At 40.0% G+C, this 140848-nt stretch overlaps 10 protein-coding genes and 1 non-coding gene across 18 annotated transcripts in view; 7 read left to right on the forward strand and 4 right to left on the reverse strand.

The window, feature by feature from the left end:
- Positions 1 to 7772, reverse strand: part of LOC116055752 — a 73486-nt gene extending 65714 nt beyond the window's left edge. The window contains exons 1-3 of the mRNA XM_035999397.1: positions 7433 to 7772; positions 6936 to 7028; positions 4099 to 4280 (exon numbers count right to left, since the gene is read on the reverse strand). Of these exons, the coding sequence (XP_035855290.1) occupies positions 4099 to 4280; positions 6936 to 6997 (244 nt within the window). The 5' untranslated portion in view covers positions 6998 to 7028; positions 7433 to 7772. The remainder of the gene's footprint in view (positions 1 to 4098; positions 4281 to 6935; positions 7029 to 7432) is intronic.
- Positions 7773 to 18874: 11102 nt separating this feature from the next.
- Positions 18875 to 31216, reverse strand: LOC116055742 (ankyrin repeat and SAM domain-containing protein 6). Its single transcript, XM_031307754.2, has 18 exons — positions 30576 to 31216; positions 29436 to 29654; positions 29138 to 29333; positions 28751 to 28901; positions 27683 to 27727; positions 26324 to 26528; positions 26070 to 26176; positions 24747 to 24898; positions 24342 to 24579; positions 23950 to 23999; positions 23467 to 23661; positions 23187 to 23349; positions 22681 to 22901; positions 21619 to 21811; positions 21368 to 21435; positions 20991 to 21107; positions 19731 to 19827; positions 18875 to 19596 (listed from the first exon to the last, which is right to left on the reverse strand). Exons 1-18 carry the CDS (start codon positions 30902 to 30904, stop codon positions 19547 to 19549), a joined length of 2796 nt encoding a protein of 931 aa, XP_031163614.1. The 5' UTR covers positions 30905 to 31216; the 3' UTR covers positions 18875 to 19546.
- A 2372-nt stretch (positions 31217 to 33588) lies between these two features.
- On the forward strand, positions 33589 to 36574 carry rps20 (ribosomal protein S20). The gene is made up of 4 exons (XM_031307727.2): positions 33589 to 33777; positions 34935 to 35034; positions 35226 to 35299; positions 36350 to 36574. The coding sequence occupies exons 1-4, from the start codon at positions 33775 to 33777 to the stop codon at positions 36530 to 36532; spliced, it is 360 nt and encodes a 119-aa protein (XP_031163587.1). The 5' UTR covers positions 33589 to 33774; the 3' UTR covers positions 36533 to 36574.
- LOC116055762 lies at positions 35080 to 35147 on the forward strand. The gene has a single exon (XR_004106398.1). It is a non-coding gene; the product is annotated as a small nucleolar RNA U54 (small nucleolar RNA).
- Positions 36575 to 38123: 1549 nt separating the features above from the next.
- On the forward strand, positions 38124 to 46201 carry zgc:56231 (uncharacterized protein LOC406257 homolog). Of its 3 annotated transcripts, none has more exons than XM_031307718.2 (18): positions 38124 to 38440; positions 38645 to 38740; positions 40040 to 40159; positions 40327 to 40465; positions 40557 to 40741; positions 40856 to 40946; positions 41146 to 41322; positions 41444 to 41555; positions 41630 to 41692; positions 42047 to 42193; positions 42374 to 42539; positions 42627 to 42806; positions 44253 to 44392; positions 44641 to 44806; positions 45039 to 45153; positions 45315 to 45385; positions 45485 to 45604; positions 45792 to 46201. In XM_031307718.2, exons 1-18 carry the CDS (start codon positions 38321 to 38323, stop codon positions 46005 to 46007), a joined length of 2424 nt encoding a protein of 807 aa, XP_031163578.1. In that variant the 5' UTR covers positions 38124 to 38320; the 3' UTR covers positions 46008 to 46201. The 3 variants fall into 3 exon arrangements, with proteins under 3 accessions (XP_031163578.1, XP_031163579.1, XP_035855308.1); XM_031307719.2 differs by having other exon boundaries at positions 45485 to 45620; positions 45792 to 45905; XM_035999415.1 differs by lacking the exon at positions 38645 to 38740.
- Positions 46202 to 46671: 470 nt separating this feature from the next.
- Positions 46672 to 51960, forward strand: LOC116055728 (regulator of G protein signaling 9 binding protein). The gene is made up of 3 exons (XM_031307725.2): positions 46672 to 47199; positions 49230 to 49536; positions 50938 to 51960. The coding sequence occupies exons 1-3, from the start codon at positions 47104 to 47106 to the stop codon at positions 51312 to 51314; spliced, it is 780 nt and encodes a 259-aa protein (XP_031163585.1). The 5' UTR covers positions 46672 to 47103; the 3' UTR covers positions 51315 to 51960.
- Positions 51961 to 52512: 552 nt separating this feature from the next.
- Positions 52513 to 58558, forward strand: mcur1 (mitochondrial calcium uniporter regulator 1). Of its 2 annotated transcripts, XM_031307724.2 has the most exons (10): positions 52513 to 52658; positions 52758 to 52843; positions 54490 to 54603; positions 54699 to 54802; positions 56262 to 56363; positions 56801 to 56842; positions 56990 to 57061; positions 57247 to 57300; positions 57448 to 57562; positions 58359 to 58558. In XM_031307724.2, exons 1-10 carry the CDS (start codon positions 52531 to 52533, stop codon positions 58412 to 58414), a joined length of 873 nt encoding a protein of 290 aa, XP_031163584.1. In that variant the 5' UTR covers positions 52513 to 52530; the 3' UTR covers positions 58415 to 58558. The 2 variants fall into 2 exon arrangements, with proteins under 2 accessions (XP_031163584.1, XP_031163583.1); XM_031307723.1 differs by having other exon boundaries at positions 52513 to 52843.
- A 953-nt stretch (positions 58559 to 59511) lies between these two features.
- dph2 (diphthamide biosynthesis 2) lies at positions 59512 to 64621 on the forward strand. Its single transcript, XM_031307722.2, has 7 exons — positions 59512 to 59647; positions 60091 to 60267; positions 60445 to 60557; positions 61686 to 61906; positions 62319 to 63008; positions 63591 to 63773; positions 63985 to 64621. Exons 2-7 carry the CDS (start codon positions 60118 to 60120, stop codon positions 64110 to 64112), a joined length of 1485 nt encoding a protein of 494 aa, XP_031163582.1. The 5' UTR covers positions 59512 to 59647; positions 60091 to 60117; the 3' UTR covers positions 64113 to 64621.
- ncf2 (neutrophil cytosolic factor 2) lies at positions 64323 to 71152 on the reverse strand. Of its 2 annotated transcripts, XM_031307720.2 has the most exons (15): positions 70891 to 71152; positions 70571 to 70653; positions 70271 to 70379; positions 69804 to 69938; positions 69010 to 69117; positions 68770 to 68829; positions 68464 to 68507; positions 67902 to 68043; positions 67669 to 67734; positions 67322 to 67376; positions 67083 to 67126; positions 66780 to 66934; positions 66576 to 66687; positions 64710 to 64827; positions 64323 to 64616 (listed from the first exon to the last, which is right to left on the reverse strand). In XM_031307720.2, the coding sequence occupies exons 1-15, from the start codon at positions 71062 to 71064 to the stop codon at positions 64525 to 64527; spliced, it is 1497 nt and encodes a 498-aa protein (XP_031163580.1). In that variant the 5' UTR covers positions 71065 to 71152; the 3' UTR covers positions 64323 to 64524. The 2 variants fall into 2 exon arrangements, with proteins under 2 accessions (XP_031163580.1, XP_031163581.1); XM_031307721.2 differs by lacking the exons at positions 64323 to 64616; positions 64710 to 64827 and adding an exon at positions 64885 to 65806 and having other exon boundaries at positions 66557 to 66687.
- A 737-nt stretch (positions 71153 to 71889) lies between these two features.
- Positions 71890 to 79962, forward strand: garem (GRB2 associated, regulator of MAPK1). 3 transcript variants are annotated; one of them, XR_004896858.1, is made up of 7 exons: positions 71890 to 72278; positions 73785 to 73925; positions 74217 to 74347; positions 75508 to 76716; positions 77888 to 78042; positions 78352 to 79289; positions 79322 to 79961. XR_004896858.1 is itself a non-coding variant. In XM_031307767.2 (6 exons), the coding sequence occupies exons 1-6, from the start codon at positions 72158 to 72160 to the stop codon at positions 79202 to 79204; spliced, it is 2607 nt and encodes an 868-aa protein (XP_031163627.1). In that variant the 5' UTR covers positions 71890 to 72157; the 3' UTR covers positions 79205 to 79962. The 3 variants fall into 3 exon arrangements, 2 of the variants coding, with proteins under 2 accessions (XP_031163627.1, XP_031163625.1); XM_031307767.2 differs by having other exon boundaries at positions 78355 to 79962; XM_031307765.2 differs by having other exon boundaries at positions 78352 to 79961.
- Positions 79963 to 94255: 14293 nt separating this feature from the next.
- prkdc (protein kinase, DNA-activated, catalytic subunit) overlaps positions 94256 to 140848 on the reverse strand; it is a 55056-nt gene continuing 8463 nt past the window's right edge. Inside the window, exons 20-87 of one of the 2 annotated variants that reach the window (XM_031307770.2) lie at positions 140717 to 140836; positions 139935 to 140094; positions 139692 to 139804; positions 138711 to 138798; positions 138377 to 138540; positions 138087 to 138239; positions 136887 to 136994; positions 136482 to 136708; positions 136276 to 136370; positions 135108 to 135210; positions 134652 to 134785; positions 134213 to 134443; positions 133393 to 133619; positions 133092 to 133300; positions 131744 to 131876; positions 131356 to 131514; positions 130533 to 130736; positions 130186 to 130374; positions 129527 to 129631; positions 129233 to 129400; positions 129017 to 129144; positions 127981 to 128188; positions 127568 to 127746; positions 127292 to 127460; positions 126079 to 126144; positions 125924 to 125987; positions 125223 to 125371; positions 124900 to 125040; positions 124554 to 124673; positions 124270 to 124413; positions 122540 to 122691; positions 121348 to 121479; positions 120487 to 120598; positions 120162 to 120286; positions 119228 to 119377; positions 118807 to 118980; positions 118520 to 118618; positions 118169 to 118379; positions 117884 to 118058; positions 116871 to 117074; positions 116325 to 116440; positions 116048 to 116179; positions 115711 to 115890; positions 113136 to 113344; positions 112363 to 112501; positions 111785 to 111973; positions 110240 to 110464; positions 109587 to 109695; positions 109275 to 109377; positions 108699 to 108861; positions 108432 to 108606; positions 106491 to 106684; positions 106158 to 106341; positions 105835 to 105995; positions 105090 to 105301; positions 104894 to 104981; positions 104658 to 104801; positions 104344 to 104554; positions 102722 to 102789; positions 102380 to 102600; positions 102024 to 102116; positions 101065 to 101145; positions 100830 to 100901; positions 100541 to 100742; positions 99290 to 99478; positions 96249 to 96388; positions 94658 to 94899; positions 94256 to 94624 (exon numbers count right to left, since the gene is read on the reverse strand). In XM_031307770.2, the coding sequence (XP_031163630.2) occupies positions 94695 to 94899; positions 96249 to 96388; positions 99290 to 99478; positions 100541 to 100742; positions 100830 to 100901; positions 101065 to 101145; positions 102024 to 102116; positions 102380 to 102600; positions 102722 to 102789; positions 104344 to 104554; positions 104658 to 104801; positions 104894 to 104981; positions 105090 to 105301; positions 105835 to 105995; positions 106158 to 106341; positions 106491 to 106684; positions 108432 to 108606; positions 108699 to 108861; positions 109275 to 109377; positions 109587 to 109695; positions 110240 to 110464; positions 111785 to 111973; positions 112363 to 112501; positions 113136 to 113344; positions 115711 to 115890; positions 116048 to 116179; positions 116325 to 116440; positions 116871 to 117074; positions 117884 to 118058; positions 118169 to 118379; positions 118520 to 118618; positions 118807 to 118980; positions 119228 to 119377; positions 120162 to 120286; positions 120487 to 120598; positions 121348 to 121479; positions 122540 to 122691; positions 124270 to 124413; positions 124554 to 124673; positions 124900 to 125040; positions 125223 to 125371; positions 125924 to 125987; positions 126079 to 126144; positions 127292 to 127460; positions 127568 to 127746; positions 127981 to 128188; positions 129017 to 129144; positions 129233 to 129400; positions 129527 to 129631; positions 130186 to 130374; positions 130533 to 130736; positions 131356 to 131514; positions 131744 to 131876; positions 133092 to 133300; positions 133393 to 133619; positions 134213 to 134443; positions 134652 to 134785; positions 135108 to 135210; positions 136276 to 136370; positions 136482 to 136708; positions 136887 to 136994; positions 138087 to 138239; positions 138377 to 138540; positions 138711 to 138798; positions 139692 to 139804; positions 139935 to 140094; positions 140717 to 140836 (10197 nt within the window). In that variant the 3' untranslated portion in view covers positions 94256 to 94624; positions 94658 to 94694. Of the gene's footprint in view, positions 94900 to 96248; positions 96389 to 99289; positions 99479 to 100540; positions 100743 to 100829; positions 100902 to 101064; positions 101146 to 102023; positions 102117 to 102379; positions 102601 to 102721; positions 102790 to 104343; positions 104555 to 104657; positions 104802 to 104893; positions 104982 to 105089; positions 105302 to 105834; positions 105996 to 106157; positions 106342 to 106490; positions 106685 to 108431; positions 108607 to 108698; positions 108862 to 109274; positions 109378 to 109586; positions 109696 to 110239; positions 110465 to 111784; positions 111974 to 112362; positions 112502 to 113135; positions 113345 to 115710; positions 115891 to 116047; positions 116180 to 116324; positions 116441 to 116870; positions 117075 to 117883; positions 118059 to 118168; positions 118380 to 118519; positions 118619 to 118806; positions 118981 to 119227; positions 119378 to 120161; positions 120287 to 120486; positions 120599 to 121347; positions 121480 to 122539; positions 122692 to 124269; positions 124414 to 124553; positions 124674 to 124899; positions 125041 to 125222; positions 125372 to 125923; positions 125988 to 126078; positions 126145 to 127291; positions 127461 to 127567; positions 127747 to 127980; positions 128189 to 129016; positions 129145 to 129232; positions 129401 to 129526; positions 129632 to 130185; positions 130375 to 130532; positions 130737 to 131355; positions 131515 to 131743; positions 131877 to 133091; positions 133301 to 133392; positions 133620 to 134212; positions 134444 to 134651; positions 134786 to 135107; positions 135211 to 136275; positions 136371 to 136481; positions 136709 to 136886; positions 136995 to 138086; positions 138240 to 138376; positions 138541 to 138710; positions 138799 to 139691; positions 139805 to 139934; positions 140095 to 140716; positions 140837 to 140848 lie in introns of both variants that reach the window. The other variant, XM_035999444.1, reaches the window with a different exon arrangement.

Genomic DNA, 140848 nt, shown 5'->3' on the forward strand with positions numbered 1-140848 from the left:
AAAAAGAGAATATTCCGTGGAAGATCTGCCTCTGGCTACCTGATCCCTTTTGAAAGTATGGCCGTAATCTGATTCAATATTCGGAACAAAGCAAAATGCTATTTTCAAATAATGAGATAAAAAGCAGTGAAACACAATCGTGCAAAACAGACTCCAAAAACACACGTACACACACCAGAGGAGAATTAAAGGCAATCTGGCAGAAAGACAAATGAGGAGGGATAGTTAATCCTTAGGGTAAATATTTAACAAGCTCAGCAATTATAGCGAGGGCAGAGACCTAACACGGTAGAGAAGGGAATTACAGCCTGCTGACTGTCGCACACACACACACACACACACACACACACACACACACACACACACACACACACACACACACACACACACACACACACACGGCTTAACAAACAACATAGCCTGTAGGCTATGAACTGATGATGTGGATTTTTAAAAAATTGTATTATTATTATTTTTATTTTTTCTGAAGGGGCCTCTGGACTTGTGGCCCATTTTTTCAACTGGAGATAACTGTGGCAGCAGCATCACTATATACTAATTATAAAGTCCAGTATATGTCCACTGAAGTCAGCTTTTAAGTTTAACTTATAATACTCTGAGTCTGAACACCTACAAATGGTTCTCAGCCATGGGGATTGTGAGTTTATATTTTCTTATGTCCAAATATATTTACATGTCAGGCAGCCTTGCAAAAATGTATTTTTTCTCGGACACCAGTGGATATTTGCACCCTTACCGGCAGACACAACAGAATTCTATAAAAAAAATGTAAATTCAATTCAATGTCAAAGTGCACAATTGTAAACAAATCTTATATACAGTGCACAGCATAAATGAGTACACCCATGCTAAATTTGACTAAAAAGAGGAATAAAAAAATCATCTTTTGTTAATTGATCTTAATGCCTTAATTAAAAGAATTAGGAAAAATCCAACCTTTAAGGACACCAATTTTCTCTGTGAATGAATAATGTATCGTAAATAAATAAATGTTTTTCCTTAAAATACAGGGGGCATAAGTAAGTACACCCCTATGTTAAATTCCCATAGAGGCAGGCAGATTTTTAGATTTAAAGGCCAGTTATTTCATGGATCCAGGATACTATGCATCCTAATAAAGTTCCCTTGGCCTTTGGAATTAAAATAGCCCCACATCATCACATACCCTTCACCATACCTAGAGATTGGCATGGTTTTATTTCAGTTAGCCTAATAGCTAACTGAGCTAAGATCCATATCAATGCAAATCAAACCAGCTATTAGTCTAACTGAAATAAAACCATGCCAATCTCTAGGTATGGTGAAGGGTATGTGATGATGTGGGGCTACTTTAATTCCAAAGGCCAAGGGAACTTTATCAGGATGCATTAGTATCCTGGATCCATGAAATAACTGGCCTTTAAAAATAAAACTCTGCCTTCCTCTATGGGAATTTAACATAGGGGTATGTATAATTATGCCCCCTGTATTTTAAGGAAGAACATTTATTTATTTACAATACATTATTCATTCACAAAAAAAATTGGTGTCCTTAAAGGTCGGATTTTTCCTAATTTTTTTAATTAAGGCATTAAGATCAATTTCCAAAAGATGATTTTTTTATTCCTCTTTTTAGTCAACTTGAGCATGGGTATGAATACTTATGAGCAGCACTGTATATATGGGCATGAGATAGCACATAGAGTCCTCTCATGTCAGGTATCTTATTGTGCCCGTATCACATAACAGCTGAATCTCATGAAATATATGATGAATAAGGGAAACTAGCTCAAGTGAATCTCTGTCTGATGTTGCTTTTTATTTACACACACACACACACACACACATAGAAGCAGGCATGCAGACACAGCCTAGGGGTATATTTGCATAAAGTGCATAGGTACATACTGTTCACTGTGCTCCACCCTTGAGCTGTCACGCAACAGAGACAACCAGTAGAATCTCAGTGTGCTCCCACAACACCTGCCGCCGCATTTTTTTCTTCTTCTCCTCTGTCTCTAAATCTTCTCTAAACAGTCTTGTAATGGAATAAATTAAGTCAGTAAATGAATATATTGTTTAAAACGACAAAACAGCCTGTAGCCAAATCCACTTAATCACAACTAACTGAACTGGACATCAGTCAAGACTCAGTAGTAACTTCACACAGTCCGCCCAGTGGACAAAAAGCAGAACTGCATCTGTATGAGTAGAAATGGATTCAGTTCTTCTCTATAAAACGGTTAATAAATGAAACTTAAGATTGCAGGTTTCGTGGTTTCATAGCATGTTTTCAGTTAAAGACTCAGTGTTCAAAGAAGGGGAAACAAAGTGACGATTATGACCGTTCCAAACCACAGGAAGGATGTGGATACTGTATGTACTTGTTGCTCATCTTAGATTTATCTGGAAGAGCCCTGGCCACACTCTGTTTATATATATCAGTGGAAAAATACAAAGTGACTGTGAGAGTCAAGTGAGTTGATCAAAGAGAGGGAGGGCAGAGATTGCAGATGTATACAGGACCTAATCCCTCATGTTCCACTCTGATTAATCTCATTAGTGTAGCATCAAAAGCCAGCTAAGCTGGTCACTACTGCTACTGACAACAAGGCATCCAGCAGAGGTGGAGAAAAACAAATAGAGGCTTTGGCATTAATGCATGTCCAAAAGAGTTCAGAATAGATCCCTGATGAATGCCACCTTTACAGTTAATATGAGATAAAATCCTACTGCCACTTTGGAAGGTGAGCACAGAAGACACTGTTAGACAATACAAAAGTAAGATCACCACTCAAACACACCTTTCAACACTTTTAGCAGTTTTACACACACACACACACACACACACACACGACTCAACCTTCTCCATTTATCCTATAGATAGATGTCCTTTGCAGCTCTTGCTTGGCATTGACACTCCTTCATTGAGGTCATCTTTATCTCTGCATGATCCCTTATCTGGGAAAGGCCCCACTGATAACTCTAATTAGCACTGTACTGCAACTTTACATGATGGCTTAGCTACATGAACATTCAGGTTGAACAAGTGTGTGTGTGTGTGTGTGTGTGTGTGTGTGTGTGTGTGTGTGTGTGTGTGTGTGTGTGTGTGTGTGCGTGTGTGTGTGCGTGTGTGTGTGTGTGTGTGTGTGTGTGTGTGTGTGTGTGTGTGTGTAAAGTTGCATGCAGTCCCTCTACTTTTTTACAAGCATTTTCCCTTGCAAGACAGAGGGAAGATGCTTATTCTTTCTTCTTTATATAAAAGAAAAAAACTACCCCTTGTCTTAGAGCTGTCACATCCAGCTGTGCCAGTAGCCTCTGAGCAGATAAGGCAGCCGCCGAGGCTGCCGGCAATGAAATATGTTATGAAGCGGCCCATGAATATTTGAAGTGAATTGTGGAGCAACACAAGGAGTAGAAGGGAGGCATTCAGTGGATGGTGGGAGAGTGGGAAAACACGAATGTGTCTCAGTATACCTTTTAATTACATGTGACTAAAAGACACAAAGGGAAAGAACAGATGCCTCATATATCTACAGTGATGCTATCACAGACAATGTGTCCATCTCTCATGAGCTCAACTCATGGAGCCTATAGGGATTCTTACCCATTCAGCACAAGGGTTTGACTAATCTAGTTTGGGGATACGGAAGATTTTTCCATCTTCTAAAAGACAATATTTTTGAAATTATATAGAATATCTTTAAAGTGACGATTTCCAAAATATTGCAAAATAGTATCCATGTTTATTTTCTACTGAAAACAGAATATTACTACTTCTGGGGCTATTACTACTGTAAATACACACTGCGACTGCTACTAATAACATCAATATTTATATAGCATCTTATCTTAGAATCAATTTGTTAGAGGGTCGGTTTTATAATAACACTGACACAACATTGACCTATATACCAGTTTACAGCAGCAAACATCCCATTATCGACCCTGTATATCAACTCCGCAACTCCCTATTAACTCAGAGACAAACACACACACACACACACACACACACACACACACACATACACACACACACTCATTATATAAATCCAATACCACCTGACACTACAAATGTCGTCTTTTGACCTCCTTTACCTTGGAAGAAGCTCTTGACGCGGAGGTAGGAAACTGCAAGGCGCAGCACGGACAGCTTGTCCAGCTTGGAGATGACATCCGCGGGGAACGGCAGCAGGCTGGCCAGCCGGTCCAGCTCAGCATTCAGCCTGTCTCTGTGCCGCTTGGACGGGTTGGTTTTCTCATTGGCAGCAGACGGCTTCCTGATGATGAGACGGACAGCGGGGAGCGATGGGGTTAAATGTTGTGTGTGGATGGACTTGTTTCAATCAGAAGTCACGCATTAAGCTGTAAAATAAGAATGGTATGAGCTCATTGGTCCCCACTAATTCACGTGTTTTAGTTGGGACGTATTTGACTCCACTGAGAACCTACTCAACAGGCAGTAAATGACAGCAGCACACAGAACAGGACTTAAATCTCATCCACACTACATGACATGATTTTTTTTTATAAAGCTTACATGCTCAGCTTGCCCTGATGGTCTAAAACTACTCAAATGATGTTATAATTCTTAGTAATATACTCACTACTACATTCTAAACTCTGGCTAAGATCCTGTATTTAATGCATATCACCACAAAAAGCTTTCAAACACTCATATCAAGTCAGTCCCTTGGGAAAAAGTAGAGCAATGGCTAACTCATGATACTGTTTATTGTGTGACTATTTCATTTTTTGATCATTGGGAAAAAATAGGGCACCAAACTGTTAAAGGAAACATATGTATGCATTTATTTTCTAGAAATAGTTTCTAAATAGATACCTAAGTATAAGCTACTCCTTATAATGACATCAATCATGTCTTGTCTGACTCTGGTTAAGTATGGCAAGCAGTGCCCCATGCCAACCCGAGCAGAGACATACGGCCAAATAAATCTCACTCTGCACAAGTCTCTCTTTCTTTAAACTGTATTTCCTTCTGCCTCAGCCTTCCGCAGTACACAATGCAACACCCAGATTTGTGTTTCCTCCAATGACGAGTCTGTTTATTTGGCTGTAAGATTCTTCACAAGACAAAACAAATGAGTTTAATTTAAGTTTGGTTTCTCTCCCTGCAGACTATCGCTCCACGCCGACATAAATCATGCAGGTTTAAATTAAAGTAATAAATCTGTATTTACCTAAATCCACTTTGGCTGCTCTTCTTAGCAACTCCCGATATTAAAGGAATGGACATATTGCACTATCCTCCTCAGTGCCGCAGAGCATGTAAAATGCTCCTTAGGCACATAGTTATTTGTGTATTTTAGTATAGGGGTACCACAGCGTTACTAGTTAAACATGATCCGCATATGTAATGGTCAGCTCCCATTTCCACAACGGAGAGTTTCTCATCATCTCTACAGACACAAAATACTTTTACATGAATGCTTGGACTCTGTTTTATTCTGAAAAATAAATAATCACATATTCTCCACACAAGTTACTATTGGAAAATATACAAAGAAAAACATCTGAATGTCGGGGTTTTATCGGATTATTCAGATAATGTAAATTTAACTTCACTTGTGCGTTCAACAATATTTATGAGGAACTAAAGGTGCCAAAATAGCATCATTATTTCAATATTAAACAAAGATAACCAATGAATAACTGTATAGGCACTGAATTATAATTCAAGGTCCTAAAATATCTAGTGGCATAACTAGCAGTATGCCAAGTATATTTCTGTCGAGTGCACAGGCAGTATTGATTTGATGTGGCAAAGACTTCCTTTCAGATGAGCAGCGAAGGCAGTGCAAAACATGAAAACTTTATAAATGCCACAGGCCTTGTTAAATTACCACTTCCCTCTCCTAATCTTATATAACCATACCATTCACTATTCATGACATCAGCTGACAAGATGGCCCCAAAAACAACTGTCCTCTACATCGAAAACTATGGTCATCTAAAACACTGTCATCCAAACACACACACACGCACGCACGCACACACACACACACACACACACACACACACACACACACACACACACGCACACACACACACACACGACTCCTGCGCCTGTGGGTAAAGACATTTACATGTAAAGTTTAAAATATATACTCTATGCTCAATGTGATTCCACTGACAATATTTAGGGATCAAGAGAGATGCAATTACACATATAGACTTCTAATATCAGGCTATAATGAGTAGTAAGAGGCTTATAATATAATAACCACGTTATAATGAGTGCTATTATAGTATGTTTGCAATAACAATGCTAGACTGCTTATGTGATTATAACAATATATATATTGAATATGTTATGTGCTACAATCATACTAAAACTGGCAGCCAATGCCAACTAAAGCTTATGCCGTTATATTCACACCTTACCCTCTCATACATACATGTAAAAGGATTATAATAGTGTGTGTGTATGAGTATAGTGGTGTATATGCAAGATTATGATAGTGTGTGTAAGATAGAAGTATGAATTACTTCCTATATGGCCTCTCATATCTTACGGTTACTTAATGTGATCAGAATCAGAATCAGAATCAGAAAAGCTTTATTGCCAAGTACGTTTTTTACACATACAAGGAATTTGTTTTGGTGTTGTAGGTGCATGTCACACATTCTCTAAAATAAGTTAAACAAACAGGTTAAACAAACAAACAATATAAGTATAAAATATAAATATATATATATATATATATATATATATATATATATATATATATATATATATATATATATATATATATATACATATATAGATTGATTGATAGTAATGTAGCTACTTTTTAATACCAATGATCATAAGGTTGAGAGTGAAGTAGCCTACCCTCTGCATGTTAGCAGGGTAGAAAAATGTGTAAGCATTAATTCAACAACATGTAACATGTTCAACAGCGCTCCTTAACTGTTTCTGGACGGGCTTCCTCCTCTTTCTGCCCGCATACATGCAGTCTCCCGGAGGGATCATGATTTCGCGCTCTGTGGAGGTAACAGGTGCGCTGCAGGATGAGATAGAGAGGACGTTAACTTCAATATGGCTGGAGAGAGAAACTTAACACATGTCAGACGGTGAGCATTCAGACTGGTTGTTGCACATTATGCCATTTAAAGTCATTCCTTGAGGTGGAATGCAGTGAATCCCTCAAATTAAAGCAAAAATAATTCCAATTATAAGCTCAAAATGAATTAGCAACGCATTAATCAAGCGCTGTGGCATATACTGTGAAAGCTTGATAGCCCACTTTGCCAATAGTTACAAAACACAAAGGTGCAACTTCTCTAATCAATATTTAGAAACCCGCAGAAGACATGCGGGATTCCTAAAAAAAAATAAACAACGCATTTAATGGTTTTAAGACAAAAATAGAATCACGAAACAACGTCAAAGAATAAAAGCACTGACCCAAAATCCCTGGGGGTATCAGTTAATTCCAGTATAGTGATGGCTGTGGAGACACATTCACTTAAAGTGCTGAAAAGAGATGCGTCTCTCTGGGTGCACCGACTCGGTAATGCCAAATGATAAATCCAAGGGAAATCAAATCAATCGCAGAGGTCCTGTGTGAGCTCCGATCTGATGTTTTCATCAGCTTTGTACTGCTCGGGGCAGATGTTGGCTGATGCTTTATACCCAATTGAGTCGCCTTCACTTCCTCGCGTTTCAGGTGGCGGATTCCTCTGAATGACATGTCGAGCCCTTCGCACGCAACTCTCTGCCTCACAAACAGAGCGCTAGCGCACACACACACACACACACACACACACACACACACACACACACACACACACACACCAAGCTTAGTCTATGCCGCTTTCAGGTACTGTCTGCTTATGTGACGCTTTCAATTCATATAGATTACATATTTAGCGTATACGTGGCAGTTGCTTTAGTATGCTATACTCTAATAACAAAAACTGCATGGCATTTTTTTTTTGTCACTGTGGCCATTGTTCATTTTTTTTTGCATTCTTTGCTACTAGGCAACATTAAGAAGTGTCTATCTTACAAGCATTGTCTCTTTATTCTGTGATTACAGCCTTTGTTGGGCTCACTAAAATGCTTTTTTAAAATAAAAAGCCACCGACCGTACCATATTGTAGCCTTTTAGCGTGCTATCTGGATTAAATCATGTGTATTTTCGACTTAAATACATTTTAGTGCGTGTTTAGTTTGTATATTTACGAGGAGTACCTGAAAGTAGCAGTAGCCCAACCCGTCCCGAGCCTGCAGCCGCGCGCAGCACACACACACACACACACACACACACACACACACACACACACACACACACACACACACACACACACACACACACACACACACTCTGTGAGCAGCGCGAGGGGAGGGATCACACGCGAAGGGCAGCAGAAGCACAAATCTCCAGATTCACACCGAGGCTATCCGCGGTCGACAGCACTCACGGACCGGAGGGTTTTGCTACAGCGGCGGCCCCTTAAAGATAAACACACATTTAACAACGAACGCTGCTGTGCTTGAATATAATACTGCGCTGGACGGGACTGGGCTTCTTTGAACGCATACTGAATTCAGTGGATGTAGCTTTCAGAGTCAAATTGGGTCTCTGGGACAGATTTGGCAGCAGCGTCAAGCTCGGTGCAGATGCCAGGTTTACAACAAATTAGATTATGCCTTCAAAACAAAAGCATTACTGTGTCACGGATCTAACAGCCTACCCAATGTTCATCTGTAGAGTCTCTGGAGTAGAACTGTGACACCACTGTGAGTGTGACTCGGACTAATCAAAGTCGTAGTAGTCATCCTGTTGTTTTACCTCAATGCTAAGATGATTCTAAACTGAAGATATATGAAATTGTAAAATAAAGAATGCATGTCAAACCAGGCATATTTAAAATAAGTTTATAGATAATAAACAAAAAAAAATGTTCCAAATGAATAATCATCACAAATGCTTTTCTGTATAGTTTAGTTTTGTAAAAGTATGAATTGTATTCTTTACTACTACTACTACTACTTTTAATTGTTGATTTTGGTGGATTTTTTATGGTTGCTTGTTAAACTCTAAACGAATGACGTATGCCATTGAAATATGCTGTGTCTTGTCACTGAAAGAAAAGGAATAGTGTGAGAATATACAGTATGCACAGGGTGTAGTTTGTATGACAGTCTACTGTACTACAGCCTAGTGTTCAAATGCATGCACTACAAGCAGTCAAGTAAAGTACACCACTTGAGCACACATTGCTTATTGTGTATTTATGTGGAGTAAATCATGCAAGCTTATGACTAAGATACACTCTCCATCTTTAAATAGGTATGGCATAGTAGAGCAGAAACCCCTTGGTGATGTTGTGCCACATTTGATCACACTTACAACTATAGAAATAGGAAAATACCCTTAAGGGTGGTGGTGGTAATGATGGGGATGATTGTTTATGAATAAATGTACATTTCTTTATTTGCTGGTTGCATTGTCTGATTGCCCAACAAAATGAATAAATATTAAATGACATAACAAAGGCAAATACATTGTGGCTGTTATACTTTCTCTTTAGAATAGAGCAAATTGAAACAACTGAAAACAATAGAGTAACCTATACTTATATAATAATATAATAATACTACAGACAATAATATCTAGAAGGGCTGCTATAGAAAATGGTTAACTGTATGGTCAATTTCTCGTAAGTACAAGTATTCATTTAACTTACATTAAATACAGTTCTGAACATGTTCAGCATTGCAGTTTTACCTACTGCATTAAGCACATTTTTAAAGTTGATCTTATCTTAACCCTGTGAAAACAGAGCCATTTCTGAGCATTTGCTCCTGTCACATGATCCTCACTGTGGGCTCATTTTTCCCTCTATCTGCAAGTCTGCAGATCTCAAAGTAACAAGCACAACCATAGCCAGAAGCAGGAACAGCTCCTAAATGTCTTTTGAGCAGTATAACACCGTTATAATGGCAACATAAGGAAAAGGAAAAACGCAAGTTAAATTTCTTTGATCATTTATTTTTAAGCAAATGCAAAAAAAAAAATGTTTTTCCTTAATTTTATTGATCACATACTGCACATATCTGTAACATTGAAATAGCCTACTTATAAGATAAGAAGCCTTTTTTGTCATTATATTACAATGAATACAACACAATTGTGAATGCCCCTCCCAGCGTGCTTAAAAGAAACCATATTGCACACATCCTTATATAACATAAAAACAACAATTCATCATATACAGTACCAGTCAGAAGACACACTTTATCATTCATTTCAATGGGAAAGTGTGTCCAAACTTTTGACCGGTACTGTATAAAGATAAAAATAAAAGAGAGTCTGCAGGGCCAAGATGTGGTGCTGTGGTGAATGTCCACCTAAGATTATTTCTAAATAGCATGACATGGTATCAAAGTATTGTATCCATTAGGGGTCATTTGTTGTGACAGGTGGAGCTGGGGATCTGAAGAGGTCCTAATGTCCTGTTAGCACTGTCAGTGGCAGCCAGTAAAGCTACAGGGAGCTTTAGTATCAATGCAAATCCACTGGCCGCACTATCCAAGCTGTCTTCCCGATTAGCCTATAGGCTTAAAGCTCTGCTAACGCTGCTGGGAGGGACCTTGGCACGCGAACCTGTGTGTGCGTGAGTGCATGTCTGAGTCAACCGTGTGTATGTGCCCTTGCAGCAGGTGTGTGTGTGTGCATGTGTGGTTTAACACACATTTTAGAATAATGACCACAGAGCCAAATAGGACTTACTGCAAGCCATCTGCCAGCTGCAATAGTGTGGCTTTCATTGATTAAGATGTCTGTGTTAGCATCAGCATGGGATTTCAGGGGACATGCTGAGCTGTGACATGACAAGTCTGATTCTAATGGACATTCATAATTGATAGGATGGTCGATATCGGAAAGGCAACTTCAAACTTAACTAACACAAAGTACAGCTAACAATTTTTACATGCACACAAATACGTGGATGTACATCAGCAACCTTGTTATCAGTGGGGGAATATAACTAAGTACTAATTTACTCAAGTACTGTACTTAAGTACAACATTGAGGTACTTGTACTTTACTTTTTAATTTTTTTTTTTTTTTTCATGCCACTTACTACTTCTCCTCCACTACATTTCAGAGCGAAATATTGTACTTTTTACTTCACTCCATTAATCTGACAGCTGTCATATAGTTACTTTACAAATGAAGGTTGTTGCACACAAAATGCATGTAGCTTATGAAATTGCTGTTTTATTATAAATGAAACTACCCAACATTATAACGGCCTAAAAGTCCAGCTGAAATGATTAGACCATTAAACACTTGGTTGATTGACAGAACTGTTTTGATCGTTTCCAGTTTCTAAAATGTGAGGCTTTTTCTACATTGAGTACTATTTTTTGGTCATTTTAGGCCTTTATTTTCTGAAAGGGGAGAGAGAGAGGGAATGGCATGCAGCAAAGGGCCGATGCGTCGAGGAGTGTACCTCTATATATGGGCGCGAGCTCTACCAGGTGAGCTACCCAGGCGCCCACTTTTAATACTTTAAGTACATTTTTCGGATGTTACTAACATACTTTTAGTTAAGTAACATTTTAAATTTGCATCAATGCAGGACAGGGTATTTTTACAGTGTGGTATTAGTACTTTTACTTAAGTAAAGGATCTGAATACTTCTTTCACCACTGTTTGTCAGAAAACATCTAGAGGAAATATGATGGAATTTAAGTTGTTGGTCAAATTATTTGCCCATTTCTGACAATGGGTGGGCCCAACGGAGGTGATGACCTCACCCACTGATGACCCTGAACTCAGAAAGCAGAAGGAGAGCTTATAGTCCGGTAAACACTGCTGCAAAGCAGGAATGCTGTTGTCAGGATTTGTGGAGCCAGAGTGTAATCCATGACAGCAGAAAATAGTTAATGGACATGAAGCAGCTCAAGAGGTCCTGTTAGGTCAAACAGGACACATGTTCTGACCCTTCTATTGCAGGCAGACACACACACACACACACACACACACACACACACACACACACACAGTTTGACTCTACTTACTTTCACAAATGCTGGAACCCACTGACCCTAAAGTGTTTAATACCATATTTGGACAGATTGAATTTTTTTGAGGACAATGACTAGATCCGTTTTGATCGGACAAGACTATGAAACTGAAATCCAGGATGCAATGAGACAATAAAGTTGAAAGAGTGGAGTGGAGCTATTACAAAATGTAGAAATGCATGACTTATCATCTTGGAAAGTATCTCAGGTGTGAGTAAAGATCTCATGAATGATTCAGGGATTACAAATCGGAGACACAGAACAGCTCATAACAAAACACTGAAAATAATGTCAATATTTAAGTGTAATGAACTGCTGAATATTGTTAGGAATTCAAAAGTTCTTCAAGGAAATGATAATGTGCCAGAGTCAAAAAACGAGAAGCCAAACGTGACACACCATTGTGTGTACACTCCTGGAAGCAAATCAGGTAGCAAAGGAACCATGACACTGAATTTCACTGTATGATAGGACTGTAATACTTCTTCTATAATCATATTAATAATAACTTTTATTTATATAGCGCCTTTCATGAAACCCAAGGACACTCATTTACACTCTGGATGATGTGGAATGAGGTGTGAATTCAAAAATACATGCGATAAGATGTGTCAAGCAGGTAACTGGATGGTCATCAAATCAATATTCCATAGATTTTTTTCTGATCATATTAGTAGTTTTTCATCCCATTCTATCTTACAGTGACATCAAAGATTGTGCAGGTGTTTTGAGCAAATAGGGGTTGCATTTTAAACTTGTGCTTTCCTGTCACGTGTTAGTCCCTGTATCAAGAGCTGTGTCAATCGGTTTAAGAGAGAAAAATTGTGTTATGGGATCATCTTTTGTTGACATTTGGATTTGGATTTTTCCAAAGGTCATTGTATGGTCAGAAGAAGGTCCAGATGGAGGTTGTCTTTCTTCTGTGCTCTCTATAATCAGCTCCATCCTGTTTCTGTGGATCTGTTTCTATCAGTGTGTGTGTGTGTGTGTGTGTGTGTGTGTGTGTGTGTGTGTGTGTGTGTGTGTGTGTGTGTGTGTGTGAGTGTGAGGTACACCGAAAAAGAGAGGGGGACAGAGGGACGGGGAAAGGGCCACGGCGTTGCGTAACACCCAGGATGCTGGGAAATCCTCGGAGCAAATGAGTCACTTTTGCGAGGATGAATGTTGACAGTGGAATGCAAAATCAGGCAGCCACTGTTTGTTTGGACACACAATATGCAAGGCTATCGTAGTTGTGCACGCTGGTTATTGGATGTACTTTAGCTTTAATTAACCATGTTTAAAATGTGAACAGTTTGATGGATGTGTTAAAAGCTCCAGAGGGTTCAATCCTGCAAAAATCCCTGTTACCCACTAAATCACAGAGTCTGAGAGACCCAGCATCACACACACACACACACACACACACACACACACACACACACACACACACGTGCACTGTAGTAAAGCCATTGCCCTAGGTGATGCACATCTAAAAAACCGCACTGGCATGTACAGCCAGAGGCCAATGGCCACAGAGTGAATTTTATGGTAATGGCACCCGAGCTTTTGGAGAAGACTACCGAACGCTGGGAAAATCCTCTATATCTGGCAACTTAGGCAAAATGTGTCACCGCTGTCACCCCAATCCCAAGCATCTTCACAGACACACCTGGTGGAGCACAGTACCATCACAATTCATTAGGTGTAGTACTTAAAAGGGGCTGTACTCGATATTCAGAACATTATTATAGTTAGGATATAGTGGAGTAAGGGCGTCCTGAGCAGAGAATGAAGTCACACTCCCTCTGTGTGTGTAACCCGAGCTCCTCCGTTCTTTGTTTTGCTAGCCGGTTAGCGGGTGTGAAAAAACGCAGGTATTTCACATACTGGGGAATGGTCTGTGAGAGCCGTGTGGAGGCAAGCCGAGCCCCCTGTTTTTTCAGTATTTCGAAGTACGGCCCCTTCAATTGTAAAATTTTGTTTTTCTTTTAACAGGTGAAATACATTGGGGGATAGTTTACTTGTTTTCAAGGAAAATCATGGGAATCAATTTATAATCAACCTTGTACTAGGATAATGCCACTTGTTCCAATACTATATAAACAGATGAAATGGCTTTTACATTGGCAGATTTTTAGCTGACCTTAGGTAAAGGATCTTAAGCAACATGCTTTCCAAGGTTTTGCAGCACATTTGTGAATTTTGTCAAATATCTCTTAACATTTGATAGTGCAGACAGTACTGACGATATGATACATTTTCTAATGATTATGTTAAGACTAACTGCTCTTTAGTATACATGTCCTATAAATCACCTAGGTTTAGTTGTGACTCAGGCTGTCCTACAGTATTTACTGCTATAGGGAAGCACACGGAACGAAGATCGGAAAAAAATGCACTTAGTGAAAATGTATCTCTTGTGGGGATCTTAACCTAGGCTTTAACTCAGACAGACTCGGGTTCCTTTAGTCAGCCCGTTTTACCACAGACAGGAGACCACTTTCAGCCCCTGAGGGGTTTAAGGCTTGGCTAAGGCTGTCATAGGGATCTTACCAGTAGCAGGGGTAGTTAAAAAAGAATTTATTCATTAAAGAAATCGTCTTTCTGAGTCAGTATCTACATCGCTGATTTTATGACCTCCATAATGCACCCATGATCTATGTCCGTTGTTCTTCACTACTGCATGGCTACTGTATTGACAGTTACAAACACTATTATTACATGTTATTCAATCCAATCAAAACCGTATGTTTATGAAATCAATTGGGAGGAAATTGAATGAGTCACTCCGTTTGCTGCCCGCATACCACAGCGATGTTAATATATTCCAAATGTATTTTTTTTTTTTTTTTTTTTACAGCTCACACATGACTGTACATCTGAACACTCGGTCTGCCACAGCCCTGGAGAGGAAAGCTTTCCAACACTGAGTGATGCTTTTCATTAAACTCTACAGGAACCCTGTCGCCTGCCTGTCGGGCCAGTCTATATCCAGGTCATCAGTAATGATTTCAACAACGCCAGTGTGATGCTATTCGGTCATGTTTGAGGGTGGCCTGTGTTTCTAAACTTTGGTGAAAGTGGTTTGAAGCACTCAACCAACACATTTTTCAGCTGATCTTGATCACATGGTGACAGTAGCTTTAAAATACAAAAAACCACTACAGCCAACATGGACAATGGACTTCCTTCCTTTGACACACTGAGCTGCTCTCTCCTCTCTCTTTCCATATGTATGCATCCTTGTCCCAGAAATGTCTGTTACTAACGTAGCTCTGGGGAGCTTATTCCCCGGAGCCCTTATGTTTTTTGTCGCCCAGCAGTTTTCCTTGGATTAGGGTGGCACCTAAATCATAGTTGAGCCGGGGTCCTGCTCCGCGCCCTGCTACGCCCTGCTACACCCTGCTACGCTCTGCACAGGGGTTCATACGCATTTTTAATACTTTTCCATGACTTTTTCATGACTTTTTGGCAAATTTCCATGACTATGTATTCCTGAAAATGTCAATCGACATTATACAATAAGAATAAAAATCTGTGTTAAAGTTTACCCTCAGAGGTTTAACAATAAAATGAATGACAACTTATGTGGTTCATAGTGGGATTTGTAATATCTCGCCCCAAATAGAACGTTGAGGTTAGGACGACGTGAAATACATTTATTAATCGCATATTATTATGCTGTGTTAAAAAAGAAATTCCATGACTTTTCCAAAACTTTCTGGGTCTTTTTATGTTTCCAAAACCTTTCCAGGCCTGGAATTTGCATTTTTTAAATTCCATAACTTTTCCAGGTTTTTATCGAAACGTATGAACCCTGTCTGCAGTGCCCTGTTATGCCCTGCTACGTCATGCTACACCCTGTAACGCCCTGCAGTGCCCTGCTACATCATGAACTACTACAACTCCTATTTCTAGTCATAGTTCCATTATGTTTATTGTGACTATTATTGCCACTGTTCATCATATCACCAACCGGCACCGTCAGACACCACCTACCAAGAGCCTGGGTCTGCCGAGGTTTCTGCCTAAAAGGGAGTTTTTCCTCGCCACTGTCGCACTAAATGCTTGCTCTTGGCAGAATTACTGGAATTGTTGGGTCTTTGTAAATTATAGAATGTGGTCTAGACCTACTCTATCTGTGAAGTGTCTTGAGATAACTCTTGTTATGACTTGATACTATAAATAAAATTGAATTGGATTGAATTGTCTACGCTAAACATGCATTTCTTTGCTGTTAAGGTCCCCCTACACTCAAAAACGTGTTTTACTCGTACTTTTCTTGGATGTTTGAGCTTCACTGTGTACGTACGAGCATTGTTTTGTGACATCATAAACTTGGAAGCCAATCACGGTCCAGTATCTAACTTACACAAGTGTGATGTGGAAACCTCCAATGCAGATACACCAAGAACAGATTTTTTTAGTATGAGACCTTGTCGTTTTGAAATAAAAAAAAAAACATTTGCATAGTTATAGTTTCAACTAGGGCTGGGTTAAAATAACTGATAAAAATCGATCATTGTTTGAGTGTTCTGATATCGATTTAAAAAATCCAGAAATTGATCTTTTAATGTACACCTTTCTACCATGGATGCATAACCCACCACAAACCTTTTGGGAGTCAATTCTTAATGTAAACACTGAACTGGTGCTTTATCAAAAAAATATTCAAGGGTTGCTTCTTGCTTAAGCAAAATTGGTATTGTAACTGAAATGTCCCTAACCTAATGTTAAACCTGTAATCGAATCGGGAAATCATTCACATACCCAGCCCTAGTTTCAACAACCGAAAGTAATCCTAACAGGGCTCATACGCATTTTAACCAATACTTTTCCATGACCTTTTCATGACTTTTCCATGACTTTTTGGCAAATTTCTATGACTATTTATTCCTGAAAATGTCAGTCGACATAATACAATAAGAATAAAAATCTGTGTTAAAGTTTACCCTCACAGGTTTAACAATAAAATGAATGACAATTTATGTGGTTCATAGTGGGAGTCGTAATATCGCGCCCCGAATACAACGTTGAGGTTAGGACGACGTGAAATACATTTATTAATCGCATATTATTATGCTGTGTTAAAAAAAAAATTCCATGACTTTTCCAAAACCTTTCCAGGCCTGGAATTTGCATTTTTCAAATTCCATAACTTTTCCAGGTTTTTTCAAAACGTATGAACCCTGTCCTAAAACCTTCTCAGATACAAGTTATCATTCAAAGCAGAGTAGTTGTATTTGTCTTAAACATGTCTGGAGGGGATCTTTAACTTCAGTTGTAGGAAACTTCTTTTGAGCTCATAGACAGCTACTTATGAAATAAACGGCTACACCTGTGGGGGTTTTAAAGCAAGTCTAAAAGTGGAAATTACGGCATAATGGTAAAAGCTAAAACGTAATGTTACAGTAGCATGAGTAAGAGTCACCAAGTTGGCAAACTGACTCAGTAATGTCAGTTACAGTGGTATACATCTAAAGTTTGCATTAGCTAACATTAGCCACCATAAACTACTGCTCATACCAGACCAGGTAAGGCTATAGAAGTAAATCCCACACGTTTCCTCAAATGAGTGAGGTTGAGTTTTACTGCTGATGAATTCAACGTTCCATTTGTAAGAGAATAACGTCACATTTCTTTATTCAAAGGTTGCGTAGTCTAGCTTTAACGTGACTACTATAGCTGAAGAAGAGACCTCAATCAGGCAGTCCCAGAACAAGCCTGTAGATTACAGCTGGAGAATGTATTGCATCAATAGAAGGTCACTGCCATCTTGTGGAAGGAAGATGGTTTCACATCAGATTGGATTTGGTTTACAAGTTTTTACACAAGCAAAGCTGGACCTGAAACCTAGTTTCCAACTGTTAAACGTGAGCACCAATGAATAGAGTTTGTATTTATTTTGTTTTACAGCATTTCATTTTTGGACACTGATTTTATTGGTGTTTAGTGATTCAATTCATCATCCAGACTCCTTTTTGAAAGTGTACACAGCATGTTTATTCATTCTTTCCCGCACACAGTGCCTGACTAAACAGGATATGAGATCAGTGTCATCTCATATTTAACTAACCCATCTCTTGGATTTAAGTGTTAATGTTTTATAAGTACCTAATATTAAGGAATATGTTGATTAGGGCTGGGCGATAGGGAGAAAATCAGATATCACGATATTCTTGACCAAATACCTCAATATCGATACTGCGGCGATATTCTAGGGTTGACAATTGGTGCTATAATTGTGATAAATAATCATCAGTAATGTGGATATAATGTCTAAGAGGGGAAAAGGCAAATAATAGAACAGCTAGAACAGTCTGGTATGTTCAGAAAAGTACATCACTTACTGTAATGCAGCCTTTAAAACCAGGAAAAGACCACACTTATGTCATATCACGATATTACGATATCCAAAATCTAAGACGATATCTGTCTTATATCACGATATCGATATAATATTGATATAGTGCCCAGCCCTACTGTTGATGATATTAATGATGGAGCCAGATGAAAAAACTCAGTGGAAACTTTTGCTCAATGCCCCTCCTAATTTATACTGCTCATGAAATGCTCCCAAAAGATTTTTGCTAATGTCCTCCCATCTCAAGTCCAATAACATCTTAAAACAGTAAAAAAAAAATGTATATATATAAATATATATTGCATCATCATCATCATGTTTATTTATTCATGACAGCACAGTCTTGATTAAAACTCATCTGTTTACAAAGTGGCCCATAAACAAAACACATAAAAGCAGTCCAAGAGACTGAAAGGCTAAACAACTGCTCGGCTAACGTCCCTTTCTCCCTCATAATGTCCCTTTCTCCCTCATAATGTCCCTTTCTCCCTCATATATATATTCTCTCCTCATTAGTCTCCTTCTTGAGTCATTACATGTAAAAGTCTCAATCACAGTATTACTGGCTAGTGTCTGTTTTATTGTATTTTATTGTTATACTCAGACTCTCTCTCTTCTGATCTCCCGACTTACTTTGCCATTTTATTACAAACAATACATTATGCTGTACTTCTCACATTCTTTTCAGATAAAATTAAAATCTCTCTCTCGGCTCCCTCCCCCCCTGCTGTGTATTTGATCTTCTCGTCTTTACAGAACTCTCTGCGTGACCCATGCGCTGCATTAGCAGTAGATGTGGTAACCGTATCACTGTGGCAAAACAATATCACTTGCCACACATGGTGTGCTTTGTCAAATAGCAGCAGGGCACTGGACTCATCCAGCCCTGTCACACCTCCCCTGCTTTAGGATCCATAAGAAGAATACTTGAATGCAGTTTGTGCCTGGAGGCAGGTTATCAGGGTCTGGTTGGTCGTTTTTCTGCAGCATCATCTTGCTCTGCTAACGCCGCTAGTTGTCTGGGACATCCGGCGTCCATATTATTCCTGCCTTGGCTAGAGGTCACCAGCATTTTACTCTTATTTTAAGTACCTTTGGTGTACTCCCTGGTGGGCATCAGGGCTGCTGCGTTACCTTTTGTTGGAGGAACGGACCTGGTGTCTCATCCAACCCGTTGGCGCTGATGATGAAAGGTGGAGAGAGAGAGAGAGAAACAGATAAAGAGGAAGAGAGGCAGATTATGATGTTGTCTTTGCATGTACCAGTGCTACAATTTCTCCAGAAGAGTTCATAGCTCGGTTTCTTGACACTCACAGCGTGGTTGGCCTGGCTGTCGGGGGTTACTGGCGCTGCTACCAAAGGAAGACTGGAAGTTATGGATGGTCTCTTGAAGGATCTGCCTTTCTCGGCCCTGATGACAACCAACCAACGGTCATTATAAACCAGTTAACATTCTCAGGCAGAGATGAAACTTTTGCTATACTTTCACATATTGCGTGCCTCTGGTATTCCACTGTTAGTTGTTCCCTTTAGTAATTTCCATCCTCGTTCAAAGTAATTCTACCTATCTCTGCAGTTTATTACGATATAATGTTGGGTTGTACTGGGCAAAGCTGGAAGTGGAAAAAATATATAACCTAAGCCCAGAGATCCCTGGAAACACACCACTTGAAGTAGGGCTGCACAATATGTTGTTTCTTTATAGTCATCGCAATATCAACTGGCGTAATATACAGTACATATCTGGAAAGGCACTCAGAGGGTTGTAGTGTAGGCCTGCACGATTAATCGTTATAAAATCGCGATCTCGATTCACCCTGTTCACGATTAAATGAATGAATGAATTAAATGAAATTTTTTTTTTTTTTAAATGACTTTGATTCTCATTTAAGTTTATGATCCGACTGCATCACAAACGCTACTACTTTCTTCTGAGTTTTAAACATAGACTGTATAAAATAGGTTTTAAGGCGCTCCCAAGCGCTGCAATGCTCTCCCTTCTCTTCATTAAAGCCTCCATGTTTACAGGCTTGTGGTGATGCGCAATGTGCTCAAGCTGCCAAAGAAAATCTATGTTTGGTACTGCCAATTTGTTTTGCTTTGTCATGGTTCATGTGTGCAATAAACATTACACTTTGTGAGAAAAAAAATCGTGGCAGAGAATCGTGATATCAATTCTAAGCTAAAAAATCGTGATTCATATTTTTCCCCGAATCGTGCAGGCCTATTGTAGTGTTAGTAGAAAGAAAATATCAGCAGAAAACTGCACTTTAAAATGAAATGATGGTGCCTTTTATATTCAATTCAATGTTCAATTTGTTCAATGAAAGAATGTTAGAAATGGTTTCCTTTGGTTTGTTTTAAATTCAACAAGCAATTTGTTGTATTTTAGCAGAATACTGAAAGCAGCAGAAAGGCAGAACTGAGTACACTTTAATATCTGTTTATTTATTGCAAGTAATATCGTTATCGCGATATTCAACCACGTTATCGCATATTTTCCTCATATCGTGCAGCCCTAACTTGAAGGAACGTTTCCTTGGCGATGCATGATATATGTTCAACCAAATGCACCTTTCCAGCATTGAGCTCTGATATGGCAGCCAAGATCTGTTGTCTGGGTCCATCCGTTTTAATGCCCAGCTCCCGCAGGTCTCCATCTGTTAGAGTCAGGAATGCCTCCATGTCCACCTAGAAGCAGAGAAAAGAGAAACGCTGATTAAAACACTGAATGAAACATGTTCAATAAATTAGACAAACTATTTTCTGTTTAATATGAGCACAGAACTGTACAGTCCATGCGGTCCTTTCAGGCATGGCAGTTCAGTGATGCTGTTACGGGAAAGCAGTTTCCTTCATGTTGAGAACCCGTGATTAGAAACGTATTGACACAACGGAAAAACAGAAGGGAAATATTTTAGAATTCCCTTTTGACATAAAAGATAGAATACCTCCTGTTCCTCAAATATGGGCTGGTATTTCTCCAGGGACAGTTTCTTCAAAATACTAGACAGCTCATCTGAAAAAGACAAAAACAACATTGCCAGAGTTTCCACAAGAAGATTCAGTTTGTGTGTTGATTATTTTACATAATGAGACCGTGGTTTATTTTCAAGTTATCACGAATCCCCTATCATCGCCAAACATTGTACTAATAATAATTACGCAATTTCAGTTTGGGCCGAAATCCACATGGTATCACCTTCATCAGTTATGGTTCCACTGCTGGAGCCGCCGCTGCTCTTGGAGCGAGGATGGGAAGAGTTGGAGGACAGCGAGTCTCCCGGCGCGGTGGGAGGCTTGGGCGTCGGGGAAGGAGACGGGGTCAGAGTGGGCGACGTGCTCTTGGATGTGGAGGAATTCCCTGACTGAGGTCTCTTCTTCAACTCCAGCTTCTACAAAGGAATAAGGGCAGACAGTAGCACCAGTGTTTACAGTGTTTCCGCTAGAAAAAAAATCGGTGCCGGTCATGTGACCTGTAAGGTTTCTTTTTACTGGTCAAATGGGAAAAGTTCCGGTCAAATATTTTCCGTACGTATACTGAGAGGTTTGTGCCTCGACGCAGAGGTCCAGGGTTCGAATCCGACCCTTTCTCACCTAGCTGTCCTATCAAATGAAGGTGGAAAAGCCCAAAAAATTATCTTTAAAAAATATATATATTTTCCGTGTTTATTGCGCTTAAAAATAATGCATAGGCAGGCTATATAGTAGTATGATATCATCAAGGGATGTAGATTTATACTATTTTATTGACATGTAGGCTACTCGCTACAGGCATAGAGGCCAAAAGAATGAAATCAATGCACATAACATTGTGCCGATCTGAATTTATATATATATACGATGTGTTTGTGGCATTAACGTTAATGAGGGGGGCTTGGTCTTTGACTTTCCCGCTTGCTTGTCGCCGTTTGTAGTTTGTAAATCTACGGTAGTCTACTGCATTCAATCAGAGCAAGAACGCAACATGTCGTTTTTACTCCTTTATCGCATTCACTACGGTCTACAGTCATTTTTTTTTTTTTTTTTTAAATGAAAAAATGTGATTGTTCATTGTTTTAATAGAACGAAAGATATGAAAATCACTGTAGCCTATATTAACACAATTCAAATTGTTACTCTGACCTCTTTTTTCAGTCAATGAGCAGTAATTACCGGACAACAGAAACTCAGACCAGTTCACTGACATGACGGGAGGCACTTCTTTAACAGTGACTGTTTCTCACAGTAATGACAGAAAGGAAAACAAAACAAAAACACAGACCCTTCTCGAGTGGATGTCGGACGCCACCAGGCTGGGGTGGGAGTGGATGTCAGGAAGGCTTATCTCAGGCAGCGGCAGGCCGGGTGCTGAGGGTGGCAGTGAGGGTTGGCTCTGTGTCTGGCTGTGCTGTTTCTCTGGAGCCTGGGCCTTCACATCTATCAGGCCTGCTGCTCGCTTCCTTTGGGCTGCTATCTGGGAGAGAACACTGTCTGCACTGCCCCCTGGTGGAAGAGAGAGGCAGAGGGTAGGTCATCTGGTTGCTCATGTTAGCCCTGCTCGATTATGGAAAGAATCCTAATCACGATTATTAAGAATTTATTACAAAACGCAATGTGCAAAATAATCGTTTTTCTCGATTACTCGTTTTTGTGAGCCAAAATCATAATCACGATTAATTTGAATAATTGCACAGTCCTAGCTCATGTTCACATTGTGTCAGGGTATGTTCGTATTTGTCTGTGTGCGTGTGTGTGTGCGTGTGTGTGCGTGCGTGCGTGCGTGGGAACCTGAACGGTTGTGAGAGTCCCGGTTGATCCCTGCCACTCCGTTGGAGCCTCCTGAGGAGTGGGGGGAGTGGTAGTGACCAGAGTTGGAAGGAGAGGAGGAGGAAGGCCCCTTGGGGATGCTGGGAAACTTGATGGACCTGCTGACCACACGACTGATAGACGTCTGACGTATATAAAGGAGGGAGGAGGAGAAGAGAGCAGAAGACATATGAATGATGAGAAAAACATAAGGATGGGGATTCGACCAGCACCGCCCCCTCTCTCACTCACAAACACTCACAATATCGGAGTTCCCACTGCTGTTCAGCTTCCTCTGGGGGGGCATGGGCAGGCGGGGAGCTTCGCTCTTTCCCTCCCCAAGGAGACGCGAGCGGTCCGAGCTCCACGGTTCAAAGTTGGACGGAGGCAGGAAGGGAGGGATCACAGCTTTTAGTTTATCGTTGGGCAGCCGGGTCAATGGCGCACCACTTCGGAGCTAGAGGACATGGAAAACATATTACATATACAACACTACCACTAATAATAACGTTGTTTATACAGCTCTTATTGAAAGAGTTACAAAGTGCAAACCCCAAAGCTTTAAAACAAAATATTATTACACAAACACAAAAAAAACCCAGGGCCAAAGGGATTGCTTACTTCGCAACATGTTGTTTCAGCCAAGCATGCTAACTTTCTGACATCCTAGCAGGTAATTCATTCACAACGTGATTGAAAAAAATGTACAGTGAAACATAGTTTACATCAAATCAAACACTCCTACCATTGTGGTTATAAGAAAGTCCTCCTTTTCTGACGATGCCCTGCAAAGACCTGAAAAAGGAACGTACAGTAAGTCACATTCACACATTCCCTCCACCACATCTTCTAACATGCAACGTCCGTAATGACATCTTTCTGAATTCAAAGATCAACAACACGTACATATGCAAAGTCAGTTCCAACCAGTGTCTGAACAAAACTGACAACAATCAAAAGCAGCAGCTCGTTCTAGGGCCACAGAAGTCCTTTTTTTCACACCGTAAACACTTGTAAAGACACTTTGATGTGTAAAATCGGTGGAGTTCCCCTTTAAAATAAACATCTGATGTGTGACAGACAATAGTAATTATGCTCTAGAAATGACGATGAGTTAATGTTATCACTGTGTCTCACCGGTATCTTTGCTCTTGACCGCCCAGGCAGTGCTGGCGTCATTCGCCCCCAGGGCAGGAGATGGTGCCAGCGCCCCATTGGACACGGGAGCAGGCTTTCTATTGGCCTTCATCGTGGCATCCAATGAAGTTTCAGCATCGTCTGGAAATGGAGCCAGGCGGTTGGATGAAAGGCCGTGCCTCAGGGTGTGAGTCAACTTAAGCCGCCGGAACCGATTGGACATCCGACTCCACCAGGACTGGAAGGGTCCAACAAGTCAAACATGTGGAAGTCATTTTTCATTTACATTTTCATTTACAGTAATAATATATCAGTACCGCATGGTGTGGATTTTGTATTCATACATACAGCATGAAGTAATATACTGTTTAACAGCATATTACAGTAACAGGACTTTTCCTTTACCTTGAGGCCTCCCTTGTCGTCAGGCGGCACGGGGACGTTGTTGAGGGACTGTCGGCTTTTGGAGCGAGTCATTAAGGCTCTGCCGCGGTGTTTCGACTTGTCCTTGTCTACTTGCATACACACGGATGCTAACAGACGCACCAACTCAGTGTCTGAGAAAATCCAAAGTAGACACGGAGAATATAAATAAGAGATGCATACAGACACTAGGGCTCGGCGATAGGGAGATTTTAGATAAATAATTATCAGTAATGTGGATATAATGTCTAAGTGGGGAAAAGGCAAATAATAGAACAGCTAGAACAGTCTGGTATGTTCAGAAAAGTACATCACTTACTGTAATGTAGCCTTTAAAACCAGGAAAAGACCACACTTATGTCATATCACAATATTACGATATCCAAAATCTAAGACGATACCTAGTCTCATATCACGATATCGATATAATATCGATATATTGCCCAGCCCTAACAGACACCATGGGAACTACCAAGCATGGACTATGTAACAGGCTACTTAGTCATAACTTCATCAAAATATGATTTCGGTCTTCTTTGAAGAATGAATTATGTTAGCAGGCATCTCCAAAAACATATTACAAACACTGAAGCATACATAAAAACATTTACATATACTATCCTTTTACAAAAAAAGGCCACTTATGTAATGACTAATTATTGTGGAGAGTTGGGTTAAATGAACTACTATTTATTGTGATTCTTTTCATTATCCATTAATCTATCGTTATTTTCTAGAATAATGGATTCATCTTTTGTTGTGTAAAATGTCCGAAAATAAGATTCTACCAATTTTCCAAAGCCCAAGTTGAATTATTCAAATTGCTTGTTTTGACGAACAACCAACAAATATTCACATTTCGGGAGCTAACACTAGTGAAATTTTCGGAATTTTTAATTAAAGACAAAAAAAAAACTCATACCATTAATCAATCATCACATTTGTTGGAAATTCATTTTCTGACTGCATAATCAAATTTTAAATTAGTTGCAGCTCTACCATTTACAGTCAATGTAAGAGCTAAAGGATACAATTCCACAATAGTTCATTTAGTTTTGCAAAAGTATGCTTATGATTCCTTATTGGTTCATATTTTTTTGTTAAATCACAAGTACCTCTAAGATGACTCCATAACTTGAGAGTTAACTTTTCAATAGGGTAAAGCTACTACTATTTTCACAAATGATGGACACCTGATATTATTAATGCCTCTATTTATTACAGTTTAATAGGAAGGGACTATTACTTCATTCTGAGCACATTTCCCCAACAGGCTGTAAAACAAAGTGATGACAGTGGGGGTACCTGGGTCGTTCAGCAACATAACCAAATCAAAGGCTGTGTATCCGTTCTTAGCCCGAAGGTTGACATCGGCCCCTTGACTCAACAGGTACTTGACAATGTCTTTATTACTGGAAGGACGAGGGAGGCAGAGAAAACAAAAGAGTGGGAAAGGATTGATGATAGTGTCAGCATACATAGTGTATGTGTGCATTGCGTTCATGAAATGACTTCATATCCCCACTAAAGTTTACCATACTGAACCACAATGTCCTTACCCGTGATAGGTGGCCTGCATTAAAGCTGTCCACCCGTGGACACCATCCTGTTTGTCTATGTCGGCGTTCTTCTCCACCATCAGCTGCACCACTTCTAGCTGACCGCTCACTGCTGCCATCATGAGAGGTGACGCTCCCTCCTGATTGGATGAATTCACCTGAGTAGGATCCTCCTCCAAGATCTCCTTGACTAGTTGGGAATTTCCTGAGTCAACACACACACACACACACACACACACACACACATAAATATGCATTTATATGGACTTGATTGTGTTTTTTTCAATCAACTGTTAATCTTACAACCAAAACACAATTTACACAGCAGGGGTCGTCACACTTGCTACAACACTGAGTATTCAGTTTAAGGGCCCTGACACACCAACCCGATTATCAGCCGTTGGACAGTCACTCGAGTCTGTTCGGTGTGTTCCGTGCCGTCGTCCGTCCGAGGAGCCGTCGGCCTTCATTTTGGCCGACCCGACATGCTCGGTCGGAGACAGGGCAGTCGGGACTCACCCGGAAATGGCAAGCGGATGAGCCTCTCAAATAGGGCTGCAACTAACAATTATCTTCATAGTCGATTAATCTGTCCATTATTTTCTCGATTAATCGATTAGTTGTTTGATCTATAAAAATGTCAAAACATGGTGAAAAATGTGGATCAGTGTTTCCCAAAGCCTAAGAGGACGTCCTCAAATGTCTTGTTTTGTCCAAAACTCAAAGATATTCAGTTTACTGTCACAGAGGAGAGAAGAAACTAGAAGATATTCACATTTAACAAGAGAAAAAAACAGAGAAATCTTATTGTTTTTTAATAAAAAAATGACTCAAAGGATTAATCGATTATCAAAATAGTTAGCGATTAATTTAATAGTTGACAACTAATCGATTAATCGATTCATCGTTGCACCTCTACTCTCAAAATCTGACGAAAATCTTTTAAACTGACCTTTGTCGATCTGAAATGAAGACAGATTCAGAAACTGCATGGCCTATTTCTCGCTTAAAATGTTTTCAGAAACACGTTTCGGTGAACTATTTTAGTACAATATGAGATCGTATTCTGAACAAGCCGCCATGACAGTCTGGCTGTGAATTTCCGGAGAAAAAAGACCCACGTGACGCGTTCGTCCTATCAGCTGCCGGTTTTCATTTTCTGAGACACACAGAGAAACGCCGCCTGCTGCTATGGAGACGTATTACGTTTCGCGCACGCGCAGAGCGTACACTCAAGTCGGCGTCGCCTCAGTGTGTTTTGAGGCATTTTTTTGGACCTCGGGGACCCGACTGATCAGTCCGACTGCCTTTTCTGCCAACGGTCGGCCGTCTGGTTGGTGTGTAACAGCTCTAACTCACCCAACTTGAGAGCACTGAACACATCTGGTCTTCTTCTATCGTCATCTGTGGAGGAAGAAAGAGCATGGCTGAGAACAGAAGACAGTTCTGGTATGCTCTGAAACAACAGTCCTACTTGGCCAGACTCCAAATGGCTCAGCATCATGTGTGGCTGGGGGTTATGTAAATAAATACTTATCACTGCAGAGTTCACCTCTCACACAAATAATTGGGTGTACTTTAATTCTGCTGTATTTGGAACACTCTGAATTCTTCCTAGAAACTCAGCCAGACTGATAGAAAAATTGCATAAGTGATTTTTTTTTCTCATTCACATGTCGGCAAAACCACTAAATTGTGTTTTCACCTATATTTCAGCACAGCCGATGGCTATATGGCACGCCACTGCCTAAACATTCATTCGTGAGACAGATTTATCTTAATAGATTAATAGCGTCAAACAATGTAGCCACAAGTGAGCTCCGGTTAAGAGTCTAGGTTTGGTTTCAGAAGTGGAGGTTGCGTGCAACACTACGTATGGCCGTGCAGGAAAACTGAGTTAATTACTGCTGGTGAGAAGCGCTATTAAACATCAAAGAGGCTGAGAGCTGTTGGTTTAGCTCTCACATCAGTGTCAATTGCAATGCAAGAGAGCAACACACACAGACATTGTCATGTCTGCAAACAGGGTGGATCAACACTCCCTGTTATACAGTAAAATGATATAACCATAGAAGCAGCAAAAGATGCCAGAGCCTGAGAAAACCAGGAGAATGACTCCTGAAGCTGTACTGGACTATTTCAATATTTTAACATACATTCGACTATATCTCATCTTATTTATATATTATTTAATTATTTGATTCTGCAACAATTTGTTTCTCTTTCATCATATTATAGTACGTAGTATAATAATACAACGGTATGATGATGATTGTGTAGTAATTTGCAAACCCTTTGTTGGCTTTTTTCTTACATTCAGAATTACTACAATACACGTTAAACCTTGTACGACATGCTTTGGCAATAATGTACTACTTTATCATCATCGTGCCAATCATGAATTTGAAAGCGAGAGGGAAGCCTTACCTGTCTGGGGTCGGACAGTGGTGATGGAGTCCAGATAGGCCTTGATGTCTCTCTGTTTAAGCTGCATGGCTAGTTCAAAGGCCGTCTTGGACAGAACATTGATCCTGTCTGGGTCAGCTCCACGCTCCACCAGCTGCTGAGTCACAGCCACCTTCAAAACACACCAACTTTATTTATCAGCTGCAAAGAAGACTTCTTCTACCAGATGTAACTGTATGCATTCGCGCTACAACTGTGTTTTAAACAAACTCACATATATCAAGATGTAAATCCATTTAAAGTGGCACATGCTATGAAATGCCATACATCCGAAAGACACCCACCACGATACCCATAATGTATTACCCATCCATCTTGTTTATCTATCCAAACATCCATTGAACCCACCTTCCCACTGAGGGTGGCCACCATTAGTGGTCCCCAGCCAGTGGTCTTCTGGGAAAAGTTGACATCAGAGCCCCATTCTAGCAGCAGGCGCACTGAGGCCTCGTGGCCATGCTGAGATGCCACCATCAGGGCTATGATGTCCATGAATTCTCTGCCGCCTCCTGGACAGCCTTCACCACCTCTAAAACCAGCCGCGCTGTGGAAAAACAGGGAGCCAGAAGACTTAAGATGTTATTCAAAGGTAATCTTAATTGAGTTTTGTTTCAGTCTAGGAGTAGGACTGAAAAACAGCCCAAACCTGCAGCTGTTGTTGTTGTTGCCGTTTGAGACTGCCTCCGCAGCAACAGCCAGATGATCACAGTCATCAACGTAGGCCCCGCTCTCCAGGAGTAGCTTGACTACATGAGTGTGTCCCCCACGGGCCGCCATAGTCAGAACACTCGCACCTAGCCTGTTCCGTCCATTGATCTCTGCCCCGTTCTCCAACAGGATGTGGGCGACAGTCAGGTGGCCAAACCTAGGTGGAGAAATAGAGAAAAAGTATGAGATAGAGAGAGAGAAAGAGAGAGAGAGTGGGGATTCAGTATCTATATTCTCCCTAGTTTAGAACAGTTTATCAAACATGTTACAAATGAATTAGAGCACCCTTCTCTAAGCCAAATTAACTTAGGCTGTTGAGAAGGCATGGTCCTCCTGTCACATACCAAGCACCACCCAATTAAGTCAAGTCACACTCCATTAATTCCCATGGGATATTCATCAGTGTATACAGTACCTAACATCTAGTACACTTGCTGTGACATGTGTCATGTTGGAAGCAAAATAATGTCATGTTTGCATTACAATCAATGATAGATTTTTGTGAGAATTATGGAATATTTGACATACAACTTCCCAGTTTCTTTACTGTACGGCATGCCCTGCTTGTGCGCTTAATTGTACACTGAGCACTCTGATGAATATGTTAGTTATACCCTCAAGATTAGGACAAAGCCATTACAACCAATTTACCAATTTGACAGACACCAAGACAAAGGCATTACAACATTCAAGTTGAACTCCAGAGTAATGAGCTCTCAAAGGTTATGTGTCACGACCATAGGTCACGACACTGACAGTTACAATATTTGGATTACATCAACATTAATATACCCTTTGTTAAAACCATGAAGCTGAGAAATATTATTTTATGATTTAATATGAACAGAATGTTAATGTTGCTTAACCAAACTCACGCTACAATCTGGCAATTGCTAGGGAAAAAATGTTCATGTAACAGGCAAGACATTTGTGTTTCTATTCGACAAACTAAAGAGTGGGTCGCGACAATTTCTACACTGAATGAAATGACGAATGGTTGTATTCGTTTAATGGAGTTTGATGTGTCCGCCTCTTCATACATTAGAACAGTGCATTGAGCTCCAGCCCGCAGCCTCACCTAGCAGCCTGCATCAGCGGGGTCCAGCCGTAGTTGTTTCGGCTATCCACCGAGGCCCCCTTTCGTAACAAAAACCGGACCAGGTTCTCATGACCGCTGGCCGACGCAAACTGTAGGGCGGTGTTCCCCTCCTCGTCCGTACAGTCCACCGGTACCAGAGACAACATGTCCGCGGTATTGCACTCCGACCCCGCTTCTGACCGCAGCCTGCTCTGCCGCCCGGACTCTTTCGAGGCTCCGGGCTCCAGGATCCCCCGGGCGGTTTCATAGTCCCCCTCGTCGCAGGCACGGAAAAGCAGCAGCGAATTAGCGGGGACACCAAAATTCATCTCCTCATTTAAAGTGTTACTCCGTCTCCATTTAATCAATCCAGTTAGTGTAGTTTCATCGAAAATAACGGACTCCCGACTTTTCCTCTGTCACTTGGCGGCGGCCTGTGATTGGAAATCATGACGCACAGGAAAATAAGTTTCGCCTTCAAGTCATCTTCTTCTCAAACACTACACCCTGGGAATCACCTTTTACAATCATAAACTTTCTTAATATCTTAACGCGTTTTCGACAAACCAACTTTTTGGCAGCCACTGCCCCGGTTCCGTTACTTGTTTGGGAACTTGAAGAGCATCAATACGTCTACAACCATAGACTGTATTTGACTTCCGCTTTCATCTTTCAAAAGAAAAGCTTATTAAATGCAATGGAATAATTGCGGGTTTTTTGCTCAAGGAGTTTCTCAGTTATCAGGACACATCGGATGAGTGGAGAGCCATATGGGGAGAGCTTACTAACTGCTGTAACATTCACAGCCTATACCTTTGAAAAGCTCCATGTGACAAATGCCAAGCGATATTAAACACTTCAAATAAACTGGCTTGCTACATTCTATGCTTGCATGACTATTGTGTCATTACATGACTTCCCAAAATCACACATCTTGCAATTTTGAAATGCAATATATAACACAATCTTTATTCTTAAAGGTGTGTTCCTACAAATGTCAGTAATGTAGCCTAATATTCATAATGTATTTGTCTAATGTTTATTGATAAGAGTTCATAATGTAGCCTACTCATTTCATGAATAGACAGTTTGTGAATGTGTTGTCCCCCTTTATTTACATGTGAGATGGATAGAATGCTACAAAGAGTGATTTTGTTAATTAAACATTTTTTAACGGAAGTAGTTCATGGTTTATGTCTGCCTCAGGATAGGTCTGGCATGACCACTGATGTGACAAAAATGTGATCTCTCCACTCAAGTTGTCAAAGACAGGAAATCACACAGTCCACACTCACTTTCAGCTGGAAGAGGGACTCAAGGAGGAGAAGGGAGGCTTCTTTACAAGTCTCTCTGAAAGAAGACGTAGACTTTATTCCAAATGATGTGACAGAGGACACGTACAGGAAAGAGGAAACTCTGGCTCATAACACTGCCGCCCAGAATATGGACTATGAAGAGAAGACTGATGCATCCAGCCAGGTTCACCTTCCGCTGGAAGAGGGACATCTGGAGAAGAGGGAGGCTTCTCCACGAGTCTCTCTGGATGAAGAAGTAGACACTTTGCCAAATGATGTGACTGAGGATACATGAGGATACATACAGGAAAGAGGAAACTCTTGTTCAGGACTCTGCCATCCAGAATATGGACCATGACGTGCAGATTGATGCATCCAGCCAGGTTTACTTTCAGCTGGAAGAGGGAGTCGTGGAGAAGAGGGAGGCTTTTTTAGAGGTTGCTTTCTTGGAGGAGCTGGAAAGGGGACTCATGGAGGCGAGGAAGGCTTTTCCAAAAGTGTCTCTGGATGAAGAGGTAGACTTTATTCCAAATGATGTGACAGAGGACACATATACAGGAAAGAGGGAACCCTGGTTCAGGACTCTGCCATCCAGGATATGCACAATGAAGTGCAGTCCAGCCAGGCTCACTTTCAGCTGGAAGAGGGAGTCGTGGAGGAGAGGGAAGCTTCTCTAGAGGTCTCTTCCACAGAGGAGCTGGAAAAGGGACTCGTGGAAAAGTGGGAGGCTTCGCCACGAGTCTCTGTTGAGGAGATGGTGACCATGGTAACCCTAGCTGATGGGGACACATCATCAGTCAAACTGGAGACCAATGTGGCTGTGCACTTGGATGATGAGCTAGAATTACTGCAGCAGGAGGAAGTGGAGGTATATGAGACACAGGACTCCCTGACTGTGATGAAAAGAAGAAGAAAAAGAAGAAGGGAGTGCATGCATTCTTCTGTGGTTTCTGGAAGAAAATAACATGTTGCGTTTGTGTTTTCACTGAGCAATAACACAGCAATCCTTCTGCAATAATATTGTTAAGTGTATTCAATAAATACTATTCATTTTAAGTCATTAATCATTCTCGCTGTAGTTATTGTTTATGTACTGTTTTACGTATGTGTCAATTTCAGTCAAATTCAAGAAATTCTTTTAACATGCCTCATGAATTCACACGAAGTTAAATGTTAAACAAATGGACTCCCTTGTTATAAAAATCCATAATTTTCAACATGAATTCCAAAAACCTCAATATACATACAACATATATAATGTTTTGATTCAGCTTGCATCTTTCAAAATGATATCCTACTACTTGTCAGTCAGCATTTAATTTAAGTGCTGATACATTACAGTGTATGCAGTAGATGTATTCATGTTTTTTATGTTTATATTTTTAATACATTTTAGCTCTGTATTTTAGTCAGCTAAACACTTCTCTGGTTTGAATGGCCTAACATTGCCACAGGTTTTGCATCCATAAGACTTGTTTTTTGTTTTTGTGTGATCTTTTTACCCACTCCTGTTTCAAACTGTTTACACAAGTGACATTGGACAGATCAATAGTGCTATCTATTCTAGTTTTACTTTTTTTTTGGTCAGATCTCGTATGGTATTGTGTGTAGCCTACGTCTTTTCTTTCTTGTTTTACCTGAGTCTATGGTCTAGTCTCAGAACCTGCAACACTGCATTAAAATCGAATAACCAACAGCGTAGCCACTAGATGTCGCTGTTGATTATGAATGCGTCTAAAACCCTAAAGAAGAAGTGTAAGTAACCCGGATGAGCAGTACATATTGAGGAAACGGGCCTCTGCTCGCTCTTTTCCTGAAGAGCTAACCACGTTTGTGGCTCTTGTTCCTGGCTCACCGCTGTTCGCTTGAATTTCTCCCGAATAAGTCGGTCAGGAATAATCAAAATGGTATGTGCTGTTTTAGTATAGCTAACGTTTTTTTTTTACGACGCTCATTTTGTAGCTAGTAATTTCGTAATTCCGTATCTTAACTTGAACACCGGAATTCTCGGGGTTGTTGGCTAATGTTAGCACCGAAGGCTAATGTCGCTTGAGTAGATGTCCCGCCACAAATCCTTCACAAACTAGCTAGCTAGACTTTTTAATAATAACCTGCGTATTGACAAAGTTGTAAACATGTGGCGACATGAAGCATCATGTTTCCCGAATCTTCAAGACACTCTTTGTAATTCGGCATAACGTACTTAAAAGTGCACAAGCAGCATTTGCTATAGCTAAGTTAAAGCAGTGAAATAACTAGCTAGCTAGTCTCTTGCTCCATGATTGTGTCTCGCAAAAAGTCATAACGATAACGCGAAGGCAGATACGAACTTTTTATGATTTGGAGATTAAAGGCCCTGCAACTTCATCAGAATTTGGTTACGAATGAGCTCGGACAGTAACTAGCTACGTTACGTAATTTTCCATGTTTTTGAAACGAGCATCGGAACAATGGACAGTTGTCACATTGGCTGACGTTAGCTGGCTTATTGCGCCGTTTATATGGCTAACTTTACTTTTACAAGTTTCGTGGATAAAAATGGGTGGTCATTTGTCTATAGTTTAACTTAAACAGTGTTCACTAACACCAAAGCACTTTCTTTCACTGGTGAAGCGGTTTATTTTAACATTAGGTGTGCTAGTTAGCTGGTGCTGCGTTTAGATGCTCCATTTACTTCTCCAACGTGTTTGAAGACCGAAACCATTTGAAGAATTAAACTACTATCCTGAATTTTCAAATGTAACTAGCAACACTAATTGACCATTCAGAGTTAACCTCGCTAAATGAAATATGAGCTATATTAATATCCTAAAAAAAATCTCTTAACTGACTGTTTTAGCTCTCTTTAATACTAAGTCATAACGTTACACTGTTGCAGCTGGTAATAACAGTCAAGTCAGTGCTGTAACTGTAATACATGAGAAAATACTCAAGCTATTAACTCTGCTGGGCCCACTAGTAATGTTAGCTCTGTCCTTGCTAACCTGTGCTGACCCATGTTGTTTAAAATCCAGTGATGTGAATGTCAGGTTAAGTGTTTTCATAACTGTTCCCACACATGCAGGCTTTCAAGGACACTGGCAAGGCACCTGTAGAGACTGAGGTCGCCATTCACCGCATCCGCATCACCCTCACCAGCCGCAATGTCAAGTCTCTGGAGAAAGGTAACAAAGATCAAAATAGTTCATGTTGAGAATAGTACATGGATGTGAGCTATGAGGATAAATTTCCATCTGATAAACTGTGAAGACTGGATATACGCTATTCTGAGCCATGGCTTTAAAAGTATCATAGCGTGATTGCCGGTTGCTTGTTTTTTGAAGTTTTTTTGTTTTTTTTTTAATATAATCCTCAGTCTGCGCAGACTTGATCCGTGGGGCTAAGGAGAAGAACCTGAAGGTGAAGGGACCCGTCCGCATGCCAACCAAGGTACTGAAGGACATGGGCTAGACACACACTTTCACATTTACTGCATTGGTGTAAGACATGGATTCGCTGTTGCAATGTACATTAGTGAGTCCCGTCATCTGCCATCTGCCATGTTGGTGTCTGAGGACAGGGACTGACAAGCGCTCATCATGCATGTTGAGTTAAATGGTAAAGTGGCATTGAAGTTGACAATGTCCCCCTATTCAAACAACCAAAATGTATGATTGTGTTACGCTCGATATGAGATATTTATGGGCGAACCTTGCCCAGACATTCACAAAATGTCTGTTTTTAACACTGAATACACTTGAAGTTATCCACCTAATGTGTCTGCCATGTTTATCACAACAGCTTTAGCTAATTTTGTGTAACAGCCCCTCCTTTCTGCACTCCTAATCTTCTTTGCTATTTACAAATTGCAACAAATGAGAGACCTAGCTAGCTTACAGACTTTAAGCTGTTACACCACAAATAAACAGGGTGCTGGATGCAAAAGATGTAGTAAAAGAAGCATCGGCGCACATCTCCTTTGCAACCCCCCACAGTTTATTCTCACAGCTTTGTCAGACCATCATCTGAGGATATAGGGGAAAATTTGGACAATTTTTTCAATTTTCCCTCAATAATAGTGATTGGGCTAATGAAATTCCAGCAACCCAGAACATGGCGTTCAGTCATTTTCAAATCATTCTAAAGCTACAGTCAAATAACATTTTCGGTCAATTTAAATTGCCCTGCAATGGTCCCAAAAAACGGTCTATCACCTTTTCTGATGGGAGTAAAAAATGTGTAAAATGTTTGTATTCTGGTAGTGTGATCCTGCACTAATTACGTTGAAGAAACATGCTAGAACGTTTTCTGAAATTGCAGCCATGCTTTTATTGGCCTCTGTCAAAATTGCAATATACCTGAAATGTAATGTGACCCTACAGGACTTGATGCACATGAATGCAGTGTGAATATGGGACTACCACCAATTTAAAAATATTAGTGGTATTCCTGATTCTTTTTGGTCAAGCTAAAGCGGTTTTTCTGTTCTGCCCCATCCAGACTCTGCGTATCACCACCAGGAAAACACCTTGTGGTGAAGGATCCAAAACCTGGGATCGCTTCCAGATGAGGATCCACAAGCGCCTGATTGATCTGCACAGCCCATCTGAAATCGTCAAGCAGATCACCTCCATCAGCATTGAACCCGGTGTAGAGGTTGAGGTTACCATCGCAGATGCATAAATGATGCAGATGATTCAATAAAGAAATGAATAAGGAAACTGATGTGGTATTGGGTGGGCTCTTAATGCACTGAGATAACAGGATCTGCACATACACACACAACCACACACCTAAAACAACTCTTTGCTAATCTGTTCTATAGAAACAATTACTGATCAAGATTAAGGATGCTATCTGAGGTAGTTGAGTGCAAACCCTATAGTACATCACACTGAATACTGGATGACGAGCAACTATTTTTCAAATTGGAGAGCTAAAAATCAATTTGCTTTCCGTTGCTTTTAATTTGAATCTACAGTGCTGTTTCTAGGCAATCACAACACAGTAAGTGTGTGTGGATATCTGATAATTCAATACTTGTATATGCAGTCTATTTTAATAGACATTTTACTTAGTAGACTGTCCACTTTGATGGTAATGGAGAAAACTATCATTCCATAAATGTGCTCAAACTTGCGTTAGAAATAATGTAAAGGCAGGAATACTGGCCAAGAAGACATTGAGAAAACTACTTTCAAAAAGATTTTACAAAACCTGTTAATCTCTGTCTAAAATTAGTTAACTATAAACATTCTTACTTCTTAACTTTGCTTCAACCCAAGAAGAAAGGACACATTAAATTTGGTATGCTTTTTAATGCCTCTTACCTAGAATTATTATTAATTACTTATAGAAACTGCAAAAAAAGTCACAATTAAAGGACAATATTGAATGCCAAAACATAATTTAATAGGAAGCACAGTAAACTGACTCAGTAATGTCAGTTACACAGCCATACCTAGCTTAGTTGGCTGACTTTAGCTAAATCAGCCACCATAAGCTACACTGGTTGGTCATATATGAGACCATATCAGGCTTTAGTAGCAAAACACCTGAGTATATGGAATTACACAAGGGTATGTTTTTATTGCTTATGAATTCAACTAAGAAGAATTTTTTTTATTTCTGCTTAGAAATGTATAGTCTACCTTTGTGGTTAAGTGGCTGGTGGAAGTCTTGGTATTATTTGGGTGTCAACCCTTGTGTTGTCTTCCCGTCGACCATGAAACTTTTTGTGTTTCTAGGTCAAAATTTAAAATGAAAACCTTTTTTTTTAACGTTTTGGTCGTCTTTTTCGACACGTATCGCCTTTCTACGCTTTTTGACGTTTTTGTCATTCTTTTTCTGACGTTTTTGAACTTTTGAATTTTTTTCAATGTTCTTTTACCTATTATTTTTTCAAATGCTGTAAAATTTTATAAAACACCCAAATTCAATGAAAGTAGTGAACTGATCATTTATTTTACTTGTGAAGAGCGTTGAATGGAAACCATCCACGTTATTGTTCTTTGACAGTTTGGTTGCAAGAACCCCAAATTTCTGATACAGAAACTTTGAATATGGGTCACATTTGACCCGAGGACAGAGGGTTAATAATCATAATAAAAAAAAGAAATGAAAAAAAAAATCTAAGGAAAATTCCATGTCTTACTTAGAAGATACACCAGCATATTTCATTCCTTATTACTTTGACATACTTAGGGAAAATGATGTATCATCGTTGAATTGAGTCCTCAAAGCTGGTTGGTCACCGTCACCCTGGTGATTTGCTCCACTTCACACCTGCTTTCAATTCAAACTGATTACACGCTCCCCTTGTTCTCAGTGGAAGAACGTCAGCAGACCAACATGTACTGTAGGTGAAATAAGTCGTTTTTTAAGGCCAACATTTTCTGTGAATTGTCTTCCAAAGAGCCAGGGGCTTTGTTCGGTACATTTAGCGAATTAATACATGACTTAATAGACGTGATGGAGCGGACTTTCCTCGAGATGAGTACAGTTAATTTCAGCTATGAAGATAGCGTCAGTATGCAGCATGTTGACATGGACATCACTTGTAATACTTCTGTCAGCACTTTATCCCAGCAGGTAATGTTTTTTTTTCCGTTTTTGTTTTCGTCAAACAGTAAAAAAAGTTTAGATTCTCTTTCAATTAAGTCGTGTTTTTATTTTTTTATTTTTAGTAATGCTTGTTCAGATTTCTTGGCCATATCATTTACTGTTAAAACGACTGAAATGAAGTTCAGCTCTGCACCGAGGTCCTGTTGTGGTGATTGTCTGCTGTGTTTGTAGTCTGAAGTGCCAGGCGGTGCTGAGCAGCAGACTATGAGAGTTTACCTCCGAGTCAGGCCCTTCTCTAAAGAGGAACTCGCTGACAACGAGGATCAGGTAGGCTATAGGCTACACTACACAGGTGAAACTCATAATTAGAATATCGTGCAAAAGTTCATGTATTTCAGTATTTCAACTTAAAAGGTGAAACTAATATATTATGTAGACTCATTACATGCAAAGCGAGATATTTCAAGCCTTTTATTTGTTATAATTTTAATGATTATGGTTTACAGCTTATGAAAACAAAAGGATTTTAAATGCAGAAAAGTAGGCACTCTGAAAAGTATAATCATGCATATGTACTCAGTACTTGGTTTGGGCCCCTTTTGCATGAATTACTGCCTCAATGCAGCGTGGCATGGATGCTATCAGCCTGTGGCACTGCTGAGGTGTTATGGAAGACCAGGATGCTTCAGTAGCGGCCTTCAGCTCTTCTGCATTGTTCCAGTTGAACCAGTCCACAATGCTACACAGAGCATGTTTACCTGTAATGAAGTTAAAATATTACTTTAGCCCAGAGATCTTTAACAGGGGGTCATCGGAGTCACTGCAGGGAGGCCTACATTCTTTTTTTTTTTCTTCAAATGTCTCAACATAATTCCAACATATTATTAGCAAATAATAATCCCCATTGATGATGGGCTTACTGGCCTGTAGGTAAGGTACTGTAGTCACTAAGATAGCCATCGACAGATGCACATCATGTATGTTTAACATTAAAAGATTTATAAAATCATGCAAATTAATATTTTAATAGCTTAGTATTCTATGCAAAAAGGTATGTATAAAGGCTTTAGGCTGTCCTACAAGTTACTGTAGGCCCAGTTTTAATATTTACAATATTAGTGGTAGGGGATCCCTACTGTCTTAAGTTAAGGGGTCCTTGGCTTAAATAATGTTGGTAAAGAACTGTTCGCAAATCATTTTAATATTTTCTTTAATTTAACAAAAATGCAAGACCCTCACCCAGCATTATTTATCATTTCTTTGGACCCTGGCCTTTACTTAAGTGTAATACACTCCCCCCAGTATCTCTGTCTTCATTTAAATGCATTTAAATTGTTCTAGGCTAACTTTATATAACACATTATACGTTCTGCTTTTTTTAACTAGTGACAAATGATACGTTGTCTAGAGAGATAATGTTCAATTACTAATTATAAAGATCCACGTTTTTCAAAACTGCCATATTTGTCCTATGATTTTATTTTTTTTTTCTTTGAGGAAAATAATACTCGTGCAGAAACTGAGCTGTTGTCCTTTGCATATGGCCAAATGCACCTTACGACCCATGACGCACACAAAAGCTATTATTTTGATGTTGATTTGAACTTTTATTTATTTTTTCCTCAGGATTGTGTAGTGATTGAAAACAGCCAGACGGTGACACTGAACGCACCAAAGGGTTCTGCCACCATGAAGAGCAGTGAGAAGGGCATCGGCATGTCTCTTCACAAGTTCTCCTTCTCACAGGTCTGCAACGTTTTGAAAATGTACCATTTCTGTCTATCTGCCTGAACATATGGTAGAGGTCCTCCTACACATTTATTCCTAAACTATTCTGGATGAGAATCGTGCCATTTCAGACATACAGGCACTCGCATTCATTTCCACCCAACCATCTTTCTTTTGGCTTTTAGATTTTTGGACCAGAGATGACACAGTTGGAGCTATTTGAGGACACTGTCAAAAGTCAAATGTGTGACTTCTTGGAAGGGAAGAATGCACTAATATTCAGCTATGGTGTAACCAATGCTGGGAAAACCTACACAATCCAAGGTAAAGACTGAAACACAACAACGTAAGCGTTACTGTCGGAAGTCCTATGTAAGTTCTTCTGCCGGTCTGAGTATGTTGTGTAATGTTTTAGGAACTCCAAAAGAGCCGGGAATACTCCCTCGAGTGCTAGACGCCACCTTTCACTACATTGGAAGCCATGTGTATGAGGGGATGGACCTGAAACCCTACCACAGAAATGATGCGCAACATCTGGACCCTGACCAAGTCAAGCAGGAGAGAAGTGCTAAAGCTGCCATTTTTGCTTCAGTCAAAGAAGTGAGAGGGAGATGAGATGTTTCTCCAGGCTTTACTGAGAATTTTAAATGGATAAAGCCATAATGCTCTCTGCAAATAATGCCATAACATGCATATTAATTTGCTCCCATCTAGGAGTGTGATCCTCTCCGAGCCAGTGGTGGTTTAGGGTCCCCTTCCTGTTCCACCACCATTCTCTCATCCTCTTTGTTCTACGATCAAACCGGTAGCCTTCACTAATTCTACACACTGAAACATACAGTATATTGTCTTGCATTTAAAAAAAAAAAAAAAAAAGTTTTCCCAGTAGGAACTCAATGTGTCATGCAAAGATTTCAGACAAGAATGACCAACACTGTTTGATACCAATTCTTCCTGTTTCACTCTTTGGCCTTTGTTGGCCTCTCTATCTTCTCCTTTTTTAGTGTTGGCAAGCAACCTAAACGAGGCAGGCAGCAGTCAGTTTGCATTATGGGTGGCATTCTTTGAAATCTACAATGAGCTTGTATATGATCTGCTTCAACCTTCCCTGTGCTCAAAGTCCAAAAAACGCGCTGCTCTTCGAGTGTGTGACGATGGTGCTGGAAACGCTTATGTTAAAGGTGTGAGCGTGCCTTTATCCTGTGTTCTTAAGTTGGTCGAGAATACCAGCAAATGTCTTTTTATGTTGTGCGAGGTTTAAAATTGAATCAAAGAACAATGTGTGTTTTCAAATGATTTCAGATCTGAGGTGGATTAACATCCAGACCATGGGCGACGCCTCCAAACTACTACAGTTCGGAAACAGAAACAGAAGTGCTGCAGCCACGAAGATGAACCAGTCGTCTAGCAGAAGGCAAACTTTTCATTTCACCATATCTCTCCTCTGTCATTTTCTGTTTTCAAAACTCAAACCAGCTTTCCTTACAGCCACAGCATATTTACCATGAAGTTACTGAAGATTGATGGCAGTACAGTTAAAAGGATCTCGGAGTAAGTATCGGGCAGTGACATCATTACTATTCAAACAATGTTTTTGTGTTTGTATCCTGTTGTAATGGCTAATAATAAGGGCTTACAGGAACTAACAACTGAACAAAAAAGCAGACAATTTAAACATTTACAATTTTTTTTTTTTTAAAATGCCTCCCAAGAGGAGTGAATAAACACAAGACGTGACTGGAAAAAAGAACAGATTCAGAGCCTTTAGCTTAGGAGTTATGGGACCAATTTCAAAGTTGTTTGTACTTAATTTGGTGGCTCTGTAGCTCCAGCACCATGAAATAAGCTATGATTATATTAAATAGAATATAAATAACTTACTATGTACTGATTTATGTTTCTCAGGTTTTCTCTGTGTGACCTGGCTGGCTCCGAAAGATGCAACAAAACCAAGACATTCGGGGAGAGGCTGAAGGAGGCGGCGAACATAAACAACTCTCTGCTCACTTTGGGGAAGTGCATCACTGCCCTTCGCAACAATCAGACTGACAGGTACAGTTGGTTCTAAATGTGTCGGCTTTTCTCACCAGCTGCAAGTATTTGTTTGGTAAGTAAAGCAAGGCAGCAATGACCCTTGATGATTTAGATGTTTTGCTTTGCTAAAACCAACTGTTTTTGCATTGTTAGTCCTTTTTTTTAAAGAAAATATTTTAATTCTTCCGTGCTAATCAGAATGAAGAGCAGCTACATTCCTTTCAGAGAAAGTAAGCTCACCAAGCTCTTCCAGGCTGTTTTCTGCGGCAAAGGAAGCGCGTCGATGATCGTCAACATTAACCAGTGCGCTTCCACCTACGACGAGACTCTCCACGTTATGAAATTCTCCGCTGTTGCCAAACAGGTTAGACTGAGTACATAACGGTGTGAGAGGAAGCGGTACAATGAGCTGGATCTCCAACACCACTAATCTTGCCTGCACTGTCTGTAGGTGGTGCAGGTTATTCCAGACAAGCCTCTGGAAGCTCTGGCTCCTTGTTTGGTCGGCCACGATGGCAAGCCTTTGAGGAATGGGGTGGTTGGCAGCCAGGCCTTGGAGAGCTACCTGTCTGAGGAGGAGCAGCTGGATGATGAGGAAGACGAGGCGGACATGTCTTTGCTGCCACAGAATGTACAATTATTACTCCATGTCCCATTCAAACATTGTTTCATAATGACCATGTAATTTACTTGGGAGGTTATACCCCAACTGCTATCTATGACATGTTAGTCAGCTGTTCCTTCAGCATGGTATTAGGGGTGACAAGGTTGGTTCTTCTACCACTTTGCTCCAGACTGACATACATCAACTATTTGATTATCAAATGTTTTGAGCAGACATTCATTGTCCGCAGAGCATGAATCCTATTGACTTTAGTGATCCCCTGACACCGTCCTCAAGTGGCACCATGAAGTTTTCATTAGTGAAATGTCTCAACTATTTAATCGATTGCCGTAAAGGACAGTCATGGTGCCCGGGGGATGAATCCTGAAGACTTTGGTGAGTCCTTGACCTTTCCTGTAGTGCAACCATGAGGTTGACGCTTGTGGTTTTGAGTGAGTTGTCTCTAACTCTGTAGTCACGCATTGCCAGACCTATCCCCATAGCGCTGCGGAGTAAGGTCTGGCTACGCCATGATATATTCTGGGATTGGAGGAAAAGGTGCTCTGGGTTGTTTGCGTTTCTTTAAACCAAACGCAATCATCTTGCTTGGTTTTAGGGACAACGTCTCTGCTAAATAGTCTCGGGAAGGAACTTGTTCGGCTGGAACATTTGCACCCCGCAAAAGAAAACACCACAAAATATTAAATGAAGTTAACTGTTCACAATACAGTAACATGAGCTAATTAAATCAGCTGTATACACGGTTAACGTAATTTGCAGTTACCAGTGTATCACCATGTGTACTTCGTTCACAGCAATCTCCACCAATCGGTCCCAAAACGTTATGTTGGATAGTAAATACTGTAAACATAGTCTTTAGTCATAGTTATTCACCGAAAGAACCAAGCAAGCATGCATTATTGCATGATTAAAATCTTCGTCAAAACTTACCATTTTCAGCGTGTAACGTAAGCTTGCTAGTTTGGAGGTTGCTCTTGTTTCCCGTAGCGAAGGGATTTTGACACAGCAGCAGGGGAAGGGCAAAGCCGGACTGTCCGCCTCGTCAGGCTTATCCTGGCAATGTACTCTCGTTGATCTAGACTAGTAACGGAGATTGCCATTTGGTACACTTATTCAAGATCCCCTTCATTATGATTGTAATAACTTTGAGGTTTTGGTTTATGACCAAATGCCTGCAAAACTGACTGTCAGCTTTACTTGAAGTGCTAACTAGCAAACAAATGGCAAGCTAACACCCTAAACTAAGATGATGAACGCAATATTACCTGCTCAATATCAGCAAGTCATTGTGAACATGTTGGCGTTTAGTTACAAATACAGCCTCAGAGTAGACTTTAACATTTATTTAGAGTTGTTAAATACGGCAGTTGGGGAATTCTTAACCTTCACTCATAAGATGCATAATATGGATCAAAGTTATTTTCAATAAATGTTGTACTGTAACTCTCCTAGGAGCTCGTAAATATGATTGAGAGTCTGCGAACAAAATTCCTGGCTGAGCGAAGAAGACACCTTGTTCAGGAAATGGAGATTCGGAAGGAAATGGGAGATGCCATGTTACAGCAGCTCATGGAGAGTGAAGAGCTCCGCACGTAGGTTATTTTTTTTTTTTTTAATTTGCAAGAGAAGGCTAGTAATGCAGATTTCTGGTATTGTATGCCTACAGCTTTCATTTTTGTGATTTCAATTTGTTCAGCGCATTGATACTACTAAATGCATAATCCTCTTAATTTATATACAACCATGGTCAGGGCAGGATCAGCAACAACTTCCCAGTTAACCCTTATTAACATCAAAACCAAACCAAACTTGGTGAGTAAGGTTTGCTCTGAATGTTTAGTCGACAGGTAGAAGAGCTGAAGGAGAGCTACCAAGTAAAGCTGGAGAACACTTTTGAGATGTACAAGGATGCTTTCAAAGAGCATGCCTACCAGAGTGCTATGAACAATCTGGAAGATGACTATGTACCACTTGACGAGTTCATTGCTGAACAGGAGAAAGTGGAGGTATGTCCTGTAATCAGCTGTTAACGGTTCCGAAAAATGTGTTTTTAATAGGCTATGTTAACAAGAACTGTAATGCAATCATACACCGTTCATATCCCAATAGCTTTATTCAGTTATTGAATTGTAAATAGTGGAATTGGCTTAATGGTGATCTGGTATTGTCACCAAACCAAGCAGTCAGATTTTTGGGTTGTCATTGAAACTTGACATTTGTCTCTCACCGGCTGTGTAGGCCCTGAAACGTAAAGTGTCAGAGTTGGAGACCATAACGTCCAGTGTAAAAGGAAGTGTGTGTGCACGTCCAACAGTGGACCAGTCGTGCCAGACTAACGCGACAGAAGCAGCAGGTTAGCATACTTTCTATGAATATAGACCACTGTTTTAAATCAGAGTGGTTCAAAAGAAGTACATTCCCTGACTCTTTAAGAGACACATTGCTTCAGCTTATTCTCTGCATTTATTTATGGTTTTGTGTATTTTCCATTGATTTCTCATTTTCTCCCCACAGGCGACTATCGATGCAAACGGCTTTACGAAGAAAAATGTGGCTTAGAGAGGATATGCGAGGATAAACAACAGGTAACAAGGACAACCTTTAAATGCAGCATCTCGATAAAACGTCGGCTCAGTCTGGCTATGCGATCACTTGCTCAGCTTAACTTTTTATGTTTGGTTTAGCTGATTTTGTCCCTAGAGAAAAGGCTGATGGAGGTTAGTGAAACCCTTCAGAAGATCAGAGATGGCTTCCTGGAGAAATCTGCTGATCTGGAGGTTTTACAGAGACGCTGTGATGATCAGGTGAGATGATTTCAAGGTAGGAATACACAAAGTTTAGCAAATCATTCTTAAAATGGTTCTAAGACTAGAACTTGAGCTGTTTGACTGGATCCAGACAAACATGACTTCACCAAGATGGAAATTGTTTGTGCTTTGAATGTTCTATTTTTTTTTTCATTTTTTTTTTTTCCCCCCCCCCTCAATCAAGACAAAATCTATGGATGACATCATACGGCAGAACGTTGAAAAGGACAGGGAGATTGACTCACTAAAGGCAGAACTTGCCAAGCTCTCCCAGAAGTCCCCTGTGAAGCCCAAAACCAAGCGAGGCCTGCTTGCCAACATCAGGGAGGCTGTGACTTCTCCACGGAAGAGTTCAACTGGCCGAACGCTCAGGAAAACCGTTCGGGCTGTAAATCACTGACATGCCCAGCATCTGGGCAAAGGAGAGAGATTCCTTTTTGGTTTTTAAAAAGTTAACATTGGCTGTTTTAGGATACCTGGAAAGGAAACTGCAAGCGTGACACATTATTTTATTCAGGTGGAGTGGGTTTCTTAAGATGGCATTTTTATGTTGTATGTGTTTTTATTTTAATAAAATGAGATCACTCAAAGCTTCTAAGCATGAAGTCATTTATGTTAATCATAGACAATATAAATTCTTTGAAATTTTGGATGAATTAGATTCTAAGCGTTAATGGTATTGGGTCCTTTTATGGCCACATGCATACACATACTGTATATGGTTTCATTGTCCTGTTTTCTCATAGAAACCCTGTTATACATGCATACATGCACTGCTATAGAAGTGTCACGCCAGGGAATTTATGCTCTGAATACGTTGAACCTGAGGGAAAGTTAACTACAAAAGACCCTGATAGCATAAAGAAAATGTGCAATTCATTGAGTGAGTCACTTTATTTGCTTAATAGTTTTTACTTTTCTGTAAAACACATTCATCTTAAGAATGTTATATGTCCACCATGCTAATGAATTTGTTATGTAACATACAGTTGAGTGAATAACGTATCGGTGTGTGGCGTGCTGGAGGTAACAGAGCGCAGCCCCGTCTCAGTTAGTGAAAGGGCCATTGTGGTAGAGACATCCAGCTGCTCTTCTATCTCTCCGCTCTCAGTGATGCTTAATAAGATTAGCTGTTCGACTTGGCCTGCATCAGTGCAAAGGGGTCAATCGCAGGATTAGCACCTTGCTTAACGGTTACATCAGTTTATTACTTTTTTCCCCCTCATTACTTTGACTCCCACTTCTGGCTCTGTGTGGGACATTTTTTTTATTTTTTTTATTTATTTTTTTTTAGCCTCCAAAGCATTTTTGGCACCAGTAATTTAGTCATTGGAGTGGAATCAGTGCATCATGCAGCTTTGGGACAGAGTCTGTCTCAGCCATTGAATGAAGAATCTTCCAGGGGAAGAAGAGGAGCAGAGGCAGCCGGAGAAGTGAACAGCTGGGCCAAACCTACCTGCTGTGGCAGAGTCTGTGACTCTGGACAAGCCATCCTCATGCCACTTGTAAATAACAAAGTAGGCGACGATTGCACAGTAGGCACAGACAAGGCTTTGGTTGATGGAAAGGCTCAGGTGGATTCTTTGATAAAGGTAAGCTGCTCCATGCATGTTTTACCTGTTTTTAAATGCTATGACTGTTTAGGACAAAGAATGGTTGGGTGTAGTTCTGCTGTATGGTTTAATTAATGTTTCAGTCTGTTTCTAATTTTTACAATTGCATAAGCAGGTGCAGGTTGCCATCTAATACATGTCAGAAAATGACTGAGGTTGAAAAAGCATTTTTAAACAAATCTGATTTTATAAGCCAATATTTGTGACTTTTTTTTTTTTTAGAAAATTGCAGTTCAATATTGCAATAGTGTAAAAATATATAAAAAGTTAAATGTGTTTTGCATCAATTATTCCATCTTCACTATTTATTTTTTTAACTCGTTAATATTTCAGACTAAACATACACAGAACACCAAAGCATCTTTTTTTCCCCCCTGTGGCTAAAAAAGCACTCTGAAAAGAATTTCTTGGTCCACTGCACCTAGTATCTGTGTCAGATTATGGCCATGTCTGGCAATTTGTCTGTTATTGACATGCATGTAGTTGTTTAAACTATAATTCACTGTAATAGTTTTGCTGTTGACGGCATGTTAATTTATATATATATATATATTTTTTTTTTTTTTTTGCACAGTGAGAAAACATTTGGTCTACAATCACATTTTGCTTCATACTTAATATTTTCTTGCTACGCAGTTGATATATATTTTTTAATACTAAGAGCTTGCACTTATAACAAGCACACAGTATCATTTGAGTATAAATCATACTGCATGGAAAAGTAAAAATGCCAATTAATACATACAGTACACAAATCAAATAATATAACATACTTGTAGTTATTGTTGTGTTCCCTCATCTATCCACGCTCTGACTGCACAAGGTTGCTTTGGCTTATCTAGGAATAGATCAATGATAATGGGATTAATTGTAATATTTTTCATTGAAACCACTCCTGCTAATCCTCCAGGGCTAAGCTAATGCCTATTAATAAAATACCGTGTTGGCAGTGGTGTAGTGGAGGGTATACCCACCGCTCTTTCTGGTGGTTTACAGTATACCCACCTATCAGCCAAAAAGCTATTGGAATATATAGGAGAGTATACCCACTTCCTCCTCGGTAACCTACCCATCTACCTAGTAATACACCCACCTCATCAACTACCACTACACCACTGCATGTTACCATATAGATCATAAAAGCGGAACTGTCCCACTTTAAACATTTCAAAGTTATTGTTACAAGCAGCTTTAGATGATGAATGGGATATTTATCAGAATTGTTTCTCACCAAACCTCTGTTTTTCTTTCTTTCATGAAGCACTGATTTTGTCTGATTTGTCTTGTCTTAAGGACATATTTGAAACTGACAATGTTAATGTGTTCACCAGAGGACAGTTCTTCAGAGGACTGATATTATAGAGTGTGGTCTAGACCTACTCTATCTGTAAAGTGTATTGAGATAACTCTTGTTATGATTTGATACTATAAATATAATTGAAAATTGAATTGAGAGGTGCACGATATCTATAGCAAGTGGTCTGCTGTATACCCGATTGGGTTATGTACACAGCAGGGGCGTGTAATACCAAACAAATTGGACCATGCTGTCACATCTTTTGAGTTGCAGGAGAAATGTAGATTCTTGCTTTCAAAGCCTGTGGATCAGACAATGTTTAGCCAGACAGTGTTTAGCGCAGGCACCGTCTACAAAGTGCAACACTGAAGAGAGATACAAAAAAAATATTGGATAGCTTTATTAGTATAATGTAGTTTCACCAAAATTACGTCACGCATAACTGGTCTCCCAGTTATACTACAACACTTTGGGGAAAAAAAGGCTTTTGCATAATTTTGGGCAACATTTTAGGAGAAAATATTCAATAGTTTAATTATTGTATGTTGTAATGTTTTCCAAAAAGACACTGAAACACATCCAGTATTCATTTCAAGCAGCTACAGAGGCATGTTGGTTGGCAGCACACAGCTTCAGGTTCCCTTAATTTCCCCCAAACTGCAGATCAAATATAGCACAATTACATTTGTGGTATTTATTTTTCCCCATACAGGTGGTGGCATGTTACCGACACTTGGCCTCATATGTCGGTGGTTGCACGGACAGCTTGCAGCTGCGGGATGAGTTGCGGCAAACACGAGAAAAGGCCCTAACGTTGGCCGTGTCCATCTGTAATCATCTGACCTCACATCTCCGGAACAAGAGCCTGCCTGAGGGGCAGCGGAAGGAGATGGAGCTCCTGTGGGTGGCCTTCTCCTCCAGCCTAGAGCTCCTCCACGTTGACATGTGCAAAGTTTTCAACATCAGTGACATCTTCTCTCTGGCCAACACCGATGCCCTGGTGCAAACTGGCCTACAAGGTACATTACAGCCCTGCACTTGTGATCGTGTATGCAAATAGTATTTCAGGAGGTGGATTAGTCAAGGGAAGCACATCAGATGAATAATGTAAAACAAAATTGGACCTGGGTGTCCAATATGAAAACTTTGGAAGATATACAACAAATATTAATGTCATCTACAAAATAACACACCCTATTGTAGCAGTGGTGAGATGTAACTAAGTACATTTACTCAAGTACTGCAATTAAGTACAAATTTAAAGGTATACTTGTACTTTACTTGAGTCTTTTCTTTTCATGCCACTTTCTACTTCTCCTCCACTACATTCATTTGACATCTTTAGTTACTACTAGTTACTTTACAAATTAAGATGTTTGCACACAAAACACACGTAGTTTAAAAATGCAATGTTTTATTATAAATTAAACTACCCAACAATACATAGGCCTACAAGTACAGTTGAAATGTTTATGATCTAACACCTGGTTGATTGACAGAACTGTTTTGATCATTTGCATTTTCTAAAATGTCAGGATTTTATTCTGCATTGAGTACTTTTACTATATACTTTAAGTACATTTTCCTGATGCTACTTGCATACTTTTACTTAAGTAACATTTTCAATGCAGGACTTTTACTTGTAACAGAGTATTTTTTTTACAGTGTGGTATTGGTACTTTTACTTAAGTGAAGGATCTGAGTACATCTTCCACCACTGCTTTTCAGAGATTATTTAGGTGTGAATAGTACTGTGATGTCTTTTCTTGAATTTCTAAAATGTGAAGAGAGGCAAAATGGACTATCGTGTGAAAATGTACTGTTTGGCTAATGGACAAACAAGTTAATTTTGCACCCTGATTATAACCTTCCTGAGGGTATGATTTATTGTGTTGTATTGGGCTATGATGATATTAGGCTGCATTCATTTGTTTTGACATTAGAATCAGTCTAGGGTGTAATTTCCACTGGGGACAGGGGGGACGTCCCCCCCCCACACACACACACACACACATACACACACTTTTCAAAATCCTATTTGTGTCCCCCCCCCACTTTCAAATTAGTTTGATATTATTTCATTTATAAGTCTTGGTGATTGGCCCCTATTTTAAGCAATAAAGAAAGTAAGACAGCTTTTTCTTATACATAGTTTAGTAGCCTACTATTCTTTCTGGCATAATTTCATCATAATCAACTTAATTATTTCCTGGATTTTGTATCACCATAGTCCCTACAAATGTATGTAGACATGCAAAATATAGGATTCAAATCGAAAACATTATTCTGGCAGAGGACCCCCAGACCCTCTGTTTTGTCCCCCCACCCCCACTTCTCAAACCAAAGCTACACCATTGGAACCAGTTAAATCATGTTTGACTGGTAGTATTCTTTTTTCAATTTTGATTGTGGTAATGCAGGAGGAGGCAGTGAGGTAGCAGCCCGAGCACTCAGTCTGCCAGACCTGAACCTAGCTCCGAATCCAACCCTCTCTGCTGGGCTGGAGAGCCAAGAGCGCAGCACCATGGAGCAGGAGATCAGCCAAATGGACCACATGATCGATGACATGGAGATGAAAGTGAACGTGATGCGCTGGATGGTGGAGCCCCATGGGCCCCAGTATGCAGAGGTGCTCAGCAGCAGTGACAGCGCCTCCCTGGCTCTGCTCTCAGTGGATGAGGAGCAGCCTGGACACCAGCCTCCATGCCAGCGCAGTCACATCCATGTGCTCTTATTGCTGTTTGCTGTTGTTTTGGTTGCAGCCACTTTATCTGTTTGTATAATCTTTTTCACATGAGCAAAACCTTAATACACTCAACTTTGTTTTTTTTCTGTAAAACTTCAACAACGCTCAGTAACACTGACTCTTTGCGTACTTGTTCCAAAAGGAATTTTCAAAAAAATAATACAAATTTATAATAATAACAACTAAATGATCTACTAGTGCATGAAATACACAGAAATAAATCTGGGTGCAAACCAGTTTGCCATTTATTGCAGTAAATCCAAAGATGCCATACACTTTAAACTATCTTTGTTGAACAAAGTAATAAAAATACATGGTTGCCATTTAATGGCTTTAAAATGTCAACTGGTGTAAAGTAAAAATAATTATTACGATCTAGAACAGGTTGATTTTTACCTCGAAAAAAGATAGAGCTCATACTTCCCTTTGTTACAGTACATTCTCCTTTCCTTAAAGACACTTGTCACATTTTATTCCTTTTTTTGATTGAGTGTTATTTATTGTGTATATAATCTGTGCTGTAGAGAACTGACAATGTGTAGTTATGCATTCTAAAAGTATCAACTTTGATATGACTGTGTTGTGTTTTCCATTCATTCTTATTGATTAACACTTTTGGTGAAGCACCCAATCATTGTATGCAAATCATCATGAAATGTGCAGAATTCAAATGGCATTAAACTAACCATTGTACTGCTTTGTTAGTTTTTCATACTTTTCAAAGAGGTAAATACAATTATATAATCGATAAAAGTCTGTAAGGCTTATCTGTCTTGTCAGATACTGTATAACTGTGGGTCAAACCTTATTATTCCTTATTATTAACAACCAAAACTTATTATGCTGAGTTGACAAAATACATTTATATAAATAATTATAATTTTGCGATGTTGAGGAAATCCACTCTGAAAGGAAGGAGGAAATACAAACTGAACCAATAAATGCAATTAGACACATATCATTGAATACTCAAGTTACTGTTCTTTTATTATATTATGCAAATAGTAGGCCTATGTAATGTTATGTGCGCCAAAGTTATGATTTAAAACTCTACAGTAAAAAAGCAACAACAAAAATCCATTTACAGTAAATTACATTTTTGTGATGTAATGTTATGTCTAATCTGATGCATACAGTCTGTGATCTGATGCATCCGCAATATGTACAATGAAGGTATGAGTAGCATTTGTGACACACGTGAACTTTATTTTGAAGTGTTTGACCGGACGGGTGGAAGTTTCATACCAATAAGTGGGGAAAAGTTGCAATGCAGATTTTCACAAACGGAAGTACATCCCTGCTGCTGGACGGCGGAACAAAAGCTTTGACAACAATGGTGCTTAAACAGTGTCATTCGCAACTTAAACGTTTTGGTGTTAACCACCCAGAAAAGTGGTATGACCTTTCTTTTAATCAAGACAGAGTTAGCAGTTTTGTTTCGACAGCTGTCAACAAATCACCGTGTGTCCGATACATCATCACTCCACCTTTTAGGAACTTTGACAAGCTTCTGTGGAGAGGGAGACGAGCTGGACTGAAGAGCAGGCATCTTTCTGCAGTGACACACATGTCCGCAAGAGGTAACTTATATGCCTTTACCATAGACATATATTAATATATACAGTCTATGGCCTTTACGGTCTAAATAGCGTAAATATTGCACCTAGCTAAACGTCAGAAACTGTACTTTAAACCTGAGTATGAGTAGTTTGTGCTTAAATGCAGTGTCGCTGTACATAAGTGACGCAAATTAAAGGTACTTTTTGTTGTATGGACAGCTACGTGCCCTTCAGAATCCCCCACGGGACACTTTTCAATCTAAGCTCATCAGCCAATGTCACCGTACTGCCCACAGACATATATGTCACCGTACTGCCCTCAGCCTCAATCGCTACCGTCCACATGGGCTCAGAGTCAGGTTGTGATGTGTGTTGCTCTTTTTTTGAGTGTCAAAATAAAAGTCCTCTTCCGGTCTGCTTTGCTTTGAAACTCTGTTAAGGTAAACCTCAATTAAGGGCTGCTATGGATGAAAAAAAAATCCATTGTCGAATGCACTAACTGCAAACTTCTACAGTTACAACTCTTAGTGTTAGATATTTCTAAAGATCCAGTATAGACCCACATCCACACTGTATTTACATAATATACAGCACATGGCCTTTAATTTTTTTTTTTTTTATGTGTGTCACACACCAACACAGAGTGTTGTATTAAAATGCTTTATCAATTAACTATCTTTGGTTGACATTTGTAAATGTGGTTTAACCTGTCCTTACCCACCACTTATCCTGGTTGTTGTTGTAATGAATATGATCTTGGGAATGTGATCAGTTCTCTAGATAGTGTTTGTCCCCTTTGAATTGCTCAGAGACTTTAATAAGACAAGTTAAAAGCCCTTTGATTGATCATGTTCGGACTTCATTTGTTGCAGGAGTAAAAGAAGTGACGTAGGATGTATATTGGAAACAATAGCAGCTCAGAAAACAACACAATACAAAATACACAACATAAAACAACTGTGCACTTACACACCTATCAGTTATTTCACACATTAGTAAATGAATACCTTTGCTTGAAACTATTACTATGAGCTTCAATTTTTGTACGCCTGACCTTAACATTGTACCGTATCTCTAATAAATATTTTCATTTATAATTCTTCTAATATAAAACACTAAATATGAAGTATGGGCTACACACATATAAGTGATTATAAATATATTGCTCCATAATATAAAAGAACATTGCCAATTTTAAGCAAATGTATAATCCATATATGAATGCAATTTTATATGTACACTACAGATATATTATGAGCTATAATATGATATGTGATAAGGATTTCAAAAAAAAAAAAAAGTGAGAAAGGAGAAATGTTATACTCATTATTTAGAAATATACATGTTACATTACATTTTTACTTGGAGTCATTAATATGTGCATACATGTTGTGTAATGAAGACACACCTAAACACACCTTAATATTCATGTCATTGCTAACAGAATGTGTAGCGAAAATGCCACTTACATTGTTTGATAAAAAGCTTCAAGACAGAAGTTACAAAAATACAGAAACACGTGTAGTGATAAAATATGCAGTGACATGCAGTGTTTATTGCAAAACAGAAAGGTAGGGACAAGTAATACAGTTTCTCTACAATTCCAGTGTCCAGGTAATGCTGAATGTCTTGGATTACCCCTCCCATCTTCTTATCATTGATTTCAGAGCTGAGTACTTCCATCAAAGCCTTCCAGTATTTGAACCCAGACGTACCAAAGTCTGAAGGCGGGAGGCTGTTTTTTGATACCCACGCGGTGGTACGACTCTTTGAGGAAAAAGGTTTGGCTCCCTTTTTTGTTACTTCAAAAAAATGTCACCATATATATATAATCACTCTGCTTTGTTAATAACAAGCTGTTGATTTTCCTAAACAGGCTTCCCAACTCGGCAAGCTGAGGTGATGGTTAAAGTTCTGGTGAGGATGACAAACTCTAACATGGATGTCATCTATAATGACATGGTAACCAAAGTGCTGCAGGTGAGACTGTAGGAGGAGGTTTCTTTGTTGTAGGTTTAAAGGAACACGCCGACTTATTGGGACTTTAGCTTATTCACCGTATCCCCCAGAGTTAGATGAGTCCATACATAACCTCCTCATCTCCGTGTGTGTTGTAACTCTGTCTGACGCACCCACCGCTAGCCTCGCTTAGCCCAGATCCTGGAATAACGCCAACATTTTCCTATTTACAGGTTGTGATTTGTATAGTCACAGCGTGTACAAATAACAAGGTCACATGAGACACAGTCATCTTTTAACCGTATACAGTGCTGCTCATGAGTAGTGGAACCCCTGCTACAGTTGACTAAAAAGAGGAATAAAAAAATCATCTTTTGGAAATTGATCTTAATGCCTTAATGGAAAAAATTAGGAAAAATCCAACCTTTAAGGACACCAATTTTCTTTGTGAATGAATAATGTATTGTAAATAAATAAATGTTCTTCCTTAAAATACAGGGGGCATAAGTAAGTACACCCCTATGTTAAATTCCCATAGAGGCAGGCAGATTTAAATTTTTAAAGGCCAGTTATTTCATGGATCCAGGATACTATGCATCCTGATAAAGTTCCCTTGGCCTTTGGAATTAAAATAGCCCCACATCATCACATACCCTTCACCATACCTAGAGATTGGCATGGTTTTATTTCAGTTAGCCTAATAGCTGGTTTGATTTGCATTGAGAGATGATCTTATGGAAAGTACCCCATGCCAATCTCTAGGTATGGTGAAGGGTATGTGATGATGTGGGGCTATTTTAATTCCAAAGGCCAAGGGAAATAACTGGCCTTTAAAAATTAAAATCTGCCTGCCTCTATGGGAATTTAACATAGGGGTGTCAATACTTAAGGAAGAACATTTATTTATTTATTTACAATACATTATTCATTCACAAAGAAAATTGGTGTTCTCAAAGGTTGGATTTTTCCTAATTTTTTCAATTAAGGCATTAAGATCAATTTCCATTTTTTTATTCCTCTTTTTAGTCAACTTTAGCATGGGTTCCAATACTCATGAGCAGCACTGTACATACTGGGAACTATATTCTCAGAAGGCGAAGCACTGCTACTTCTGCTACTTGGGCGGAGTGATTTGCTCGCAGCACCTGAGGTGAGGAGCAAAGAGTTCACCTGGAGTTTTTTTTTTTTAGATGTACTTTTATGTCTTATTAGTTAAAAAACTCTCTTTGTACTCACTATAAAGTCTTAGTGACCGGTGTGTAGGATCAAAAACTGTAGAAAGAAACCCGATATACAGTACCTGCACTGTCAGGATTTCAAAGTGGCACCCATCCTGACAGTGTGCAGGATTTCTGGTTCTTCTCCTATTCCGTATCTTTAAAGGGGTTACTACCATCCTTTTTATGTCCAGATGAGTAATTGACTATGCATTACTAAGGTATTCTTGTTAATGTTTGCATTATTTGTGTGATTTTGGCAGGAGATCATGTTGCAGCGTGTGATGTCTCAAATAGTGGCTGTAAAGAAGGACATGGTAATCCTGGAGAAGAGTGAGTTCTCTACTTTACTGGCAGAAAGTGAGGTAAGTGTGTTCAACAGCCGACTTAAGCCGTTTCCCAAAAGTAATTGCATCTGTGCCCTTGTTTGTTGTGTTGATCGCCATGGTCCCTGAATTCACATCCATCTGCAGAAAACTGACTTTTGACAAAACTACATGCACTTGCATCATCCACTTTCAAGTTATAGAGTAAGAAGATAGAATATATTTAAGTTAGACAAATGGATGGTCAATCAATTATCTGAATTAAAAACAAAATGCACAACTAATACAAATTTAGATACATTTTTAGATAAAAACATCTGTCACACCAGCTTATATAGGAGTGGAAGACTGTATGATGTTCTTGCTTTATGTTTGCCAGGTTTGGGAGGAACATGTGTACTGTGACGTATGTTCACGTCTGTTCTGTTTTTGATTTCAAATGACTCAACTTTGTCAATATTTTAACATTTCTCCAGAAACTCGAGATCCAGTTGTTGCAGCTCAAGGTCCAACTGGCTGTAAGCGGTCATTGTAATTAACTCAAATCCCTTTATGTCCAAGTTTTATGGTAGAAGTTTATTTAGAAGCATTTCATCATCTTTCTTTTTATCCAAGATGTTTTTATTTTATGTTTTGTTGTGACTTTCCTTTGTGTATCCTTGCAGGATGTCATGAATAAAGTGCGCTCGGACACTGTTATGGACATGCATTTGGAGAAAAGTCGCGCAAAAGCACTGGTAGGTGTTTGAGAACATTAAATACGTGTTTGGAGTTCTGTCGACTGCGCTTTTATTTAGTTTTTTGTCATCTCCACTTGTACATATACGATAGATAATTGCAGATAATGACTTTATTGTTAACAGATCCTTAATCCCACTTATTGTATTTCTCTTCTAAATAAAACATTATTTATCATTTTCAGAAAGTACAGCATGAGAAGATGCTTCTAGAAACACGAGCAGAGATTCAGGAAATGGTTTGTATATGTGCTGTACACCTGCAGTACATGTTTCCTATACTATCACATCTAATTTGTAGTTCATGGTAATATAGCGCACAATCGGGTCAGACGACGATACAGTGATTCATTATGATGCCTGTGTCTAATTGCCTTTTTTTACAGACTGCAGAGCAAGATCGTCATTTAACTCAGACCTACATGAAAATAGACACGGAAGTGGCTGGTTTGAAAACCATGTTAGAGGCTCATAAACTGGATACTATAAAATACCTTGCAGGTAGGACATTGTGCATTGTTGTTACAGTGTGTAGAATCAGCAATTATAGCCATAAGAACTTGGGCTGTCGAAAATGAATGTCAACTGTTTTAAAGTGGGTTATTATGGGTACAACTTTTGCAATTTAAAAATGAAAGCAATATTCATTTAAAATGCCGTGATTTAAAATAACCATTGGCAGGGCTAAATCCGAGGGGCGGGATAAACAGTTGTTTTTCAAATTCCCTCTGCACTCATAGCCAACCAGAGCAACGCTAGTTGATAGATTAAACTTTTGCCGTATCCGGTCGGCAAAACTCCGAACACATCTTCCTTTTGTAAGAATGACTTCAGTGCTTAACTCCAAGTCTTCCAGAGTTGCGGCTAAAGCCGATTCGAAAGACCGCTGTTCGCCAGCAGCAGCAGCAGCCATCTTTTTTGTTTCCAAGTAGCAGGAAATTCACGCGGAACCGTCGCAACTCTGCCGTCCTTATGTTAAGCCCGCCCACTGACTCTATACACGATGTGATTGGCATTACCAGAATTTGGTTTTTCCAGCTCGTAAGCCAACAGAGAGTTGCTAGACTGACCCTGGCTGCAAATTACATTTGCTGCCGCTAGGGTGCGTCTAGATTTCTAGGCTACATTCAATACACTTCACCGCTAAATTTGACAGTCTAAACTTAAATTGCAAGGAAACAGAATTTCCACCTGTTCAAAAGTAGTTATCAAACATTTGGCAGTATAAAAATGAAGTAAAGGACTTACTGAAACATGCAGACTTATGATTGACCTATGCTCTTTTTTTATCTTTCAGGTTCAGTGTTCACCTGTCTCACTGTGGTCTTGGGTTTCTATCGTATTTGGATGTAAGCAGGACCATACTGTAGTTATGATTTTCATATAACCTCCGGTGACACTAGAACTTTCAATGCATGCTCTCGATCTAACAATAGCCGGAGACCAAATCTCTTTCATGTCTGAAAGTTTGCATTCATTTTTTTTAAAGATTATTTGGGGGCTTTTTTGCCTTTAATTGCTAGGACAGCTGTAGACTGGAAAGAGGGAAGAAAAAAGCAGCAAAGGGCTGCACGTACACAGGGTGCACGCTCAGCCAGGTGAGCTATCAGGGCACCCCAAAATAATGAAATTTTGACTCATAGATTATTATTAGCCAATAATATCTTAGCTTCCCGTGGTTATTTCTTTCCTGCCGGAACGTAGTTGATGAATGTACTTTATAAAGTTTTTTTAATTTAGAAGATAATTTACTGTCCTTTTTAAAAACTCCATTCAGAAAATGTTGTGCAGACAGTTGCTATAAATACTGACCTCTTATTCAGATAATGCTGTTTAAAACTGAAGTTAAACTTTTCAAAAATGTTATGTATTTATTGTGTATATGTACATATCAAGCTGTGGAGAGAAGATCAGAGGAAGGAGGGGTCATTGGGACTCTTAACCACTTTGCTATATTATCACAGATATTCAACTTGTATCTATCTTTCTGCTTTGTGGTCTCAGATTTTTTGTAACATGATTGATTTACTTATGTTATTTGAATAAAATGAATTGTCAATAAATGTAAACTTGGTGCCCAACAAATTAAGTCTCTTTTTATTGCTAATTTTGTGTAGGGATATATTTGATGGTACTGTTTTTGGAAACTGGCCATTGCTCTGCTCTAAATTATAAGTCTTACATAAACATGCAGATTTGCTGTCTCCTCTGTTTCAAAATATAAAGTAACATAATATGTTACTTATGTGTATTGCAACTCAGTGGGCTGGAAATGTGAGTAAGTTAAAGTAGTGATAGTAATAGTAGTAGATATAGGTAGTTTAATGATGTAAGGAGTGAATAGAAGAGAAATATGAGTTGTCTTGACTCTTGAGCATAGCTCTTGAGGTAAATGATGGCACGAAAATAAACAGCTGATAAGGCATTATTGTCAACGTAACCTGGCTTTTATTTTGAAAAACGTTTGAACCGGAAGTGCTTGTCATAGTGGAGCAACTTTAACGTAATGTATTCTCTACTGCGGACACGTGTGTAGCTGTCAAAAAAACGTTTATCCGTCAACAACTACACTTATAACATTGAATTGTAAGTTTACATGTATGTGTTGTAAATGTAAGTAATGATAGTTTGAAATGACTAATTTTAAAGTAAACAAAGACCGGCTACCGGCTAAGCTAGCAGACGGAACCAGAGTAACGTAACGTTAACGTAGTAACGCTAGCGTTAATTGGTAACTTAAAAGCCTAAACAGGATGGTTAACAAGCTATACGTTTGACACGATATGTGTCGTTAGCTATAAGAAAATAACATAACGTCCACTTGACAATGTTGTGAAGTGGTTGGCTACATGTTGCATCATTTAGCCATTCCTAAATGTAATGGTATTTCCAGTGGTCTGGGTGGGTTGTTTCACCGGCAGAATTAACTGTTAAGGATTTCAGAAATGTTAGTTCTATTTCCAATAACTTGGCTGCTTTGTCACCAACTGATAAACTAATATATTGTATTGTATATTGCATTTTTGCAGGCACTGTTTCGTGTTTCCTCTGTAATAATGGCTGACGCATTTAGCAGCAGCTCGGAAACCGTAATACAGCGTCTGGTAGACGTTACAGTGAAGACAAATACCCCTCTGGAAAAACTTGAAGAGTTATATCAGATTAAGGAGACTTGCGACTTCATCAGAGAGCATCAATTTGAAAAGGTGAGGACATCTTGTTCTACTTTTAGTCATGTAAATATTTAAGTTAATTATAAAAGCATGGAAGGACAACACAATTCTTGTTAAAAACCTGTTTGCTAAGCTGTTCAGTTAAGCAACTAAAGTTAAACATGCAGGAAGTTGAGAAGTTTATTTGTCTAAAATGGTTAATATTCACAGGTTGCACTGCAGTTTCCTGATGAGCTGCTGGTGGATTCAGTTGCAATAGCAGTGGAGATCGAGAGAAACAGTAATGCCAAGACGTTCATTTTGGGAGATACATCCTATGGCAGGTAACACCAGGTTTAACTGAGAAAACTTTGGTTAATAATGTGCACTTGAAAGGCTACATACAGTGCTAAGCATAAGTGAATACAACCATGCTAAAGTTGACTAAAAAGAGGAATAAAAAAAAAAATCATCTTTTGGAAATTGATCATAATGCCTTAATTAAAAAAAAAAAAAAGAGGAAAAATCCAACCTTTAAGGACACCAATTTTCTTTGTGAATGAATAATGTATCGTAAATAAATAAATGTTCTTCCTTAAAATACACGGGGCATAAGTAGTTTATCTGTGTTTTTTGCCCCCAACGGCTCCTTCCAGGCAACGCTGCCTGGAAGGCACTAGGATTAGGCACTGGTTATGGTTAGGTTTAAGGTTAGGGTTAGGTGCCTTGAAGGCAGCGGTGGCAGCGCTGCCTGGAAGGAGCAGTTGGGGGCAAAAAACACCATCAAGCGCGTAAGTAAGTACACCCCTATGTTAAATTCCCATAGCGGCAGGCAGAGTTTTATTTTTAAAGGCCAGTTATTTCATGGATCCAGGATACTATGCATCCTGATAAAGTTCCCTTGGCCTTTGGAATTAAAATAGCCCCACATCATCACATACCCTTCACCATACCTAGAGATTGGCATGGTTTTATTTCAGTTAGCCTAATAGCTGGTTTGATTTGCATTGAGATGATCTTATGGAAAGTACCCCATGCCAATCTCTAGGTATGGTGAAGGGTATGTGATGATGTGGGGCTATTTTAATTCCAAAGGCCAAGGGAACTTTATCAGGATGCATAGTATCCTGCCGCTATGGGAATTTAACATAGGGGTGTACTTACTTATGCCCCCTGTATTTTAAGGAAGAACATTTATTTATTGACGATATATTATTCATTCACAAAGAAAATTGGTGTCCTTAAAGATTGGATTTTTCCTCATTTTTTAAATTAAGGCATAAAGATTTATTCCTCTTTTTAGTCAACTTCAGCATGGGTGTATTCACTTACTGTAAGTCATTTTTATTGCTTGGATTCTTCATGCAAAGTGAGGTGGAAAATCAGTGGCCAGTGGTACCTTTAGTAATGTATCTGAAAAAAGGTGTTGTGATTATCGTTTGCATTCCTAACTGTTGAATTGTCATGAGCAGTTGCTGTGTGGACGAGATAGCTGCAGAACATGTTGGAGCCGACTGCATTGTGCACTATGGCAGCGCTTGCCTCAGCCCGTCTAAAAGGCTGCCATTGATGTACGTCTTTGAGCGGAGACCGGTGGATCTTGAGAAGTGCACTTCTGCCTTCAGAGAACTCTACCCGGACACACAGAGTCACATCGTCATCCTCTGTGACGTCAACTATGTTCATGCTATAGGTAAGCTTATAATGTATTTATTTATTTGGTCTGTGAAGCACTTTGTGACTCTGTCTGAGAGAAGTGCTTTATAAATAAACTTTACTTACCTACTTATCTGTAAAGCCCTACTGTATGCTCTTTTATCTGAACGAGAGAATATATAGTTATGTCATTATATAGAGTCGAGTTTATTTAACAAGTCATCTTTCAAATCATTGTGTGTAATTCTTCATGAAAATAGGACAGCTTTAAGGTGAAGATGAATAGTAGGACAAATTGACCATATTAGTTAATATTAATTGCAGTCTGTAACAAGTCATATTAGCCACATCCTCCATTAAGGCATTAAGTATTGCCTAATAACATCTAAGCCTAAGTTTGGGATTTTCTCTCATTGACTATAATACAACATGCATATATTTTTTTTCAGATGATCTTCTGACGCTCCTTTCTCCAGAGTATCCTAACCTTGTCGTCTCAGAACTTGTTGTCGAAGGGGAGCGGTGTTACAGTCACGGCCGGATTAAAAGAAAGCATGATGACACCCGTCTGTCGGAGCCAGACAGCAACCAGCGTATTTATCAGTTTGGAAGGCAGTTCTCCTTGAGGAGTGGTTTAAACATCACTGATTACAGTATGTTTTATGTAGGCCAAGAGGGAGCAACTCTGAGAAACTTCATGATGACTTGGAATCGCTGCTCATTTTGTTCTTTTGACCCCGTGAAAATGGCGGGGAGGACTGAGTCAGTAAGTATCAACCGTACACTGATGAAGCGTTATTACGCTATAGAAAGGGCCAAAGATGCCAACGTGGTTGGCATCCTGGTTGGCACACTGGGGATGGCCGACTACCTCCACATCATCCAGCAGTTGAAAGAGACCATCCGAGGAGCTGGCAAGAAGAGCTACATGTTTGCCATGGGGAAGCTGAACGTGCCCAAACTGGCAAACTTTCTCGAAATTGACATCTTTGTGTTAATTGCATGTCCTGAGAACTCACTGCTGGACTCAAGTGAGTTCTATAAACCTGTAGTAACACCGTTTGAGATGGAGGTGGCCTGCAACAAGAAGAGGGAGTGGTCAGAGGAATATGTCACAGACTTTCGACATCTCCTGCCAGGTTAGATTGGGATTTATTCACATCAGAAATTACTAAATCAACTCCTCAACTTTTTTTTTTTTTTTTTTAGGGTTTAGGGTATGAAAACTTACTCGTAGTACTAGTATGATCTCTGTAGTATTTTAAAGATCCACATTATAGTGATTAAATGTAAAATTTTCCAAAAATTTGGACATTTCTTATTTCCCTTCTAAAATGTGCATTGTTGGCTACAGTAAATATTAATTTGACAATTAATATATATTATGTTTACATCTCACATTTTTAATGCTTTTTCTCTTTTAGTTATTAATGTTGAAAGTATTTGTACCAACTCTACTACATTTGGACATCTTAATGATAGGGTGTTGCATTTTTTCTAAATCAAAGAAAAGACTAAAAATATATTTAAAAAAATGAAATATAAGATTCGATCCCCCACCCCCCTCTCCATAATTTGCGTACAGTCCCTAATATGAATACGGTTCTCTATCTTTAGCCATGTTGGTAACAAGGTTGTGCTTATTTGTTACCACCAGTAGCCTAATGAAGTCTTTTTGTACTTCTATTTATTTGTTTTTTTTTATCTCAAACTTGCACCAGGTGGACAGAGTCATGTGCCGTTGGCTGACCAGCAGGAGGAGGGCGATGAGACTGACGTGTCTTTGATCACAGGAGCTCTGCGAAGTTCCAGCCTGTTGAGCAGTGAGCCTGCCGTGTCCCCCTGTGGCTCATCCCTGGTCCTCAGGAACCAGACGCTCACTGTAGCCAACACCAACTCAGCTGGTAACATTCTGCACATATAAGACACTTTTTGCATTTAGTTTCCATACATCGTTTTAGTTTATTGTAAAAAGCTTTGCACACACACAGTAACTCTTACATCTTGTGCATGTGAGCAGACCAAAAACAAACAAAAAAAACACGTAATTTGCTAGTTTTGCACAAACACACTTCTAAATGTCGTGTATTACTCTACACATTTTTGCTTTCTCAGCGTCTTTCCTGGCAGAGCGAAGCTGGCGGGGCTTAGAGCAGAAGCTGGGAGAGACACCTGTGGTGAAGGCGGTACAGGGCAGGAGAGGCATAGCTATTGCCTATGAAGAGGAAGGAACGTCTCCATGATAACTTAACTCAACAGATCATTTCATCATACCTGCAGGTATTAAATGTATATTGCTTGCAATTACTGGAAGCTGTAAGTAATAATGATACATTTTTATTAAATCAATATCAGATATCACTTTATTGTCACCTTACTTACTGAATCACAGAATCTATAAACCGATGACTTGTTTTTTGTCCAAACATTACAACTTGTCACATTTGTCCAAATGTATTGTGATTTATTTTAATGGAAAGATGTTTAAAAATGTATACATTCATTAAAAAAATGTAGGCCCGGATTAATCAAATGGAGTTGATTCTAAAATGGTTTTAGTAGGGGAAACCTGACCACTTCTCAGCTTTGGACACTTAACTGTATTACTGGCTTTCATATCTTTTCTGTTTACATTTATTTATTTATTTATTTGAATTACTGCCCATTGACAGGAACTTTTTCCACAAAGGATGCAGGAAATATACCAGTATTCCCATTACATTGCCCTTCCAGCCAATCCTGGTTTACTAAAGAAAAAGAAGAAATTACAAATTAGAATGATATGTATTGGACAAATCAGTCTTTCTAAACACATGAGATATGAAAGAACGGAGTCTCACCTCTCGAGAGTAATGTGATTGTATCGCCTTGATGAAAACTGAGATCCTCTGGATTTGACGACACGTAGGAATGAAGTGCCACAAAGTGAGTCTCGCTCTCTGGTTTTCCATCAGTTTGCTAAAAACACAAAATGCACACAAATATTAATTTCCTGCTAAATCTATTTTTAAACACTGTCCCGTCATTTGAAGGCTCATCGCTGTCAAATTACAAGACAAAAACAAATCAAACAGCATGACATTACTGAAATAGATGGATGATAAGTAATTAACTAAAAACTGACAAGACATTACTTAAATTAAAATAAATACAATCATTTAGTAGCAGAAAGTATACAGCAGGAAACTGAAGTAAAAAAAAAAAAAAAAAAAGAAGTAAATAAACGAAAAAAGAATGAAGTAAATGGATACTTTTTCCTCACTTTGTTAGCCAGCCATTAATCAGTCAAACATTGCCCGTCCCTTAGCCTCTTGTAATGCTTTAGACATATCTTCATTTTCCATAATTTTCATCACAACTCAAGGGACTTAAGAAGAAAAGTCTAGTACTCGGAAGTTCAAAACAAATCATGAAGGTGCTCTTTGGAAAGGGAACACAAAACTTCAAAAGAGAAAAAAGGTCCAAGGCACTTTTCTTGTGAAAAAATTAAAAAGCCTGTATTTAAATAGCTATTTCATATCTAAATCTTACATTAAAAATAGAACTGGGCAGCAACCCAGGTGTATTGGCACAAAGCGGCCTTCTTCAGGGTGATTTGCACTGGCTTTATAGTTCATTGTATAACTTTTACGTACAGGAAGCCCATAACCCAACACGGAGTACTAACATAAAGTACTCCTATAATAAAAAATAAAAAAATGTCAGGACCTCCATGATTGAGGATGAAACCCATCTGTTAGTTCTGTGAGGTTACTCACATGTCAGTGCATAATGAAGAGCTTCAATAGTCTGAATGTTGCTTTGCCACCCTGACAAAAATCTAATCAGAAAAATCTTGAATGCCATTTATCAGGAAGATCATGAAAGTACTAAGCAAGTTCAAATATTCATAACAATATCAATACCCATATTAGCCTGAGTAACTGTATTACAACAACAACGTGACATCATGACTTCGCATAAACATACATGCCACTTTCTAAAGCCAAGTGGCGTGTTATCTGTACGCGTTTTGAGCGTCGTATACAGCGGACGGGTTGGGTTTAGGAAAAGAAGAATGGGACGGTTGGGTTTAGTAAAAGAAGAACGGGACGGTTGGGTTTAGTAAAAGAAGAACGGGACGGTTGGGTTTAGTAAAAGAAGAACGGGACGGTTGGGTTTAGTAAAAGAAGAACAGGACGGTTGGGTTTAGTAAAAGAAGAACGGGACAGTTGGGTTTAGTAAAAGAAGAACGGGACAGTTGGGTTTAGTAAAAGAAGAACGGGACGGTTGGGTTTAGTAAAAGAAGAACGGGACGGTTGGGTTTAGTAAAAGAAGAACGGGACGGTTGGGTTTAGTAAAAGAAGAACGGGACGGTTGGGTTTAGTAAAAGAAGAACGGGACGGTTGGGTTTAGTAAAAGAAGAATGGGACGGTTGGGTTTAGTAAAACAATAACAGGGTTGGGTTTAGTAAAAGATGAAAGCAACGGTTGGGTTTAGGAAACGTGACACGCGGGACACCACTCGGGCTTTCATACTCGCTATGGCGTAAATTGACACACAATCACAAGGTAATGTAAGTCAATGGAGGCCAAACGGCGTTGATAAACGCGCTAAAAAGCGAGTATGCGTCTTGATAACACGCCAAAATGGCATACGAATTGGCGTGTCATACATACGCCACTTATTGAGATCAGTCTGACAACAAGGGACCACCATTTACTTACCTCTGTGGTGGTGCACCACAAAGTGATGTGCACACCACTGGCACGACTCCACACACTTTCCATTTCTGTGCTGGCATTGATTATACTTTGTTCCGTTGCCTCGGAGGTTAAACTACAATCAAACAAAAGAATTTCATTTTGTAGTCTATCAGTAACACAATATATCAATTAAACTGATAGATTGTTGTTTTATGTGCACCTCACCTCAAGGTGATTGCAGTAGGAGGGCGATTCAGTTTCTTACTGATTTTCTCAATCAGTATTGCATAGGGAGACCCGGGTGGTACTGAGACAGCAAAGTTGAATGTGAAACGGACTTTGACAATATATGAGTTGTCAGTAGGCTGTTTGTGTTCTTCCTGGCAATTAATGAAAGGGCACATTGATGGAATTAAATCACAGAAATGAAAAGAAAATCTACCCTAAAACACTTTAATACTTCACATGTTGGCCCATTTTCTGGTTTACAGGTGTATCATAGTCTACATAATACCGTAAAAAGCATACCTTTCGTTTTGTGTCTCCACTGCTGCTCCCACTAGGAGTAAGACCTCAAATACAGAGAATAGGGGGAACAAGTTTTGTTATTTGGGTCAAATTGTATTTGCAAAAATTCTTGCTATTGTTAGAGCATTTGTTATAACCAATGGATTGAGTTGGTCAGAGGCAATGGTATTTAGCAGCAATTAGAGAATGGTGCTTGTAGTTATTCTAGTTTGCTTAATCTGTGTGTCAGAAAAGAATACCTTGTTTCCTTTCAGGTCTGGTCGGTGGTTTTCGACTTGGAGGCTGAGATACTCCCTGTCCACGATTAATACCATCCAAATAATGCCATTTAAAATACAGAAATAATAAGTGTTATAAATGTTATTGCATACTTAAAAAACTTGAACAAATACTACATTTCATCAAGTGTCATTTTAGTAACCTGCAGGGTATGCTTAGAAAATTAAAACAAGACTACTGATAATGTTTTTAACAAACATTTTAACGTCTCAGAGCAAAATGTAGCCTTACCGTCGACTACATTGCTTCTAAAAAAAATACTAAGAAGCAATCTACAAAACAAGAAATGATACTTATAATTCCTTACCTCATTCTGTTTAGAAGCCAAATGGATCTCCAAAGGTTCCAGGTAATTGTACGGAACAAGTCCCCTCTATAATTGACATCACATTAATGATGAATGCTCTCAATTGACAGTAACATGATATGAATTCTCTTAACATGACATGAATAATGGTTTCTATGTATATTTTATAAAAACAGAGATGCACACTAGCGTAGAGGTTGCAGATGTACGGATTCTGTACACAGTGGCCTTACTCTTTCATTGAAGATCACAGATGCCCAGTTGTCGGCACCCTTCTGCAGTACAAACACAATATTGCCCGGCACTACAGCCAACTCATCACTGGTCTCAGGAACAAACTCAAACAGCACAGTGTGGGGTTCTCCTTCTAAAGCCCTGGGAAGACAGGAGATTTCCACATGGCATCAAGAGACCTGCTCGCACACTAGTCTTACTTATTACTGGGTAATAATACATTTCTATCCTGCTCTTGTAAATTGTACATTTACACAGTGATTTACAACATTTTCCTCTTATGAAAGCATAACATTTTATAGATTTTCTTGATGCTTTTCCCTTATTTTCTAGTTCCTTACCACATCAAGAGCTGATTTTTCCATTTACACATCCTCCACGTAAAGTGGAAAATCCACCAACTGTCACATCTTACCAAGTATCAAGGTAATATGCAACCATTTTTGCCTGCAACAAGGCTGAATGAGAACAACTGTATTACAAAATCATATTTTTCGACACTAACTTTAGTGTTTTTTGAGAGAGCATCAAGTTTCAACGACTTCAAAGTGACTGCTGTACCTTAGAACCTCAGGTTCTTTTGGACGAGTTGGACCGTCTTCAACCTGTCAGATGTAAACAGACACAACGCTTCCAGTCAGTAGAGCTGGAAACGGTTTCAAATGTCCAGAAATTAATTTTAATTAATTAGGTGCCTCTAAGTTTTTAAAATCTGTACATAAAACTGTATATCTTCCATATACAGTAGTATTTTTTTTATATTGTGTAACATAAGATAATAATAACACATTGATTTTTTTGGTCATCAGATTGTAGTCTCTTTTTTTTTTTTTTTTTTTTTTTGCCAAAGAAGAGCTTATGTGTCACCTGTGGCTGTAGTGGGGCGAATCCAGAGAAGGCATCCTGAGGCACGACCGAGGCAACAACCTGACGATAGCAGAGAATAAAAATGCAGGTTACGAATGGCAAATAATTCTATTGTTAGGTGATTGACATGTTAGTAAATTAAATGAGCTGTACTCAGGTTAAGTTTAATGGAGTTGATATCACACTTTTAAATCATGTAGTAACAACTACCATTCATACAAAGGTATGCCATCAGATTACCTTTGCTTTGCCCAGGTAGTCCTTCTTCTCCAACTCAGCAACATAGTGCTTATTTGGTTTAAACAGCACTTTGGATGGGAACTCGACTGGCTTGAAAAGTTTCTGTTTCTGTTGGTGAAATTGCATTGCAAGGAATATTATTATATCTGTCAAGTATTTCTGACATGAAAGAAGATTATTATTTTTTTTTTTAAGATTGTTTTGGGGGATTTTTTTGGCTTTTATTCGATAGGACAGCTGAAGACAGGAAGGGGGGGCATGATGTCAGAGATCAGAATTGAACCTGGGCCGCTGCGGTAAGGACTGAGCCTTAGTGCATGGGCCGCACGCTCAACCTAGGTGAGCTACCACAGTGCCTCATGAAAGAATAATTTAATTAAATTGCCAATACGGTTGCTAATAAACAGTCTCACTTTGCTACGCTAATGTAAATGAATAGCACTCTCCATGCCTTATCCTTGAGGCTTCACTGATCAGACTGATATTAAGTTTATTTATTTGCAAATACACTGGCTGATATAGGGTTTTTATTATGAATTGAGCCCTGGCTGGTAATTATGCAGCAATGCTTCATGAAAAAGCCTTGTCTGAGTTGTGGGTGGGTACATCACTTTGCACTAAAGAGTTGCCATTTCTCCCAGAAAGTTGATTAGTTTGGGTTTGTTTTATTTTGAACTACTCTGACAAAAACGCAATGCTGAATACATATCATTCTTTGTCATTAATATGATCATATTTAAATCACAAGATTTTTTTTTTTTTTTTTAAATAATGGATACTATATTTTAACTGACCAGGGCGGAATCCAGGGCTTTGTCGATGATGTTGAGCTTGGCATCTGTCTTGTAGTTGAGAGCCTTCACAAGGCTTTCATGGGCTTTTTCCCAGTGACCCAGCTGAGCCTCAGCCAGAGCCACATTGATCAGAACCTGTGGCAGGAAACATTGCTATTGTATTAGAAGCTTGTTACTATTTTAATCCCTCAGGCGTTTTATATCCATATGGTATCAAGGAGTCAAAATGTGTTAAATTGTACTTTGGAAGAATGGCTACCATTAACCGTGTCAAATAAAAACAAACTATTTGTTTGGGTCTTAACATTAAATTAGTCATTAGGGCAGATTAGCAAATCAATGTACTCCATGTCTCTAAACAGTTTGCCAGTTGTAGACAGAACAGAGAAGAATAGTCTAATCACTTGTAAATTACATAAGGCTTTACAAGAACATATGAAAATGATTGGAGACGTTTAAATACTTACCTCACATGCATATAATTTGTATCTGAGACCAAGTGCTTTGTAATCTATCAGCTGGTTGCCTCTTAGTGCTTTGAAGGCATGCTGGAAGTCAGCTAAACTCTCTTCATACCTTTGAATATAAATAATTCAGTTAAAGACTTTTGCATGTATTAAACCACAACAATTGTAAAAACAAACAAGAGTAGTGACTAGGAACCAAATTTCATGATAATAAAAGCATAGAATGGCTTGTATTTTACAATTGTAATGTTAAATATGAAGAATGAATGTGGCCATTGAATTGAGATGACTGTGTCTTGCCTCTTCTTTTTGTAAAACGTCATTCCTCTTTGAAAGAAGGCAACAGCCAAATGTTCATCCTTGCGTATGCTGCAATCAAAGGCCTGAGAAACAACAGAAAACACAGTAACTTCCTCTAGAAGAAAAGAGAAATGGTAAACTCTACTTCTTCTTTCTCAGTGACTTGCACTCTCAGACTGCAACATATCACAGCACTCATCTTAGCTTTATAAGCTACATCCGAGCAAGATTTTACTTTTTGATTAGTGTAATTACGAAATGAAAACTGTAGATATGTGTGTGAAATGTTGAGGCTTGCATTTTACCAACTTCAGACATACCTTTTCAGCAGCATCCAGGTCTTGGTTAAGAAGATGGAGACAGCCAATGTCAAAACTAATTTTGGAGTTTGGTTCTTGGATAGCCAGGAAAATCCTGAGTGCCTGTGACAAATCCTGTCTTTCAACACAAGTTACAGCCGTGTCCCACTGGCGCAGAGTGTCCACAAAAGACATGGTCGCTGGTTAGGAGTACACTGAGCTATAGACCAAATTAAGGAAGCTCTTCTGATTTGTACCAGCTAGATCAGGAAGTGTGATGACAGTGTTGGTACATTTAAGTGTGTGTGTGTGTGTGTGTGTGTGTGTGTGTGTGTGTGTGTGTGTGTGTCCAAAAACCGGGGAATACAGTACACACACACACACACAAGGTTAAAGGTCTGTTTGAGGGTTACGACTTGGTTTTAGGATTAGGGTTAGAATTAGGTTATGGTTAGGGTGAGGGTAAGGGTTAAGGTTAGGCATTTAGTTGTGATGGTTAAGGTTAGGGTAAGGGGCTAGGGAATGCATTATGTCAATGACGGGTCCCCATAAATATAGTGAAACAAACGTGTACGTGTGTGTGTGTGTGTGTGTGTGTGTGTGTGTGTTTGGACTCCTATGGAAATAACAGGCTGTACATTAATGGGGTACATTAGTCATTTCCTTATATCGGTCTCTGTTTTTAAGAGGGATGATGGAGTGCTGACCTATATTTTAGGAGTGACATTAGAATCATGATTTACAATCCTTACATCTGGAGCACCAGGTGGAGTTTTATTATGGACTAGGTCTTTTAGTTGTCAGCATCAGTGACAAAACTACAACGTTCGGTAAATACTTTTACATGCTACATCGCTCGTAAACAGCCAATGATCTTACATTTTATATTCAAAAGCAATAGAACGATTTCACTAAGGAAGTATGAAACGTGTTTTGTGTTCACTCTTGTTCACGCTCCTGTCTTCTGTAATGCTCTTATTTTAAAAGGATAAAACAAAAAAAACGTATTTCCGTTTCAGCTAGACCACAGACAGTTGCCCTGATGCTCCCGTCGCGAGCTAAACAAACATGTCTCTGCTACATTATGAGACAACGGATCTTAATGATACGTAGGCAAATGAAAAGGGAAATGTGCCACGATTAATGAGAAACGTGCCGAACATAAAGCTGTTACGTTAGCTGATGGATAGTTGATTTAGCATTCAGTTGGTTAGCTTAGTGTAGCCTTTTGTGACCGTGTTTACACATTGCTAGCTAGCTCTCCAATTGGCTACTGTAAGCTAGCAAAATGGACCTTGGAACAATGTTGTACAACAATTTAAAAGAGGTTACATGGAGCACGACGTCCTTACCATTAGATCAACTTGTCAGTGCTTATAGGTTGCCTCAAATTGCCAAGCTGGATAACGGTTAGTAACTTGCTGTCAAAGTTTTCTTTTGCTAACGTTAGCTGCCAAAGTGCTAGTAGCAGCTAAGGCAAACTATAATCAGTTAAACTGTAAGGGATTTTTTTGCGTTTGATTTTGTCAGCGTATCGTATTAATTTTCAACAAAAGTGTCTAGTTGACGTAGAAGTTAGCAGTTTCTAATGATGAAAGTTGCGTCACTATCTTTAAGCCCTTGTATCCAGATCTCACCAAATAATTACGTTTGCTAAGTCAGTGTTATTTTACATGTTATTTAACCTCTCTGCTGTCACTGTGTAGCCATGAAAATAAAGGCAGTAAGTTGGAATAAAAACAGCTACTGTTATACCAGAAATAGTATTTCATGTCAGGGACAATATATCAAGGCACCAGAAGACCGTTAATTGTGCAACAGGGACTACTTGAAAATGTCATACTGTTAAGGAACATGTACAGCGTGATGCCATTTTCAGAAAGAAATTAAGGTCAGAGCTACAGTAAGAAATTGTAGCAGGTTGAGTCAACTTAATTGTTCAATTAAGCCTGAAAAGTTATATTTGGCCTTATTGTGGGTACAATGAAAGACAATTTTAAGGAAAACATTACGACCTGATACTGTAAAGTTACATGAAGGTAAACGTAGAACAAAATTACAAAAGAATATTATGGGATCAGGGAGTTTACCTCCACAACGGCTGTTTTGCCCATAGACTGTAAATAAAGAGGTTTTGCCTGACGATTGTGTAATAACATATACATGTCTATTATGGTATGTACTTTGAAATATTGCCGTTATGAAACCATCAACAATTATTTGTTCTCTATCTTCTCATTTCGGTCACGTTCTTTTAGGCCTCCCATGCAAAATTGTCTTGGTGTATTGGGCTTTTAAATGGTAGTGCTTGTTTTTTAGAGAGGTATGGATTAAGGCATTTGTCATTGTCCATGGAGGATAGGGATTTGAGTGTGCTGAGTAATCCAATGCCTTGGCTTGAGTGGAGCAGCCTGTGAGGCTCATAAGTGGTTTAAAAAAAAAAAAAAGGTAACAGTAATCATGGTATTTCTCAGGGTACTGACTTTATTGTTTGGGATAATCATTCCAAATTTGTCCCAACCATGGACGATACAAATTCCTTTTGCTGCCCTGACCCACATTCTAGACACCAGTATGTCTTATTAAGCTAATTAATACAATAAACGCTGAAACACAGTGACTAGATGTATCACAACTCCGATAAAACTTAAGGTCATCTGTGTCTTAGATATCATTTTTTATATTTCAACAACAACCTTTAACTATTCATTTTATGTGGATTTGCAAATGTTTTGTAAGAGTTAAGATTTTGATTGTGCAAAAAGGGCAGAGTACATCAGACGTTATTCTGAAAGTTTGTTAAATTAAGATAATTTAAACTGATATTTTTTTTTCTTCTACTGTACCTTGCAGTATTACAATATCCCCTAGATTGTAAGGTACAATCTGTGTTCTGCTTGTTTTCGTGCCTGCAGGTCAGTTGGTTGAAGGGCTCAGAGACAATGACTACCTCTTGATTCATTCCTGCCGTCAGTGGACGACTATTACTGCTCACAGTCTGGAGGAGGGACACTATGTCATCGGGCCCAAGATAGAGATCCCAGTGCATTATGAAGGTGAGCTACATCGTGGGTGCTCGATGCTCTTGAATTTGCTTGACGTAGTCTTTTGATGATGTATCTTTTTATATATCAAAACCAAAAAAAAGTCAGGTGCTTCAACTGACAACAGGGGGTTCAAATTGGGACTGACGTCGGTGCCCTAATAAATACAAAATATATTTTAAGAGGGTGTTTTGGTGCATCAGTGTTGAGAGGTTATAAGAACAATGTGAAGCTTTATCCAAAACCTTTCTTTTTTATTGATATACCCCATCAGTTGCATTGATATGTCTTTTCCTACTTCAGGTCAGTTTAAGCTACTGGAACAGGACAGAGATGTCAAGGAGCCTGTGCAGTACTTCAACAGCGTGGAGGAGGTGGCTAAAGCATTCCCTGAAAGGGTATACGTCATGGAAGAAATCACTTTCAATGTTAAGGTACGTACCATTTCAATGAAATTGCATTTTATATGATTTCACGTGACAAAGAAATTGATTGATTGATCTAATTTGTTTGTTGAAGGGGCTATTATTACGATTGGTTCTGGATTCTAGGACCGCTTTCACACCAACGACCGGGGATAGGACCGGGGTTATCTGACCCGTGTTCACCTGTGTTTTGTGGAGACAGATGTTCTTAGTTTAATTCTCCTCTTCTGCATTTCATACGTTGCAGGTACAGCAGTAAACAAGGAAGTATGATTCATGACCATTTTAGGACGAGGGGAGAACATTTCTCTTTGTTTCATAACATAAAAAAAAAAATAAAGTTAGGCTTTGCTAACTGACACGTCTGCCAGCTGCAGACATGTGTCACGGGGGGGTCAGCGAGAGAGAGAGGAAGAGCAGCGGTGCTCAAGTACAGTGAGACAAAGTCTATGTTTTTTTTTTTTAATTATTATTATTATGCGCCTACATTTCCAACCAATGACATAGTTTGTCCCGCCCCTGGTCGAGTCTGACCCGCCTCTCGACCTGGGTCGTGACGCCAAGTCGGTCGACGTGGGTTAAGTCTTTCAAACACAAAGTCGATCCTGGTTGAGCCATCAGTGTGAAAGGGGTATGGAACTCTGACTCCCAACTCTGACATCAGGGGTATTCAATAAATTAAGATTGCCAGTTCCTCCTGTTAAGTCTCCCAAAACCGGCATGTTTAAGTACATTTGGTTTGTTTTCAGAAAATTCAGCTCCACAAAGTAGGTTTAAAAATGATTTAAGCTAGCACTCCATTCAAATGTATCCTTTTACATAATCTTTGTTGGGGTCAATTTTTACTTTGAGATTCCTCTCAGACTTAACCGATATGACTATACCTGACGATATGTCTTCCAACCGCGCTGATATATTGAATATTTAGGGATACAAAACCTTCTTTTGCTCTCTTTTTGTTTTTTACATTTACTGACAACACAAAGGACGCGATGTAACAGTTAAATCATCGACAGACTCTATACAGAAAGCAATTGTTAATGCACCAACCTAATGTTTACTGACAGCGATTTTACTTAAAAATTTAAAAAAAACAAAAGCAAGGTGGAAAAGCTCTTCTTCAGTACTTAGGCCATATGTCATCTTTTTTTTTTTTTTTTTTTTTACAGATGGCTTCAGGGGAATGCAATGAAGATACTGAAGTTTACAACATTACCCTAAGCACCGGTGATGAGCTGACATTAATGGGCCAGGCTGAGATCCTGTATGCCAAGACCTCCAAGGAAAAATCCAGATTGAACACCATTTTTAAGAAGATTGGGAAGCTGAACTCCATCAGTAGGATCGGTCGAGGCAAGATGCCCTGCTTGATCTGCATGAACCATCGCACCAATGAGAGCATCAGCCTGCCTTTCCAGTGCAAAGGCAGGTTCAGCACCTGCAGTCCACTGGAGCTGCAGATGCAGGACGGCGAGCACGTCATCAGGAACATTGTGGAGAAAACCCGTCTCCCGGTCAATGTCACAGTGCCCAGCAGTCCGCCCCGCAACCAGCACGACCTGCACCTCATCCGCGAGGGTCATCGCTACAAATTGGTCAACATTCAGACGAAGACGGTGGTCGTGTGCTGCGTTCTGCGAAGCAACAAAATTATCCCCATCCATTTCCCCTTCCACATGGCCATGCCTAGATTTATTATTCCAGAAGAACTGCTGCAAGGAGAGTTGTGGCTAGACACTATGGTACATCGCTGGTTCTCCTTCTGCCAGGAGCAGTTTGACATAGACGACTATTCGCGAGCCGTCCGCGACGTTCGGACAGACTGGAACGACGATGGCAAGAGTCCTAAGAAAAGCAGCGGGAATGGCAGTTGCAGCGGAAGCGGAAGCAGCGGAGGCAGCAGCAGCTCCAACGGTTGTCCCAGCCACATGCAGATTCCCAGCTCTTTAATTTACGCCCGGGATGAACTCACCCAGTCCTTCCACCGACTGTCTGTGTGCGTGTACGGCAGCAACCTGCACGGCAACAGCGAGGTCAACTTGCAGGGCTGCATGACACTGTGTGGAGACTGGGCTCTTCTGCCTTCTGACAGCATCCCTACAGACCCGGGAGAAAATGAACACTTCTCCCCCGAACCGATGGATAGCGCAAACCAACAGTCGTCCCTCAACAAGTTGGACATTCCCTATGAGGAGCTGTGGTTGGATCACTTGAGAGGTCAGATCCCAAAACCTTCTTTAAGTGAGGGGATTCGAGGCATCAACAACGGCTGTGGTACGACAGCAGCCCTGTCATACCCAGTCACTTGTCCCCTTGGCGCAACACCCAGTCCAGATGCGTCTCTTACTCCACCACCGGTTCCACCCAAGTCTGAAGCCGTGAGTATAATCTGTCATGCTTTCAATTGAAATCCCTTTAAGATTTCAGTCCTCGTTGATTTGGTGACACCCGCGGGTTACTGTGGTAACGGCAAGTGCAGTTTAAAACCACAGCAAACAGCAACTTCTTTGTCCGAAAAATCACACAGACAGCTGGGGCATAAGATTACAGTGAAACCACACAAACGTGCATTGTTTTAATCAAGAGTCATTAAATAATAATTGTAGCCGTGATTTTAGTTAGGTTTTCCACACAGATAGGCACATTTGGTGAACTCGCTGCGTTGGAGGTATGCAGCCTGTCGCCTGCTTCTCTTCATCGAACAGTTCGCTGTTCCAAAATGAAAATGATCCTCTGACAAAAACAATGCTGGAAATGACCGTTGCCTTGTTTTGTAGAGACATTTTTGCTGAAAGGATGAAAGTTGAATAACACACTTCTAGAGACAATATATCATGAGACTTTTCTGAAAAAAAAACAACAAAAAAAAAAAACTAATTGTTTTCTAAAAAGAATGCACATCACATGTCAGTCATTCAGTCTGACATTTATTTCATTTGTAAAGAAGTACATAACAAGGATTTTCTTCTTTCGCTCTGTTTTTCTGGAAACGGGTATGACGTAGTAGGTGAATCTTTGGTAAAAAATAAAAATAAAAAAAATGTCTTCTTTTGGATTCTGGGGAAAACAGTTGATTTAAAAAATCACGATACATATGATGACCCCTAATAAATACATTGCGTTTTCCTGTGGCTGCTTCACAATAAATGTCAGCCCGTGTGTTTTGCCAGCTGAAAGTTTTTAACGTCAAGCAGCAGCAGCAGTAGGATGTAATACCGCTCTGACACGGTTTAAAGAGCGTGAACGGTAAACTGTGAGACTGTTATAAACGAGATAAGACTGCACTAGATTTCATGCGTACATCGTTCTTCACATGCCTCGTGCTTAGGTAGGCAATCTGAATCCAGCGTGGGAATGGTGGACTCTGCCACTACCCATAAAAACTACTAAACAGAGACAATTACTGAATGTAAATACTTGAATGGCTATTGCAGATAAAATGAAGACCCTAAATAGTAAAAAAAACTGGGGTTGAATATATGAATATATGAATATGTTGAATATGTTGATTTTGCCGTCAGTTTCACAGTCGGATCATTACCTTTCTAGGTGAAGGAAGAATGCCGTCTTTTGAACGCCCCGCCGATTCCTCCACGAAGTTTGAAACAGATGCCATCGGTGCCCATCCTGGCTAAGCCACGGCAGCAAGACACTCGGTCTCCAAGTCCAACCCTCTCCTATTATTCCTCTGGTCTCCACAACATGTAAGACTTGGCACCATTTCATAGCACAATGCTGAATTATGCTGGCTTTTCATATTTCTAGAGAACCATGTTGTCATTGTATTTTTTCCTCTTTTGTTCAACCTACCCTTGAAATCCACCTAGATCTTTTAAATTAGTTTTCCTTATATTTAGCTGTGTCCATTGCAGTTTCTCCTTAACCCATATTCTTTTATTCGGTAACAGCTATAAAATGCCACGTTTTTGTTTTAAATGTCAACTATTTAAATCATATGATGAGGTCTAGTGAGGTTTCCTCTACCACAACTAAATTTCATATTTTTCCATCAGTAGCGGAGCGTCTGAGCAAGAGGCGGCCGACCCACAAGAGCAAAGCCCCGTGTGCTACCCCTGTAACTGGGGTCGCTCCACCAGCACTGAGCCAAATGCTGCGTTGCCCAGTGGTAGCCTGCCGTCGGATGGGATGTCCTCCAGGCTGTCTTGGCCAAACAACTTCAGTGGAGGAGAATCGCACAGCATGGAGGAATTTCTACCAGCCGGCTGTCGAAGTTACTTCAGTTACCCCAGAAAAAGATCCCCGAACACCCCAAAGACCTGTACATCCAGCCGCGTTGACTTTGACGGCCGAGAGCACGGGCACAGCAGTCAGGACCTCAGGTCGCAGAACGCTTCTCTGAATCAGTTCTACACCAAATCTTCAAGCTACAATTCAGAAATGTACAGAGACAAGCCCCTCGAAGAATCTAACACTAAGCAGAGCCTCTCTTGCCCCATTTTACCACCGAGAACACCCAAATCCAATGCCATGAAGAAGGGCACAGATTCACTGTCGGGACCAGCCTGTGACAGCGAGCCGGAAACTACAAATTGCTCGCGTCTTCGGCACGAGCAGGGCACAAAAGAGATAACTAACTCATTAACTCCTAACTGTCCATCCCTATGTCCCGCTGCACAGTGGCAGCCCCCGTCCAGTCTGGCTGGTCTTTCTATTGAAGAGGTGTCCAAATCTCTAAGGTTCATTGGCCTGCCAGATGACATCGTGTCTCTTTTTGTGTCTGAGAAGATCGACGGGAATTTACTGCTGCAGCTCACTGAGGAGATTTTGTCAGAGGACTTCAAGCTAAGCAAACTGCAGGTAAAGAAACTCATGCAGTTCATAAATGGGTGGAGACCCAAGGTCTAACTGACAGTATGTGACACTAAATTCTGTGATAAAGCAGAGAGTCATGCCTTCAGTCTATATGCAATGCACACCCAAGCCACAAAGAGTTTTCTTTTTGTATAATATGAATTTATTACTTGTTACTTTATTGTGGGGATAGTTGGGTTAATTGGTCATTTCCCAGCCAACCTAAAGTCTGTGACAGTTATTTACTAACTGCATGGAATCATTTGGCACTTTCATGAAGACATGTTCATGTCGGCTACTTAGTACTCTTTCTCCCGCAGCCTAGCTAGCTAAACTGAGCTAACTAGTGTTCATGTTATCACACAAATCCTAATTTAGGCCAACAAATGTAGAGGAAAACACTGATGTGACAAAACATAATTAAGATTAGCTCATTCTGTCCTCAAAAGGGGAATATTTGAAGTTTCTGCTCTTTCCGGGATTTTTCAAAGACCACAGTAAGAATGTGCTATAGTATATGTTGCTTATTTACCATTTAAAAAAAAAACAAAAAAAAAAACAATGTAAATGTTTTGCAGGGAATACACAATTGGACATTAGGCCAAAAATAGAGCTTGCAATTACCTGCAGTCAGTGACATACGATGCAATCACCGTTTTCACGAGGTCAGGGATGTGATAAAGAACGTTGCTGCAAGTGCATTTCTAAACATGAATGACAAGCACTGACAAGTGCTAAGGTATACTCTATCCCTTTTAAAGCTCTTCTTACCGGCAATTTCCACAGGATGTGGATCGTCTGCGGACCGGCTCCGCTGCGGAACGGCTGCGTGCTCTGCCGTCCGTCAATACCCACTAGGTCCGGATTTGTTGCGGCACGGCTGCGGCCATGACTGACAGCTGTAGTCACGAGGACCCACAATATCTCGCAAATTCACGTAGAATAGAACCACAAAACCAACAACAGTTTGTTTCCATCCAGAGGAGTAGAGGGGAAACAACTCTGTACTGTGTTTTCAAGGTGTAGTGCAGGGAAATATGATCTGCTGGATATAACCGGATTTTTATTTTGTTTCTGTGCTCGACTTCCTGTCCCGCACTATCTGCCGTATGCTGAATTGCTGCGGAGCTCTCCGGCGTCCGGCAAAAATAGAAGCTCTGCGTATATGCTCCGGAGGGCTGCGGACCGCTGGAGCTGGGACGGAGTAGGGACGGAGTAGGGACGCAGACGTACCGCAGTCAGTGGAAATACACACATTAACTTTAATGGAAACCTAATGACTCCGTCGACGTTCCGGAGACGTTCCGCATCCAGTGGAAATTGCTGGTTAAAGGTGCTCTAAGCGATGTTGGTGACGTCACTTCTTGTTTACGTTCGAAGTATTGTCAAACAAAACGGAGGGTAGCTCTCCCTCCTCCTCATCCCGTCCCCTCCCGTCCGCGCACTAACCCCCCAACCCCCACCCCCGAATCCTTCTTGTCGGTTATTGGCTGGAACACTGTTTGTGTATGTTTGGTGGTGCAGGTTGGCGCAGTTTGTTTTTGTTGCAGTTTGTGGAGCCTGGGCTGTCTACTTTTTTTTTTTACAGTGTGTTCAGGGGACAGGAAGCTAGCGGATAGAGAGGAGATGTTTGCTGTATGTGACAAAACATGTTGTAGGCTAAAAAATGCGTGACATCGCTTAGAGCACCTTTAAGCTGTAAGCTTGGTCTGCCTTAGTGAACATTCAATACTTTTTCAAATGGCAAGAAATAATGATGTAAACCTGATCTTTGAGCCTGTGGTATCATACGGATGTACAGTACAGAAATTAGAAAATGAATTTGATAATTAATAGGGGGGTGGTGATGGCGCAGTGGATATGACACATGCCTTTGGTGTAGAAAATCCGGGTTCGATTCCCACTGCGATACATCAGCCAATGTGTCCCTGAGCGAGACACTTAACCCCTAGTTGCTCCAGAGGCGTGCAGCCTCTGATACATAGCAATTGTAAGTCACTTTGGATAAAAAGCATCAGCTAAATGACATGTAATGTAATGATAAAACCAAAAACATCAGCTTTTATTTGTAAATGGAGAAGTAACTGTCGGTACATCAGTCTGATATCAGGGAAGAGAGTTGGTTTACTAGTCTAGTTTTAGAAGATAAAGTGTTGCGTGTAATCAACCAACTGGGCTTTGTTGGCCGTCAGAAATCACATCTGCGTTCTTGGTGTGATATTCTTATTGTAAGAGTGAGCCAAATCCAATGATTATGACGGTCTTTTGTGCAACAAGATGTCAGATTTGTCAACTCCTTATGCAATTTCTGTTTTTTCTTTAAGATTATTTTTTGGGCTTTTCCGCCTTTTTTTGACAAGTAGGGCTGTGCTCGATTGAAGAAATTCTTAGTCGACTAACACTCATTCAATTGTATCGACTAATCGATTAGTTGATTTAATCGACAGATCTGTAAATCTGAGTTTCTCCTCAAAGAGTCATGCAAAAGCACCACTTTAATTCTTGTGTTTACCAGAGATGTGCTCGTACGTTTCTTGGAAATAAGTCATTCAGCATGAAAAAAGCATAAAACATGACTAATCGACTAAAGAAATCTTAGTTGACTAAGACCAAAACGACCGATTAAGAGGGGGCAGCCCTATTGGCAAGACAGCTAGGTGAGAGACGGGGAAGACATGCAGGAAATCGTCACAAGTCGGATTCGAACCCTGGACCTCGTCGTCGAGGCATAAACCTCTCAGTATATGTGCGCCTGCTCTACCAACTGAGCCAACCCGGCCACGATGCAATTTCTATTTGATGCCTTTTTAATCTAAAGTTGAATTAAACTATGTTGCTATTTGCTTTAACCTTAATCATCTCCGCTAAAAATAACGTGAGGTTATTTATAGCAAGAAAAGTTAGTCCTTAGTCTAAAACTAACATGGAAATAACCAACAGAGGTAATGGACCATGACGTTGGCATCATGCACTTTGGTAGATTTCAGCCTTTTAATGAATTGCAGTTAAAGTCATTAAATATAAACCTATAACATAAGAGTGTCTATGTAGAGAGTGGATGCACTACACACTTTTTTCCAAACTAAAATGGTACTTCTCGTTTGTTCTCGTATGTATTGTAAATGTCTTCTAATGCTAGAAACAAGTAAAAGATAGCTTTTCTGCGCCTTAACCCAGAGACCTTAAAATATATAATATACACTTTGGCTTAACATTTTTAGTTAGTCACAAGAGACTGACTGGAGAATATACTCTTAACACAAACATGAACATCAGAGAATGATGTCAGGTATGTGTTTCCTTAGGACCTGAGAGGCATGTGAGGTCAAATTGAAATTGATCTGCTAAAATTAGTGAAATATTGGTTTCTATTGGTACCAAACTTAGTTTTTTTCTATAGCCTTGATTCAGAGTTTTATTTATGCAGCATTTAACATAATGCTCAATATGCAGATGAGTGATTGTCAGACTGTCGGTATGGCTGATACATGAAGGTGCCTCAGCAACAACAGCCTTTCTAAAAACCCAGGTCTCATCTGTTGGCCAACAGCTGTTCTTTCCCCCCCCTGACACTTTTTGCAGTGGGGTTGTTACATATATTACTTGATTTTTTTTCATTTTTTTTCATGTAATGTATCACAAATGTAATGTGATTTTTTTTTTTTTTTTGTTTTTTTTAAAGAAAGTGATTACTATGTTGGAATTATTTTTATTGAAAAAAGGCTTATGTTCAAATTTTTTTAAATTTTTTTTTATTCTGTACAACCTGGGTTTATAAATCCATGATCTAAAATAACACTTGGTCACAAAAACAAACAAAAAAAACCCTCCATCCTCAGTCACACAACATGGACAGTGACCAAAAATAATGTTAATAAGCCATGTGTTTGGGTCATTTTCCAGATTTCCTTGTAACTTTGTCACATTGTCCACATTCTTTGTGGAGAATGGCATGTGTCCCTTGACACTATTATTATATGGTGATCAATGTCCTATGCAACATCCACAGCGCTCCAAAGAGACCATTGGAAGGAATTTCTATTACTTACAACTAAACAAGTGAGTGACAATAATAGACAATGGAGCATTATGCATATTGAAATTACCACAGTCTTCATTTCAGGGGAATACAATCATGCATGCCAAAGGAAGTCTTCATTTTACTTGAATAATTCTGAGATATAAACTGTGAACACACTACAGTCAGGCAGTAAACACTAAAGAGTATTCCATTTTGATAATGCCTGTACCATCTTGGTGCAAAAAGGGAGGGAAATAACTGTGACACTGGGTTTGATAGCATTTGGAATAGTGTTGGTCAGCATTACTTAAATCTTGAGTTATGGACCGTTATCCTTTAATTCAACTCTTGTTTCCCTGTTTTTGATTGTATTATCTATTAAAAATGGATTAACTGATGTTTGTCGTCTTTTTTGTTGTCAAGTAGCAGTTTAGCACTGTTCATGTGAAATCAGGAATTAGTTCAAGATTGCACATTTGATTAGTTGCACAACCATGTCATACAAAACCTGAATGTTGAAAGAGGTGTGTACTTTAGTAACATACAACGGGTGATGAAAATGATAATGGTAATTCATTCCACGTAATACTATTTGTATAATGTAATGTGTTAATATAAACCACACAAACCAAGCTAATAAATGCCATTTCATTGAAGGAATAAGTACAAGTACATAGAAGTAAAAATCAAATAGAATCGAACACAGGATTAGTATTGTCTTGGCAGTTTTAACTTGTTTTAATAACTGATTAAATGTTTAAGACATTTTTAAGCAAAAATGTCAAACATTTGATAGGTCCAGCTTCTAAAACATGACAATGTGCTGCTTTTTTCTCTAATGTTTTAGTGAATTAAATATCTTTAAGTTTTGGGCTCTTGGTTGGACAAACCAATACTGACATCTCCTTTAGATAATTGATTCACTGATTATGAAAATAACGGTTAGTTTTTTTCAGCCCTACTACTAGGTTTAGTTGTAAGGTGTAATTTATTTGTAGATTAGTTGATTTAATACAGTTGTATTACAACCGGCCCTAAAGATAATATATAAAAGGTACTTTGGACAGCACTCTGATTATTGCCACACAGACGTTGATATTCTACTTGTAAGAGTGAGCCAAATCCAATGATTATGACGGTCTTTTGTGCAACAAGATGTCAGATTTGTCAAGTCCTTATGCAATTTCTATTTTTTCTCTTCTTTGTTTCTGCGGGTTTCACAGGCAATTGAAAAGATATTACAAAATCTGTCAACAAATTGCAGAAACTCCTCAGTGCCTCACTCCTTTGCTGGGTTTTAGTAACAAATTGCAGATGCATTTTGGGAACCAGTTGGTGCTTCATCAGTTCTGCTTTTGTGAAGCCTTGTAGCCACTGTTTCCTGCCTTACATCAACCAGGTTAACATCTCACAGTTCAAAGGAAACACAGTTCTGCTGTTTATGGCTCAACTTTCACAACTGTTTTATATTTGAAGCCTTACAACCGGTCATTGCGGTCTTCAAACCAGCGACTTTTAGAAGTGCCAAGGTCTAGATATAAAGGTGGGGTGACCAGGCTTTTGCAGTTGCTGCCCCGAGACTCTGGAACAAGTTACCCCCTGATATCCGCACTATTACAGATGTAGCTCTTTTTAGGTCCAAACTTAAAACGCATCTGTTTAGTCAGGCTTTTAATACATAGCAGTGGTGTGACGATTTCGTTCTTCTGTTTCTCTGTAACTATTTCTGATTTTACATGTACTTTCTTTATATTGTATGATATGTGTTTTTATTCTTGGTTTCGATGTTAAGCACTTTGGATACCTGCTGGTTGCTGTAAAGTGCTATATAAATAAAGTTTGATTGATTGATTGATTAATTATAATAACCCTAAAAGGCCCCAGGATTTAATTCAATTGGCCTACAGGGATTACTGCTATATATATATATATATATTTTAAGTCATACTTAAATATCTATGAGGACGTGCCTTCAATACTTTTCTTATTTATAATCCAGGTTTTATTCAAAAATGTAGAAAAAAAAATTGCTCAACAAACCACAACAGGCCAATCTGTGATCCAGATGCAGTGCATACACAGCATTTGTATCAGATTTTATCCCCCTTTCTCCCAATTTGGTCGCCAATTACACCCAACCTATTATCCAGTAGCAATGGACTACACATGGAATGTAACCCGACTCTAACATACAGCCTAATTTTAAGAAAAATCATAGAAATGTGGGAACATAGGGCTGACCCCCAAACTCCTAGATAGACCTTTCTCACAGCTCTTGTAAAACACAGGTGGACATAATAAAGGGAATAATGGCTGCATTCCATTAGGTGCACCCGCTGCATGGCCTTGTTGGCTCATTGGCAAAGCTTACTGGTACAGCTAAATGGAACATCAATAATGTCATAAGCTGGGGTTTTCCTGCTCAAAATGGGGGTTGAAATTAAACTGGCTGTACTGTAGTCAAAAAAGTTTTCAAATGAAAACATTTAATTTAAGCATTACCTTTTCAACTTAATTAAAAGGTTTAATTTTCCATTTCTTCCTTTATTAGAAGTGTTTCCTTTTTTATTTTTATATTGTCATTTCACAACATCCATTTGTCCTTTAAATATCATGTTCCCTTTTTGATGTCGTTTTACTTGACATTACTTTTACCATTTTGACTTCTAATCTTTCAGGAATGTGTAATGTCACTGACCTCATGCACCACAGCAGAAGTACAAGAAAGCTTCCCATTTCACACGGTCAAAAAAAACAACATATTATCATAGTACATGGACACTTAATTCATTATTATTAACTATTAATTATTAACAATTAGAAATATCAATTTAACTACACTGTAATCCCAGATTTAGTTGTAATTAAACTTTTTAGTGCTCACTACTTATTCTTTCATGTTTTGTTAAAAACCATATTCATTACTAAATCACATTAGTTGTTTGTAATAATCAGCCTAAGTATGCAGTGCACAGATCATATTAAGCAGAGATAACTTAAGGATGTTAAGTTTCTGTGTGGGAGGGGCGGGGTGATTGGAACTGTTCTGCTCAAGTGATGCAAAGGCTCATGGGAAAAAACATACGTCCTGAACGGTTTCTGTCCTAGTTGAAGTGTGTTATAATACTTTTCTGTTATTGTTTTGGGTGTGCATTAATGTTATCTGGCTTTTAGTTTTGTATGGCTGATTTAGTGTTCATGTTCATCTCCATTTGTTGTTGCACCATGACCGAGACCCGGGTGGGGACTGATGGGCTCTGGGCCGTGAGGGAGAGTATGGTTGACCACATTCATGCAGAGCACGTTGGAAATTACAGTCTTTGAATTGTCATCCTTTATGTTTTAATGGAGCTAATGCATAGAATACATTGTTCTTAAAACTATTCTGTAACAAAGATAAAAACATATTTATGAGGATGATATATTTCTGTAGTTTTGATAAGTACGGCCTAATGTTTCATATTTATTATATTTAAACAAAAGTAACTTTTGTTAACTAATGATTTTTAGTAGGGCTGTCAAAATAACGTGTTAATTTCGATTAATTAATCTGAAAAAAATAACGTGTTAAAAAAAATAAAGCAGATGAATCCATTCCAGCCGTTCTAGCCACCATTCGACTGTAAAATAAAGGAGGGAGACGAAAATGTTCTGCCTGGATCATTAATTGGAACATTTACTTGTAAAACTCTTCTTCCTGCCAACCCTGGCTACCGAAATCTGGTGCCACTGATATGTCTGCTCTTCTCTCTGGTGCTCTGAAACTGACGATACCGGCAACAAAAACACCGCTGCACGTGACGCTAATTAACACTATACTCGACAGCAGCTAACGTTAGCCTACCGCTAGCTAGTTAACACTACACTCGACAGCAGCTAACGTTAGCCTACCGCTAGCTAGTTAACACTATACTGGACAGCAGCTAACGTTAGCCTACCGCTAGCTAGTAGCTGGATTAAACACGGTTAAAATGCTGACAGCTAACGCTAAACGGTGTAAAGTTAGACTGTGTTTTAGCCTTCAGAAAAACAACACAGACGGTGCGTTCAATGAAACTGGTAAACTACAGCCTCATGGTGTATTTGAAGTTATTGTAAATGTCCTTTTCCCACCTGGTGGTTGTTTTTGTCGTTCAACAGCAATTTACTAGTGAAATAAGTTAATGTTATTGTTATACATTATTATTAAATCATTTCATTTTGACCATATGGCCTTAGCAATAAACAAGCCGTTCTTTAATGTCACCAACTGTTGTTTAGTACCCTTTTTTCTTTTCTTTTTTTACTTTCTTAAAAAGTATCGGTTCAGGCACCATTAATTATGTATGCGATTCATTTCGATTAATTAATTACAGAGTATGTAATTAATTAGATTAATTTTTTTAATCAATTGACAGCCCTCATTTTTAGTAATGACTACTAATGTAAACTTGATTAGTCTACTGCATCAACTTACCACTCTGTTAATACAGCTTGACCTGTTAAGTTACACCTCGTGTAAAAGCGGTTTAAGGCAACGGTTTCCACGCAAATTTCTAGTAAAGTCAACTAACAAAAACAGTGTAGTTTTAGGACATTTTAATGGATAGTTTCTGTATAAACTGTGGTCCTGTATTAACAAATTTTGTATAATTAGAAAATCCAAGTTCCCAGCTGTTCGATTTCATTACTTTTGAAAATGTTCTTCAGATTTTCTTCACTAAAGCTTTGACAACATTCAATATTCAATGTTTAAGTAATGACAATGAATTGGCTTGTTTTGACAACCGTTCTGATACCATACCACACAGATTCATCATACACATTTGCACATTATGTACCAGCAGCTCAGGTTCAATTCCCAAATCAAGACATTGCGTTTTCTGCAAGGAGGGAAGGCTTCATTTTTTTCCAACAATTTGTCAAAACCTGACTCTACTTTAACTTTCATCAAACCATTTAGCTGCTAAACTGAACTATAACATGTTGACCTGCTGCTGTTATTACATTGTAGAAAAGGCCCCAAAGTTATGTTAGTGTTGCAATTATTTAGTACAGTTGACCATATTGTTTATGCTTCACGTTTACTCTCGTTTATTCAGTGCTTATAACAGGGTAGCCAAAGTGCGTGCTGGTTGGTATATTATAGCTGACGTCACACGGTTAGTTAGCAGTAAGATAGTTGGTCAGTTGGAGTGTAGTTGTGAGCAGCATTTTCTTCAGAGTGTGCGTAAATGAGAAGAGTAAGTATATCTGCTGCACCACTCGTAATATTGTATTTCTTTGTTAGACCAGCTTTCATTTCTGCTATTTAATGTGGACGAGAGTTAAGAGTTTAAGGGGTCGCCACGCTACGCAACCACTGTGCTAATTATAGCCACGTTCATTCAAGCTAGTTTGTCGCCTTCGGCTCACCCGACTCAGTACGTCGGGTCGGGTCAGAATATGTAACATTGTGTTTAAACATGTTGATACGTTTTATATTTGTTGTTGAAATTGTTCAGTACTTTGTGGTTGAGTAAAATAAGTAATTAGTGGTGTTGAATAGTGTTATCTGTGCCGCTATTGAGGCTTCTCTATCGAGACTTTGCTAGCTTGAACGGAATATAACATCCGGTCTGGGATTTTCACAATAAAGGCATCAAGCCGTCTACTTAGTTGGAGGCTTTAAAGCGTATCATAGATAACAGGAAGTGCTGTCTACGTTAGCAGTAACTTAACGGATGGTGGAAAATCTATGAGAATCCCATATAATAAGTGTTTGAATCCCTCTTCTCTGCTTATATTCTTGGAGTTTAAGAGGTATATAGCCATATGCTGATTAGTTTATTTATGTTTGGTAATGTATATTAGTGCTTAAAGAGGAATGAGTATATACATATGTTTCTTTATTCATTTGTATTTGTTTCTCTGTTTATAGAAACCACACTCACACTCAAATGTATAAAAGGAACAAGGAAGAAATAAACAGAAAAGGAACATCTCTCAGCTCTTCATTTATTTACTCACAGGATATTTGGCCTTAAGTGGTGTTCTGGCCGACACACCTGCGTGAACTTAGTGATAACCCTACAACTAGCACCAAGACTGAGTATCTACCCATTATCTACATTACATACATAAACCTTTCATAGTTAAAGAATGCTATTTTTCATTAATTCTGTTAGACAATTAGACAACATTTGGTGCCCTGTAGCTAATAAACAAGGTCTTTTTTTTTAGATTTTAATCCAGACACGTTATTTTCCCCCCCATATTGTAACCAACCAACCACGATGGTCAGCTCACCAGTTTCCCTTCTTTTGTTCCACCCCTCCAACTCTGTCAGGCCAAATATGGATGAAAAATTGCCTGACTTTCAGGTAGGCGGGCCTGCTCAGCGTTTTATACAGCTGGTCAGGTTTCAATGAAGCCTTCAGATCTGAAACCTTCTCCAAGACTTCATTCAGCTCCTGACTTACCAACCAAATTCTACTCACTGACCATTCCCGGGGCTGAGCGCTGCACCGAGCCTTCAGCCTCCTGAGCATACGTTCCTCGGGCAGATCAGCTCTCCAAGCCTCCTCCCAGGTCTGCTGTCTCTGTTGATACATTTCATCTATGTTCTTACAATGTTGAGGGTTAGGTCTTGGTGTCTATGGGTTAGGCTGTTGGTCATAAAATAGGACTTTTTTGGAATGCATATTGGGTTTATTTGTAAATATGAGTTATGACGACTATGGGCAACTTTTCCTGGTTGGAGAAAGACAACGCATGAACAAAACTTATCTTACTTACTTAGACATTGGTGCAGAAGTCCCTCCCTCCATTGCTGTACATTCTATGAAAGTTCTATAGGTTAGGTTAGGTTTGATAGATCAGTGCAGGGGTCTTCAATATTTTTTTAGGCCAGGGACCCGTAAGCTGAAAGAGAGACAGAGCAGGGACCCCCTACCACGTAATATACACAATTGAGTTGCATATTAAACTGGGCCAATAACGTGTATTGCGGCCTAAAGCCTTTACACATACCTTTTTTATAGTGCATACAATACTAAGCTATTCAAATCATAATTATTGACATATTCATACATTTATACCTCATGTTGTAATGTTAAACATACATGTAGCACAGTGTCTATTGATGACTAGGCCAGTAAGCATACTCTTGTTATCATCAATGTTGCGTACATTTAAAAACAAATCCCAAAAAGCCGTAGACAGACATATTTTAACTTTCAGAAAACATTTTTTTTAAATTATTAAACAATACCTTGGTGGCCCCACTGCAGTGACTCTGAGGACCTCCTAAGGATCTCGAACCCCCTGTTAAAGATCTCTGGGTTAGGGTATAGGTTTTATAGGTTTATGGTGCAAGAAGCTACCAAATTCACATAATCCTATTCATGGTAGCTCTGCGTTTGACCTTTACCCAACATGCCTCACAACAACTCTTAAGTTACTGACGTTAGAACATCCATCCAGCACATAACAGGTATCCACCACATACTGTCTGAAGATCACTAAAGTGACTATCATATTCTGTGTGTGTGTGTGTTGTCAGTCAGTCATGTGGACTCCAGGTCTGCTGTTCCTGCTGTTGATGACCTCCTGCCTCCGTGTCTCAAGCGGTCAGCCTGCCACTGGACCAAAAAGTAAAACCAAGAATGCCTGTAAAGAGTTTGGTAGTTGGTGTAAGAACAATTATGGTGGACTTGGACAGTTGCTTGGTAACCTCGTGAAGCTGATACCAGGGAAGGCTGGCGAAGTCTTAGGTACAATAATCGAAACCCTGATGCTGCTATTGCCACAAGCAGACGATATCCAACCTGAATTTAAAGCTCTTAACGTTAAGCTTGACAACTTCCGTGCCGAAATGAAATGGGATGCCTGGGCAGCTGGGGCCTACCGAATTCCAGTGAACAACATAGAGAGAGCCTGGCTTTAATACACTGATCTACCTACTGACGCAAAAAAGAATTTCTTCACATCTTACAGGCAGCATGCAGACAGCACTTTGGTCTTGCACCAATTCTTGACAGCTAAACCAGGATCTGTAACACCAAACCTTGGAGACTTACTAGCTGACAGATTACGATGCCATGAAAAAGATATTGAAGCCCAGTTTTCGTACTTGAATGAAATTATGTGTAAAGGCAATACACTTACTTAAGAGTACTACAAATTGAAAGGCATAAACACAAATGCCAGGGCCGATGAGATTGTGTCCCAATCTGCCTCCGCTTTGTTCGCATCGCACCAGAGATGCTTATCTGACAGTGATGCTTACATAGAAAGGGACATTTTTGAGTGCATTGATGCCACCAAAAACCATCAAGAAATAGCAAACACTGTCAGGAATTTTTTGTCCGAAACATATTACAGGTATGACTGGCTAGTTGTTGAATTTACAACCCAAAACGCACAGATTGACATACCACAACTACACAAGCATTATCTGTCAGGGTTTACTGAGGTACAGAAAGGAAGAGTGACCGTGGCTGTAGCCAAACAGGTGAAGGGGGGTCACAGCAAGACTGATGCTGTTAAAAAAGCGATTAAAAAGTGCTTAGCTAAGAAGTTTAAATTCTGTTCAAATGTAGCAACAATACTAGAGAACTGTGAGGAAACCATTTTTGAAAAAAGCGTGAGTAAGACATATACAGCAGTGCATGCCTTTAAATTTAAAAGTCACGATTCCACCAATGCCGTGGAAGGACCAAATGGTGATGATGATAATATTGATGATGGCAATGCTGTGGAAGGACCAAATGGTGATGATGATAATAATGATGATAGCAACTTTGCAGGCTCCAATAGCGTATCTCTTAACCACCACCTCTATAAAGGCAGCTGTGGGAAATATTTGGGAAAGTATACAATTTTAATTAAAAGTGACACAGAGCTGAACAGTGAAAGAGATCTCTGCTCCAATGTAGACCGCAGGGAAAAGGGAAAGTGTGTTGTTGTGCCAAAAACCTTCATAGAGATGTGCAAGTGCCAGTACCCATACTATGGTGACCGCTGTGACAAGCGCTTAGGCAAGTGCACTATAACCCTACCGAAATATGTGCCGGCTAGTGATTTTGGCCCATATTAGGCATTTTCCAAACTGTCAGAATCGGCATTTATGATAGCCGATAAATGAATATTTAAAAAAATGAAAAACAAAACAGACCAAACACCCTTCAACCATGTTATGAGTGTTGGCGTTTTGTCCAACGTCCCTGTTGGCAACACTCGTGTTTAACCCTTTAAGTTTCATAAGTTTGTATTTTTATACATTTTATTTATCAGAACTTTAATATACTTTGATGTTCCTCTGTTCTGTTGTGACAATAAAACAAACAAGTTTGTTTTTAAACTACATTATCATATTATTTTAGTGAGGACTCATAAATAACAATAACTAATGTTAGGGAAATCTGTTTTGTTATACATTTCTGGATTTATATATATATATATATATATATATATCGGCTGATATATCAGAATATCGGATTTTTAAATCACCAAATATTTGTATCGATATCGACCTTAAAAATCCTATATCGTTCGGGCTCTACAGAGCACACCATTGCTTTGAACTAAATGCTAAAATGCTTTAACAATGTTAACATGCTGATGTTTGTCAGATATAATGGTTACTGTTTTTTTTTTCATCTCAGTAAATGCACATAACATAACATAAAATGCACATGTGAACTATTGATTTCATTATCTATTGTGCAGAATAATCTTGTACAGACTTGAAAAATGTTGAGATTCTTTCTACCTTTGAGTCATGAGTTGCTAGCTAATATAGTTTAATTTCAAAGTATCTGCTGTCTTTGCTTTTTTTGTAATAAATGCTTTAAAAAAAAAAATGAATTTGAATCACTGGAATTTGATATGTCTCATTGACATACTGTACATGTAAATACATGTACACATTTTCTTGAGTGTGGACAGATAACAGAATGTGATACAGAATTGTAATGAAGAATATAAAATTGATGCTTGAGTCATAAATACAATAACAATATTCATAATAAAAAAATATTAGACCGTAACCATTTTCGTGGCAATCCAATCATGACTTGCTGAGATATTTCAGTGTGGACTAATATGGTGGGTGAATTTACCATCACCTGAGCTGCTAGCGTGTCTAAAAACTGATCAAGTGATGTTTGTGGTTTTTAAGTCAAGCAACAACTCTGCACTGTTCGTATGAAATTAGGAAATATGTCAAGATTGTGCCATGATAGGTTGCACAACAATTTCAAACAAAACTCGATGCATGAATGTGATCTGTACTTCAGTAAAATGATGATTGATGATGAAGATAACGATTGGTTGATGAGGGTGCTTGTTTTAGTCAACCGTGTACACAAAGACATGTACATATTTATAATACATGACAGTATTTTACAAATGCTTTGGCGATTCAATATGCAGCTGACCACAGCCTATGGGGGTGGGGGGGGGGAGAATTTTTACTGAAAGGGACATTTTTGGTGGATGGTCTCTGGATTAAGGCAAGCTTTGTCATTTTTGTGCACAAAGGAGGGATTACACTGGACAAGTGATATATTTTAAAGAGAACTGGCCCACCGTCATTAATAAAGCAATCTGACATTGTTAAATCTAACCCCCCCCTTTCTTTCCGTTGGCTGTATACTGTAAGTCAAATAGTATTTCAATTCACATCATGAAACTAGAAGGGTACTCGGAGAGCGCAGACCTCTGCCAAGGTATGCCTTATCTCACAGTGTTGACGTTCCCAATTGAGGGGGCGTTTATTTTTTTTTCCGTTAATTTTTCCCCAGTCGGAAAATCATTTCCCCAATTATTCTGACACCACATGAATGCAGCACAATTGCCCTATCTCGCACTGTTAATGAAAGAGAATAAAAAGTAAAAATAATATCCTCCCTGTGATTTGGATCCTCTCCAAAATTGAATGGGTTTTTACTTGGCCCATGCTACACCCCTCCACCAAGCTCCATGAGAAACCGGGCCGGTAGTTTTTCCGTAATCCTGCTGACAAGCAGACAAACTGAGCCAAAAACAACTATATATTAATACTTAATTTGTGCAAGTTCCCAATATCATTCAGTTGCAAATACATGACCAAAGTGCATATATTTTGTACATCAGCCTCTCAAGCGCCATACCATTTTTTTATTTTTATTTTAAACTGTTACAAGACATTAATAATCAACGGTAATGATTGGTTCTGATCAAATAAGAGTTGAAGTGCTTGCAATGGCCAACATTATGTTGTATGGTTACAAGAATCCCACAATTCCCAAATGTCATCCTTTTTCCAGACTTAGATTTCTTGTTTTTAGGTAAAGTGTGAGACAATATGCCAAACCTGCCATACAAATGACCTTTCAAGGCTACAAAAGGGGATATTTTTGACATTACAGGGATCTTTTTTAGGACCACTATAGTAAACAATACCAACATGTTCTGAAATTTGCTTTTCTACGCGTTTCCCCAACATTCTAGACCGTAGATCTGTTACGACCCATTGCTGTTCACCTACGACAACATTATTATATTTCACAACTCAAAGAATCACATCCATGGTTCCCAGCCCACCCAAACTCTGCCAAGTACATTTGGGTCCATGGCTTGGTCAAGCAGACAGTCCACCTGCTTCTCCACCGGCAGGCCTGCAGCTGGAAGCCTAGCCCGGATGTTGTGCTCCTCGGACCCCAGCGCCACAGATTGCATCCCCGGGAAGGCTGCGTCCTTCTCAAAGCCCAGCGCCAGCTCCTCACTGACACACATGAAGCAACATCTAATCACACACAAGTCAAATTCATTCATGCCTTTTTGAATTGAAACTAAAATGTTTTGAAGTGCTCATATTATGCTTTTTGGCTTTTTCCCTTTTTCTTTATTGTGTTATATATCTTTTTGTGCACGTTATAGGTTTACAAAGTAAAAAAGCCCAAAGTCCACCCCAAAGGGACTTACCATCTCCAACAGAAAACACTGTTCACAAACTGCTCCAAACAGCTCTATTGTAGTCCAGCCTTTACTTCTGGGACGACCGTGCGTCAATTTGTAACACACGTTATAATGCTCACCTAGCTGCTAGCGTGGCACGCCCTCATACTCTGCTTCTGACTGGCTAGTAGTCCTTACCTAGCTACTGCGCATGTGTGACTCCCAACCAAAGATGGAACAGAAGTGAGAGGTCTCACTCTGTAGCTAAAACAGAGAGCTCAACACACAGGGTGAAAAGAGGAGCTGCAGCAACAGTGCAGTACAACAAATATATGGTGTTTTTTGAAAATTAAACCAATGTAAACCTATTCTGATATAACCTCTAAATACAATTATGAACCTGATTTGAATGAGCATAATATGAGCACTTTAAACCAACAGCCTCTGGAGCAGAATTTAGATAATGGGAAATAGAATAATGACATAATAAAAGGAAAGGAGACGCTGTTATCAGAGAACTATGAAAGAGTTGAAACAAAAAACTGAACATTGTGTCACAAAGGTAGTTTTGATTTTAGATTAATGTTGTCATCAACATTTGTGTCCAACTCGATAACTTGACTGTATGGTTGCTGGTCTTATATACTATGTCTGGTTTGGATGGGTTATTATTTGGTTTGATGTCGATAGAAGGAAAAGAAGTAGATAGATGGAAAAATGTACAGTATGTATACATGTGTATATGTGTGTGTAGGTAGTTAGATTTACTGTACATGTATGTGTATACATATATGAATAAGTGAAGCATCACATTGTTTTGTATTTAACTAAAGTATAAAAATAGAAAAAGGGGGTAGGATTAGAAAAGTTATTTTTTTTAACTTCTTCCTACTCCTTTTTGAACATAGGTAATCCTTATTTGGATCATTTACAATCATTTTGGAAGATTGTGCTGAAATGAACATGTTCTTATTCTATCTGTTATTTTATTTTTTAACATGTTCAAAATAAAATAAAAGTATTAATATTACCTCAGTATTAGGGCTTTCCCTAGACAGCCACTGTAACACCTTGTGATAGTGTAACAATGTAAATCATACAACTGAAGCAATATTTCCCCCATAATGGATATATCAATGCGAGGTCTGCCTGCCATGGTAAGATTAGATGGTGTACCTGGTGATAGCAGCTGGATTCGCTCCTTCTAGTTTTCTTCTGGCAAAGTTCACCTTCTGTAGGGGATACCAGTTGATTTCTTTGGTGTTGACGTTGTCCGTCCATGTACCTCCTTTCTTCAGCTGTTTCAGCTCAAAGTTCTGTGTAGTAGCAATGGGAAAAAAAAAATCCGTTTCTTTACCGTTTACTGTATGAGGAAAAGGACTAAGGTCTTAACTTAAAGCTACTATCACATATTACAAAAACTCTAAAGAGAAATCAGATTCACACCACAATCTGTCTGTGACACATTTTAAATCCCTTTATCTACTGACATCCATCAGAGATTCTGACAAAAGCACTTACCTTCTTCATCTGCGGTTTAAAAACACTGACAGTTCCGAAATTCAATGTTCAATTTTTTCAGTGTTTTAGTTTCTTTCTATTTTAATTGAATTATGCACTGGAGAGTGCACAGTTTAATCCCTTTAAATGAAATTTTTTTTTTGCATCTCTCCATCACATCTTTTATTGATTGTGTATATTAATCTGTATTATTTGTATATGTGTAAAAAAAAATAAGATCATCAGGAGTGATTGGTTACAGGGGCGGAGCCAGACGTTGTAAACATGCGGGACTCAGCCCAAACCTAGATGCTCCATTTAGCAACTATATGCACTATTCTTCAAAGCCATTTGATAATAGAATGCCGAAAAATCTACACATCATTTGGGAAAAACATTGTAGCTGCCAAGGAAAAAAATCATCCTGTAGAGCCGACATCTTATTTTGTATCCAATTGTTCTCAACAGTCTTCATCATTCGGAAACCAGAACACATCTAATGTTGAGGATGACTTATTTTCAACTCAAAAGGGGCAGAAATTGGGTAGGTCTTTGGCGTGAGCAGAATTACTAAACTTGAAACCTTTTTTAGTAAAGTTGAAAAGATTAATGGCGATATTTTCTCAATAACGCACTTGAATGTTCAATAACTTGAACTTTCGCTCCATTGATTTGCCGGTCCAGTCAGAGAGACTGAGGGGAAAGTTATTTTAAAACCCTAAAGCCCAGTTCAGACCAAATATTCACAGCAGATGGTGTGGCTGCGACTCAGCTGTTCAAGTTGCGGAGGCTGGTTTTAGAACGTAAAGGGACGTCACCTGTTTCAACAGCCGATAGAGAAGTCAGCTGGTAAATTCAGCTATAAACTATAGAAATAAAATTATCCATAATCCATTTTATTTTTATGTTACAAACAGCTGGTCGAAATGGCAGAGTTTTAGAGGGAGCCTCAACGACCGCCCGAAAGCACGGTAACGTCATATGGTCAAGAGAGATAGGGAGTGACTGAAGAGAGGGAGCGCCCAGCGGAGTTAGAACCAAGCAGTGAATCAGAGAAATAAAACGGGTTTTCGCCGATTCATCACTACAAATGCGACTGTAGCAAGCTTCTCACTATCACCAACGTCGTCCACATTCATATTTAGATGAAACAAATTATATATCCAGCTACAAAAAGCCTAAAAGTCAAAAGTTCGAACGGAAGTTGTCATGGAGATGATACACCGTCTCGTCGCACCGGTGTGAACTGGCAGGTTTCAGAACGCTGCAGACAGGCTTGTTGCAAGAAGTTGCAAGTTTCAACTCACCTTGTAGCGAATCTTTGGTCTGAACTGGGCTTAAAACAGGGGTCTTCAACTTGTCTTAAGCCAAGGACCCCTTAACTGAGAGAGAGACGGAGCAGGGACCCCCTACTGCATATAATATATACAATGAAGTTGCATATTAAACTGGGCCTACAGTAACGTGTAGGGCGGCCTAAAGCCTTTATACAAACTTTTTTAGTGCATAGAATACTAAGTTATTAAAATATTATTTGGCATGATTTTATCAAAATACATGTGGCGCAATCAGGGGCGGTTCTACATTGAATTACACCCAGGGCGAGACCCCCCCCTTTCTGGCCTTCCTTGATGCAAAATCATCAATGATGTTATCGTATGAAATCTGCTCCCCTACTGAGTGACTGATACTGACGGAAAGGCCAGTGAGCCATTCCTGGTACATGGTTGACCTCAGGTATGACTCGATCAACTTTAATTTTGAAAAGCTCCTCTCTGCTTGAGCCACAGTGACTGACAGAGTAAGTGCAATCCTGAGAGCAGTCCAAAAGTTGGGGTAGATCTCCGATAGATCCATATCGTCCCCCATTCCCCCCCCTTGTCTGGACCGTTCCATTTGGGAGACTAAGCAACATAGGCGCCGATTTGTTTTCCTCCGTGGGTGCTCACAGGTGCACGCCCTTTAAAAAAAAGTAGTCAAAAAATGTTTGCATTTCAGACGGCCGACACGAACACACACGCCTATCAACTCGATAATAAAGCCGTAAAGTAGGCTATCGTGGGTGCTCAGTATTAGCGGAGCACCAATGGTATCGGCGCCTATGCCCAGCAACCCGTTCGCCCAGAGGTGAACTGTCCCCCTTTCCCCTTCTCATACAGCTTCTCTGTGCACGGCACCTTCTCAGTAAGCAGGGGCACCTTCTCAGTAAGCAGGGGCGCCAATTTGCCAACGGTGAAATCATAGATAATACAGTAGAAAACCGCTTTGAGGATTTTTTGTTTAAGTGCTCGTGCCGCCCCCCATGAGTCTTGAAAAAATGCCGCCCCGGGTGGCTGCCCGGTTCGCCCGTGCCAAAAAACGCCACTGGGCGCAATGAATCCTTAGTATGAACTGGTTCTGTGGATGGCTATCTTAGGAACTACCTTACCTATAGGCCATGTAGCCTATCATCAATGGGTTTTTTTCCTCAAAAATAGGCTGATTTATATTTGCTAATAATAGGTTGGATTTATGTTAAGACATTTTCATTTTTTAAATAACTTTAAAAATATATATAATATAAATAATATAAACAATTTGGTTGCCCCCCAGCAGTAACTCTGAGGACCCCTTAGGGGCCCCGGACCCCCTGTTGAAGATCTCTGCCCTAAAAGAATCTTTTTAGAAAATGTGGAGCCCCAGAAGCCACCCCCATCGCTCCGCCCCTGATTGGTTACCTTCCAGTCCAGCGAGGGCTCCTTGACGAACACATCCATGGTGTTAAGCAAAAGGTCTGGCTCGGCACGGTAGGCTCGGAGGGAGTGGACCATGATGCTCTGGATCAATCCCGACTCCTTCAAGGGTTGCATTAGATTCACAAACTGTTGGGTCAGCCGGAAAGGCATGAGCTCAGGCACAGGGAGGAACTGTGAAGGAAACCCAGGATTACACGGCGAGGGAGTTATTCACAACAGACGGTTGGGTGTGGTTCACATTTCTACAGCTGGACACATTTGCACCTAAGAAACCACATGGCTGAACCAGTTATCTGTGTTACACTTCGATCCATGCTGCTAGCGGTACGTCTCTATGGACGGTAATGTCTGTCTGTCCATCGGTCAGACCACCACTTTAGCCCAGACCAAAATATCTCAACATCTAGTTAAAATACGTTTTCAATTCTGCCCTCAGTCTGGCTAGTCCACACAGCATTCTGGGATGGGAGAAAAACGTGCTCTGGTTTATTGGCATTGCTTTAAACCAATCACAACCTTCATGGGCGGCGCTAAGCTCCGCACAGAGCCGCTGCAAAATAGTAATAGAAAACTCAGATTGGACAGATAGTCTAGCTAGCTGTCTGGATTTACCCTGCAGAGATCTGAGGAGCAGTTAACCATAGTCCTCAGAAATCCACCGAATGAATTTGTTTTGTACTGTATGGCTGAAAGTGCTAATAAAAAATGTATCACAAAAAAAAGAAGAAATCCACCGAATTCAAAATTCCAACACAAAGAAAGCGGGAGGAAACGAAAAATACATGCATCCGGCGAAATTTCCTGTGGCAACGGAGCGATCCCGGAAGTGGAACGTCAAGGATACAGACTATCGAGTCACCAACTGTCGAGTCCGAGTCAAGTCTCGAGTCCCCAGTGTTCCGAGTCCTAGGCTAAGTCAGAGTAAAAAAAAAAAAAGCGAGTCTGAGTCAAGTCACCATTACCTGAGATCAAGTCCCACTTGAGTCACGAGTCCAGAGAATGGCGACTCAGGACTCGAGTACATTATCAATGCCCATTACACATAAAACTAGTCAGAAACTTCATTCATTCAACTTCTGAGTCCTATTTCATAAATGCTCAAACCCGATTTCATAAAATTCAAGTCCAAGTCATCAGTGCGCGAATCCACGTCGAGTCACAAGTCCAGAGAATAGCGACTCGAGTCGGACCTGAGTACTCTATCACTGCCTGAGTGAAACACGTGTGACAAACCTGTGTGGCGGAACCGAATGCATGACCAAAGTCAATGCCGACCATGCCTCCTGTCTCCATGTTGATCATGAAGTTGGAGAGATGGCGGTCTCCGATGCCCAGAACCCAGTGGCTAACACACAGCAAGGCATGAGAGCTGATGAAGTGGGAGCGCAGCGACAGAAAGGCCTCAGGACTGTTGCACATCTTCAGAAAAGCTCTCCTAGAAATGGAAAAAAAAGACAAGAAAATGTTTTCCTCCACGCGCTAACCTCCATGAGCTCTTTCATTTTACAGAGACTTAACTTACTTCAGGAGATCAGCGGGCACATGCTGCAACACCTTAGAGAAGTTGTTGACCGTCTCCGAACGTTTCGCTTTCCTAGCAAAGGAGAAATATGCTCTAGCTCATGGCAGTTTGATATTTCATATTTCATTAAACACTGACTATGAAAAAGTTGGTTTCACATTATGAATTACAATCAACAAATTCCAGCTGAAACGATTTAGTTTTAGGAACAGAAATAAACATTCAGGGGACTTACTTGTAAGCACAATTGTACAGTACAATACCCTTTGACTTCGGAGCAAAGGTTTGGAGCCATTTATTGTAGTCTTCAGTAGACCTTTAAGAAAAATAAAAAATAAAATAAATAATATATATATATATACACACACACACACACACTAACAAAACACTTTAGCACTTCACCTAAAGGATTGTCTTACTACATGTATGATCATAAAAAAGTACTGAGTTTATTTAATTAATTTACTAAAAAAGCAAGCAAATATAAAATACCCAGAGAGCAGCAGGACATTATTTTTTACTTTAAAACTTAAAGTGCTCATATTATGCTAATTTTCAGGTTAATAATTGTATTTAGAGGTTGTACCAGAATAGGTTTATGTGGTTTAATTTTCAGAAAACACCATATATTTGATGTACTGCACATTGCTGCAGCTCCTCTTTTCACCCTGTGTGTTGAGCTCTCTGTTTTAGCTACAGAGTGAGACATCGCACTTCTGTTCCTATCTTTGTTGTGAGTCGCACATGTGCAGTAGCTAGGTAAGGACTACTAGCCAGTCAGAAGCAGAGTATGAGGGCGTGCCACGCTAGCAGCTAGGTGAGCATTATAACGTGTGTTCCAAAGTGACGCAAGTTTGTCTCTGAAGTAAAGGCTGGACTACAACAGAGCTGTTTGGAGCAGTTTGTGAACAGTGTTTTCTGTTGGAGATGGTAAGTCCCTTTGGGGTGGACTTTGGGCTTTTTCACTTTGTAAACCTATAACGTGCACAAAAAGATATATAACACAATAAAGGAAAGGGGGAAAGCCAAAAAGCATAATATGAGTACTTTAATATATAATTTCCTTTTTATAGCATAGAAACTTTTGCAAACAAATCAAGGGGTGTAGAAAGTTTTGACTAGCTCTGATATGACATTTAAACGTCATCACTGGACAGTGGGCTGACTAAGTTATTAGAGTGAAATGTACGGTACCTTCCTGCCCTCTGCTTTTCCTCCTCAGTCATTGTGCTATACAGGAACTCTTTCAGAGTACAGGTATTCTCCATCCATTCAATCAGACCAATTCTGTAAAGACAGTGGAAGTGGTAAATGAGGTTTCTTGACTTTTTTTATTTTGAGTAATAACAAGAGTAGTGTCAGTATCAAGGAGTAGCGTCAATGATCAACCCCAATCCCTAATTAATAATTTGATGAATAAATAATAATACAATTACTATTATAAAATGGATTCATTTTGGTATATAGTTCGACTTCAATCCGTGTAATCAGCATTTGCATTAAGTTGAACTGGAAGGACAGAATGATGGATGGACAGGCAAGCCCAGTACCTTGTTGTTATGGGAATGACTTGATAGGTGCGCAGCTGCATGCCTCTGTGTGTGCAGGCGGCGTCATGACTCAGCAGAATATTCATGACAGCAAAAAGCTGCTCTATGCGTTGGTCCTGGCGGAGGTCCTCTCCCCCCTTCACCAGGAAGGGGTGGTCACGTTCGTCATCGCCGCGGATGATCAGACGTTTGGGCCGACGGATGGAGGACATCACCTTTACCTGCGGGTCAGGTGATTCACACTGATAAACTCACCAGCCCACTATGGGATTTCAAATTTACACAGGGTGCTATTACAACATCTGAATGATTATTTTACAGTAAATGACAATAAAAGCATACCCTTTCGTCAAAGCCTGTTATTTTTGCATGATACTCTGGCAACGGCTTAGATCTGCCATCATACTGTCCTACAGCGAGAGGAAGGGAAAAAAAATCATCAGTGAGCAGAAAAGAGTTCAATAGAAAAAATGACTTTCTCTAAATCAGTGGTTCCCAGCCTTTTCTGTCAGACGTACCGCAGCCCAGTCAACTCATGTATCCCTTTATCAACAGCGCTGGAGCGTGAATACAGTAGCCTTTTGGGGAGTTGCTGAACTCCAGAAACTGGACTCTGGGATTTTTGATGATTTTATTATGCTCATTTTCAGGTTCATAATTGTATTTAGAGGTTATATCAGAATAGGTTTACATGGTTTAATTTTCAAAAAACACCATATTTCTGTTGTACTGCACATTGCTGCAGCTCCTCTTTTCACCCTGTGTGTTGAGCTCTCTGTTTTAGCTACAGAGTGAGACATCGCACTTCTGTTCCTATCTTTGTTGTGAGTCGCACATGTGCAGTAGCTAGGTAAGGACTACTAGCCAGTCAGAAGCAGAGTATGAGGGCGTGCCACGCTAGCAGCTAGGTGAGCATTATAACGTGTGTTCCAAAGTGACGCACGTTTGTCCCTGAAGTAAAGGCTGGACTACAATAGAGCTGTTTAGAGCAGTTTGTGAACAGTGTTTTCTGTTGGAGATGGTAAGTCCCTTTGGGGTGGACTTTGGGCTTTTTGACTTTGTAAACCTATAACGTGCACAAAAAAGATATATAACACAATAAAGCAAAGGGAAAAGCCAAAAAGCATAATATGAGCACTTTAAAGACTTCAAAATAACAGGACAAGGAATTCCACGTTATGAGCCCTTTAACCCCCAACGCCCTGGGATTTGCCAATGCTCTTACTTTGCAGAAGAGTATAGACTTTGTGGTATAATCTCCCTTAGATCTCCTCTGCTGTGCTGTGTTGTCTGACTCTTTCAAATACCTCATTCTGTTTGCTTTTAACTTTCATAACATTTAACATTTGTTCATTATCTATTAGCCACTGCACACCGAGTTTGGACTTACATTAAGTAGTGAATCTTCAGATTATGAGACTGAATTAAGGCATGGCCTATCAGCTTCTCTCCTAAGGAAAGGGAGGCCCCGGACTTATTCTCTTTTGAATGTTAAATTAATTATTGCTGAAAGCCAAAATAGAGTGCAGGCATTCTATGATCAATGAAATATGTATTAATTACCCACCCATATATGCTACACCACCATTTATTAGTTACTTTGAACTATTTCTACTTTTAACTACATTTCATTAATTCCTTTGAGCTCACAATTTCAACCATGTATCTACAACTGACTCAATGTGAGGATATATTTCTTTTCTTTTCTCTTTAAAAAATATATAGTTTAGCTACTCCACAATCTTTCCCTGTACCAAGTACGCTCTGATAGTATAAGTGCCCCTCGTTGGGAATCACTGCCCTAAATTACAGCCCATACACACCAATGATTAAAAATAACAATGTATAAACTAACTCATTTTAAAAATGATAATAATGTGGCCTATACAAGATTTTTCAAAACTGGCAATGTACAATATTTAGAGTTGTGATTGCCCTGATTTTAAGTTTACGACTGTACCGACCTGGGACCTCCAGCTCATTGCTGAATGTGTCTGCTTTAAATCCACTCAGCCAGGGCGAGTATTCCTTCAGGTTCCCTGGTTCCTCCTTAATCCATCCACGCATGGAAGCTGCCAGATCATCCACCTGCCGCACAAAGCTTTTTTCTGTCCTCTTCTCAAACAGCTTGCTGCCTTTAGATCCCAGCAGTTTCTCCACATCTTTAGCAAATTTCTGTTAAAAGAAAAAAAAGAAAAGAAAATAGATTGAAAAGTGCATTTCTGTAGAGTATACACATGCTTTTGCTAGACAAAAGAGATCACACTAAACTACAAACCTTGATGAATTTTGTGCGAAACACTCCATGACTGCCCGTGTTACGATCCCCGAGTGAAGAGTGCATCTCGTCAAACATGGCGCCCATCCGCTTCTTGTCAAAGCTCGGTTTTTCCAATTCATTTTTCACACAATCCCACCAATCCTGTGTGTGGATCACATGACAATAATCAACGACAGGCCAGTAACCAGTAGGTGGCGGCTTGGTTAATTCATGGTTCAACTTGCACTGGTTACCTTAAAAAGCATCTCAGGGTTTGTAAGCTGCTGCAGTGCATCCACAAAGTTCTTCACAGCTCCTCCCTTATCCAACATGCTCCTGAGCCTACACACACACACACACACACACACACACACACACACACACACAATTGTGTATATATATATATATATATATATATTTCTTCCCCACATAAAACATTTGGCAGTTTACCTGTTGACACATTCCTGCTGCTGGTGGCCTGTAGCAGAGTCCTCAAACTGGTAACTCTCACTGCTGATCATAAGAGCGTAAACCAGCGCTTGAGGGTAGCATTCTGCTATCTGGCCAATGCAGTGCTGCATAGCCACAGCTTCCGGCTTGTCCAATAGGGCAACCATTTGACTGATCCAGCCAATCAGCATCCAGCAGGGAACTGACATCATCTACACACACAAAAGATAGTACTGTCACTGTTTACGACAACAGCGCACATGTACATTACAGGATTCTGCATCAAATTACAGGCCCGGCACTAAAAACAGCTTTGATGTAGTGTTTCCTTTGCAAAGCTCAAACATGTTGGTTGGCCATTTTACACTGTCGTCTAATATATTTAACTAATATATTCTGGTTCCAACTTGCAGGTGAGATTTTGAGCTGTTGGCCAGAGCAACTCCAATTGCAACATCTGATAACCAGTTATCGCCACTGTTTATCAGGTTCCTGTCTAGAATGCTCTTTCTTAATCCATAATATTACAGAAATGTCTTGACCAGGGATAACCCAGCTAATAAAGCTTACTATACTACTACTATATTGATAATAGTTGGAGACCATCGCAAACCAAAGAAGTTGCTGCTACAGATTAAAAGACAATTATATTTTGAAAAAGACTAATACATTTTTATATAACATCATTACAATTATCATTTACACCAGCTCAATGCAAAGTGGGATTAGGTCGATTCATTCTAACCTCTTTGGTCATGAGGTCCAGTGTCTCAGAGGGGTACAGCTCAATGATCTGCAGCAGACGTGGGAACTTGAGGCGAGCTTCCTCGGAGTTTATCTTCAGAGCTTTCAACATGTTCTCCACTACCTTAACAGGCAACGTATACAGGTCTGGGAATTGACTTTCTGTAACAAAACGCACAAACGTATAAAGTTCGATCACTGGGTTATGGGCGCACGCTGGCACAAACTTTACTCACTATATTACTAAGTATTTTACTATATTACTAGAACTTGGAAATTCCGACTTTCCAGTTCAACTGGAACTGGAACCATGTTATAACTCACCAGTATCACTCTGCTCCTCCTCTCGCAGTCGTTTGTCACAGAAGTTAGCCAGAGCCATGTATGTCTCAATGATGCTGCTGCTTTCCACACAGTCCTGAGTATAAGACTGAATCTCTTCATCAGCCTTTCTGCTAGCATCACACAGCAACTGCAGTGCCTGTAACTGCAGCCCCACTTCCACTTTCTGCAGGGTCAACAGTTTTTTTTAAGCAAATAAGGGCCTTAAACTCTCTCATTTACATAGGCTCTTTGTACATGCTCTAGTCATACTGTACACTATTATGTTTTAAATATGTTTGAAAATAATATAAAAAAAACATATATGTAGAGTACCTTTGGATTTTCATTGGGCCAAGCAGCTCCAGAAAGCTTTGCAATTCTCGCTGCTTTCTCAGGTTCAATAGTATCCAGGACCGAGGGGCTCCTGCTTACAGCTGTGGCCAGGATGTGGAAAGATGTACCCTGGAGTATCTTTTGGTATCTGAAGACTTTAGCTGTGGCACTCCGACAGTCAGCCTGAAGGTCCTCTGCAGAGACAAAAGAGCTGACGTCAAACTTAACTGTACGTGCATGTTGCTGCAAATTTCGCACAGTTCTAGTTGAACATTTTGTTGGGTCTCTTTGGGTGAAATCATCTCACCAATGTTATATGCAGATTACCTTATATTCAAAATAACAAACCCACCTACCTGGCCTTCAAAAAATGTAAAACTTAAATGAGACGTCTTGTTACTGAGTAAATTGATGGCCTTTCAAACTTGTAATGCTGATATTAATTAGTTGACACCCTGACTTGGTAAATTACTATGATGGTTTAAACAAAAACAAGAGCTAAAATGCTTAAAAAGGTACCCTGCAGGGTTTTGAGACCACTGGAGGCGCTATGGAGCTATGTTTTTGCTAGTGAGTCCCTTTTTAGTTTGCACTAGAACGCAGGCTGCACAAGTCAGATTGTGCCACTGGTTGTACGCTATTATGCTGACCGACAGTTTGTGGCGGTAATGCACCAACTCACGTAGCAATGCACTGACAAATACAGTGAAGAAGATTTCTAGCAAGCAAAAACTGGAGGCAAAACCTTTATTTAAACTTAAACTGTGATGCGTTGACCACCCGGGTGTGTGCATGAGCGCACTGCCTTTTAATTACCACGAGTTTACATTCACTTCGCTGCTCATTGGGTAACATCTTTGATACACCCACCAAACGAGAGAAAACGTACCTTAAAGTGGCCATATTATGCTCATTTTCAAGTTCATAATTGTATTTTGAGGTTGTACCAGAATAGGTTTACATGGTTTAATTTTCAAAAAACACCATATTTATGTTCTACTGCACATTGCTGCAACTCCTCCTTTCACACGCTGTCAGGTTTCTGTTTTAGCTACAGAGTGAGGCATCTTAACTTCTGTAACATCTCTGTTGTCAGTCGCACATGCGCAGTAGCTAGGTAAGGATTACATGAGCTAGCTCCAACTTCGGTCTGTACAAGGCAGGATTAGCCAGGAGACTTCTTCTAAACTAGGGCGCACTTCCAACTCTGCGTGGAATACCTGCAGAACAGGGACATGTAAGTAGTTCTATACAATGTATTTTGTAGATTAGGGTGAATTTGTGTGTGTTGTAGCAGTGTTTTGCCATTGAGAACGAGCTAGCATGCTAGCGCTAGCATGGTAGCGCTAGCATGCTAACGGTTAGCCCCCTAGGACCCTCGTCTCGGCTAGTGACGTAGAAAGCTGTGCAGATTTTGAACAGCTCACCCAGAGACTGAAGGGAGGACACATTCAGAAACCGTATCTCACTCTAAACAGCATGGATGTTTTTTTGTTTCAAAGTTTGTATGCGTGTGGAAGTACCAGAGACACAAAATAACACCCCAAATCCCAGAAAAAGTGATTTTTTCATAATATGGGCACTTTAAAGCTCGTTGCACACTGTTCTGAGGAAACATGTCGTTCAACCCGGAAACCGTAGCCACAAATGTTTTTGCAAATGTTTTATGAGGTAGGAAATGCACTAAACTTGGTCATTAGACCTTAAGTATACACAAAATGTGTTTTGGTCAGTAATACTGAATGTAACCATTACCTTTGTTGGTTTACATGAAAACTTCACAGGACACCTTTTAGTTTTTAAACTAAATCACAAAGTCTGGCAAATCAAATGTAAAATGTAATCATGACAGTGACAATACAGCAATCACGTTAAGGCTGTCTATCATTATCAGTTGTGTAATCCACGGGATAATGTACAGGAGTCATTTCCCCTGCTTACCCAGGAGTGGGATAGTCTTCAGCATGGAATGGATTTGCTCCACAGGACCCTGGGCCTGGCTGCGTCTATGGTTGTAGCGGCTAAAACTGTGGACCCACCGCAACAACCAGCCTCTGTTTGTTTTGGCTTCTTTGTGAAGTTCCTTCAGCAGCTTGGTGGCCACTGGGAAGTTATTCTGAAAACAACATTTGCGTTCCAAAGTGAGTTTGTGGTACTAACATGCGACAGCACAAAACAAAAAAGTAACTCCCACAGTTGTTTTTTCACCTGCTTCCATGCGCTGTCGGCCATGTGTAGCTTCATGTTGAACTTGCAGTCATTTACTAAGGCGTCGACGTCACCTACCGGGTCTTCGGAACCGTCCACCTCCATACTGTCACTGGGAGCGTGGCCTCTCAGCTTTTCCTTGATCTTGTCCAAGAAGAAACATCTGAAACGTAGAGATCATAGAGGACTTTCTCTAAAAGACTTCGGTGTCGCACAGACCGCTACAGAAAAACATTCATACCACAAGCCATGAAACTCTTGAGTATGAGATAACACTGTCATTACCTCATTTATTACAATATTGCACTATAGCACAAATTGCACATATGTTTACTTAGGCAACTTTATATCTTTATATATATATATATATATTCTATATTTTCATTTACATACTATGTATGTATCTTGGTTGCACATTACATTGTATGGATGTTATGTGTTTTATGCCTGCTGCTGTAACACAGTAATTTCCCAGTTTGGGATTAATAAAGTCCATCCACCCATCCATCCATCCATCCGATAATTTAAAAAGATTTATAATTGAAATAAAGTAAGAAACTATGTTTATTTTCTTACCGCGATGTAATGATATCATCCCACAAGTTCACTGGATCCGCTTTAGCATCAGGATAGCGTTCAGTCCATAGCCTGATGAGCCGCTTGAGGGAGCTCACAGACACTAATGAATTGAAAACAATGAAACTTACTTAGTTCGGGAGCGGGACAAAAACACTGTTTTATTAAGTATTAAACAAAGACAGTTACAGGGCAATTAGTCTACAATTCTTGCAAAAATATCAAATAATAACCCTTCAAGGAAAACCCTTTAATTGTTGATTTTATTTGGATATTCACTGTTTGAGTTTTGGAGGTAATATTGCCACTCACCCTCTCCTTTAATGAACAGCAGGAAGTCCTGGATCTCAGTCAAGGCCTGCACTGACTGCAGGATGGTGAGCCGACTTTGTGTCAACAGTGTATCCACACTGGAGTAATTCTATAGGAGGCAAAGACATTGAGTGCTCACTGTGGATGAGTGTGGAGTTTCAGATCCAAACGCATTTCTGCATATTCACCACATATTTCTAGGGAGATATATATATATATATATATATATATACACACACACACACACACACACACACACACACACACACACACACACACTGTAGGGTACAAACATTTTCTTGCTTTTAAAGTAAGAATTAGGGATGTGCAACTAATCAAATTTTGATCGCAAAAACAATCCAATCGAGAAAAACGATTATTTTGCCATTACATTATGCAAGTAAACTCTTATTTTGTCTTGTGTTCTGAAGGGGAATTCAAAACGTTCAACGGGAAAATTTGTGGATTTGTTCAACTGTTTCTCTGTTTTTCTTTTTATTCAATAAATGCAACATCTTTGCAAAAGTCAATGAGTAATCGTGTTAAATAATCATGATTTCAATAATGACCAAAATGATTGTGGTTATGAATGTTTCCATAAACCGAGCAGCCCTAGTAAGAATGAATGAATAATGATCGTTGTGGTCACTGACCTGCATGAAGAGCTGCATGGCGTAGTTGGTGTAGTATTTTGCACGGTCGTAGTCCTCCTGCAGGATGTAGAGCAAGCTGAGCTCCTGGCTGTAATGGCTTTCCAGCAGCTTTTTGCGCTCCTCCACCCTCATGGCTTTGTCGATGAAGGTGAGAAGAGTTTGGTCCGTCTCGCCCTGCTGCAGCTGCTTCAACATGCTGCGGATCATGTGCTGCAGGTACATTTCCTGGCACAAACGCAAAAAAAAAAAAAAAAAACCTTGCGTGAGAAAAGCAATACAGCTCTGGTGCATAGACTGGATTCTTACAAACTGACAGAATTTCACTACATGTCCATTGTGCACAGTGGTGGAATGTAACTAAGTACATTTACTCAAGTACTGTACTTAGGTACAATTTTGAGGTACTTTACTTAAGTCTTTTCTTTCCATGCCACTTTCTACTTCTCCTCCACTACATTTCAGAGAGAAATATTGTACTTTTACTCCACTCCATTAATCGAACATGTTTAGTTACTAGTTACTACACACATTAAGGTTTTTGCACATAAAAAAAAACATGTAGATTATAAAATCCAATGTTTTATTATAAAATAAACTACCCAACATTATAACGGCCTACAAGTCCAACTGAAATGATTCATTAAACACTTAGTTGATTGACAGAACTGTTTTGATCGTTTCCAGTTTCTAAAAAGTGAGGACTTTTCTGCATTGAGTACTTTTACCTTTAATACTTTAAATACATTTACTTTTACTTCTAACAGAGTGTTTTTACATTGTGGTATTAGTACTTCTACTTAAGTAGAATATCAGAATACCTTTTCCGCCACTGATTGTGCATTACATTACAATAGGACTTTCCATTCCATTCTATTTCCACTGATTTTATCATGCTACAGAATTCTTTCCTATTTTTGTCTGTCAAATCTAAGCTTAATTAATCAGTAATTTCAATCACAGCATTGTATTACTAAAGCCATGGAGGGCTGAGATTTGTCGTAGAAATTCTTCTTGTTCTCTTAAAAAGTGCAGAGTCGTTCGGTGTGTTGAATCAGAACCTTTATTGCCTACGTGATCACGGGGAGAAGTCGCTAGAGTTCTATCCCGTTCCTCCAAAGTATCTCCCCTTATATGCACTCTTTAATCCACAAAGAGTCCTCAGAAAGGAGACGTCTGAGTCATGCATATAACAATACATTTCCTGCATTCTTCCTGAAATCACAAGTCATGTTAATGTCCTTCACCCATTTTTTTGCTTCCCTGGTGCCGTTTCCTGACCATTCGTATGGAAAACATGGTGATAAGCAGTTTGGTCTTCTGTGTTGCCGCGGAATTCCCTCACCGTAATATTACATGCTACAATCTATAATCTAAAATATTTATTTCTCACAGATTACAGTACGTAATGTAGGTTTTCATTTCAAGCCACCCGTTCAACGTTCAACGTTCGAATGGCATTTTGGTTGGAATCAAACCCTGCAGGATGTCCGCCCTCCCTGGTACATGACTGATCATCCCTTGACTGTGAAAGGTCAGATCTGTTACCTGGTAGATTGGATCCGACCACATCCTCTCCAGGTTGGGCGGGGAGTTTTCATCTATGTTCACAGTGGAGCAGTACTGAAGAGACTTCCACTCAGTCAGGTGATTGTAGGCCTCCATGGCAGCTATTTCCCAGAAGTCTTTCTCAGACTCAGAGGGCTCGTCACCACTCCAGTGCTCAGTGTTCAGAGCCTGCCAGTATCATCAGAATCATCTAATCAGAACACTTTATTGATCCCCTCAGGGAAATTGTTCAGTTACAGTTGCTCACAGTCAGATTTAAGGCATAAATTTGAGTAAGAAAAAACAAGTCAATAAGTGTAGAAAGTAACATAGCTGAAGTGCAGAAATGAAAAGTGAAGTATGGAAGAGAGTATGCAATTCAACACTGAAGTTCTCCACACACAGCTGTCAATCTAGTAAAACTGCACCATCCACGTGCATTGACATGCTTTCTTATATCCATCCATCCATCTTCTTCCGCTTATCCGGTAACGGGTCGCGGGGGGAAGCAGCTCCAGCAGCTTTCTTATATTAGTAGTATAATATAGTTAGATTTATTGTATTGGGAACAACTATACCTCATTGTAAAGCTTGACAGCTTCTGCAAAGTCAGTGTTGGCTTCAGCTTGAAGCGCAGTGCAGGTGATCGACTTGGTCCCGACTTTACCACCAAAGATGCCGCGCACAACATCATAATCCTCCAAGGATCTGTAAAGCCTGGAGAACAGGGGAAACAAGGAGCCCGCTACTTACTACACTTAACCAAAGCAATGACAAGATTCATCTCAATTACAAGACTGATCTGTACATGTACAATGTAGCTGCTGACAGTTACAATCTGACAAAAACTGGAGGAACAGATGTATGGTACACACATTTCTCTCTACAACTGTCTCTATTTTTTTTTGTATTTTGGGCACCACCTAAGCCGAAGGAATTTAAAATCAATGAAAGCATCAAAACTAATTAAATGACTTTTCTCAGATCTAATGATTGTAGTTGGTCCCCAGTAGACTTCTTCAGCAAGTTCTGTCTTTAAGTTTTTTGAGTGTTTTTATTTATCAACTGCTCTAGCTTTTCAGACCTTTTAGACACAGATGTGGGGAATAATGGTGTAGAATGATGTGAAATTGCATACGTTTTTATTGAAAGAAACGTAATATTTTCTTGAAGGAGAACCCCTAAACCCCCCCGGCCAAATACGTGCACCTACGTCTTCCACAAACCAAGGGAAGCACACTGTCCTCATAAAATAAATGTAAAATGGTGGTATGTTACTCAGCTCCCAACATTCAGGTGCAAGCCAGCACTGATAGAACCATTATCACGGTCAACACCAACATTGTAATACCTTGCCAGGTGGATCCATTTATTGGTGTCTGGGGGGATTTCTTTGCGTCCTCGGGAGCGTTTGGCAGGAGGCTGGTCCTGGCCACCAGAATGCAACAAGCCCTCCTCCAGCAGCAGGATGCCCGACGGCTGCTGGAGGCTCATCAGGCAGGTGGAGCTGATGTGTGCTGGATTGAGCTGCTGCAGCTCCTTATGCTGGTGGCACATGTCCTAACAACACAGCCAGCAGAGTATTAAAAAGGTATAGTAAGCCATGTTTAGGATTGGGCGTTGAGAACCGATTCCTACTTGGAATCGTTTCAAAAATTACGATTCCAGTAGAATCGTTTCTTTATTGGAATCGTTTGGAATCGTTTAGAGGATTTGGTTTCAAATCTGATCATGGGTTCCAAATTTAACAAGTTTTGGTTTCCGTAGCGGCCAGGCGCTTGTTGTGTTGCAGCCATGGAGCACAGTAAGCAGTGCTCTAGTGTGTCTTTATTTTACGTTGAAAAAGCCCGGTAAAACTGCAACCCACCATTGAATCAAAATAAAACGTTCCTCTTATTTGTGAAATAAGCATGTGACCCGTTTCAACTCCAACCCTCAAAGAATCGGAATCTAGAATCGATAAGAACCGGAATCGAAAGGAAGAATCACAATTGGAATCAGAATCGTTAAAATCCAAACGATGCCCAACCCTAGCCATGTTCATCAATTATACATTTTGTCAAATTCAGGGAATATCTCCTCACGGTCACCTAGCTCTCTATTTTCTGTGTGTGCTAGGGCTGCACGGTATGAGGAAGATATGCGAAAACGTTGTTGAATATCGCGATAACGATATTTCTTGCCATAAATAAATGGATATTAAAGTTTACTCAGTTCTGCATTTCTGCTACTTTCAGTATTCTGCTAAAACACAACAACTTGCCTGTTGAATTTAAAACAGACAAAAGGAAATCAGAGGCAGCGTGTGAATTTGTCGGCCGGCCAGTAGTTATCTGTCCGTGAATCTGGGGGGCGGAGCTTGTTCTTTGTTTGGCAGTACTCGCACCTTTAGCTCAAACCCAGAAGCCTTATTTATAGTTTTGAGTTGGACTTTTATAATCAAGCTATACAACAACAAGGCACCTAAACCTATACAGTATAGAGAATTATGGATGAGGCATCATCACCCAGAAAAAAAGACTATGCTCTAGAAGAAACTGGTATATTAATGTAAAGATCCTAAAACCTATGTAAATATAACAATTACATAGGGCTGTCAAATGATTCAAATATTGAATTAAGTCACATGATTGTGCATAGTTAAGTTTTTTTTTTTTTTGCCGTTTTCTAAATGTACTTGTTTTTAATGCTCAAGTGGTATTTGAGACTCAACGTACTCCAGTGGTAAGTCAATTATGGATGTAACGATTACCGGTGTAACGGTAAACCACGATTAAAATGTTGATGATAACAATTACCGTTTTCATTTAAAATATCATTATTATCACGGTGGATTACCACGGTGTGGAAACCCTGTGTTTAATCCTTCCCAGCTTCATCCTGAAGTTGCCGTGCAGGCGCACTGCGTAGCCTAGAGTGCGTTTCTTGAAGTTGGAATCATGGCGGAGGAGATGACAGCGCTCAGGACATTTGATGTTAAAAGTTGCACTTTTGATAAGGTTTTGCCTATATTTTTGTAATATAATAAACACTGTTACACTTTTTGAAACTATTTCAGCTTGTGTAGGCCTATCAGTGCTTTCTGAACATATTGAACATCACTTATCAAATACCGCGATAATACCGAAAACCGTGATAATTTTGGTCACTATAACCGAGGTTACATTTTCATACCGTTACATCCCTAAAGTCAATTCACATCGACAGTACATGCCAGGGCTGCTCGATTATGGGAAAAATCATAATCACGATTATTTTGGTCAATATTGAAATAGCGACTATTTAACACGATTACTCATTGTCTTTTGGAAAGATGTTGCAACTATGGAATTTAAAAAAAACTGTGAAACAGTTAAAGAAATCAACTTTTTTTTTCACTTACAGTACAAACAAAAGACAGAAAGAGTTTACTTGCAAAACATAATGTGCAAAATAATTGTTTTTGTGATGATTAGGAGCCGAAATCTTAATTGCCATTCAAATTTCGATTAACTGCACAACCCTAGTACACACAAATAACTTTAGTCTTGTCCAGAGAGCCATTTGGAAGGGCTTTGAAACTGAACTTGCCATTTAAAAAGACCTCTGTCTTTATCCACTTCTGCTCAAGGAGCCTTGTTTCTGCTAGCCAGTCATAAAGGTACTGCTGCTTGGCTTTCTGATTTCCCAAACTGCGGAGCGGCCCAAATCACAGAACGCACGTGTGTTAATCGTGCGAGTGGCGTTGAAAGAAATTTACATCTTATAACTTATTTATCATGTTAATTTTGACAGCCCTAATATTAATATTTACTGGCTATTAATACACAGGCACTACTTTCATTTTGACACCATCAATGAATTGAATGCTGTTAATTTTTCGGATTCAAGACCTTGCCAGCAGATTGAAAAGATTAAAAAATAGTGAAATAATCTCCAGGTCCTACCTGCACACATGCTATGAATGGAGGGAAGCAGAGGGTGCTCTTGCTCAGGAAAGTATTCATGCTGCACCGCAGCTCCTCTTTAATCCTCCCGCTCTCGCCTCTCGCTTTGAGCTTTTCCATTTCTTGGAGGATTCCGGCAAACAGGGAGCTAAACAGCTGTTTGGCTAAAATGGGATCTCTCTGAAGGAACATATAAAGGGGAAAACTATCCATTAGGTGTGATCAAAGCTGTTTGTTTTCTGTTTTTTTTTTGTTTTTTTTTGGGGGGGGGGGGGGGGGGTGTAGATGTACGGTTTGTATTTATTTGTATTTACAGCCTGACTACTGTGTACCTTACCTGGGCCAGTGCTTGAAGGGGGGCGATGAGGCTGCTGTATGGGATCTGGATGTCTGGAAAGTCTCCCACTCTGTAGTTTCGATAGAGAGTCACCTGAGCCTCTTTTCGGAGCCTTTGATCAGCTTTGTCTACCTGTGGGACACCCAACACAACCACTGATAGTTAGACAAACTGGCAGTTTGGGGAAGTTAGTGACAGTAAGGACTGGGCTATACAGTAATCAATCGTCTAGCACTAAGCACTAAGCATAAATATGTTTCAGCTGGATGTTTGATACCTTTTTCTGTCTTTGTTGTTGGATTTCTCTGTGTGCAAAAGTCAAGCTGACTTTCTCCTGATCCTTGAGAAATCGGCGCCTCAATCTGAAGATGTTATTACGTTGCTCATTTGCTGCTGTTGAAATATAGACGACAAAATATACTGACATTTACAGCATTTCAATTCATTTGAAAGGTTTAAAAACAAAAAGGGATTGTTGTAGTATTGCACATCAAGTCTTTAACACAAATACAAGAACGACAAGAACATAGCATAGGTTCTGGCTTCTTGGGGCTGTTGCTTAGTTCAGTTTCCGAGCTCAAAAAAACACTCTTTACCATTGTACAGTTAAAACTGAACACAGGCGTTAATGTTAACCCCATTGACTATTTGGAAACGATATACCAGAAAATATGCCAAAGGGATATCGTTCAGGAACCGGCATGGAATTCATGACATCGGTACCAGTATCGGTATTGACCATTTTTGAACGATACCCAGCGTACGTAGAACATACTTCTAATACATATTTAAATAGGTGGGTATTTTCTTCTCAGAGACTAACCTCTGGTGCGACTGTCCACCTCATCGGTTGACGCAGTAAGGCGCCTTAGGCCAAAGCCTTCGCCTACTGGTCTCCTTGCTGCAGTTTGCTTCTCTGCCTTCTTGTCAAACACCAACAGTGAAGACAGAGACTCAGATCCAAGTGTGTAGTCTGCTAGTGTATCCACGCTGCTGCCCGTCAGCCAGTCATACACTGGACGTCGACCTGGGGGGGAAAAGAAAATTCCAAGGTAAAAATACCTGTTTTAATCTGCAAGTTCTCTGGCTGCATAGCTACAGGTACAGCACATGCTTGTAACATTAGTACTGCTTTATTGTCACCTATTACCACCTACTATTATCACCTGCTATGGGGTGGGTGTGGCTTACCGGCCTCACAGAGCTTACGAAGCGGAAGTCAACTGTCAACTGAGTGTCGACAAGTGTTTGACACCGCAACGAGGGGCAACTGGCCCAAAAAAGCTGACCCTGTTAAGTTTCCTAGACACATAGCTTAAGGGGGGCGCTATGCAGTTTTGGCCATTTCTTCGCTTTTTGTTTGCAGGTTTCTCTATAGAGCTTCCCCTACAGCTTCGGAATAGATATTTGGAAACACTGTAAAAACTAGCTTGGTCAGTCTGCCGTTTCTTCTTTCTCTGTTCCTCCGACAATGCTTTCCTAGCTTTCTGCTTCTTTTTTTGCTGGCTCAGCAATGACGATAGTGTGAAAAACTCCATCGCTACCTTGTTCTTATAGCTAGTCGGTTCCTGAATGGGCATATGTGTGCAGTGCCGTGAAGCAATTCATTACATCGCGAGACCTGATATCATGCGATACTTCCTGACGCTGAGGCTGCCGGCTCGCCGGCCGGAAGTTGCAAGGGTGTCTTTTCCGCTCACAGGCGCTAGGGGGGAGCGAGACGACCACCATTCAACACCAAAAAAAAGTCATATAACCATTCCAATGACTCCAAAGCTGTTCAGTTAAGGTAAATTAAGCTAAAAAAACCTGCATAGTTCCCCTTTAAAACTGTACCTGCTGTTTGGGTTTGGCTAAACTCTAAAGAACTCTGAGTGGCTCGGAGTTTCCCCTTCATGCCTCCAGCCTGCGACGCTGCCACGCTCTCTGGGCCTTGAGAGCTTTGGGTTTCAACAAACATGGGAGTCATCACTGTGCTCCTGAAGCGCCAGTTGGAATCAATCACATAGTCCTGGAGAGCGGAGCAATGGAATCAATACTCATCGGTAACAAAACATCAAGCTTCAAATCTCAGAAACTAGCTTACCCCGAGAGAAATAAATGCTGCAGATTTCAACTGACCTGGAAGGTACACTCTGACAGTGGATACTCAAACATGTTTCGTTGGAAATCAGGACTCTGGCTGGTCATTTCTAGCAGCAGATTGGTAGCCAAGCTTAAGAAACACTTTTCTATTCGACAGGAGTACAGAGAACGAAGCACCGTCAACATTCGCTCAAGGGTGGCAGTGGGGAGGCGCTTCTCCTGACTCCAGAAGTTACGCACATAAAGCCTGAAAACACAAAGGACTTAACTTTTATTTCAGGTAAAACACTGAATATTGCATAGTGAAATGATCAGATTACACTTCCCTGCACGAAATATGGAAGGAAAACATAAAATAAAGGCAAGTGAGAAAAAGCGGGAACTTACTGAAGGCCTTGGTTTTCTTCAGACAGTCCCTGAAGTAGTGTTTCTTTAGCTGCATTCAAAACCTCTACTGAGGTGTTGTCTTCCATGCTCTCTGCATCACTGGAGGAATAACAAAATATCATTACAGTTCACATCAGGGAAGAAACAATGGACTGCAAACAACATTAAACCTTTAAATGATGCAGTCACCAGAAAAATGTATCCAAAACAACGATGTGCTAGTTTAACAAACAGTGTGAAACCAGAACAGTCTGTTTGAGAACACAAGCCCAAAAGGCTCAGAGTACCTGTAGTTGTCCTGGATCCACATGAGGATGTCATACATCCTCTCTCTGCACACTGGTGAAGGGTGGCAGACAAAAGCCGTCACAGCTCCCAGGAGCTCCTGGAGCTGAACTGGAGTCAGCTGGGCAACAATCTTGTGGATGATATCCAGACACACTCTCTGCTTTGCTTCATCCCTAAGGGCACAGAAGAGTAATAGTAATACATATCCAAAGGTGTTATTCATTTACATAAGTGACATCGTCACTCTAAACCATCCGCGGCTAATCAGACAAGCTCCGCACTTTAGCACTGTTTGTGTGAAAGCATGCCGGGAGATTTGTAGAACAAACTACAGTGCGGTGTACAGGCTTGCAGGGTTGTATCAATCCAGAAAGACAGTTAAAGGTGCAGATCATTGAGAAGAGTATGGTGATAACTGACCTGTGGCGCATCGTCTCAATGAAGCCTGTGGTCTTCAGATGCAGAAAGATGTCTGGGATGACTTCGGCTCGACTCAGCACACACTCCAAACAATAGGTTTTTAAGATGCCGTGCAACTTTGGCAGGAGGGAGAACACATAGTTGACAAACCTGAAAAATTAAGAATAAAGCTGCAGTTACAATAAGACTCAAGACAGGTTAGGAACAGGTCAGGTCAGGTGTCTTTGCTGGTTTAAGACCGACGCAGTTGTCAATTTCCCGTCCAGCGCCCACGTCGTTTAAATAGCAAATGCACCTGCGACCATCTGAGCGCCCACGGGCGTGCTGGTCTTACAGGGAGGTGTGTTCAGGTGCATTCTTGGCATATTGCTATCTTGAGGCAGCAGAAAGTGATCGCGCTATTGACCGACAAAGAACTGGTCTAAAGACAATAACGCAGCATTTCATTGTTATTTTAATGCCTGCTTCACCTCGTGGAGTTTTGGTGGCATGGTGCTCTTGCCATATATGATCTGCTCGCACGCTTTCACATCACGCATGAGCAGATCCGTTTCTTCTCCTGAATATCTCTCCTTCCCGTTTAGCAAATCCGCCATCATAATAGTGATGCGCCAAGGTACAAATGCGCCTGGCTTTTAAAGGGAATGGGAGATGACACTCTGATTGGTTTATTGCATGTACAACCCTTTTGAACCATGCGCCTGGCGCACGGACCCTTTTTTCCGCCGTTAAACTAGCAAAAGTGGATTCGTACGCGCCCTAAATACCCTGCGCCAGGCGCTTCACACCGTGCGCTTACATCGTTAAAGTAGGGCTCTTAATGTCTAAGCCTAGGATCAGGTTAAAGGCAATTTACATACACTAAAATCTATGAAATTATTTATATTACAGGGGAATAGCAAAAAAAAAACAAAAAGCAGAACTACAGACTCACCGATCCATAAATGGAGGAAAATGCTTTGACACTTTGTTCAAGCATATAATGAACTTGTCATCCATGTCTTTTTTCTTCAGATTTGTTATCTTACTTGCTGCGAGACTGAGAAGCTCTTGACGATGCTGAGACAAAAAAAATCAAAAATGAATTTACTTTAATTCATGGAACAAATGCAATGAATCAAAAATGTAATGTATAATGACTTCACCTAAGCATTAACTCATGTGAGATCTTTTCTATTGAGGTGCTTTGAGCTCTGCTCAGACATAAACAGAAATGCAGTGTAACTTGTAACTCAACCAAACTGGGGAAGGTCTCATACATTGTCCACTTCAGCCATATTCTTCAGGACGAGGCCGATAATTTCAGCAGCAGCTGCGTAAACCTCTTTATACCTTACGAAGGACACGTTGTTGGTCAGAGACTGGATGTACCTGAAAAAACACACAAGTGATTTACTGTAAGATGCTTTGCAAGATAGCAGTATGTCAGCTACAACACACATGTATACACGCTTTAAAAGAATATACTACTCTCTATTACTCTTCCTGGCTGATTTAGCTCACCTGAACATGCAACTTCAAAAATATGATTTTTATTAGCAAATGAAATCACATTGCACAGTACGTGAAATGTTTGGAAAAATGCTAATTTAAAAATATGTCATGCATAATTCCTAAAATAATTATAATATAATAATGAATAAATTAAGTGATGGATTCTTTTCTACCAAAAATGTTGTGCGCTGGCTTAAAAGAGCAGTTCAAAAGGGGGTACAATATTAAAACAAGTTTGAGAAACACTGGTCTAGTTCAACAGATGGAGGAGGAGATCCAGACCCTGAAAAAAAGCTCTTCATTTTTATTGGACATATTGTTATTTTCTCCTATTATTGCCTTTGCATAATTTCCAAAAAGTGCCTATTTAATGATGTAATCTTGAACATAAGGCAACTAAGATATTTATAGAGATTGTTCATTGTAATAAATGCTGTGTTTGAACCCGCAAAGACATTTTGTTGTTTTGAAATGAAAACATGCTGTAAAAGTATGTACATTAATATTGGCAAGTGAAAAATGTGAGTTTGCACTCAAAAGCAGTATTAACATTTCTGTATAATAATATTTGAAAAAAATATTGTCACCAAAAACATGTTCAATGATGCATTCTAGTATATTTTTACCCATCATATTCAATTCCACACAAGGGATCGTAGGCAGGGAGGTTGTTGGCCAGGATGATTCCCAGCAGCTGGAGTCCAACAGAGTTGTCTTTGCTATTTGGATTGATGCCACGAAATCGCTCGTATATCAGACTACAAGGACAAGAAAAGAGATAAAGTCAGGGATCTGTACAATTCCACTCTATTTATAAAATACAGAAAATAATGCTAGTATACTACCAAACATACTGCCAGATATCATACATACACCAGACAGGAAGTAGAGTGTAAAGCATAGAGTTTCTCTATCGTGTCGGTTTTCTCCAGACCAGTATGTTACAGAATTACACAATAACAAATTATTGCTATTATTTATAATTAATTAATTAATTAATTAATAATTATGACTACTGCTGTCAATTTACCATCTCAAGTCAAGTCAAGTGGGTTTTATTGTCATTTCAACCATATACACTGTATATAGTGAAACGAAACAACGTTTCACCATGGATCAAGTGGTGTTACACATTTAAAAACGACATTATATAAAAACGACATCATATAAAAACAACATTCTAAACAGGCTACATTTTGACTATACATAAAGTGCAATTACTACTTACAGTAGAGCATTTAAGACGCTCAATGGTGTTTTTTGCCCCCCAACAGCTCCTTCCAGGCAGCGCTGCGACCGCTGCCTCCAAGGCACTTAACCCTAACCTTAACTTTAACCCTAACCATAACCATTGCCTAATTGACTTCAAGGCAGCGCTGCGACCGTTGACTTCAAGGCACCTAACCCTAACCCTGACCCTAACCCTAACCAGTGCCTAATCCTAGTGCCTTCCAGGCAGCGCTGCCTGGAAGGAGCTGTTGGGGGCAAAAAACACCGATAAACATTTAAGACAGACAAGGGACAGGACAGACAACAAAAGACAGGGCACAAGTAGACTTTTAACAGAGCACTGATTGTTATAAGTTAGGTTCACAGTGTGGTATGAAGGTAGAATATATAGAATTTTAGCAGCAGGAAAAAAAAAGAAAAATCTGCTTTGAAATATCACTTGGGTTTTATAAATCAGGCCTGTTGTTACAAAGGTTTTCAAATAAAAAGAAAAAGATCTTTAATCTATATTTCACCGACTAGATGGAGGGCAAGTCCCACAGGCTAGACCAAAGAATCAATTGTTCAGTGAGAGCGTGCAAGCACTACCTGTAAGGCACATGCAGACAGTCTTTCCAGCACTCCACCAGGGTGCGAATGATCTCCAAGTTGTGGCGGAAAACTGCCTTCTTGGAGTGGAAGCAATGCTTCATCAGGAACTCTAACAGCCGGTTGGCAAGCACTTCATCTCTGGGGTTATCCTGGGACAAAATAATTATGTTACTAATAGTTATTTTATATGATAATAAAATGCAACAATAGCTAAAAGAAAACTGGCATTTTTATATTAAACTGTTAAACTGAAATATCCATAGATCATGACCAAAACGGGTTGATCTATATTTGTTAACTTTAACTTAAGAACTCTTTTATACATCAGTCTATCCTGTTGCTAAACCCAAATCAGTGTGCTGCCAATTAAGAGCTGGACCCGAGGATATCATGTTTCTTTGTCATGGCTGTTGATATGTCTTCATCCTTGTACTTTATGTGTAATTATTGTTTAACTCTTTGTGTATTTTTCTTTTTATTTCTTCTTTTTGAGCGCAGCTGCTCAGGAATACAACATTAATTTCAGTTTCAATTTCACAACTAAGTTGTACGGTTAAAGGTCCCATGGCATGACAATTTCACTTTATGAGGTTTTTTAACATTAATATGCGTTCCCCCAGCCTGCCTATGGTCCCCCAGTGGCTAGAAATGGTGATAGGTGTAAACCGAGCCCTGGTTATCCTGCTCTGCCTTTGAGAAAATGAAAGCTCAGATGGGCCGATCTGGAATCTTGCTCCTTATGAGCTCATAAGGGGAAAGGTTACCTCCCCTTTCTCTGCTTTGCCCGCCCAGAGAATTTGGCCCACCCATGAGAAAGAGAGAGACGTCATGGCATTCAAACGAGCAAAGTGGCAGTTGGTCAAGGCCACCACCCCCCCTCCACCTTGCCCCCCCCCTCTCTCTCCTCCTCAATAGCTACAGACACAGAAATGGCACATATTAAGGAAAGCTCATTGTGGGACTGGCTCTAGTGGCTGTAATTCTGCACCAAGGCTGAATTTCAGGAAAGAGACTTCAGATACAGTATTAGGGGACCACTAAGGTCTATATAAAAGAGACTTCAGATACAGTATTAGGGGACCACTAAGGCCTATATAAAAGAGACTTCAGATACAGTATTAGGGGACCACTAAGGCCTATATAAAAGAGACTTCAGATACAGTATTAGGGGACCACTAAGGCCTATATAAAAGAGACTTCAGATACAGTATTAGGGGACCACTAAGGCCTATATAAAAGCATCCAAAGAGCACCATGTCATGGGACCTTTAATATTAGCAACCTTAGGGTTAGTCTATATCCACCGCGTTCCACTTCCGGGATCGCCGGAAATTCCACCGGATGCATGTCTTTTCGCCAATGTCCGTTACCTTCCGCTTTCTTTGTGTTGCAATTCTAAACTCCGGTGGATTTCTGGTTAACTGCTCCTCAGATCTCTGCAGGGTAAATCCAGACAGCTAGCTAGACTATCTGTCCAATCTGAGTTTTCTGTTTGCACGACTAAAACAACTTTTGAACGTACACACGTTCCACCAAAACAAGTTCCTTCCCGAGGCTATTTGGCAGTGGCTCCGTGTGGAGCTTAACACCGCCTAAGACGATTGTGAGTGGTTTAAAGAAATGTCAATAAACCAGAGCACATTTTTCTCCCATCCCGGAATACTGTGTGACCTAGCCAGACCCTCCTCCGCAGCGCTGTGGAGGACGGTCTGGCAAAGCGAGACTACCTTAGGGCTGGCCAGGCTTGTCCAAGAGAGTACAATGACGACGATATCCACCACCATGAAATGAATCCCCTCTCCTCCATTGTTTCCAGAAACAATGACTTGCAGGAGCGGGCCCAGCCAGTGCTTGGCATATGGTCGAAAAACCTGGAAAGATCCAACAGCAAAAATTAAATCCCTGAACAAATACTGAACACAAGAGCAGCAGAGTATGAGGTGTCACACACGGGTAGATGCAGTATCATCAAATCTATTTATTTGCATAGACAGTAACTGAATCAATGTACCTCCTCTGTGTTGATGATCAGCTTGGAGATGAAGAGTCGGATATTCAGAGGTGTTGCTGGATTTGCTAGTTTTGCATGTAGAAATTTCATCCATGGAGGTAGTTCACTCGGCACGTTTCCCTGTTTCATTAACAAAAAGAGCATGTTGAATGAAGTCCCAGAATAACATTTGTATTTGAATATATTATAGAAAGTGACTAAATCACTGTAATTTATGTAATATAAAAATATTGCATGTGAAGCCATGCGTTTGTCTCCAGCGTCACTTAAACCTGTTCAGATTAAATCTAAAAGACAAAAAGATCCAAAGTCAAAACGGCTTTACTTTTTTTTCAGCGCCACTGACCGGTTCAATTTTAGGAGTTATGTTGTTCCTCAGCATGTGACCAATAAGAGCAGTCATGGTCGCCATGCATTCATGCTGATTCAGCTCATCCATTTCTAGATCCACCATTGCATCCTGGGAGGGATTTGTCTCTTCTGTCTCCTAGATGTACAAACATACCAACCAACCTCTTATCAAAACCAGATTATAATGTATCATACATTTAGTCGCCAGCAAGGCTTTTACCCTCGGTAGGGTGGACAAATCTCTGATGTTTAGACCATCATACGACACTAAAGCATGTTACAAGCTCAGTATAGTTTTATAAGGGGAAAACGACTAACTCTTTTTGCAACGGTGTGTCTGCGTCCTTCAGGGTTTTGGGAGCTGAAGGAAAAGCTCTGGACTCCGGTGGAGAAATCAAACTGACTCATCTCCTCACTCAGGCTGCTGTCGGCCATGTAAGACTGCGAGGACAGATACACTGGCGCTTCTGTGGAAACCACAACAGAAATCTCATGAATAGGGCTGCAGTGATTAATCGATTAGTTGTCAATTATTAAATTAATCGGCAAGTGTTTCGATAATCGATTTGAGTTATTTTTTTTATGAAAAAAAAGATTCCAGCTTCTTAAATGTGAATATGATCTAGTTTCTTCAGTAAACTGAATATTTTTGAGACTTTTGGGAAACACTGATCGACATTTTTCACCATTTTCTGACATTTTATAGACCAAACATCTAATCAATGAATCGAGAAAATAATGGAAAGATTAATCGACGATGAAAATATTTTTTAGTTGCAGCCCTACTCGTGAACAAACATTATGAATAAAAAAAAAAAACCTAAATAAATTACTGGAGACACACTGAACTCTATGTCCACATTTCCCCTCAACGTAAGACAAGTCTAATAATTAAGCCTGAACACTGCGTAGTTTGGGGTGGAGATGGAGCATGCAGCAAGGTAGAACATTTTAACTGCTCTGTGACAAAGATGGCCAAATTCCCAAAGTTTAAAAACATTGTCTGTAGCAGTAAATACCTCCATTCTCCTCGCTCACTTCTTTTCGAATCATGACGTATTTCTTCTTTCTCTCAAGTGGGACCTACAGTGATGAAAAATACGAATGAACGAACCATGACTGCAACTCAAAGTACAGTGTTAAACAAACAGGTGTGTTACAAAAAAAAGCATACCTCAATTTCAATTGGAAACCTGTAGGTCCTTTCAATGTCAATAATGTTCTCCAGAATGAACTGATTCTGGACAAGGAAAGAAAAACCCAATCAGTGAAGTCCTTTCGAGTCCTCCAATCACCAAAATAGACCACTATAGAGCTCAGAACAATGTGGCTCCGGTAGTGAAAAATCACATTTATTTTCTCCATAAGGATTTGTGATTATTAGCCATGTCTATACCATCTAAGGTAGACTTACCACGAGCTACGAGACTGATAAACAATGGTTTATGCTCCTGTAGAAGCTACAAGTCCCGATGAAATCAACCTTGTTTTATTTGCGATGTCATGGAGAAGTACACTACCCACAATCCTAAGAGTAACAGTGACGTCGCTGATTGGTGGAGCTCGCCGTTACCATGGAAAGGTTTGACACACCCGTGAACGGCTAGTGAGCTGCTATCATTGAAGTCTATGATCGTTTATGTACAGTTTTGTACCTTTGCCTTTTCTTCAGTTTTGAAAATGTTTTTTTCTTTGCGTTAAATCAAATGTTTTCTGGTCAGTTTCTATCTCGTAGCTGGTTGGCTTGGTTCCAGGCTGAAAACTCTTTATATAAACATTTTCTGAAACGTCAACGGAGCAATTGAATGGGGGGGAAATCACTTCCGGAAGCAGAGCCGTTCAAAAAGTGGGCGGTCACCGTTGAGCTCTATTCCTCTCTTCTCATGGATTAGACAACAATAGATAATGTGATAGGGGTGGGGGAAAAATACATACAGCATAGTATCACAATATTTTCCGTGGCAATACTGTATCGATACACAGACGCCAAGTATCAATCTTTTATTATATATGTGTTGGTCAGTTTGTCTGCTTGACAATCCTATTTTGCAGCAATAAAATTGAAGTGAGATGAACAAAGAGAGAAACTTTTTAGATGAAACAGATGTTGACAAAGTTTTCTTTTGGGGACATCATTTGAAATTGGGAAAAATCTGAAGTTGGAAAGAAGGTAATAAATTGCAATATATGGCAGAATATTACAATATGTTTAAAATCGCAAAGTATCGTGACATAAGTATCGTGGTGATATTGTATCGTGAGGCCTCTGGTGATTCCCACCCCTATAATGTGAAGGGAAGTACGGCAATTGTAGTACATGATTCCAAAATAAAAGATGACTACAGTGGTGAAGTGAGTTGGATATAATCAAAGAAGCCAGTTGTTACCTTCTCTGGTTTCTCACTGAAGAGGAAGCCTTGGTAGAATTTGGGCTCGTTGAAGCTGCAGCTGATGACGGCGATGGAACAGTTGTATGCGGCACAGTGGTAGTGTCTCCTAAGTTCCAGGAGCTGAGTCTCACCAGTCATGTTCTCAGTGAATGCTTCAAAACATGACCTAATTGAAATCAAATCAATATTCATCATTTCTTCATGGAAGAATTAGGACATTTTACCTCACTGCCGTGTCACTTCTTGAATTGTGAAAGTGTTGGGGAGTCCTACTTGATCAAGGTCTTGGACAACTCATTCCCCTCCGTTGTGTCTGAACGACAGTAGGCTCGATTAATGCGGGATTCCTTGGAGTAAACCTCTTCTTTGGGAAGACGAGAATACAGGAGCTCCATCAGCTTGTAGCAGCCGTTCTTCTTCAGCAACTGGATCTCAAATTCCGTTTCATTTGACTGAAATTGATGAATAAATTAGCCTTAAATCCACTCCAATGTGGTCCTCTGATCTAAATAATACAGCAACATACTCGATGAATGAACAACTTTTGAACAGTCTTTTTAGAACATTAAAAAACAAGCATTACCATAAAAGTATACAACAAAATCACAATCGAAGCTACAACAGCTATAAAAGTGTTCAGTGTGCATGTCAAATTTCCCTGAATGTAGCAATGTTGAGCAGCAAACCTTCGTGAAGCGGCTGAGCAGCAAAACAATTATGTCAGAGACATTTGCCACAAAGAAGTCGCTCAGGGCCTTGGTGCTACAGTGAGAGGCCAGAGGCAGCAGAACCCTCTCGGACATGGCCTGCAGCATGGAGCTCATGGGCACATCACCCCGCTGGATCAGCCCGTATACGGTGCACAGGAGTTGCATCTGCCGCTCGCCGCTTGACCTAGTCGCACATTAACGAACACAGGGAGTGGACACAAAGCAACGCCTGTAAGATCTAGTGCAATGTAATATGATGACTCTGCAATGGAACTTGTTTAAAAGGTGCTTTAAGCGACGTTGGGTGACGTCACTTCTTGTTGACGTTCGAAGTATTGTCAAACAAAACGGAGGGTAGCTCACCCCTCCCTCCTCCTCATCCCGTCCCCTCCCTTCCGTGCACTAACCCCCCAACCCCCACCCCACAAATCCTTCTTGTCGGTTATTGGCTGGAACACTGTTTGTGTATGTTTGGTGGTGCAGGTTGGCACAGTTTGTTTTTGTTGCCGTTTGTGGAGCCTGGGCTGTCTACAGAGACCGCGTTTTTTTACAGTGTGTTCAGGGGACAGGAAGCTAGCGGATAGTGAGGAGATGTTTGCTGTATGTGACAAAAAATGTTGTAGCCTAAAAAAAGTGTGACAACGCATAGAGCACCTTTAACCCATGAATTCAAAATAACAATTTTATCGAAATCGCAATATGGACTAGTGCAATATCGCAATGTTTGTTAAAGGCAAAATCTGTGTCAAACCAATCTGAATTAGGTATTGTGGTGCTGCAGAGACCGGCCTACAAATCCTATCCTACTGACTGAAGAAAAAATCTTTGTTCGGTACAGATCCTCGCAAAAATCGAACTATAATCATTTTATTTTTAATATTTGTCAATGAAAATAACGATACAAAAATGATCATTCCCTCCAATATCGTGAATCATATCACAATCGCAATATCAGTCAAAAGAATTGCAATCAGATTTTTGTCCTCATAGCGTGCAGCCCTACTTTACTAACCGCTTGGCAATTCTTTGGAAACAGGTTTGGAAGGGCTCCTCCATGATGTGTTTTCTGTCACGGCACAGAATCCCTGCCATCAGTTTGAGCAGGAGTGGACTCTGAGAAAGCTCCAAGGCATCCAGCAACTAAAAGACAGAAAGTCCCGTAGGGTTGGTCCAACCACCCAAGCACCAACTGCAAGTAAAATCTGGTTAAACCAAACAGAGATTTTACCTTTCGGATACAGTCCATGTAGTTGTTGCGGTGAAGTGAGCCCTTGGCAAACTCATCTGACTGCATGGGGAAGTGGGCCGCCACCAGGGCGTCCAGGGCTCTCTGCAGCTCAGCCAGTGGCTCCTCTGGGAGGGTTGTGAAGAAGGGTAACACCAACAGGGCCTGACTCTGAGGATTTGAGAAAATCCGACAAAAGAAATGTACAGAGCTTTTGGTTACTTTAACTCAAAATCAAAGTTATTTCAAGTAATCCACTACACTGACTGTATCATAACATAAACCCTTTTCCATTACCTTGAGATTGAGTGGCAGATTCATGTCAACCAGCAGCATAGTGAAAGTGGAGAACACCGGTCGGAACGCTTCATGGTTGATATCGGAGCAGACAGACGAGTCAATCTGATGGCAGAGGGAAACGTGTCCAGGAAATACATTTAAGCTATAGTGCGTAGTTTCACAAGCCTTCCGTGATCGCGCACACCTCCTTCACGCAGTTGCTAGTAACCAAGGAGGACACGGAGGATTAAAAAAACATGATGGACTCTTCAGAAGAGGTCATTATCTTCACTGAGCTTCTGCACGAAAGTCACCGGACGCCACAATCTTCTGACCACAGTCATACTGAGAAATACAGAGAGAGTTGTGTGGAGCTGATAGTCTTAATTAGCTTTGTAGCAACTCATTTGTCAATGGCTTGAATGTAACGGACGTTCATTAATATAAAGAAGTTACGCACTAAAGCTTTAACATTAGAGGAAATATTAAGGAGAAAAATGGGTAAGCTTGTATTGTACTGCACTGTACTGTTTTATCCCTGGACTGGGCACATAAATGACGATGATTATTATAACTTAGGGGTGTTAATGTATTCACTTATTTACAAACCTGGCAGTTACAGTTCCTAGTTTTGTTTTGCTAGGGGACATGCAGCAGTAACTCCAGCTTTATAATACCTGGAGGAGCTTGGAGAGCAGCAGAAGAGTGGCAGTTTTGCTCTCTGGAGTTGAGGAGTGTCCTTCCCACCACGACTGCAGACTATTCCATCTTCTTAGCACCTCTTCCACCAGCCGTTTTCCCTGAGTCTTCCTCACAGAGCGCTGTCTAAAGCTGTGGTCCAGCATGCCATTCAGCAACGCACTCACCTGGTGAAAAATTCAGACAGCAAAGCCTGCCTCACACACAAAAAAAATTTCCTCTACAGGCACATGACTAGGATGCAAAAGTGTTTGCACAAAAACATTTTCTGAAACTAATTCAAAATTGTGGGGAGAAAAAAAAAAGAGAGAGGAGAAAGCGCTACCATGCTGGGATTTTGAGAGGACGCTTTCATGAGGCGGGGAACTGTGGTGTCCAGACTTCTCAGCAGCTCAGTGTTGATGGTCGACTGGAAGAGGCTGTAGAAGTACTCGCCGTGCGAGAAGCTCAGGAAGTTATGGCTGTGACTTCCAGATATTGGCACAGAAAGCATGATGGTGTTCAACAACAAGTCCACCAGCTGCTCACTCTGCAGAGACACAGCAATATACAACAGGGGGCAGCACGCTGTGAGAAACACTTAGTAAATTCATAGAAAAGACAAATTTGTATCAGTGTTTTTTCACTTTTTTAATTTATTTTTTTTTTTTTTTACAAACTATGCATACTAGAGCTGCAAAGATTAATCAATTAGTTGTGTCAACTATTAAATTAGTCACCAACTATTAAGAAAAAAGTAAATAATCTCTGATTCCAGCTTCTTAAATATGTTTCCAGTTTCTTCTCTCCTCTGTGACAGTAAACTGAATATCTTTGAATTGTGGACAAAGCAAGACATTTGAGGACGTCACCTTGGGCTTTTGGGAAACACTTAATGACATTTTTTCACTATTTTCTGACATTTTATAGACCAAACAACCAATCGATGAATCGAGAAAATAATCGACAGATTAATCGACAATGAAAATAATCGTTAGTTGCAGCCCTAATGCCTACTAATACATCCACTATTCATTTGGCTACATTCTTAATTTCATCCTAACTTCTTTTTGATGTAGTCAGTTGTCTGCAGCTATAATTACTCACCGTGGGTAGATTCAATTTCATCAGATTTGAACAAATCTAATCCAAAGAGAGGTAGCACTGACCTGTTGACTTAGAGAGAAGGCTAGCTGAAGCAGGCCATCTGCTAGACTCTTGGTATTTATGTCCAAGGATGGAAGTGCCTTCCTGTCCTCACCGGGGGCTATACCTTTATAAACTGTCATTAGAAGTCGGGACCCAAGGGATGTGGCATAGGTGGCATCCTTTAACACGACGAGAAGCACAAATACACAAATGTGGCTGCTACTTTATTGGAGAATGTGTAATATGTATACCAAAGTCACCAGTGCATAAGGTAAAATATATTACTTTTAGTTCATTTTCAATATGTTTTGAATGTTTAATGATTATGAAAACTGCATAGCATGGCACAGTGGGGCAAATGAAAAATGGTGCTGCAAATATTAAATTAAATTAAAGCTTAGTGAATACCTGGCTGTGCAGAATGGAGCTGAGGAAGTCGGCTTTGTGGATCTGCTTACAGGAAGACAGAACCATTTCCATTTGGTCATGGCGGCTCAGGGTGCTGGAATGGTAGAGGTCTACAGCACACAACTCCTCCACACTAGAGACATTATTATAGAATTAGGGGAAGAAAAAAATAATATGATTACTGTTGTTGATAACTGTACTATTATCACAATCATTTTGGTTTCAGAGAACGAAATCAGAGGCTGTTCCTCAACGAGAGCGTATTTGTTACAATCTGCTAGAACCAATATGCTATCTATTTTTTTCCCACACTTATATTTATGGCTATCCAATTGGCGAGTTGTCTATTCAGGTCTCAGTTAGCTCAATCAAGTTTGTATTTTCTTTACCATCCTCTTCTCACGCAGATGGCAGCGGTGGATAAGAGTTTGCTTACCAATGGTGGGACTGACCTGAAGGTGATGTTTCACTAGAGGTGTAACTATTAATTCCTTGGATCAATCGATTTATTATAATGTTACAGACTCAACTTCATTGATCTGCAGTTTTTGTAAGAAATGTTATGTTTTAAATTTTAAAGTTTGTTTATTTATATCGAATTGTGCTGTCTTTTTAGTATTACTGCATATATTGCACAATAACAAAAACATTGCATGTGGCTTTTCTTGTTTTCTAAGGGCCCTGACACACCAACCAGACGGGCCGACCGTCGGCAGAAAAGCCAGTCGGACTGATCAGTCGGGTCCCGAGGTCCAAAAAATGCCTCAGAACACACTGAGGCGACGCCGACTTGAGCGTACGCTCTGTGCGTGCACGAAACGTAATACGTCTCCATAGCAGCAGGCGCCGCTGCTCTGTATTGTTTCCATTAACAGTCTGATTATTTCCCAGCTGATTGGACGAACGCGTCACGTGGTTCTTTTTTTTCCAGAAATTCACAGCCAGACTGTCATGGCGGCTTGTTCAGAATACGATCTCATATTGTACTAAAATAGTTCACCGAAACGTGTTTCTGAAAACATTTTAAGAGAGAAATAGGCCGTGCAGTTGCTGAATCTGTCTTCATTTCAGATCAACAAAGATCAGTTTAAAAGATTTTCGTCAGATTTTGAGCGGCTCATCCGCTCCCCATTTCCGGGTGAGTCCCAACTGCCCTGTCCCCGACTGAACATGTTGGGTCGGCCCAAATGAAGGCCGACGGCTCCTCGGACGGCCGACGGCACGGGACACACAGAACAGACTCGAGTCACGGACCTCGCCAGACGGCCCGACGCCCGATTATCGGGCTGGTGTGTCTTCTCTCTAACAGTGAGCTTAAAATGAGAGTGGTCAAAAATGATATACATACCTTTTGCGTGAGATTTTTGTCCGCAAACTGCTTTCAAGACGGGTGCGGTAAGGTGAGGCCAGCAGCGCCTTTAGTAAGGGAACACACACTTCTGGTAGGTTCTTCATTACCTCCACATCTGCCATGTTGAAACCTACAGAGGACGGTTCACACACCACCAGTGCTGTCAGCTTAAACAAATCTGAGACAAAGATGTCTTGTTCCAGAAGCTGTGAATAAATGAATGAAATAGTGAGCAGAAAAAAAAAGGAAGAAGAATCATGGCTTTCTTAATGTCAGAGGGTCTTAAATTCAGCGATACCTTCCAAAACTCCTCGTCTCCTTTGACGAGAATCATGGTGGTAAACTCCAGCAGGCGAACGATGATGGTGCATTTGCTGAAGTTGTACTGGTCCACCTCTCTTGGGCTGAAGTGAGAGGTCTTCTTGCCGAAAGAGAAACAGCTCTCTGCTGCTGCCAGTTCGTGAGTTGCCAGCTCAGTCAAAAAGAAGCGTATTGCTTTCAGAAAGCGTGAATCCTCTTTGGAGCCTTGACAATAAAGGAGGGGGAAAAAAACGGTATTTATTACAATCACTGGAGGGCCAACACGTTTGTTTTTTTCATTTGATCATGTTACCTGGACAAGTCAACAATGTGGAAACTATTCTACGTATTATTAAAAATACATTCATCGCATACAGTATATGTGTGTATGTTGAGCAGATGATGTCAGAGAGTATTATTAGTATGCATTTTTATTTGGTAGGTCTGATCATTTAATTCCTGTCAAAAAATGGTATGTCATTGATCTCATCCTTTTATTGGTAAAATTCCATATACACACACCAGCAAATTTGCAAACTTTCCTGTCTTCATTTCCTATTTTAAATCCTACCTGGACACTAAAACATTTTGCACAAACTGTAAAGCTGTGAAAATCAAAGCCTTATGTAATGCATTTGATATGTAAATACTGTAATTTAATTTATTTATTGTTGTTTTTGTTTGTAATGGTCTCTGCTCTACGTCGAGCCATTACATTGCCATGCTACTATTGTTTGAATGGTAATACTTTCATACGTTTTTCTATGTAATTTTTTTTTTTTTTAAATGTCAGAGAGAGGGATTTTCTGATGACTTACTAAGCATGTGATGAGGCTTGATTATGTGTAAGTGGATGAAGGTGTTGTAGCAGTCCAGGGCAGCCAGCAGCAGGTCCATCCACTGCAGGGTGCCTCTGACACTGAAAGGACCCGTCAGGTCCCTGAGAGTGGGCTGAGAGAGGAGACCCCCGCCCTCAAACCGTGAGATCAGGAAGCCTATGCCATGATCCTTCAGCATGCCATCTACCCACTGAGGCGGAGACCTCTTTCCTAAGTCCGGTCACACACACATCAGAGAATGTATATGACTTATAAATTAAAACACAAAATAATGCATGACTGCTGTGTTGATTCCATTTGAGTTGAATTCAAAATGTAAATTGAATTATAAAAGGATAGCATTATTTTCTTTTTTTTAATGAATTGCATCTTTTGTTTTTACATGTTCATCGGGTCAAGGCCAACCTTGGAGGCTCACCTGGGAGGAGAGGTATGAAGTCATAGAAGAGCTCCATGCATTTGTGGCGACACTCGGTCTGAGGTCTGCCAGATTGTTCCAGAAGCCATAAAACCACATCAGAGAGACACAGCTTCCCGTCAGGTGGAAAGCCCCTGGAAAAAGAGAGAAAGGAAAAAAGATAATGATGGAACATTTGACATTCATGTATACACATAATTTAGAATGTCTCATCATTGCATAAACATTAATGCAATTCAGCCTCTTGTACAAAAAAAGGGCAGTGGACACATACTTATACAGTATGTATTTATGAAATGTAATGCTTAATATACACAATTTAGCTCAGCTGATGAATTTCATTTTAAAGCAACTATATATTGTAATTTTGTGAAGTTAGATTCACTAAGGTAAAGTAAAGGGAAGTGTTATAGCTTAAAAAATTCCAAATGATACCCACGTCCACGGAGTACCAACCTTGGGACGCGTGTCTTTGCACTGTGCTGATTGAGACTGGCGGCCTTATGATTGATGATTCTTTTCAGATGATCAATGGCACTGCAACACTGCTGCAATGTACCTGAGGATGGAAGAGTGGCAAGAAACAGCTTCATACCTTTTTTGATGATTCAATTTAAAATGTTCCGTTAAAGCTATAGTGTGTAGTTTATGTCTCCCCCATGAGGAATTCTAAGTAATGACAACAAAACTGTCGGCGCGTCCACATGATACAAGCCTTCCGTGATCGCGCACCACCCCCACCCCTCCCCCCACGTAGCTGCTAGTAACCAAGGAGGACACGGAGGTTTAAAAAAACATGATGGACTCTTCAGAAGAGGGAATTATCTTTTCTGCGAGCTTCTGCGCACGAAAGTCGCCGGACGCCACAATCTTCTGAACATAGTCATACTGAGAAATACAGAGAGAGTTGTGTGGAGCTGATAGTCAGTGTTAATTAGCTTTGTAGCAACTCATTTGGCAATGGCTTGAATGTAACGGACGTTCATTAATACCAAAAAGTTACACACTAAAGCTTTAAGACATGTGGGATTTGCCAGTATTATTCGGGCTTTAGAAGCATTCTTTGGACATGTATACAGCGCTTTCGGAATATCATAAATCTGGGTTTTTAACCGCAGTTTGTGACAGTTTACGGTTTCGGCTTACGGTTAGCTCTATGCGTTTCTGTGGTTGTACATAAACCAACTAGCAGCTAACAGTCTGGTATAGAGATGCATGCCCAAAAGCAAAGCCCACATCTCTGTTGGGAAGGGGAAACACACCTACTTCTAATTATTATGAAAGACTTGGGTATCAACAGGTTGTTGGATATGGGAAAGCATCGCAACGCCAACGTTTTCAAGAAGGTGGTTGAAGGAATGAAAGAGGGAGGCTGTGTTTGCACGGTTGAACCAGTCTGCTTGCGGTGGAAAACTTTGAAAAAAATCCTATTTTTACATGGCTGCAACGCTACAGGGAATATTAGTGGAAAATTCACTTTCATTAGCCAACAGCTTAGTCGGAATATTGTCTTTTTCGGAATAAGGGTAACAAACTGAATATTATTTGCATGTAAACATTGTCACTGATAATGATATAAAAATCTGAGTTTCCTGTCTGAAAGCTAAAGTGGAAAAACAATTACCCATAGATCTCTCATCTGAGTGTGCAAGAGCCAGGCTTTCGACAAATATGACGAGAACTTCAAAGATAAACTGCTCCACCAAGGCCCCTTCCTCCCTGCAGGGACAAATAGTCGACAGCATGGAGCAAATACAGTACAACTGTCCAACAATGTGGTAACATAAAACCATTTTAACCTGGGGCTCCACAAAGACAAAAGTATCGTACCTGAATTGTCTGTAGATGCTATTAAATGCTAAGGCCGCACCAAGCCTTTTGAATCCATTGGGGTGGAGAGCCAAGCTGTAGATACGTTTAAACAACGACTTCATGTTAGTAGGGCTCTTCTCTTGTTGCTTGGGGGTGGTTTGTTTGATTGACCATTTGACAAACTCTTCAATGCAGCGGCCACAGAAGTCTCTAAGAGTGCTATCCATTGGGTCAACCACACCGTCCTGGCGAGAAAAAACAAACAAAAAACATCAATGTATGTGCTTCAAATGGTAGAAAGGAAACAAAGTGATGTCTAGAATCCCATTGAGAAGAGGTTTGAGTAGCATTTACTGATGCATGATCTCAAGTCTTGTTGGAACGTTTGGTCTATAAAGCCCTCCATAGAATATCAACACTTACCATAATGGCCTCCAGAACAGCGACTGTATCTTGGCTCTCAAACTTCTTGTTGTTGGTGAACCAATGAATCAGCTGCATAACCAGCGGCTCAAAGAGCTGTCTGGTCACCTGGTAAATAGAATTCAAATTCATAAACATTACTGTAGTCATTATCAAATACCGTCCGTCCCTCTGTAAGAACCAGGCTCAGTGTGTTCCATCACTTGCTTGTGTGCCACGCTGACTCAGGCTGATAACAATACACAGGAAAAATACACCAGGAGTTATTATAAAACTGAAAATTAACCAACTGGAGGCTGGTGCACTGTACATGAGACATGAAAGATGCAATTTGTAACATCTGTAATTTTAGCAGCTAAGACAACAAGTGCACTCAACATTTTGTTCAGTTTTTAATACTTAAAATTGTTTAATTCTGACATTCCAATCATAAATGGCCCCTACCAAAACCATAAAAGCAACACTAAAAATCACTCACAATTACAGAGTTTTTCCTTCCATTATAAGACTTTACAAGCCGTTTTGGGCACCGCATAAGCCGAACAAATGTAAAATCAATGTGAGCATCAAAACTAACTAAATGACTTTTCTCAGAGCTAATGATCGTAGTGGGACCCCACTGGACTTCTTTACCAAGTTTTGTCTTTAAACTTTTTGTGTGTTATTTATTATCTGCTTTAGCTTTTTCAACATTTTAGACACAGATATGATAATAATAATGGTCCAAAATGATGTGAAATTGTATTTTGTTTTTATTGAAAAACATAACATTTTCTTGAGGGAGGACCCCTAAACCCCTGCCAAATACGTGCACCCAAGTACTCCAAAAACATTGCCATTGCCACTGCTACCACTGCTTTTTTAAATGTATGTTTACCTAAAACAAACAGTGTGTCCATGGACGACAAATATTCCTATTCCTCCTTATTTTGTAAAAAGGGGAAAGGAATACAGCTCCCTTGACAGTTTAGTTGAATACTACCATATAATAAAATAAATGATCTAAACGAGATGGTAACTACATTCGTAAACTCCCATCAAGTATCTGTAAAACTCCCAAATAATCTCAGATTTCTTCAGAGAGATAATTACCATACTTCTCTCCCTGTCTGGAATACAATCTCTCCAAATTCCATGATATCCAAGGATATTTTTATGGGAATTTTGCTTGAGGTGTCTATCTTGTTGGAGCGCACATACCTGATCCACATCGCAGGCCAGACGCAGTAGCACAGGAAACAACCTCTTGTGCAGCTTGTACATAGGTGGCAACCTATTCTCCCCCTCAACCATCTGAGCACTCTTTCCAACCATGTAGACCACCAAGCTGTGGAGAAGCTCACAAGCTGCTACCTGCATCACAAGAGAAAGTGGATTCAAATAAGTTGCTTTTTTAATTGGGTGACAACCCTGTCGTCATATCTAAGTTTGCATTCAAATGAGTTTGACTGCCACTGACAGTGGCGACTCGTCGATGTTAGAGGACATACTTTGGTTTGTCTGTCACTTGTGGACAGAGCCAGTTCACTGATGTGAGGCAGAAAAGGGTCGAGGTAGATGACTGGCTTCATATCGGCGAACGGCACTGCGAAGCTGAGCCTTTTCTCAGAATCCCAGGCGACAAATTTCTTCATTGTTTCCTCTGACGAGACCACTAAATGTGAAAATAAGAAGCTTATGATCAACAAACAGACACAGCTAATTTCTCTGTTTACCTTCATGTGTCAAGTGTTCTCAAACCGTCACTCATGGAGCATGGCCCAAATACCCACAATGTCCGTGTTAAATTGAATGAGACGGCGGGTTGGTTATGGAAATCCTCACCAGTTACGAGGTTCCTGTTCAGCTTTCCTCCCAGGTGACCGAGCAACTTCACCACCCTGAGCCTCACCATGACAAGAGGAGCATCTTCCTGCATTCACATACAGGTAACCAGTAACTCTAAGACAGGACTTCTCAGAAATATGAAGCAATTCACATCAAATATAATAGCCTATATTTTATATATATTCAATGTATGTGCTATACAACAACAGGCATTGGTCCTGAAGAAATTCAGCTTTATAAGAGATTAAATTAGAAATTAAACAACTCCCGTAGGAACCCCTCAGTCATTTTTGGGGTATGTAAAGTCCTGCACACATCAGACACAGCACGTTCTCCTCCTTCTGTATTTGCATTGATTAATTCATTTGTATGATGTACTAATGCAGTGAACCACTATTCTGGGGACTGAAATGAAAAGTACCTGCTGCTATACAATAACTGCAGCTAAAGTTTGATGATTAATACAAATTTTACTCTGATTTGTGGGGGTAGTGAGAGGCCACAGAGGGGAAACTCTGGACACATAAGAGGACAGAGGGGGAGAGACGTCAGCGCTGAGGGGGAGCCGTGCACTGCCCGATGGGAATGAATAACAACAGAAATGTATTTGAATATATGTCACCTTTTTTTTCCTGATGGTCTGAATAAGCTGCTAAATTTGTCGCTAGTCGCTTATAAAATATAAATAAAGCTGCTTTCTGAAGTGTCGATAAATCTAGCGAGAAAGTTGGCAACACTGTTCACAAAGTTACTGCTGCATTGCTTCATCATTTCCCAAACTACAGGGCCCAAATCACAGAACCCGCGTGCGTTAATAGCGCTTAAAAACATTAGTGGCGTTAAAAGGAATTAGCTTATTAATGCTTTAATTTTGACAGCCCTAATATACTGTATAATTAGAACACCGACCACTGCAGAGTAAGATACTTCACAACAATACTGAAATAAATACTGTCTTCCCACTTTCCCATCCAGTACCATGGTGAGCTGGTTGGACTGTTTCAGGAGCCTCGTCATCACTCGGCTGTATCCTCTGTCTGTATTTCTTGAAGACACAGAAGACATCACCTCCCAGTTGCTGTCCTCTTTGTCTGAAGACAACAACATCTGAATTAGACTTTTTTTTTCCATATGGATTATCTTGATTTACTTAACAGAAATGATCTCAAATGTAACCAATTGGAAGTGCTTGACCTCCCCCTGATAAGATTATGGGCTTACTGTTGCTGGAGGCGGTTTTCAGGTATCCATCCAGAAGAGGAAGGATGTTTGTGTAGCAGTGCTGCATAGTCTCCAGAGGAATGTGGGAGGACCAGTCCTCCAGGGCATCTAGGGCTACGTTGGCCAAAGGAACATGGCTCAGACCCAACTTCAGAGCCGCCTGCGCACGCACGCACGCACGCGCGCACACGCACGCACGCACACACACACACACACGCACACACACACACACACACACACACACACACACACACACACCTGTCAGATGAACTCAAGTCCCCCCTCCTTCTTCAGCACCCGTCATGTTCACTTGAATAGATGTTAATGTGTATGTTAAAGGTGCTGTAGGTAGGATTGTGAAGATCCAGGATTTTGCCAAAGATTTTGAATTTTCGAATTTGAACATCGACAACTTCTCAGTCCCTCCCCCCTTTCCGCTAAAGCCCAAACGGTCACCTAAGCCCCTCCCCCCACAAGGAAGAATGAATGCGTGTGCCGGAGCAGTGATTGACACGCAGTTAGACATATGGGCATATTTTTTTTAATTCAAATTGTAATTCAAATTCTATTTTTCTCATATTACATGAGTGACTCTACAATATTTTCCACATACCCTCCTGGCAACTGGCAAAGAAGCCGCTGAGGCACAACTACCCTTGGTTGTGAATAACTGCACTAAACCCCCTACTGTGCATCTGCATTTGATCTTTTTGTTTTGAGATGTGTTCATCTGTCCTTATCTAGTTCTCAAAAACACAATGACACAAATGAAAGGATCCCACCTCCAGAGCAGGACAGTAGGCCTTGATGTCCAGAGCCACGATGCTGTGGTGCAGCGACAGGACAAACGTCAAGCAGGAGGCCAGCAGCTCATCTTTGTACTGCTTCATTCTCACACACACCTAGTGAGAAAC

Source organism: Sander lucioperca, chromosome 1 (genome assembly GCF_008315115.2).
Source record: "Sander lucioperca isolate FBNREF2018 chromosome 1, SLUC_FBN_1.2, whole genome shotgun sequence".
NCBI lineage: Eukaryota > Metazoa > Chordata > Actinopteri > Perciformes > Percidae > Sander > Sander lucioperca.

Bases quoted from the DNA above. Each gene is read 5' to 3' on its own strand.
- LOC116055742 (XM_031307754.2), bottom strand. From the start codon at position 30,904: ATGAATTTTGGTGTCCCCGCTAATTCGCTGCTGCTTTTCCGTGCCTGC. The intron at 29,655-30,575 runs GTGAGGCTGCGG...TTCTCCACCTAG, and splicing joins CCGCTGATGCAGGCTGCTAG to GTTTGGCCACCTGACTGTCG. The intron at 26,529-27,682 runs GTGAGTTAGAGC...GTGTTGACTCAG, and splicing joins GTTCAGTGCTCTCAAGTTGG to GAAATTCCCAACTAGTCAAG.
- LOC116055728 (XM_031307725.2), top strand. From the start codon at position 47,104: ATGCCACTTGTAAATAACAAAGTAGGCGACGATTGCACAGTAGGCACA. The intron at 47,200-49,229 runs GTAAGCTGCTCC...TTCCCCATACAG, and splicing joins AGGTGGATTCTTTGATAAAG to GTGGTGGCATGTTACCGACA. The intron at 49,537-50,937 runs GTACATTACAGC...GTGGTAATGCAG, and splicing joins GGTGCAAACTGGCCTACAAG to GAGGAGGCAGTGAGGTAGCA.
- dph2 (XM_031307722.2), top strand. From the start codon at position 60,118: ATGGCTGACGCATTTAGCAGCAGCTCGGAAACCGTAATACAGCGTCTG. The intron at 61,907-62,318 runs GTAAGCTTATAA...ATTTTTTTTCAG, and splicing joins CAACTATGTTCATGCTATAG to ATGATCTTCTGACGCTCCTT. The intron at 63,009-63,590 runs GTTAGATTGGGA...AACTTGCACCAG, and splicing joins CTTTCGACATCTCCTGCCAG to GTGGACAGAGTCATGTGCCG.
- zgc:56231 (XM_031307718.2), top strand. From the start codon at position 38,321: ATGGAGCGGACTTTCCTCGAGATGAGTACAGTTAATTTCAGCTATGAA. The intron at 42,194-42,373 runs GTACAGTTGGTT...CGTGCTAATCAG, and splicing joins CGCAACAATCAGACTGACAG to AATGAAGAGCAGCTACATTC. The intron at 45,386-45,484 runs GTAACAAGGACA...TGTTTGGTTTAG, and splicing joins TATGCGAGGATAAACAACAG to CTGATTTTGTCCCTAGAGAA.
- ncf2 (XM_031307720.2), bottom strand. From the start codon at position 71,064: ATGTCTTTTGTGGACACTCTGCGCCAGTGGGACACGGCTGTAACTTGT. The intron at 68,830-69,009 runs GTAATCTGATGG...TGCTATCGTCAG, and splicing joins ACTACCTGGGCAAAGCAAAG to GTTGTTGCCTCGGTCGTGCC. The intron at 64,828-66,575 runs GTAAGTAAATGG...TTGTGTTTTTAG, and splicing joins TGTGGTGCACCACCACAGAG to CAAACTGATGGAAAACCAGA.
- garem (XM_031307765.2), top strand. From the start codon at position 72,158: ATGGACCTTGGAACAATGTTGTACAACAATTTAAAAGAGGTTACATGG. The intron at 74,348-75,507 runs GTACGTACCATT...TTTTTTTTACAG, and splicing joins AAATCACTTTCAATGTTAAG to ATGGCTTCAGGGGAATGCAA. The intron at 76,717-77,887 runs GTGAGTATAATC...TTACCTTTCTAG, and splicing joins TTCCACCCAAGTCTGAAGCC to GTGAAGGAAGAATGCCGTCT.
- mcur1 (XM_031307723.1), top strand. From the start codon at position 52,531: ATGCAGATTTTCACAAACGGAAGTACATCCCTGCTGCTGGACGGCGGA. The intron at 52,844-54,489 runs GTAACTTATATG...CATTGATTTCAG, and splicing joins GACACACATGTCCGCAAGAG to AGCTGAGTACTTCCATCAAA. The intron at 54,604-54,698 runs GTTTGGCTCCCT...TTTCCTAAACAG, and splicing joins ACGACTCTTTGAGGAAAAAG to GCTTCCCAACTCGGCAAGCT.
- rps20 (XM_031307727.2), top strand. The intron at 35,035-35,225 runs GTAACAAAGATC...TATAATCCTCAG, and splicing joins TGTCAAGTCTCTGGAGAAAG to TCTGCGCAGACTTGATCCGT. The intron at 35,300-36,349 runs GTACTGAAGGAC...TGCCCCATCCAG, and splicing joins CCGTCCGCATGCCAACCAAG to ACTCTGCGTATCACCACCAG.